At 47.1% G+C, this 142,961-nt stretch overlaps 2 protein-coding genes and 2 long non-coding RNA genes across 12 annotated transcripts; 2 read left to right on the forward strand and 2 right to left on the reverse strand.

Annotated features, from left to right (window-relative positions):
* Positions 1-6,356: 6,356 nt before the first annotated feature.
* SAP30L (SAP30 like) lies at positions 6,357-20,041 on the forward strand. Of its 7 annotated transcripts, XM_086412581.1 has the most exons (6): positions 6,489-7,133; positions 10,951-11,073; positions 12,275-12,314; positions 13,242-13,340; positions 14,862-16,005; positions 17,371-20,041. In XM_086412581.1, the coding sequence occupies exons 2-5, from the start codon at positions 11,033-11,035 to the stop codon at positions 14,988-14,990; spliced, it is 309 nt and encodes a 102-aa protein (XP_086268707.1). In that variant the 5' UTR covers positions 6,489-7,133; positions 10,951-11,032; the 3' UTR covers positions 14,991-16,005; positions 17,371-20,041. The 7 variants fall into 7 exon arrangements, with proteins under 7 accessions (XP_086268706.1, XP_086268701.1, XP_086268702.1 ...); XM_086412580.1 differs by lacking the exon at positions 17,371-20,041 and having other exon boundaries at positions 6,357-7,133; positions 14,862-15,108; XM_086412575.1 differs by lacking the exon at positions 12,275-12,314 and having other exon boundaries at positions 6,399-7,133.
* Positions 20,042-26,958: 6,917 nt separating this feature from the next.
* On the forward strand, positions 26,959-107,561 carry LOC147369732 (uncharacterized). Its single transcript, XR_015167833.1, has 2 exons — positions 26,959-27,046; positions 106,476-107,561. It is a non-coding gene; the product is annotated as an uncharacterized LOC147369732 (long non-coding RNA).
* On the reverse strand, positions 33,095-36,721 carry HAND1 (heart and neural crest derivatives expressed 1). 2 transcript variants are annotated; one of them, XM_086412574.1, is made up of 2 exons: positions 35,642-36,412; positions 33,095-34,090 (listed from the first exon to the last, which is right to left on the reverse strand). In XM_086412574.1, exons 1-2 carry the CDS (start codon positions 36,191-36,193, stop codon positions 33,986-33,988), a joined length of 657 nt encoding a protein of 218 aa, XP_086268700.1. In that variant the 5' UTR covers positions 36,194-36,412; the 3' UTR covers positions 33,095-33,985. The 2 variants fall into 2 exon arrangements, with proteins under 2 accessions (XP_086268700.1, XP_086268699.1); XM_086412573.1 differs by having other exon boundaries at positions 33,838-34,087; positions 35,642-36,721.
* LOC147369734 (uncharacterized) lies at positions 43,027-54,859 on the reverse strand. Of its 2 annotated transcripts, XR_015167832.1 has the most exons (5): positions 54,724-54,839; positions 45,179-45,227; positions 44,176-44,294; positions 43,645-43,704; positions 43,050-43,228 (listed from the first exon to the last, which is right to left on the reverse strand). It is a non-coding gene; the product is annotated as an uncharacterized LOC147369734 (long non-coding RNA). The 2 variants fall into 2 exon arrangements; XR_015167831.1 differs by lacking the exon at positions 44,176-44,294 and having other exon boundaries at positions 43,027-43,228; positions 54,724-54,859.
* Positions 107,562-142,961: the final 35,400 nt, after the last annotated feature.

Consider the following 142,961-nt stretch of genomic DNA (forward strand, 5'->3'; position numbering starts at 1 on the left):
GCACTCAATATGCCAGCATATTTGGAAAACTCAGCAGTGGCCACAAGACTGGAAAAGGTCAGTTTTCATTCCAATCCCAAAGAAAGGCAATGCCAAAGAATAATCAAACTACCGCACAATTGCACTCATCTCACATGCTAATATGGAGAAGGAAATGGCAACCCACTCCAGTGTTCTTGCCTGGAGAATCCCAGGGACGGGGGAGCCTGGTGGGCTGCCATCTATGGGGTCGCACAGAGTCAGACGAGACTGAAGCAACGCAGCAACAGCAGCAGCAGCACATGCTAATAAGGTAATGCTCAAAATTCTCCAAGCCAGGCTTCAGCAATACATGAACCGTGAACTTCCAGGTGTTCAAGCTGGTTTTAGAAAAGGCAGAGGAACCAGAGATCAAATTGCCAACATACGCTGGATCATGGAAAAAGCAAGAGAGTTCCAGAAAAACATCTATTTCTGCTTTATTGACTATGCCAAAGCCTTTGACTGTGTGGATCACAAGAAACTGTGGGAAATTCTGAGGGAGATGAGAATACCAGACCACCTGACCTGCCTCTTGAGAAATTTGTATGCAGGTCAGGAAGCAACAGTTAGAACTGGACATGGAACAACAGGCTGGTTCCAAATAGGAAAAGGAGTTCGTCAAGGCTGTATATTGTCACCCTGCTTATTTAACTTCTATGCAGAATACATCATGAGAAATGCTGGACTGGGAGAAACACAAGCTGGAATCAAGATTGCCGGGAGAAATATCAATAACCTCAGATATGCAAATGACACTACCCTTATGGCAGAAAGTGAAGAGGAACTCAAAAGCCTCTTGATGGAAGTGAAAGTGGAGAGTGAAAAAGTTGGCTTAAAGCTCAACATTCAGAAAATGAAGATCATGGCATCCGGTCCCATCACTTCATGGGAAATAGATGGGGAAACAGTGAAAACAGTGTCAGACTTTATTTTTGGGGGGCTCCAAAATCACTGCAGATGGTGATTGCAGCCATGAAATTAAAAGACGCTTACTCCTTGGAAGGAAAGTTATGACCAACCTAGATAGCATATTCAAAAGCAGAGACGTTGCTTTGTCAACAAAGGTCCCTCTAGTCAAGGCTATGGTTTTTCCTGTGGTCATGTATGGATGTGAGAGTTGGACTGTGAAGAAGGCTGAGCGCTGAAGAATTAATGCTTTTGAACTGTGGTGTTGGAGAAGACTCTTGAGAGTCCCTTGGACTGCAAGGAGATCCAACCAGTCCATTCTAAAGGAGATCAGTCCTGGGTGTTCATTGGAAGTACTGATCATAAGCTGAAACCCCAATACTTTGACCACCTCATGCGAAGAGTTGACTCATTGGAAAAGACTCTGATGCTGGGAGGGATTGAGGGCAGGAGGAGAAGGGGACGACAGAGGATGAGATGGCTGGATGGCATCACTGACTTGATGGACGTGAGTGTGAGTGAACTCCGGGAGTTGGTGATGGACAGGGAGGCCTGGTGTGCTGTGATTCATGGGGTCGCAAAGAGTCGGACACAAATGAGCGACTGAAATGAACTGAACTGAAGGTAGGAAGGAGCTTGGCTTATTTGAGGAGCTTAAAGAAGAATAACAGAACTGAGGAAGGAGAAGCAGGGCAAAGAGATGGCAGCTTCCCAGGATGCACTGGGAAGCTGGTGAGGGGCCTTAAGGAGGGTGTGGCATGGTATAGGTTTGCTCCCTAGAGAATGAGTGATTTAGGTACAGGCCAGTGAAACATTCCAGGCAAAAGATCATGCTGGGCTGGGCTGAGCTGCTGGCTGTAGAAAATGAAGGGGAGAAATTCTGAATATCTATTGGAAATAGAAGAAAATGCCTTGACGATGGGTTGGCTTGAAGTAGAGGGAGAGGGTGGGAGAGTCAAGGATGATGCCGGTTAGAGTTTATGGATTTGGGTGTCAGAAAAAGTTAACTTGAACATTGTGGTCTGCAATGCCTCTAAAGCATTCCAAGCAAAGAGCTGAATGTTGTTATCTGGAGTTCAGAAGAGAGGTCCCAGCTAGAACTATAAAATTGGGGGCTACTGATCTGCTATTTTAAATACCTAGGGGTAGGTTTGGGTATGGAAAAGAATGCTAGTTGCCCATTTAAAAACCTAGCTTTTCTTAAAGACTTTAAGTTCAACTTATGAACCTTACTATTCTATTATAAATCTCGTAAACTTTTTGTATAAAGATAAGAGCAATCACTTTCACTTGTTCTGTGATTACTATTAAGTTTAGTAGATTCAGTCCTCCTTAAACATTGAACAGACTTACAGCCTTAATTAATCAAATTTCCTTAGACATTTCCAACTACCATTACTAATTTAATGTGCCTGATTTTCTCAAACATTTGAAATGGCCAACAGGGTAGACTTACAAATCTAAAAAGTCAGATATTTCTAAGCACTTAAGCAAATGTTGTAAATTAATTACCTAAACTTGTAAGTCAGACTCTCAGGGCCATTTCAAGAATCTTAAATCCTACACAAAGCAGGACAAGATCACAGAATCTTCTCTCCTGTATTCATTCCTGCAGTATCTGACTACTTATTCATATCTCCTTTCCGGAGTTATAGATTTATTCCCCCAGCAAGGAGATTGGAATTTTTTTCAGATCTTACTATTTGTAACTAATCTATATAATAACACAAGGAAAGTTTATGATAAAGGTTTCTTTTGTTGTTGTTTTGTCTCTTTGCGGTGGGCTGGGCTGGGCTGGGGGTGGGGGTGGGGCAGGTGAAGCAGAATGGATAGCTTTATTGCTTTGCCAGGCAAAGGGAAACACACCAGGCTTCTGCCTTGAAAAACTATGTCTCAACCCCAAGGAATTTGATGAGGGTTTTTATACTGCTGCTGCTGCTAAGTCACTTCAGTCATGTCCGACTCTGTGCGACCCCATAGACGGCAGCCCATCAGGATCCCCTCTTCCCTGGGATTCTCCAGGCAAGAACCCTGGAGTGAGTTGCCATTTCTTTCTCCAATGCATGAAAGTGAAAAGTGAAAAGTGAAAGTGAAGTCGCTCAGTCGTGTCTGACTCTTAGCGACCCCATGGACTGCAGCCTACCAGGTTCCTCCATCCATGGGATTTTCCAGGCAAGAGTACTGGAGTGGGGTGCCATTACCTTCTCCAGAGGGTCAAAGGTGGGGTCTGACAAGATTAGGGTGTGAATAGGGTTTGTACTCCTTTAATCTCATCTCACATAGTTGGTCTCCTAATCTTGATGAGCTTCTCTGGTTTCTTTAATCCTGCCTCAGGTGGTTTCTAGGCTGCTCCTCAACCATTCCAGTCCAGTGTTGGGAACTCAGGGAAGGTCAAGGAGGCTGGAGACTTGCGTGGCAAAAGTGCATTGCTTCTCTGTTCTTGGAGCCCTGTAATCCAGGCCACCTAAAACAGCTATTCCTATTTCCAGGCAAGCAGGTGATTCCTTAGCTCATGGTTCCCTTCTTCCATCCTCAAAGACAGCAACGTTGTATCTCTCTGACCCTTCTGTATTAGTCATGTTTCCCCTAAAGAAAGACTACAAAATTGTATGTAAATGCTAGTTAAAAGCATGTGCCCCACCCCCAAAAAATACATAGAGGCTGGAGGTAATTCGGAGAGAAACAGTAATTTCAATGGAGAAAGGTAAAGATCTATTAATTATAACAAGACTGTAGTAAGGAGGCATTCCCCAGTAAGAAGTAAAGAGAACTTTAAAGAATACAGGAGTAGCAGATATAGGAAATCCAAAAAAGGGGACATACGTATATGTAAAGCTGATTCATTTTGCTGTAAAGGAGGAACTAACACAACATTGTAAACCTACTGTATGCCAAAAAAATTAATTTAAAAAAACTATACTTTAACAAAAAAGTTTTTTTAAATAGATGTCCAAATAAATGATGGCCAGTGATACAGTATAAATATTTCACACACAAAAATAATAAGAATAACAGATATAAGGCACAGACAATACTTTCTTCTAGGGCTCAAAGTATTCAAAGACAATACTTTCTTCTAGGGCTTTCTTCTAGTTGCTCAGTCGTGTTCAACTCTTTGTGACCCTTTGGACTGGAGCCCGATAGGCTCCTTTATCCATGGGATTCTCCAGGCAAGAATACTGGAGTAGATTGTCATTCCCTTCTCCAGGGGATCTTCCCAACCCAGAAATCTGACCCGCATCTCCTGTGTTTCCTGCGTTGCAGGAGGATTCTTTACCCATTGAGCCATCTGGGAAGCCCCCAAGAATAAGGACCCAATTCCCCTCCCCACCAGAAGGGTGGTGATAGGAGAAGCTGGTGCAGTAGAAACTCTGTGTACTGCAGCACCCTGGTGCTAGGTGCAAATGCTATTTGGAAAAAATATAGGGAAAAAATATGGAGAATGTAGGAGCTCTTATCCATACCAATCAAGTTTGAAACCAATATCACACACTGCCTTGTACAGATAACCAGCTGTTTTTCTGTGTGTATGTCTGAACTTCCCTGCTAGAGGCTATACTCTTTTAAGCCTTGGATTTTATTTCATCTTCTTCCTGTGGCCAAGCCTGAAATGAGTATATACACTATATGTTCAATAATTTACTTTTGAATTTATGAACTCCAAGGGAAGAATCTTATTAAACTTGCCTTTTTTTCTATTAATTTTTATTCTATTTTTTCCTACTAGAAAGGCAAGAAATGTTTATTGGGGGAAATGCAAACGTAGAATAACAGGAGAAAAATATTAATCCTATTTCCACTCCCCAAAAATAATTACTGTTGATACTCTGGTGTATTTTTTATGTACAAATAGTTGTTTTTCTTTTTTTAAAAACATAGATGTACACACATCATATCCCATTCACAGGGTTAGGTTGTTGATTTAACCATTTCCAGTATGGAACTTTTCTGTTCTTTTCACATTTTCCCATTATAAATAATCCCATAATGAACACTGTTGTGTTTAAAATATTTTCTAGTAGGCCAATTTCCTAAAATGGCTGTCTCACATGAGAAATTACTAGGCTACAGGGTACAAATACGTTGAAGGCCACTGAAGAAAACTGAAGATCACAGGGCATCTGCTTCTAAACACGGAAACTGGTAGTTTCCCGTTTTCAACAAGACACAAACCAGAAGCCTCTTCAATGCTACCTAGTACTACCAAAATAGGTACACGTGCGACTCTAACGCTCCCTGTCCCCTTCACGCCCCTCCCCCGGAGAAAATGCCTCCCAGCCCTAAAAGACTGCGTGACTGCCTGACCCTGGACTAGTCCCTTTGGGCCTTTGGCCCTCATTTGTCCCCAGGCCACCCAGTGGAGAGGTGGCCCGACTAGGCGTGCTGGAGCATTTTTCCCTACGGCCTTGGGGGTGTGCGTGACATTCTGGGCTCCGAACCCCAAGTCCCGGGCTCTGCAGGGCGCGGCCACCTCGCGAGTAAATCTCCGGCTTAAAGCAATAGAAGCCTCAGTTTACAGAGCTCCAGGGAGGGCCCAAAATACGGCAAATCCTTCTCCACGCGGAGATTGGCCCAGCCTTTTTCTGCATCTCCTCGGCAGCCCCTCCTCTTCCCCGCGCGGTTCACTCAGTCCACCCTCCAGACCTAATACCGACTTCCGATTCTTCCCAGCTGAAGGGTCACCCAAGCCCCTCGGGTCCCCGTCCCTCTCCCCTTCTCTTTCCGCACCGACTAAGCCCGTCCTAGTCTCCACAGTGGGGAGTCTCCGCCACCCATAAGCTTCTGACCGCCTTACAAGACCCGCCATCAGACCCCCATCACCTCTTCTCCATGTCTTTCCACGTTATCTGTCCCGACTGTCCCTCTGTCTTTCCCGCCATGACTGTCTTTCTATCCGGTTTCTATCCCGCGGGTCTGCGGGTCCTCTGGCCCTGGTCCTTCCGTTTCACCCAGTCTGAACCTGTCATGACAGTACCTCTCTCTTTAGGTGCCCCCCTCACAAGCCCCACCGCGTAACTGTCCCTCTGCGCCTCCGCCCACGTCTGTACTTCTGTCCCCCGAAGGTGATCCTCTGTCCCCGGAGTCGGGTCCTCCGTCCAGCCGGGACCACGCTAACCATCCCTCCCAGAGCCCGGAAAGTCTGCGGCCCGGTTCGTCTCCCTCACCCGGGGAACTCTTCCCTCTTCCACTTTCTCTACTTTGAACCCATCCCAACAGAGTCCAGGAAGTAGCCAAGCGCCGGGGACTGGCGGCGATGGCGCCCAATGGAACGTGCCAGCGGCGGCGGAGGCCCCGCCCATAGAGGAAAGGCTGCCAATGAGCTCGCGGAGGCGGGACTTCCGCTGTCCCGCGGAGGGCGGGGAGGGGAGCGAACTGTTGTGGTGCGGAGCGTTGGGCGGGCGGCGGCCGGGCGGCCCAGGGGCTGCCTCGGGACTCGGGGCGCAGCCGAGCGGCTGCAGGGGTGGGGCGGGCCGGAGGAGCCGCGGGGCCCGGGCGCCGCGGGTTCGAGGCCGGGCCCCGCGCGGGGAGGCCGCGCCACCCCGGGGGAGCTGCCCGGCGGCGAGTTTGCCCGGCAGCCGAAAGAAGGCGGGAGCCGGCGGGGGCCCTCAGAACCCTCTGGCAACCCGGGCCCGGAGTCCTCGGGGAGCTGCTGCTTCCTGGGACGCCCTCCTGGACGTCCCCGCCGAAGGGTAACGGTTCAGGGCCCCCGGCAGAAGGCGCCTCAGGGTGACTCCCGGCGGGGCCCTGCAAGCCGCGGGAGACGACCCCGGGGCCGCGAGCAGGGAAGAAGGGGCTTGGTGGAGACGCGGGCCGGGAACCGAAGGAGCCGGAGCGCGGCGGAGCGGAGCCGGGCCTCCCGGGCGCGGGGCCGGGCAGCGCGGCTCTGCTGAAGACGGACTCTGGGACCCTCGAGTGCGGGGGCCTCGGCGACCTGCCCCGCGGGGAGCGCGGCTGTGGAGTGGCCTACGGGGGACCTTCCCCCAGAGGGGCCGGCCCGGGGCGAGGAGATGAACGGCTTTAGCACCGAGGAGGACAGCCGCGAAGGGCCCCCCGCCGCCCCCGCCGCCGCCCCGGGCTACGGCCAGAGCTGCTGCCTCATCGAGGACGGCGAGCGCTGCGTCCGGCCCGCGGGCAACGCCTCCTTCAGCAAGAGAGTCCAGAAGAGCATCTCGCAGAAGAAACTCAAGCTGGACATCGACAAGAGCGTGAGTCCGCCCCCGCCCCCGGCTGGGTCCCCGCGCTGGGCGGCTCTCGGGCCGCTGCCCTGGGCTGCGGGCGGGACTCTGGGGCCCTCCCCGCCCTGGGCCTCGCAGCCCTTTATCTGCAAATTGAGGAGTTGGACTCGGGCTTGCAAAGGCCGCTCGGCGTTGACGGGTTCTAACTAGGACTCTGCCCAAATTCGGGAGGTTGGTGGCGGGGCTGCTCCGAGGACCCTTCCTGCCTGGGAAAATCTGACACCAATTTTTAGCGCGTTTTATCGGTGTAGACAGGGGAGCAGGAAGAGGTGGGTTCATTTGGTTGGCCCACGGTGGAGCAGGTGATGAAGGGACCCGGCTCTTATCCAACTTCTCCCTCCTTCTCGGATCCCTGTTATTCCTTCAGAAAAGGAAAGGTGGCAGCTCCTTTCCTGTCTGCGGCGGCCTCAGCTTCTGCACAGGGTCGCCGAGCTCGCTGCTTAGCAGGCAGCTGTGGGGAAATGGGATTTCAAGGATGTGGCAGAAATAAGGCCAGGACCTGGTCTTGGGAGGTGGCTCAGGCAGTCAACGTGACTTGGAAGGAAGAAAATACACTTTTATAGGGTTAATTTCTTTAGAAATGCCCGGGGAGCGGTGGGGGTGGGTAATTTTAAATTTGAATAGAAAACTTTTCCGGTGCGATTTCACCACTGTAGTTAACTATTCTAAAAATTCTGAAGATGTGCCTATTGTCAACCAATTAAGAACTTTTTCGTTTGACATTTGTTGCTGTAAGCCTAAAGTGGCTGCCAGGTGATTAGGAATTGGAAATGAGTTGGGAGGGGTATTATTAAATACCAGGTGGACCAGCTAGATTACGTGGTTAAGACCAAAATTTCTCCACTTTGGAGGGAAATCAGAGATTGCTCATTAAACTGAAAGGACACCCACTTTTTCCACTTCTGATGTTACAAGGGAAACTGAGACCCAGAAATAAGAAGCGAGGGTGCCAAAGTCACACAGCACCTAAGAGGCTGGTTAATTTCTTGAATCTGTTGTCTGATTTACCTCTGGGCCTCATACATAAGCCTTGATTAAGTCTTCAATAAATAAAAAATTAAAAGTATCTTCCCTGTGCTTTCTTCTACACTCTTACTCTCACATCCAGTTGTTGTTTTAAGTTAACAGTTATATTTGCAACTCTTCAATGGAAAGATGCTATTTTTAAGTGGTTAGGGGTGAATTGATGGCTTTCTCACTACAAGTCTCTATCAATGAAAGAAAGGAATTCATCTGAGCGCAAGTAACTGGCTAGCCACTGTGGTGGCCTGAAATGGGACAATATGGAAGTGAAATGCTCAATTCTAGGACAGCAGTGGATTCATCCTCATGGAAGCACTGCCCACCTTCTGTGTAGATTGTTGGGAGTCTTTACTTAATATTTTTTCCAGTCCTTAAGAAACAGAAATTCCCAGTTCTTTTAAACCCACCATCTGAACAGTTGTATTACTGCATCTGGGACTCCATTTTCCCAGTGACCCCTCTGGAAAACCTGTGTAGGGCTAAGTTGACTTTGATACACACTGTCTGGAAGAGAGGTAGCCTGAGCCCGGTACTAGAGTCCCCAAAAGGCAATGCTTTTGAAGGAGTAGGATTTCAAGGCAGACTCACTCACTCACAGTTTGTTTCAAGGTGGTGTTGTAGAGTCATTATTTCTGAAAGGGATTCTATTTCATTCTCACAGGCTTAGGCAGGAATTCAATTCTAAGTAACTGCTGTGTTACAAGAATTTTTAGCTGTTGCTGAAAGTGAAACAGAAAAAAAAACAACAACACTTAGAGCCTTTTCTATCACCCTCCTTCCTCCACCCCCAACTCCCCAAAGGCCACTGGGCTTTGAAATTTCTGAAAACCAATAAGTACTTGAAAATGGTTAAGGAAGAATAATGACTATTTATCTTGTAAAAGGGTCTAGCAGAGAACCTTTTAAAATAATAGCACCTTAAATCCAACTCAGGCAGTTTAACTCCTTCTGTATAGACATTGGCAGTGTTCTGTGATTTATTAAGATATAACATGCTTTCAAACATCCCTCCAATTGACATATATCTGCTTTTTTCTGGAGGAAAGTGGAAGTGGAGAACAGTGTAAGGAAGATGTTGCAGTAGGAAAGGACACGTGCCCAGGGTTAGAAGGTCTGGATGACCTTGGCCAGGTCATTTCCTCACGCAAGGTGGCTTCAGTTTATATCTCTAGAAAATGAGATGGGAGCCAGGGGGTTTGCAGTAGTGAATGCTGAGTTCTTTTCCATCTAGGACTCTATTATTCTAGCATCTTGACCTGAAATCTCCCAGTCACAGCTTTAGGAATCATGCCTTCTGCCTGTTCTTAAGTCTGTCAGTCTGTGAATTTGAAGACCAGCTTAGTCTTACATGTGAAACTAGCTAGCATGAAGGATGTAGGATATGTTGTGAATGTGCTTTCTTCCCTCATGAAAGCATGTCCAGTCCTCTATGCATCAGCTGGATGGGATTCTTTGAGACGGTGACACGTGCTGTGTCTCAAAGTCCTTTGACAGAGTTGAATCTGGCAAAGTCATTCAAATTTATAGCCATACGTAAATGTGGCTTTTACTGGCCTAAGCTGCTTTCAGATGCAAGGGGCTGCCTGTGTTGGTTCAGCAGCATTTATTGGGTGCCTGCTGTCTGCAAGACACTATCACAGTGTAGACGTAAAACTGCTCGTGGCTCACTAATCTAACCACGTGAAAGTGCTGATTCATGTGAATAAGAAACAGTTTCCATTATTTTCTCCATGGAAAGGCCTGAATTATGCTGGTTTCCTATCAGCTTACTTTTATCTTTAAGCAGTTGAGGAATAAACTCATATTCAGAAGTCTCTCAAGAACATTTGTGTAACAGCTGGTTCAGTGTCAACAACCCCAAGTCATTTACACAGGCATTCAGTTTGTTAGGTTCTTGAATGGTTCCTCCATCTCAACCCTGGTACTTATATTCTTAATAAAAACACGTCCTTCACATCTTAGCTGCTGCTTCCACCTTCACTTACTATTATGCCTCCAGCCTACATTAGAAAATCAGTAGTGGTATCCAGCTTCTTTTATGTGGTTTCACCTTGTGAGAATCTCTGCACCTCTTTCTGCTTCTCTTTGTGGATTCTGTGAGTGCTGATGCAAGAATTATAAATTGATACATAGAAATAGTTTTTCAGAGGGTTGTCATGGTACAGTAGTTGCTATTGTCAATGGAAAAATAGGATGGCGGCTATCCTATCATTGCCACAGTGCCCGCTTTCCTGCTCCCAGGGGCAGTGCATTCCAGCCCCATGTAAATTACTCACTCCTACAGGTCTGAAGATGTCACATCGCAGGGGGACTCTGTTTGTCTGAAGGAAAGTCTAAGCTGTTCTCATGTCCCAAACCCCCTCATTTCTCCTGATGCTCCTGCACAGGCAGTCACTTTGACCTAAGTGACACAGTCTCCTCAGGGTCTCCTCACTCGCGCCTTCTGTCAGCCTCCTTTGAAACTTCAGTCTTGGTTGTTCCACCCAGAATGCTTCCTGTCTCCCTGCAGGTCCTCCCTTCTGGTCAGGGACCTCCACTCCAGCGGTATCTGTCACATGTGTTGTGTTTATTCAGGGGGAACTTGATTTATGATGAACTGCTCGGTGTGATATCAGTGTTCTCTTTGAGGAGATGATGGCTTGTGTCTGTTTCTTCCTGTGGTCTTTCCAATGCCTCACAAAGGAGAAAAGGCCCATAATTTGACAGATACCTGTTGCTGTTTCCATGGGATTGGCAACTCTGACTTTAATTTGCTTCCCATCAGGTAAGGCATCTGTATATTTGCGATTTCCACAAAAATTTCATCCAGAGTGTACGAAATAAAAGGAAGAGGAAGACAAGTGACGATGGCGGAGATTCTCCTGAGCATGACACTGACATTCCTGAGGTAAAAGTCCAAAACTTCACCTTGAGAAAGCTGGAGAATGAATTCTGACCTGATCCTTACCTCTGGCCTGGTTTAAGAAGTAACTTTAGTCGCCTTTGTGTTGCTGTGGTGTATCTGAAAAGTGAATCATAGCATCATAGTAATATGGAATCTGAGGGCTGAAAGCTTTGAAATCAACTGGTCTAACTGCCCCACCATTTTACTGACAGGCACAGACACTCAGGGCCACACACTCAGTTTGGGGGCCCCAGTCCAGTGCCCTCTTCAGTATCTGTGCTGCCTTTCTTCAAGAAGCCCCTGAAAAATACTTAAATAGAAGCACAGTGCCGAGTTTTTCAGAACTTTGGTTTTGCCCTTAAAGTTGGAGACTGAGTGTGTATGGATCGGGGAAGTCACTTCCGCTTTGTTTCCTGGTCTGCGAAATGAAGGTGTAAATTGTCCTGTCCCACCAGCTCGGATTTTCTATCACTCTCTGCTTCCTGGTCCAGGCTTATTCCCAGACATCTATTCCAAGGTCAGTTACACTGGCACAGAGTTTCTCAACAGTGGCACTGTTGGCATTTGGAGCCAGATAATTCTTTGTGGTGGCGGCTGTCCTGTGCCTCGTAGGATGTTCAGCAGCATCCCTGGCCTCTGCCCACCAAGTGCCAGGTACGCCACCACTCCCAGTGTTTCCGGACATTGCAGGTGTCCTCTGGGGACAGAATTGTCCTGCTGAGAATTGTCATCACTTCTCAAACCAGAAGGCCACCATCCCTTCAAAGTGCCAGTGTCTATTAAGCAGGGTTACAGGAATGAATATCGAATTTTCTAAATTGTTTTCACTTTAGACTCAGCAAAAGAAGAACCATTTATAATGTACATTGAATATTTGACACATGAATATTTCATAAGGCAACCGCCTGTTAGCACTCAGGGTGAAAATGACTGTGTAGGAATAGAAAGAGTAGGTGGGCCTTTGTCTGCAGATGCGGAAGAAAATCTTTGAAAATATGGCCCTTTCCCCCTGCCCCTCTCTGTGTCCCCTTTTCTATCACTGGTTTACAGTATCTTTCTAATGCTTTTAGCATTATTATTTTTATGAAGGAATGGATGTATTCACTATCAAAATGCTTTTCACAAAAAAAAAAAGATTTGAGGAATGTTTGAAAAGAATGAAGGACTTTGGTCCCTCATATTGATCATTCATTTTGTTTTTAAGTGCTCTCCACCTGCCTGAAGCAAGAACATCTCTTTTAGAGGCAGGTAAAGGCAGCCCAACTTTCCGGGCCTTCACTATTTCATGACTGTGCAGCTTTCCTCTCTTCCTTTATTAGACAAAAATAAAAGGAGAGTCCTTTCCCCTCTGTTACCCAGTCATCTGCAGAGACCCAGACCCTAGCCTGCCAGTTTGTACATCTGCTGCAGTACTTTGAGCTGTCTCTGGGCGGGGGGGCGGTTAAGGACCCTCACACCCGAAGGCTAGGCCTAGGGGAGAACTACCTGAGAACACTAGTGCGTCCCGCTGTCCTTCACGCCCCTGTGTCCACTCTGGGCCGAGCTCCGACCTGTCCTCCAGGATGTCTGTCTGTTTCTCCCTTTTCTCTCCTTGCCTGCTGCCCCCTCCAGCATCAGCACCCCTGCTTTCCCATCTCATTTCTGGATCATCACTGCATCAGCTCCCTCTGTCATCCCCCCACACCCCAGTCAGTCTTCCTACAAACACCACAGATTAATCTTCTGGGGATAGCACCCCCCTCCCCAAACCAGGATCACTACTTCTGCTTGTCAAGACATGCTACCACCCAGTCTCACCCTTTAAACCCACCATAAGTGCCTCTGATCCCCTAGCCCGTGTGTCTCTCCCCTGGCTTTCTGAGCTCATGGCCTTCTCTATAATTCCCTACTGTCTGTTCCCTTGCTCCCTTTTGAAACCCTGCCTGTCCTTAGCATACGCTTCACCACCTCCATCAGCCTTCTAGGACCACCCCTCCCTGGCCAAAATTCTGCTTCCACTGTTGCTTCTGTCCTCCCAACTAGTAATTAGTCCTCAGTGGGCCACTTTTAAGACTTGTCTGTAGTCCTCTCCCTCCCCGCCCCTACCTAGCATAGTGCTAGGCACATTGGGGGCATTTGATGAGTTGTGGCTGGTCAGGTGATGGATAATGTGTTTCTCCTCTTCTCTCTAGGTTGATCTGTTCCAGCTGCAGGTGAACACTCTCCGACGTTATAAACGACACTACAAATTGCAGACCAGACCAGGCTTCAATAAGGCCCAGTTAGCAGAAGTAGGTAGACAGACTTGCCCTCTACAGAGGGAGCACCAGCACCGTGCTGCTGACCGTGACCTTGATTCTCCCTGTGTGTCTATACATAACCCCTCCATACCTCTGGAAGCAACTTCCTCTTCCCTCTTTTGCACAATTTAGAATCCCCCAGCTTTAGACCTAGAAAGGCCTGATTTTCATAAAAGAAACCAGGGCACAGAGAGAAAGAAAAGACTTGCTTAAAATCACATAGCAAGTTGGTAGCTTGGAATCTCACGACTCCTGATTCTAAGTCCTGAGAGTTCTTTTGTTTGCTCGTTTGTTTGAATCTTGTTTTGCAAGATTCTTTCCAGATATGTTCCATTCTGCACATGAGGTGTGTCTGATTAATCATCCCTAAACCTTCACTCATATTCTGTAGGAGCTATTTTTCTTTCTTTGTTTTCTTTCCTTGATTTTTTTCTACTCTGGTATTGGTAATAGAAGTATTTATTATAATGAATGGAGCCCAAGAATGTGTTCTCCTGCCCTGAGTCCTTATCTAGTTCAGGGCATGGGATGGGGGTGGGGGTGTTCCATTGTCCATTATTTTAATATACTGACAGCCTGCCTTGATACTTCTGTCCTATTGGTATGTATATGGGCATCCTCTCATCCTTCTTTTCTAAATGTGTTTTTCTATCTTTTATAGAAAATTTGGAAATGATGAAAAGTACACTCCTACCCCTCAAAGACAGCCACTCTGTAGTTTTCATTCTCTGACTCCCTTTTTATCTATCTGTCCTAGAGCCCTTGGTCCATTCAGAGATTTCCTTATGGGCTCACATCCCTGTTGGTTTTTGATCTTTACTTGAGAGCTTTCTTGCTGATCCATCATTTTTTCTTAAACTTCTCCTTCGCTAGCATCCAGTTAAAACATAGGAGTACATAAGCCTTTCATACTTCAAGACCAGTGCCTACCCCTGGTGGGACGGATGGGATGAGATGGGGCAAGTGGAGACTGCATTCTCAGGACTTGAAATAGATCAAAATATTGGGAATACATATGAATTTTCCTTCAAATCTGATGTCTTTCAAGAGGTAGTTACGTACTATTTAGATGATTTTTTGGGTCAGGGCTTACATCTGTTCAGTTGGCTGTTTATTTGACACAATTTTAAAAAGACACTTTTCGGCCCAGTTCCAGGGCCTAAGAGGTTATGGTAGCAGCTGGTCACCCAGAGCAGTCCCAGTCTCCTCCATGGAGATGACCTTGAGACTATGCTGTGATGGATAGGCTAGCTGCCCCTGAAATAGGACTGCATCTTGGGAGTGCTGTGGGTTAAAACGTTGCTTTTGGAAGCCTGGAAACCAAATCCCCTAAGCCTGGGAAAGAAGGGCATTCACATTCTGCATTGTGGAGCACTGCAGGGAGTTGTGCAGTAATCATAACTCCCTCCCAGCTCTGGAAGCAGCTTGCTGTTTACCTTTTACACAACTGAGAATCCGTGGCCCTGGTTTATTAACATGGTTTAACGGGCTCTGTTTTTCCCTCCCATATAGACTGTCAGCCGACACTTCAGGAACATACCTGTGAATGAAAAGGAGACCCTCGCTTACTTCATCTACATGGTGAAGAGTAACAAGAGTAGACTGGACCAGAAGTCAGAGAGTGGCAAACAGCTTGAGTGATGATGAAGCACACCTTCAAGGAATGAAGTATAATATTAATGCACAGGTGACATCTGCTACATTTAAGCCCATAAAGACTGTTAAATTTTATTGTAAATAAAAAAGTTTGAATAATGAATACTGTAAATCTTTTCGGGCAGGAGGATTATATTCTCATGATTCAGCATGTTTATACACAGACTTTCTTTTAAGGCAACTACCGGACTAAAAAAAAACACAAGATTGGAAAAAGAAGGAAAGGAAAACAGTGCATTGCCGCATTCTGCAGAGCATTAAGTCACTTCTGCTGGACGTGTGGGATGACAGATATTTTGGTATTCACCTTGTAATTCCACGCAACCACTTGTGAGGTATAGCCCCGGACCAACAGCGAGGTACGGCTGGCAGAGAGGTGCATGAGCAGACATCTACCCGGGACGTAGACACCACGCTTTGTCACTTATCAGCAAATCATTTGACCCCGGCCCCTCACCGGCTCTGTGCTGTGCACACAGTAGGCACTCAGGCAGGGTTTACTGGCACATCCAACTGTCACTAGCAGAGCCAGTCTTGGGCTTCCCACCTCTTGGTATCAAGGCCTCTGCTGTTCCTGTTGCTCACCACTTCACTTCTAGAGCGTGAGGAAGTCCTGATGCACCAGCAGGAGGTTTCAGGTCAGACCGGGACTCCAGGGCAGACTCATGTGCCAAGCTGTATTTGTGGAGGTGCCAGAAACCCTGATGCAGAGCTCCTCCTGGGAGCCATGGTCCGTTGTGCACCCCTCCACGCTTCATGCTTCAGGGTCAAGTGATGTATTGGGACTTCATTCTCCTGGGCCAGAAATGCTTTGACACATGGAGACATTTAGTGCTTTGGGGCTCATGTTTTCAGAGATACTAATCCTTAATTCACAACCACAAGGAAGCTTCCAAGGATCGGGTGGTTTCTGCTCCGAAGTCCAGCTCTGGGATAGAAAGTCTGACCAGCTTTGGCCTCTTTGGGGGTCAGCAACAAATCATGGGTTTGAGCAACACAGGTCAGTGCCATCTGATGTTCATTTTTGTGAGCAATTTGCCTCTCTTTTAGGGGGAAAGTTGCTAAAGTGTTTTTTTCTTTTTAAGTATTAATAATTACCTGATTTTTGTTGTTGTTGTTCAAAACCTCAGATTCCTCTATCTAATTATATCAGAGCCAAAGTATCCTTTGAAAACAAAGCTTTATATCCAAAAGTATGCTTTTGCAAAATTTTCTAGTCAGTGTATTGGAGGGCAGAGGATGTGGACAGGGAGTGGGAAGAAAAGAGAAGAAAGGACTTGAATTCTAATTTCTGACCACCTTGACATATTGTGGTCAAAGGTACCGCTTTCTAACTCAGTTTTCATTCTGAGTTCTTCCTTAAGCCTTAAAAAATAGAAGCAGCATTGGACAGCGTAGCCTGGCAGAGTGTTTTAGTGTCTCACAGATGACTTAATCTGAGTATCCACACAGAGAAGTCAGAACCACCCCCAACACATACACACCCAGCAGGGTGGTAGAGTGGCCAAAGGTATCCGTTCCACGGAGCGTGCTTTCTATGGACGGTTAGGGCCACCACTCTCGCTCAGTAGCTCCATGTGTTCAGCTGCAGCCCAGCTTTCACCAGTGTTCACCACGCATGTCTAGCAGGTTGCAGCCTTTTAAGATATGTGTACATGAATGTACCTAGAGCATACTTGAGACTGAGTGGATCTTATCTGCGTACACCTGGCCATGGATGGCACATCAGGGTGTTCTGGGCGTGTTTCCAGTTGTGCAGATTCAATAGGTGTTTAGAGAGTCTCACTACTCACAGCTAAAGGCTCTTGATGTGTGGGCATCAAGAAGGCTCTAAAGTAGATTTTTATTTTCCCCTGAGGAGCTGAGTTAGAACGGCTTTGAAGGCATCAAACACCAAGTCCCCTTTATCCAGGAAAGTGTTTTCTTGTCAGGCTGGAGTTTGGGGGCAGATAGGCTTAAGGCATTGGAAACCTGCTCTCTGGAAATGTCCACAACTCATTGAGAAAAAAAGTGTATTTTTCTGATGTTTGAGCCAGAATTGTGGACGTGTAGGTCATGTCACTGTTTCTTCAACAGCAGATCTGTGTTCCCAGTTAAGAGACAGCAGTGCACTTCTGTACAAGAAGCTGTGGTATTAGGTTCCGTCTGTTCAAGCATGGCTGTGAGAGTGCTTTCGTTCCCATGTGAAGCCTGGGGAAGCTTCCCCCTCAGCCAGATGCTATGCGCCCTCAAGTCCTGTGCCAGCTCTCCTCTAAGGAGAGGGCCTTTGGAGAGTGGAGCTTGTGGGTGTCTTTTCAACCTTTGAAAGCATGTTAGATGAGAAAAAAGACAAAACTCTCTGAGCTTGTATTTTTCTTGTGTGCAGAAATCTATTTCATCAGACCACTAAGCCACTTGCCTTAGCCTCTTCTGCAATTTCCCTCGGTTTGATCTGGAGCAGGAGACATCTACCTGTTAGAGGTGGCTGACCCTCCAAAGCACCCAGGTCTGGCTGTGGGGAGCAGTGGGGCTTGGGGAGCTCAGCGCTCATCGCGGCTGCCTGCGTTTTGCTACCACCTGTCAAGGACTCGTGCTTCTCTCCACCTGTCATGTCGCAGCATTGCCTTCTCTCCTCTTGGTGCTCCTGGGCAAAACTGGAATATGCAATCCAGAACTGGCTTTGTCTTCTTAAAGAGCACGGCTCCTGCCTCAGTTCCAGCCTGCTTGGTTCTTTCCTGTGCCCTGAAGAGTCACATGGAATTGTCAACATCTTGCCATCCATGTTGCTTCCTTTTAAGGTTTTTAGAAAACAAATGGACAAACTTCTTATTTCAGTGAACAAACTCTTAGGTTGGCAACAGCATGTGAAAAAGATCATAGCCAAATCCCTTGAGAGATTGCAACCAAAGGATTCAAGACCAGGGGTGTAAAAGGAAGAGGAATTTCATGTATGTGATGCAGCCGCCAAGTTGTTAGATGTTCCTGTCATAGCTAAATAGTCACAGCTAGTCTTTCAGAGAGCAGATATGAATAACTGCTTGCAGCTGGAATGTTGCATCTAACCTTGGCATTTCAGCTGTTTATTTAGTGGGAACTTTTTGTTAACATCCTGGAGGGCACCTGCATTGTAGGAAGGAGAAAGCCGGAGTGGGAACTTACTCAGGAGCCCAACCACGGATCCCAGAGGTGTTGCTGCACGGAAATCATCTGAGGACTCTGTCATTACAGCGACAAGATCCAAAAGTTGGGAAAGGACCTCTAAGTCATCCAGTCCAGTCTCCCATAGGTGCTGACATTCTGCCTACAACCGTCCCACCAAGGTTGGAGCAGTCTGGGTTTAAACACCTCTGAGGACAGAGAACTCACTACCTCCTGGGGAAGCCTGTCCTATCTTTGTAAACCTCTGGCTTTTCTATGTTCTCTGTAATTTCCATCTTAGTCTCTGCCTAATGGGGGCCAAGTAAGTTAGCCAAGGACTAATCGCTGGCACCATCCCAGGGCATAGTGTTTGTCTTTGGGGAAGGAGCAGCTAGCAAACAAGACACTTTGTTGTCCCAAGTGTTCTCCCCCCTAAGTATTATTAGTCCATTTAGTCCTTACTGAAGATGTTGAGGAAACCCCAGTTATTCTCCCTCAATCTTGCTAAAGCTGATGGAGGAGGTCAGGGGAGAAGAGAGTGCTCTCAGAACTGCTAAAAAAAATACCTTAGGATAGAAAAGGCCTTAGTTTTGTGTTTGCCTCACAAAACTTAGGAAAAGTTTTAGCTGGAAGATTGTAAACTATGATCATGCTCTGCCTGGAGTTGAAAGGTTAAATAGCCCATAAGGGCGTATACCTTAAGATTGCTGCAAGTACTGCACACACTGCTTTTATAGAGAAAGCAAAGCTTAGGAACTTGGGGGAACCACATGTCTCAGTGTCAGAGAGGTGCCATATTTTCCAGCTGGAAACTCCTTAAAGGTTGCCATTGCCCAGTCATTGATTTTTAGAGATGGGGAAACCAAGATTCAAAAAGACTTGCCTGAATGCTTTGGCATCATCTAGACCCACTTAGCGCTGGTTCACTTCACAACTCACAGCATAGCTGGAACCCAGTCTGCAAGGGAGCTGCCCTCAGATCCTTGAGACCTGCCACTAAGCAGAGGTTCCCCAGGCCAGCCTGGCTGTCAGGGACTGTGAACAAACCTGCAGAACTCAAGGCTGTAAGACCTGACTGGGAAGGCCATCAGTTGAGTTTTGTAAAATGAATGGGAGGGGAGATCGGAAGGAGCCTGTAATTTAAGACCAAGATTCCAGAGTCCTGGCGGGAAATGTGGTGTCCTAGAATGTAAGTTCTCACAAAATGCACTTGCCTTTCAGGTGGGTCAATCAGGTGACCCTGACTTGAGCAGACACAGCTCTGTGGCCCTGCCATTCGCAGCCCCCGTCCCTGTTAGCGAGAGAAGCAGTTGAACTGAAGGACAGGTGAGCTGAAGACCACGCCCTGGGAAGCGTGGTGCTCTAGGGGTGCTTTTGTATTCATTTTATTACAGACTGTTTCCAAGTTCATGGTCAGGAAGGGTAAAGTCAATCCCATTTTTTGAGGTGGAATCCAGCCGGAGGCAGGGTGGGACTTTTCTTACAGTAGGAATGTCTACAGTCATTTCATCTGGCTTGCATCTTCAAACAAACTCTTCAGTGGCTTTCATTTAATGAGCACATCTTTGCCAGTGGCAGAGGCTTGTGCAGGATCCCTGTCTCACATGTCTATTATCTGCTCAGCCCATCAGAGTGTTTTAGGGGTGCGGGTTGGTTTGGGTTTTTTTTTTTTCCATTTTGTAACTGCCTTATCGAAAAGCAAGTGCCCTTCCATTTCAGGCCTCCTCATTGTACATGTTTCCTGCCAATTGGGGGGATCATTTGTATTTTAATTTTGTAATCTATGGCTCTGTACTGTTGAAAGGCTCTCAATTCTGTGGGGTCTCCTTAGTATGTATATGACTTTTCATGTTGCAATATCACACAGATGGGATGGCCCGACCTTTGCTCTTAATAAACGATCTAAATGAGAAACAAGAGACACATTCTGTTGTTCCCTTTGAATGCCCACATGGAGCTCAGATCTTTCACTTGTGCGTTCGGCCCCTAGCTGTATAGGACAGTGACTGGTGATAGCCGTCTTCCCTCCATTTGCCCTTCCACCCCGAGTGCACCCTGCACAGGTCACAGAAGTCTGACCCTGCCCTCTTGCTCACTTCTGTGCAAACTGACTGCAGCTGATCGGCCGGAATCGAGCCTAAGTGCTACCCAGCATAGCAGGTACCCTGGCCCCGGAGCTTCACTCTGGTCTTCGGTTATCCATGTATAGTTGTCCACCCATCTATGGGATGGATGGTTGCAAATTGAAATGCCTGCTGGGGGCGCAGAGGGAGTTGCAAACTGGAAAATCCAGGTCCCTTCTAAGGGCGGCCACCACTCTGTGTTATACATTGTGTTGAGTCGTTTAGTCGTGTCCGACTCTCTGCGACCCCGTGGGCCATAGCCCACCAGCTTCCTCTGTCTGTGTGGATTCTCCAGGTAAGAATACTGGAGTGGGTTGCTACGTCCTCCTCCAGGGGATCTTCCCGACCCAGGGATCGAACCCAGGTATCCTGCGTTGCGGGTGGATTCTTTACCATCTGAGCCACCAGGGAAGCCAGCCTGTTTTTGCCACATGGGAGTGCAAACTCTGAAATTTTAAACAGAAATCTTCAAAGTACAGTTAGTTCCCCTCCTCAGCACCCTCACCCTCTCCCATTCCATAGTGTGGAAGTGGATTTCTCAGCATCCTAGGTGGCATGGAGAGTGGGGAGTCTTGTCACCTGGAGCCTTCAGGGTCAGTGACAGGTTGTTGCTGGAGCATGCCATTTTTCAGAGTCATCTTGCTTCAGAAAGCAAAGGAAGGCCCAGTTTTCTGCTGTGCAGCCTCTTGATCTGAGGTATAACAAAAAGTAGTTCCTTCCACTTCTCTGTGCCCTCCCTTTCACATGAAACTGCTGAGGGCTGCCTCTGGCCCCTCACACTGAACCTAGGAGAGGTGCTTTGTTGCCAGGCTTCCCCTGAACTGGCCAACCCCTGCTGAGGTTGACCTCACGTGAGGATCCACAGACATCAGTCATGATGGACAGTCATGTTGGAAGGATGAGCCCACATCTTACTGTACCATTAGGACAGAGGTTCTACCAGGAACCAGACATCCTTTTTTCAAAACAGACCTTTAGAATGTTGAATATCAGATCAGCTGAGGTCCAGCCTTTTGGAAGGGTGGCACTTGCCACCTCCCACCCCCATCAGACTCTTAACAATGCCAATTCCTGGGCCCCACCCCTGGTTCTCAGTATGGAAAGCTCAGGGGCTAAATTCCAGGAATATGAGTTTTTTAATTTCCCCAACTAAGACTCAAGCTTATTAGAGTTGAGAAGTACAAAACTGGTCCAGCGGTTTCTCAATTCAGCAACTTCAAATTCATCAGGAATACTGGTTAGAAATTTCCAGTAAGACCTACTTAATGAAACTCTTTGCCAGGGCAGCCCAGGAAAAATCCCCTGGGGAATTTGTGCATCCAGATGCAGATGGCCCTGAGTCCAACCGCCTAAGGCCCAGGAAGGCAAAGAAGCTACCATCAGCCTCAAGCAGCTCAGAAAGGTCAGAGCTGAGCAAATGCAGTGACGTGCACAGCGAAGACACTTTGAAAATGAATCATTGGAATAGATGCTCTTCCCTCTGGAGAAAAAACGAAAAACAGAATGAAAATAATCCACAGTGCCTGGCATGTAGGAAGACACAAAAAATGTCTGGAATTGAATCTTCCATTTACTTAACAGTTTTTTAGTCTGTAAGTATCTTCTACATCCAGACATAATAATAGCCATTGAGTGCAGTGTGCGGGGCTTCCCAGGTGACTCAGAAGGTAAAGAACCCACCTGCAATGCAGGAGACAGAGGAGATGTGGGTTCAATCCCTGGGTCGGGAATTTCTCCTGGAGAAGGAAATGGCAACCCACTCCAGTGTCTTGCCTGGGAAATCCCATGGACAGGAGCCTGGAGGGCTACAGTCTATAGCTTCACAAAGAGTCAGACACGACTGAAGTGACTGAGCACACACGCAGGCAGTGTACATACCAGACAACCTGATACTAATTTTACATGCATTGGTATATCCAGTCTCACTACAGTCATACCAAGTAGGAACTGTTATTAACTCCAGTTTATACAGAAGGAAACACAGGCTCAGAGAGGTCTAGGAACTGTCCAACTAACAACAAGAGCTGGAGACACTCCTTGGAGTGAGTCCAAGGATTGTCCAGCCGAGGGACACTTGTCAGCTCCACCACCAAAGGGCTCAGGAGCACCACATTATGCAGCTGTGCAGCTGCAACAGTTCGCCTTGTCCTGATCAACTGGACTCACTCCACTTTAATGAGGGATTCCTCGAAGTCACTCAGACTCTAGTTAGGAAATTTAATAGGGTTTAATGGAGGTTAACAAGGCACATCCAACTTTCCAGCCAGGTTTTAACTTACCAGAGCTGAACAGAGATTAACAAGCCCAGGAGGTGTAATGGCACCTGCATGATTTAATGGGGTTAATGAAACTGTCAGAGGTTGGCTGAGAGGGACAGAGCTGGAGCACACCTCTGTTAACGAGTCAATCTGCTGAAGGTCAACAGACATTAAAAAGCAGATGCTGGCCCTGGCTTGCCCTGGGGAACCACAGGGCTAGCAAGGAAAAGAAGACCACAGCCAACGTGCCAACCATGCTCCATCCTGGTTACTGGGATCTGGAATTTTATTTTCTTCTTTGTGCTTTCTTGGTGTTGTCTAAATTATTTAGAATGAGCATGAATCATTTTCACCAAAATTGTAAAATAGCAAAGCAGGTTTTTTTTTTAAGTGCTCTCAAATGCATTTACTCTCCCTTTGTATGGTTTGTTGCTGCTGCTCCTGCTGCTATGTCGCTTCAGTTGTGTCCAACTCTGTGTGACCCCAGAGACGGCAGCCCACCAGGCTCCCCCATCCCTGGGATTCTCAAGGCAAGAACACTGGAGCGGGTTGCCATTTCCTTCTCCAGTGCATGAAAGTGAAAAGTGAAAGAGAAGTCGCTCAGTTGTATCCGACTCTAATGACCCCATGGACTGCGCCTACCAGGCTCCTCCATCCATAGGATTTTCTAGGCAAAAGTACTGGAGTGGGGTGTTTCATCGTCCTAAAACCTGTGGAAAACAGTAAGAGAAATGAAAACAGAAGCAGTAATACATTCTTAAATTAAGCAGCACTTAACTGCTGCAGAGGGTGCCACCTGTTACCTCTGAGGGTCTTTGTCACACGCTACAAAACAGCAGTGTACAGAATGACACTGGTCAGGGGGACAGTGAGTCCTCCTCTGTCTCCCAGATTGCTGCAGTTTCTGGCCTGAGCACTTACTATCTGCCAGGCCCAATATTAAGCTCTTTACGTTCTATTGTTCTATTTGATAGATAAGGAAACAGAAATTTAGAAAGGTGAAACGGTTTGTCCCAGGTCAGCAGAGAGTGGTAGGTGGGGATAAGTCAAACACAGGTCTGTCTGACCCGAGTCCAGTGTGCCTGGCTGCCTGCTAACTGGTTAAGCTAGTATTTTGTGGAAGCATTGTTTAGAACAGTGAAGAACTCTCAAATATGTCAAATAATAGGGGACTGATTTTAACAGTATTACACTTATGTCACCATTGTGAAATATGTAATGACATAGAAGGCTGTTCCTATCAGTTTAGAAATAGCAGATATGTATATCTATGTATGCATATTATATGAATATATATGTGTGGGCGGGTGTGCATATTTATATATCGTATGTATACAGTTGGCCCTCCATATCCACAAGTTCCAAATCGAGGTTACAAAGGGCCAACCGTACCATGCCGTTTCATATAAGGGACCTGAGCATCCATGAATTTTGGTATCTTTGGAGATCTGGAGCCATCTCCCTGTGAATACAGAGAGATTCAGACTGTATACACTGCATGTGTGTGTATGTGTGTATGTATACACACACATTCCTGAATTTGTGACTATGGGCATATCTGTAGGCATATCAAAACATCTACCAACTCCATGTGTAGCCTGCTGTATCTATGATTCAGAGAAAAGGGGAAAGGTCAGGAAGGAAAGGGCTTTCTGAAAATCAAGGGGGCTTCCTGGAAAAAAGGCTCCTCTGTAGGCCCTTGAGGGAAATGGAAGACAGGAGACAGGAGTGAGGGCAAGTCCAGTCCAGTACAGAAACCCTCACACGCTGGACTGAGGAGCTTGTACTCTGGAGTCACCAAACCTGCTTTCATTAAACACGGAAATGTGATCAAGAAGATGCTTGTGTGTCTACCGGGAGCCAGGGGGAATCTGGAAATGGACTCTGCCCTCCAGGAGCTGGGAATTTCAGAGTTCACACCCTGACAGGGGTGGAAAGCAGTCCTTCCACTGCTGATATCCTAGGATCTGTGAGGAAGCCTTGGAGCCTCCCGAGTTCTGATGAAGGAGCCGGGTGTAATGAGCGCTGAGGTCTTGGAGAAGCCAGTGAAACTTACAAAGTGTGATGAGCTTAATTCAGCCAAGGTGGCTAATGAGACTTCCTGAGAGCGCACGGCCACCAGCAAGGCTGGACTCTGCTAAGGGAGCAGAGGCAGCATACCCGTGCCCACCCATACCCCTCTGAGCATCCTCCTCACGAGACACGGGGCGGCAGGAGTCAGAGGGCCCCAAGGAGAGCCAGTGCCGCCGAGGGGCAGGGGTCAGACTCAGGCTATGTCAGCAAGCAACTGCCTGAAATGAAATCATGTGATGAAGCTCAGCACCGCCGGGAAGAATGAGGTCTAAGAGAGCTCAGCTTGCCTGCCAGGGTTTAGCTCAACTAGGTGAAACTGAAACTTGTCTGAGCCCACAGTCCAAGGAGGCCCTGCCATCTCCAATGATAAGGGTATTTTCTTTGTGGTTGCTCATATCATCTTCAAATGCATACTATTCCTGTTTCTATCTAGGAATGTTTCCAAAACTGAACATGAAAAAAGAAAAGTGGTCAGGATGACCTGTAGCAATGGTAGCATTTATTTGTTAAACACCTACTAGGTGCTGGACACAGGGCTAGAACACTTAAGTTCACAGTCATTATCCTCACAGAAACCTGCAGAGAAGCTGTTACCATCCCTAGTTTTCAGATGGTAACTGAGGCTCAAGAGCTGTTAGAAAAACTCAGGATCCCAATAGTCTAGAGTGTTTAAGGGGAAACAGCCCCCTGCATTCTGTTAGCCCAGAGCAATAGTGACAGAAGGATGCTGTTACCAACAGAAGATTATGTTTTGTTCAGTAGCTCCCATCCAAAGAAACAGAAGGAAAAAAAAACATATATATATATATATGGGATGCATCGTACACTCCACATAGTAGGAAAATACAGATCCCTGACCTAAGGTGCCTTTAGAGGATTTGGATTGCAAAACCCTAATGTCCTTTGTTGGATGCTTTCGAATTGTGGTGCTGGAGAAGACTCTTGAGAATCCCTTCGACTGCAAGGAGATCAATCCTGAATATTCACTGGAAGGACTGATGCTGAGGCTGAAGCTCCAGTACTTTGGCCACCTGATGTGAAGAGCTGACTCACTGGAAAATACCCTGATGCTAGGAAAGATTGCATGCAAAAGGAGAAGGAGGCAACAGAGGATAGGATGGCTGGATAGACTCAATGGACATGTGAGTGAAAGTCACTTAGTCGTGTCCGACTCTGCAACCCCATGGACTTATACAGTCCATGGAATTCTCCAGGCCAACATACTGGAATGGGTAGCCTTTCCCTTCTCCAGGAGATCTTCCCAACCCAGGGATTGAATCCAGGTCTCCCACATTGCAGGCGGATTCTTTACCAGCTGAGCCACAAGGAAAGCCCAAGAATACTGGAGTGGGTAGCCTATCCCTTCTCCAGTGGATTTTCCTGACCCAGGAATTGAACTGGGGTCTCCTGCATTGCAGGCGGATTCTTTACCAACTGAGCTATCAGGGAAGCCAATGCACACAAATCTGAGCAAATTCAGGAGATAGTGGAGGACAGAAGAGCCTGGCATGCTGCAGTCCATGGGGTTGCAAAGAGTTGGAAGTGACTGAACAACAATGACAACAACATCCCGCAGGAGTTAACCTCATGCCCAGGACTCCTAACTCTGTGAACTTTCTGGGTCCCCTCTCTTCTCTCCTCAGCTTCCAAAGGAAGTTAGAAAAAGTGTGCCCTGGGACTCTGGGATCACTGTTTGAGAGTGGAAGTGAAGTCACTCCGTCATGTCACACTCTGCGACCCTATGAACTGTAGCCCACCAGCTCCTCTCCATGAGTTTTCCAGGCAAGAATTCTGGAGTGGGTTGCCACTGCTAAGGGGAATTTGACTAATGCTATACACTGAACTTGCCACCAGGTGGCGCCTTCCCCTTAGTCAGTGGCAACCCCAGGCCACTGGGGAAGGCTCAGGGCTATTTTCTGTGCCCTTCATAAGCTGCTGTGTTTGGCAAACGCCTTGATTCATATCAAAGCAAAAATCTGGACAGTCAGAGCAGAAAGGGACTTAGTTCTCTGGTCCTAACCCTTCATTTTACAGATGATACCAAGGTCCAGTGGGAGCAAGGAAGTGCCCAAGTTCACACAGCAGGCTGAACTCTTCACTGCTGGGTGTATTGCTTTTTCCACCATGCTAACTGTTCTCACTCTCCCCTGAACACCTCCCACACGTAACCTGAGACTGCCAGAATCCTACCCTGAGCCAGAGCTGGCTCAGCTTCCCTGCCATTCCCTGCTGTTTCCTCACCAGGCCCTGAAGCCCAATCCCCAGCTGCTACAATAGCAGCAGGAACAATAGCTCAGGTTTATCACTTCCTACTCTGGGCCAGCCTGAGAGCTTCCCATTGGTTATTTAATCATTACTGGATCTTGGCAATGTCGCTGCAAGCTATTCTGCTTTCCTTTTTACAGAAGTCTCAGAGAGGTTAAGAAACCTGTACATTGCCACACAGCTCATCTAACCAGTTCATCTGGCTGTGAGTACAGGCCCTCGGGCCAATCCCAACCTCCCTGTTGATACCTGCCTGGTCTCTCATGCTGTATTCTCTGTTTCAAAACACTATCAAAGACCTTTCCCCCTCCTTTGCCTGACAAGAATTCAGTGGGGTGAGGAAAGGTATTGTTAGCCCATCTTAGAGATTAGAGGACTGGAGCCCTAGCAGATGATTGGTCCGAAGTCACCTGACTCGTGGGAGACTTGGATATGGAACAAGTTTCCACCACCAGCAGGACATTCTAGAAGACTCTCTACATCTCATAGCCCAACCTACACCCCTGCATCTGTCCCTGAAAATCATGGAACTCAGTGGCCAAAACTGCAGGTTTGGGAGACATGGTACTGGGTCTACCTGCCCTGTATAAGTCATGTGACCATAAACTACCCTCTGTTGTTGTTGGGACAAGTAAGTGAGTCCATGTAGGTTGAGCACTGCTGTTGGGTACACAGGAAGTGCTTAGTAAATGGTGGCTACTTATCGATATGATTAACTAAAGCTCTGTATTTAATACTCCTGCTACACGATCTATTAGGTCTGCACTGTCCAAATGGTAGACACTAGCCATGTTTGCTGGCTTTTGAATGCTTAAAACTTTGTCCAAACTGAGATGTGCTTTAACCTGTGTAAAACACACCCCACTTTCAATCAGTCTGGAAAGAATATGTAAAATATCTCAATAATAATTTTATGTTAGCTACATGTTGATATTATATTCTAGGCATATTGAGTTAAATACATATATCAAATTTAATATTAAATATTACATTGGCCAAAAAGTTCTTATGGAAAAACCAGAACAAATTTTTTTGGCCAACCCAATATATTATATATATTTAATATACATATTTTAATTCAATAATAAATTCACCTGTTTCCCTTTATTTTTTAATGTGGCTACTAGAAAAATTGTAATTACATACATGGCTCCCTTTGGTGACTTGCATAAGAGAAATATACTACTATATTCTTACATTAAGAGCACTATGCCACTTAGTGCTGCCTTAGACAGTTTCAGAAACTCAGCTGCCTCAGCCTGCCTGCCCCTTGGTTTGTCTTAATGATGCGGGATATAAGGGCTTTGAACCAGGACTCTATTCACTAGCTATGTGCCTGTGGGCAGGTCGCTGCAATCTCTGTGCCAATCTTTCCAAAACAAGCAAACCAAAATAAATGCTCAATGCCTCACAAGGCTATTGCAAGGATTAAATAAAATAATAAAAATAGCTCTGCCATGGACACAACACTAAGTGCTCTGCACACTTTATCTCATTTGAACCTCACAAGCCCCAGGAAGTTGGGACATTTTGTATATGAGGAAACTGAGGCTCAGAAGTGTTCAGTAACTTGTGCAGAGTCTCATGGGCACTATCGGATTCTATGCCCCGTCCTGGAAAGAGTGGGGTTAAGTAGACAAGGGGGAAAGAAGAGTACAACTCCCCAGGTAATCTTGGGCAAGTCTCTCCTCTCTGCAGGCCTCAGTTTCCCCTTCTATAAAATGACAGAAATGTTTGGATGGTGTATAAAGATCTTTGAGGTCCCAGTGTGATGGGGTGCTTGAACGTTTCAGGAAACATAAGATTTCTGGATGGCTTCGAAAGTCCGATGCCTTCCGTTGTCCATTCTGTGGGGATAAATGTGCATTTCTGTTTGTTTTAATAACATTTGTAGGAGCTTTATATAGTGTCTATGTCTGCTTACATTAGACGCTGTGTATTATAGTTAAGAGTCTTTCACTATTTCCCATATAAACCTTGTTTTTTATGGGTTTGGGAGAGCTCAGCTGTAAAAACTCCCTTGGTTGAAAAAAAAATTTTTTTTTTCAAACAAATTAGGTTTAAATCAGGAGGCTGATTTCAGACACTTTAGAGCCTGTGTATTTTTTCTTAGCAGTCACTTTTCATTTAAAAAATGAGACTGGCTGATTTTTTAGTTTCATTTCTTTTATGAAGATTTAGGACTTCCCTATTGGCTCAAATGGTAAAGCGTCTGCCTACAATGTGAGAGACCAGGGTTCAGTCCCTGGGTCGGGAAGATCTCCTGGAGAAGGAAATGGCAACCCACTCTAGTATTCTTGCCTGGAAGATCCCATAGACGGAGGAGCCTGGTAGACTACAGTCCATGGGGTCACAAAGAGTCGGACACGACTGAGCAATTTCACTTCACTTCACTTAAGCTGGTTGCTCGAAGAGAAAGATCCAGAGCCTTTTCCAGCAGAGACCTGGGCCTGCTGACTGCCAGCTAATGCCAGCTCAGTCTTTGACTGCTATGTGACCCCGAGCTGGCCTTGTCGCTCTCAGAGTCTTCCTTTCTCCTTCCACCCAGGCGAGCATAATTCCTGCCCTTCTCCCTTCTCCCTTCTAGTAAGGACAAAGATGTCCTTACTAGACATTTTTGTCTAGTAGAAATGAAATAGAAATGAAAAATACTGAGGAAAGGTGAATGTACTATACAAACATCAAAGGCTGGAGCAAAGAATAACATGGTGTTTTTCACCAGCAGAATGTAGATTCCTAGAATCAGTGTTACAGTTAGGAAAGAAGCTAGAGGTCAAGGAGCCCACCCCTTCCTCATTTTATAGATGGGATCCATTCTGAGTTGGAACAGAGGAGGAGGATTCCAGGGGAAGACTAGAGTTAGAATCTAGATCCCTTTACAAACCCCCTTCTTTCTTTCTCATTTTGGAGACCAAAGAAGATTAGACCAAGAGAGGCTGTATTTGTTTGTACACACACACACACACACACACACACACACTCCCTGGAGGTGCTCCAGGATGTGGGGGAAACCCAAGTCCCCAGAGGCAGCCAGACCTGCCCTTTGATCCAAGCCCAGCCTGCCTTTTACCATGTGACCTTGAACAAAGTTCTTCACCTCTCTAAGCCTCACCTGCCTGAGTATTAACCTCATACAATCCTCTTAAGGCTTAAATGAAATAATACATGCTAAGGGCTTAAATAATGTCCTTAATAAAATTTGACAACTTTTTTCTTTTTCAATAAAAAAACTACATTTACTGTGTGGAAGGAATAATGAGCCCTTCAAGACAGATATTTACTATTGTATGTTAATTGGTGATGATTATTAGGATTCTCATTTGTTATTTATACCCACAGTGCCAAGCACAAGGTGGATGCTCAATTAATGTACGTTGAATAAACAGTGTACTGAAAGTACACTGGCCACAGGAGAAATCAGAAGGAAATTTCAGCTTTTTATTGCAAAAATAATACTTATTCATTGTATAAAAATACATATATACATATGGCTAAACAGGAGGAAACATCAAAATTATCCTTATTCCTACAATTCAGAGGTAGAGGTATAAATGTTTTGGTGTACAGTTTTCCACATTTTCTCCATGAATGATATTTATGTATTTATTTTTATGTAAAGCAGGTCGCTACTGACAGTCTTCAGTAAACTGAGAAGGTTTTATTTTCCCTCATTTATATCAGGAACAATCTCTGTATCAATTATATTTTTTTCTTAGGGGCTGAGTAGTAACCCACTGATGGATTTATTTAACCAGTTGTGTAATTATAACAACTTTGGAGATCCCTTTAGATCTTTAGAAAATCTTTAGATCCCTACTATAGATTTCATTCTTTAGTAGACTAGTTCTGTGCTTAAAGCTTTATAACATCAGTATTTTCTTACAGCAAACTCCTGGAATTTACTTTGAAGTTAGTGATTATACTCCACTCCCCGTTAAAAAAAAAAAAAAAGTGATGTCCTTAATTCAAATTAATAATGATACCATCTGTCACAGCCAGGTGGAGGTAGGTTTCCCAGAAAAGGCGTTGAACCCTGGGAGAGAATGAGAAAGTAAAAGGCAGGCTCCAAAGCTACTCCATGGAGATGGAGCTAATGACGGAGGAGAGGGTTGAGAGCCCGGTGCAGGAAGAAGGTCTGGACCCCTGGTGAAGAAGGTCTAGAGCCATCGGCGAAAACTGGTTCCTGAAACCCGGAGCAACTCTGCTCTGCCCAGGGACCTCTGCTTTTACAGCTGGGAGTGAAGACTGGAAATGTGGCTCGAGCGTTCTAGCGATGGAGTTAAGTCCTGGGGACATCCCAGTGACTCCCTCAGTGGGCACTGGCTGGCCCCGTGTCTCAGCTCCCGGGTGCCAGATCTGAGATCAGGATCAGACGTGGCTGGGACCGAATGTGAGGTTCCCAGCTGTCTTTTCCAAGAGGGTTTGCGCCCGGCGGGATGGGGTTTTCAGAGCAGGCTGCCGCGGTCGGTACCCCTCGGTACCCCGCTCTCCTTTCACTGGCCGGGGCTTCAAGAAAGCAGGACCGGGTTCGCATTCTTCCCGTGCCTGGGATACTTCATGGTGCTAAAAATAGTCGCGGGCGGGTGCTCTGTGTATAGCGAGCGGATGGTCGGTAAACTCAACTGGAGTTCTGGGTTCAAATCCAGAAAACGTCTCCTTCGTGCCGGGGCACCTCCAGTGGCTTGCTCCCCGAGTCCCAGTTTCCCTGTGCGTGCCTGGATTTCTAAGGCGCTTCACAGCTCTCGGAAAGAAAATGAAAAAAAGAAAGCTCGATTTTTCTTTCCTGCTCCTCCCCGAGGGGCCTTGGGGCCTCAGGCCGGGTACCAGGGCCGCACAGCTCATTACCGCGAGGTGTTGCCCTAGTTAAATCGCCGGCCCGTTTGATCTGGCGGCGGGTGGCGAAAGGGAATAAAGAAAAAAGTAGGGGAGTCAGAGTAAAGAGAAGCTCACACCTCCGCCGCCGTTTCCTCGCGCCCATAAAACACCTTTTATTAACTCCTTCGCGTCCGGAAAGGCCCCCGTGGCCGCTCAGCCCTGCCACGGGTGTTTACAGCTCAAACTAATGGGGCCCCATATTCACCCCGATGCGGGTACGAGGCGCCTGGGACACGCCTGGCCCCGGCGCTGCCTGAGTTTCCTTTCTAGGCCCCAAGCTCCGGCCTCCAGCTCCGGATGTGGAGCGGGAAAGCGCGGAGAGACCCGCGCACGGGCGCCCGTCCTGGCGCCTGGCTCGCAGAGCGCGCCGGAGACCTGCCCTCACTGCAGAGTATGCGTTCCCTCCGGCGATCGTGAGATACAAAAGCGCTTAGTATAGAGCCTCGCATACAGTTGGCACAAACCAAACTGGTTGTCTGTACACTATTATTCAGGGACAGAAACGCCAGCATTTGCCCGCCCCAGTTCATCCCAGCACGCATCCGAGCCTTGACAAGCGCAGCCACTTTTATTTTCACCCTCACACCTAGCCATGGATGCACACGTGGAGGCTCAAAAACCGCTGCTCTCCTCCAAGGACCCGAAGTGTGCGAATTAGCCACCACGCCCCTTACCCCATCCTTTTGCACAAATCCATATACTTGCACAAATACTTGTTGAGTGCGTTGTTGCTCGGGAGAAATGCCTCACTTTGACCATGAGCACTCACAAACTTCCTTCCCTCACGTCTAAGATCATAGCTGCTCCGTCTTGCCGAGTCCTTACAGTGCGCTGGGTCTGTGTTCCACAGCCGTTTGTCGGCCCCACCTCAGCCACGGGGCTCCATGTGAGTTCTTGCACCAAGGCACAAACTATTATTGTAGGTTCATAATTTCACATAAGTGAACATATTCCGGAGGGCATTCCCCTCTTCCGAGCTACCCTGCCCTTGTGTAGCCTTCCGTTTGTGTGACGGGCCCCCTTCCCACTTGCTCCAGACCGCCGATGGCAGACACCGATGTGCAACACCCATCCACAGACAGGCCCACATGCTGGCCCACAGAAATCCTAGCCTGTCATCTCTGGGTCTAATTCATTTCCAGGTTTCCCTTCTTTAGGTTCATTATAGCTATCATGTATCCCCATCATCTTCTAAGGAGAACTTTGCTTTTTATACCAGGAGTAAATTCTTTATCTCCCCCTGCCCTTGATTTAATTTGCAGTTTGGTTCGACATTTATCAAAAAAAAGAAGAAGTAGTAGTAGGAACAGGAGGTTCTCCAACTAGCAGAAACGATGGAGCAGACCGGGGATAGCTGCCAATATATCACACAGGCTTCTGCTGATTTCAAAAAATGTTTTATTAGTCAAGAGCATAGATACTGCTTTGGCAAAAGGAGGGGACGGTGAGTGGTCATATAGATTTGAGGTAGAAAAAGAGTGGGGATGGGGGGAATTAACAAACACCTGAGCAGAGCAGGCATGGTAGGTAGTTTAAATACATAAAAACTTTTCAACATAGGGAAAAGTTTTTATTTACAAAGGAAGGAAGGAAGGAAGGGAAAGGAAGAAAAGACAAGAAAGAATGGAATAAGGAAGGAAAGAGCCGTTTTCCTTGAACTAAGTAGGAAGTGCAGTGACAAAAAATAAAATACAATAAAAACATCACTGTTTGAGGAAAAACAACAAAGGCAGCCCTTTCTTCTTCCTGGTTTGGTTCTCTTTCCCTGGCAGAAAACTATTGATTCCTCTTATTGCATTTTAATTAGGGAGGAGAGAACGCGCGTTCGCGCGGAGGGTTTTGACGCGAAGCCGAGAGGGGCGCGAGAACGAAAGGCAGATAGTGTAATGGGGAAGGCGTTTAGGGGTCCTGATTTCGCCCCAGAAGGGTTGGAAGGTTACGTCTTAGCGTGCTTGGGTCCCGCAGTCCTTCCTTCTCGAATCGTGCAGCCAAGAGCCGCCCTCTCGGTTGCCGTAGGGGTGGGGATGGTTTTATATATATATATATATATTTCTCTTTCTCTTCATGTATTAAAAACAATTTCAAATGACATTGCACGTGCGATTGAAGTGTGTAGTTGCAGCCGGCGACCTGCCAGCACGCAGCGGAGGCTAGGCGGGATGCTCCCATAAGACCCTGGCATCCAGAGCCGGGCACTGGCCTCCGCCTTCTTTCCTCCCGGGGCTCTGCGTCGGGCAGCTGTGGCGGGATCCTCGGCGCAGGCCTCGGCTCACTGGTTTAACTCCAGCGCCCAGACTTGCTGCGGCCAGCCTGTGCGCCCTTTAATCCTCTTCTCGCCTGGGCCCAGGGCAGGAGGAAAGCCTTCGTGCTGCTGCTGCCAGAGGACACACACAAGAAAGGGGGCGAGAGAGACAGGTTTAAATGTTTCTGCTCCGCTCACCCAGGCGTAGAATAAAAGTAGGGGTGGGGTGAAAGGTGTTGGGAGCAGTAACTGGGAGCCTTTAAATAAGTGACGAATTTTTGTTTGCAAAATAGGCAAACAGGCTCATAAATTTGCCTTTATACGCCGAGTTCCCGGGGGACCCGGATAGGCTGGGCAGCTTCTGGGGGGTTGGTATTGAGAATTTGCTGCGGCTGTTGAAACTGTTGCTCGTAGGTTTGGCTTTATGGCGCCGAAGGGGGACTTCAGGGTTTGCAATGGGAGGGGTGAAAATCAACAGTTTCCTCGCTCGCGGACCTGCACCGGCGACACATCCACCGGCTTTTCTCCTTTAGCGCCTGAGCATGGATACCGGGCCGGGTCCCTCCAACAGGCTCTGGGCGCTCAGAAGTCTCCTCGAATGAGGGAGGAAGTCGGTCTGGCCTAGGATCCCCTTTCCCGGCTACTTGAAAAAATCAGCTATATGCCGGGGGTGGGGATACGCCCAATAACTACTTCCAACCAGGCATCCCGATCCCTGGGCCTGCATCTCTTCCAGCCCAAGGCAGTGGTTTAGAGATTCGCTGACCATGGTCTTTCCCAGTCTCCCGAAGTGACTTCCCTAGATTAGCACTGCTCCTGCAGGTCAGAGAAAACCCAGGGGGGCTCTCTAGTCAACTACAACGCGTGGTGGTCCCCAGTGCAACAATCTAGAGAAACTAGTTGGGCTCCCCAGGCTGGGAATCACTGTCTTCAGAGGCCCCAGAGCCCTGGGCCACTGAAACCAACCTCCAGAAATTGTCACTGGAGAGAATCCAGAAAGGCCTAGTAGGGACTGGGATCTCCAAAGCCAAAAAGAAGTCATCAAGGTGACTGAGGAACCAGTTGGGGGGAGTGGGGAGCAGGGAAACGTCCTCTGGACAGAGAATAAACTGACTTTTTCTACCGAAGTAAACAACCCCTTGGGTAGGTGGCCTCCACATCCTGTCCAGCTCTGGGCCTCAGTTTCCCTATGTGCAATGATGAAAATAGACCAGCCTCTCCAGCAAAGATCTTTTGAAAACAACAGCTGAGTCTATATGCATAAATTCACATTCAGGCAAATGTAAGTAACAAACTCCTACAGCATTCTTAACCTGGCTTCCAGGAGAACCCAGGGATGAATCAGGACCCCTCGAAAATGTAAGTGAAATATATGGTGTGTGCATTTTCTCGGGGTCTGAAGCTTCCAACGGATTCTCAAAAGGGACCCTATGATCCTGTCCGAAAAGGATGAGGTTCCGTCTAAATTCAGTCTTACAAACACTATCCGCATTACAAATGAATTCAAACATGAATCTGCCTCCCTCCACGCAAACAATCCCACAGTTCGACCGTCTCAGAACTCCCCACAGCCTCTCAAAATCTCACGCAGGGCAAGGCAGACTCCTTGCACTGCGTATTCGGCCTGCGGGTGCTCACCACGCCCGCGCCCTTGGCTAGAGCACGCAGGTCCCCCGGACTTACCAGCTCTCTTTTTCGCTTGCTCTCGCGGCCGCCATCCGCCTTCTTCAGTTCGGCCTTGAAGGCCTCGGGGTCGCCAGCCTGTGCGTCCTTGGCCAACACGTCCATCAGGTAGGCGATGTAGCTGGTGGCCAGGCGCAGAGTCTTGATCTTGGAGAGCTTGGTGTCCGCCGGCACGTTGGGGATGCACTCGCGCAGCTCAGCGAACGCGCTGTTAATGCTCTCTGTGCGTCTCCGCTCCTTCTTGGGTCCTGAGCCTTTCCGCCGGCCCAGGCGGCCGCCGAGCGCCTCCAGCCGCCCGGGGCTCTGGCCGGGCCTGGCGTCTGGACCATAGGAGGCGGCGGCTGCCGCGGCTGCGGGCGGTGGCCCGCCGGCGGGGAAGTCCGGGGCGGCGTCAGCGGGGCTCAGCAGCCAGCTCTGGAAGTAGGGCCGCTCTTGGTGACAGCGCGAGGCAGGGCCGAAGAGGAAGGGCTCGTGGAGCATGGGGTGCGCGGGGTGCGGATGGTGATGGTGGTGATGGTGGTGATGATGTGCGTAGCTGCCCACGAGGTTCATGTTGGAGCGGCCCCTGGCCTGCGCCGCCAGCCCGATTAGCGCCGCCCCATGCGCCCCAGAGACTGCCGGGGCCACCCGTGGGCTCTGGGGCGGCGCTCTGGTAGGCACCGGCTTTGAGAGATTCTGGGATAAGGTTGAAGATGACACGCACAGCCCGCCGTCTTCTTGCCTGCTTCGGTCGCAGGCGAGGACGAGGATGCAGAGAGACCAGTTTAACCCTTCTGCGGCCTCCCCTTCAGGGTCTGGCTTATATAAGGCCGGGGCTTTGATGTCAACCTCTCCCCGGAGCCAATGGCAGGGGGGCGGGGAGGAGGAAAGGGGGATGGCCGTCCCTGGTTTTAGGCTCTGCCACTCGACTCTAGCCGCGTGAGGGGACGGGGAGGCGCCCCGTCTCCGCCCCTCCCCCTTTCTCCCCCCTTCCCCCGTCCCCAGTTCCTGAGTTGGGGCTTCGTGATTGAGGCACAGGCCTGTCAATGCCCAGGTCGCCGTCTGCCACCCCCTCCCCGTGTGCCCCAGGAAAGGAATCATGGAGCAAAAAGGCCTTTACCTAGATTTTACAGATAGGGAAACTGAGGCGCCGAAAAAAAGAAAGGTTCTCATTTCTAGACCTTCCAGAATCCTAAATAAGAATTCCAGAGGTTCCCAATCCTGAGCTCCATCTGCTCTACTTGGCCTCAGAGCCAGAAAATGGATCGGGATGCTGGAGCAGGATAGGCCCCTAAGGTTCTCCCCTAAGCCGCCCCAGTCCTTAGTCGCCGGCTCATCTGGCCACACTGCAGCAGGCCCTGCAGCTGGCAGAGCATCCGCCAACTTTGGTCAAGTCTTGTATCTACAGCGCAGGCGGCCACCCACCCGAGTAGAGGTCGGGGACAGGAGGTGGAAGGAGATGGGTGGCAAGTAGGAAGAGGAGGGCTCCGAGCCCACAGGCATTTACTAGTTTGTTCCGGGCTCCAGAGCTTGAGATCACTCTTCTGGCCTCGGGGCGCCTGATCTGGTCCAAAGACCGGCCGGCTGACCGAGGGGCAGCCTCCTCTCCGCCGAACTCGAACGGAGGGCCCAGAGCGCAGCTACGTTGGGCCGCTGCATGCAGGCCACCGCAGTTTTGGCGTTCGATTCTCGGCGCCAAAGCTCACACTGCAAGAAATCAGCGTTTGGCGGTGAATGTACACCGAGGAGACCACCACCTCCACACTCTCCGCGGGGCTCACGGCGTGGGAGAAACTTACTACCCACTGGCGTAGAGACACGGTTCTGGCCGCACCTTCGCGATTTTACCTCCTGACTAGGGCTCTTCCGCTCGTCGAATTTTGTCCCCAGGGGCCTTTCTCTGGGCTGCAACTGGGACTTGGGAATTTCAGGGTGACGGCGCTTGCAGCTGAAGTTCTCTGTTTTATCTCCCTGATGGGAAGCTTCCCAGCTGATGTCCTCATACCTGGGCGCCTCCAGCCTCACCAGCCTTTCCCAGCCAAGCCCCTTCCCTAGGTGGGGTAGAGGGAGTGTACCCTTCTCTCAAAAACAACGTGGAGGGGAAGGCGAGAGGAGAAGAGAAATACATGTCTGCTCTTTTTAGACGTCAGATTTACTTCTTCATCCATTTTTTCAACAAGTATTTGCGTGTACAGTAAATATTTGTACTGACCCCTGCTATGTGCATTGCACACTTAGCAACCCAAAGGTAGAGGGAGAAAGGTCAACTAGCTCATTGCACAGATGGGAAAAGTGAGGCCCGGAAATGAACGATTTTCCTTGGGCTCGGGTAGCCAGTGGATACACTGTATTTTTCTTCTGTACAGACGGAATGGGGACAGTGCAGGGGGAAAAGAGGAAAAAGCTTTGTCCAGAGCCGGTTCCACTTGTGGGAGCTCGGCAGGGCTGTGGGCCCTGGAGGTGCATGGGGGAGGGAGGTCCTTGTTTCCTGCCTGAGGCGGCTGGAAACCCGCCGCTCTCCTGGGCGCCTGGCGCCAGCAGCGCTGGGGTTGGGCCGAGCGCGGAGCCGGAGGCTCGCAGGGAGGGAGCACCCCCGCGCCCAGTTGAGCCGCGGCTCTGCGGAGTCCCGCGCCTCCCCGGCCTGAAGGCGCTCGGGAGTGCGGGTGTGAGGGTAGAGACAGTAATGACTCTGTGAAGGAGCTCAGTCGATACACACCCAGCTGTGGTCCTAGTCCAGCACGATCTCTCAGGACCACCGTTACACATGTACATATAGACACACGCAGCCTCACAAAAAATCACCAGCATAGACCAAAGTCTAGGCATTCCTTGCAGACGCCACAAAATATGCATATTATCTCGGTAACCTATTTACACCCATGCGACACACAACAGCATTTCAATTTTCGTGCATTCCTAGGATTTTACATGTTATCTCTTCGTCACCCATGGGGTGTGCATCTAGCTTCGGATGTGTGACAGCTCTGGGCCACTCCCAACCCTCTATGCAGGCACACTTCCAGACACCATTACAGCAGAGACACATAAACTCCACACAAATAGCACAGCTGAAGGGCTTGACATATACTCTTACTGTCACACTTGTGTACAGGCCCAACCAGTTTGTATCCGTTTCTTTCTGTATTTCTTACTGTATACAGTATTTATAACACAAACTTCTGAAAACCCCATCACACATTTCATGCATTCTCAGTTCTCACACACACAGGTACACAGTCACAATTACTACTATATATGCACAAGCACTCAGAAAAAGAAGTTTTCACATGTTCGTCCATTACACACAGGCACACAAATTCCAAACACTGAGATCAGTTGACATCCTTTCTGTCATACCCGCACAGTCACAGTCACAAGCCGTGGAGGTGAAGTTGAACAACAGCATGCACATTATCACAGCCCCCCACCCCCCCGCCCCGTGATAGGTAGGTACACACAGTGACCCACACACTCCCAGCTCCAGCACCCACCCTCATGTGTCCTGAGCATTTTCCAAGGTTACATAGGTCACTCAGGGTGATTTGAATACTCTCCAAATATCCAGCCTGGTTAGTGTGGTAGGGAATGCATTATCAGTACTGAATGATGGCCAGTCTCATGAGATGTCTTGAAGGGTCCCCAGATCTCCTGGCAGTCCCCTCTGGGTTGTTAAAGAGCAGGGTATGTGTAATCACCTGGGCCCTAGAAAGTGCTGCTCTCCGCCTAGAGTCAAGAGGTCCAAGCAGAGTGGCTCCGGATCCAGGACCACAGCCCTTGGGGACCACTGGGGCTCAGACTCTGCAGCACCCAGCGGAATGGGTGTCAGGGAGATGGCCGGTGGCCCCTAGGCTTCAGACCCACCTTCTGGGAGACCCCAATGGGCTTTGAAGGCCAACCTGGCTTAGGTGCGTGTGGATCAACAGTGGGGACGGGGTAAAGGTATTCTGTCTCCCTTTCCCAGGCTCTATGGTTCGCGAGGTCTGGGACCCAGGAGTTTAGCTGACATTTTTCTAAACTGAGAGGCAAGAGATGAGCCTGAGGAACCTTACTGTGTTCCTTTCCTTCTCTGAGCCTGTTTCCTCATTTTCAGAAAAGGGGGATAGGACTGATAGTCTGGAAGAGGGAAATTTCCAGCTCTGGGCTGTTTCCCGGACCCCGGCTCTAATTCCTCTCTGGGGGCTCTCGGACCTAGCTCTTGGCTTTGGGGCTCCGCTAACGAAAGGACTCTATCCCACCCCACCCCCCACAACCACAGACCAAAGGAGCGGGAGTCAGGGACTCAGGGGTGGGGTGGGACGTCTATCCGCCAGTCTCATATTCCCCCCACCTCACCTCCCTTCCGCATCCTGCAGTGCTCGCTCCGATAGCGTCTTCAGGAGGTCTAGCACTTCCAGCATTTTTAAATGCTCGCTTCTTTCTCCAATTATGCTAGTGAGGTCGTGCGAGAATCCTCATTTCTTAAGATCCATACGGGATCTTAAGCACACAGAGGTTAAAAATGTGTATTAAAGGAGCGTTTAAGCGAGTCTTGCTGGAGAATCGTGCCCGCCCACCCGGACTGAAACTCCGCATGGGCATTCATCCCGTCCCGGTGTGAAACTTCGCATCCTCTGTAAACTGGGGTGCGGTTATACCCACCTCAGAGGGCTGGTGTAAGATTAAGCGAAATTATATAGGTGAAGCTCCTAGCACCTGATAGTAAACCTGGATAAATGGCTCTGTTTTTAGGAATACAATATTAATTCCACAGGGAAAGTAAGTTACCGCGTCACTACATAGCCCGGGTGAGGGAGGTCATCCACCATCCCCTCGCAGGGCTCTGTTCTGAGCTGACGGCTCCCTTTTCTGACCGCATCGAGTCCCCGTCTTTCCCCACCGACCCTCCAGAACTCCACTGTCAGGAGGGAGGCTAGAGATGGGGGACACCGAACATCGCCAGGTGGGGGATAATGTTGCCAGAGTCCTGAATTCCAATTCCGGATCTCACCCACCCGCATTTCATTTGCTGAAGTGTTTGGCGGTGTAGTTTCCGCCTCCTCCAGGACTCAGTTCTCTCATCCGTGCAGTGGACCGGCTGTACTCAAGCCTCAGAAGCCTGGGTGTCCTTCTCCGGCCCGCCCTGCTCCTCCCCTCACTCCCACCCCCGGGACTGGCAGGCCTGGAAGAGCCCGCGCGGCGGCGCCTACCGCAAAACCGTCTCCCGCTGCGTTCCGTGACCTTGACGCCACCAGCAATCCCCGCACCGGACCCCTTATCTAAATAGGGCCGTAAATCAAGGACCTGTCAGGGCCCGGGTAATTACAGGAACTCCATAAAAAGGACCCGGCCGGCCGCCTGTTTATATTAGCGCGGTGTAAAATATTCTCGCTGTCTTGGGGAATCGCGTCGCGCAGTAACGCGCCATAAATCAGTCCGCAGGCCATTTACCCCGCAGCTTGAGTGCGCAAATCCCTTAAACATTTCTCCGCCGCATCTAGAAAGTCTAGGACTTTCCACTCTGGCCCAACCTGCTCCCCAGGGCTAACCCTGGGGTGGGTTGGGTGTGGGGGGTTGGGGAACAACCGGGGCAGGGAAGAGACAGAAAGGTGGGTCTATATCCCCGAGATGATCCTGGGGTGAGCTTCTTGCCTTCGCCAGTGTGTAAGCGTAGCAAGACTACTGAGATTTCGCGTTAAAACCTGCTGAGAAACCTGCCAAGAGAAGGGAAGGGTCTTCCCTAAGGAGACACAGCCGATGGGTGGCAGAAACTTGCAGCTGAAGCCTAGACACCTAGGGGAGACCTGGGTTCCACGGCAGCCTCTGTCTCCTCTTATGTCCCCTTTTCCTGGGATGAGGTGTGGACTGGCCAGAGAGGGTCCAAGCCAGCAGCTGACATTCCACTGTCTATCGTTTAGCTTCGAGAACCCCTGAGCTTCCTGCAACTGTGCACAAAATTCTGTGCGAATGCTATTCTGTGGCGGGGTTGGATGACAGCTCTAATTCCTAGTCCTATCCCCCTTGTTTTACAGGTGGCAAAACAGACCTAGAGGACGGGGAGGCACAGCTAGAAATCGGAGACCTTGCTGCTAAAATAACCCCTTCTGGTTTATCTCCCCCACACTCTTTCCTAAAGAAAAACTAAGAGTGTGCGGTGTGTGTGTGCGTGGGGGGTGGGGGAATGAAACTCTGTCCATTCTTAGGTTTGTAACAGCCTCAAAATTACGGAATCTATTTAAGGTAAACCTGATGCTGCCCATTGTCCAATGCCTAACACAAATCAAGCTTATGGAAAAAGAATATTAAAATTTCCACGTTTTCCCTCGGGTCTGGAACCCCAGGATTCAAGGGAGAATTAAACATTTTCCTCTCCCATTCCCTTTCTCTTCCGAAGTCCGTAAATGACAACGTGTTTACACAAGTTTTTATGTCGTCTGAGCTTCGCCCCGGCCCCGCTTCCTCCTCTGTGTATGTTCCGCGCAGAGAGATGTCTGCTTCAGGACGCGTTCAACCTAAACAGAACCCCGTCTGATTGGAAAATGTATTTATTTGAAAAATCGTAACTCACAGCTTTGGTGAAAACGGCCCCCAAATTTATGGGATGGCTTGGGGCGCGGCGGTCGTAAATTAAAAAGCACTGGACAACCCCCTCCCCCAATCCCCGCAGCGGCACCAGTCAGCTTCTCAGGAGCACCCAGAGACTAGCCCCTCCCGGCTCCACCCCGCCGCACTCTTCAGCCTCTGCTCCAATCTCTTGCTGTGGCTAAGTGGCTGTGTTAACAGGCAGGTGGATTTCATTCTGGTTCCTTTCACCCAGTCAAGTTAATTTCAGGGTAGCCTCACTGAGAACGGTTTCAGGTGGTCGGTTAACAGTGAACAGTGTTCTGTTGTGCACCCATCTGTTTTAGGCATCTCGGGTTTTCTCTTTAAGTACACGCTGGTAAATTTCGTGGTGGTGGGCTGCTTGTCCCTAGTCCCCAACCGAGTGATCAGTGGTGTGCCAGGCTGTCTCATGCCAAGAGGTTTATCTCTGGTCAGTGTCATGAAGGTCAGTTTCATCGACCGACTGCTGCTGCCCAGGTCTGGGAAATTTTTTCCTTTCAGTCCAATCTGAATTCCCCTGGAGGATGGAGTCAACACATTCCGCCTAGTTGCGCGATCCTTTAGCCAGCCTGCGCCAGCTGAGGACTAGGATTAGAGGTTGGAACTGCGAGCACGTCCTGGGGAACAGGAGCCGCGGCCGCCAGAGATGGGGAGCCGCGTAGTCCAGGCGGAGCTGGACTAATGGGGCCTTCACTCGCAATCGTCTGCTTCCCCCTGCAAACGCCGGACTGAGCCATATCGCTCCGTCTTTTTTTTTCACTAACGATCAAGCGCCACTTTGGCAGCGTACCCACGGGGAGCAAGGCAAGCTCTCCGCTCCCGGCTTGTCTGTCTAAGCGCTGCTGTCTCGGGCAAACGAGTTTAGCTACTCAAAATTTGTGCCTTTTGCGCTCGTTTCAAAGGAGCGCTCTGGAGCGCAGGAAGAGCCGCAAAGTAGTGCGGGAATCCCAGAATCCGAGGTGGTGCCGTAACTCATCCCTACCGGTTCTGCCGCGGCCACCTGCCTCGCAGCAAGCCAGTCCGCTGGCACTGATGTATACGCAGAAACGTTGGTTGGAAGAAATGCAATACCTTTATTAGGCAGAGAAAGCCCAGCTGGATTAACCTAGTCTGTTTTGGGAGATTAAGAACTGGTGTGAGGTAGCATGGGTCCGAAGTGGTGAGGGGACAGAGGGCTCCTCTTCCACCAGGTTCCCTTAACACGGGGTCTGGGGTGGGAGAAGGGGGACAGCCCTCCTTCCTCAGGCCTGCTTCCTTCCAATCTAAAATGGCCTTGCTCTAACGGGTGTTGGGATCTGCACATTCTCCTCCGCCCCGGACAGCACTAGAGCCAGAGATGGACTTTCAGAGCTGCTTGGAGTACGAGGTATTAATCTTGGAAAAATCTATGCTAAGCCTTTCCGCACTGGGTTGGGAGGAAGAGATCAGCGGCTGGCTACACTTACTGGTGAACATTCCGGGCTCCTCAACTCTTCTTTCTGCCTATAGGCGCTCAGAAACCGAGCCTGTGGGCAATAAACGGTATCATTATTAATCTTATTATTTTAAACCGGGCCAGACTACATCTGTCATCTTTCCCATAATGGTCAATTGTAAACACACTTTACAAGAGAAAAACAAAAAAAGGGATTTAATGCTGACGCTGGGAAAATGCTTAGCACTGGCGTTGCTGGGGAATTGGCAGGCTCTCCAGTCCTTTGGGAGAGAATTTAAGTGCTTAGTAGTTTTTTTTTTCTCTTTCTTTCTTTTTCCATTGAGTTTCTTTTTTTTTTTTTTTTAATTTTTATTCCTTTATTTCTCATGTGTTCCCCATCCTGAACCCTCCTCCCTCCTCCCTCCCCATACCATCCATTGAGTTTCTAAATCTCTCAGGGGTCTTTCTTTGTCTCTAGTTTATAGAGAAAGTCCTTCCTTTAAAAGTCAGGGACGAATCAGTGGGCCTTGCCTTGGAAATCAGGAGAGAGTGGAATAGGAACCTGCAAACTTGGCAGACAGAGTCTTGATCGTTTTCACTGTCACTGTCAATCTTCTTACCAGCCTGGTCCTCAGTTTCAGCCTCTTTCTGCCCTAGTGTTCCCCCTTGCTGCAGCAGAGCCTTGGTGTGGAGCAGGGAGATGAGAGATAAGTGAATGATAGAAAAAAACAAAAATCAGAAAAGAAAGGCAAGAGGTATGTGTGGTGACTGGCGAAAGGGGAGGGATGCTTTGGTTTTATCTCATTATCAAATATCAGAGCAGGTTTCCTTCCAGAAAGTCTGGCTTTGACTGCCTTTTCTTGGTATGAACATCTCTCTCTAGCCACATGGACACTCCTGTCCCCTCACACACACACAACTACTCACCCCCCCACACACATACACACACACACCCACACACACACCCCGCAGGACACAAGATTGCCCTCATCAGCTTACCCAAACCATCCAGAGCATGGAGCAAAGAATAACAAAAAAGTCACAGTGAAACCCAGCTCCCAAACTCAAACCAACTGCTGCCGGATTTTAAACTCATTTTCATCTATGTAAGCAAGCCCCCAACCCTGCCAAAGTCTATTTTTTAAAACAACAACAAAGGTGACAGGAGAAAGAGAGAACAGAGAGGAAAGCCTAGAAACCAGAGCAGAAATTAATTCAATTACCTCTTTTCCCCTGCCATAAATTCCACAGAGGAAATAAAATCTTTCTGTGCATGTGTGCAAAACCCGATCAGTCTATGGAGCTTGCCGAAACCCATTATGTCTTAAACTGGGTATCCTAATTGGATGAATGTGAATGTACCAGGCGACCAGGCATCAACTGAGCCGGGATTTTCCAATGGCATTCTCCACGGAGCCAGAGAGGATAAACATCGGTTGGAACCACAGGCTAATCAGTTTGCCCTCAGAGAAGGGAACCTGGGCGCAGAGGCATCCTAACATTTTGCGTCAGATTGTAATGGAATATTTCTTGTAAACAGCCGAGTGTCTCTCCCAGGCACTCACCTGACATGTTTCTTGTTGTTTAAGTTCAGATCTGACAGATGATGATAACCTGGAAAAGAGAGAGGTTGTAAATGCTGAGGACTGTAAGGCTGGGCAGTGTAAAGGACGCCTGCTCAAGAGCTGGGACAGAGCTGTGATTTGTAGGACCCCCAAAACTTGTCAGGCCGCTGGGGGCAAGCATGTCAGCCGGGGGAGGGGAATAGCGTTGCAGAGGGGAGAAACACACAGACAGGAGAGCTGTGGGCTGCTTCTCCGAGGACACACACCGCTTGTTTTGTGTTCCCTTTTGTGAGATGGAGACTGCCCCCTCCATCGTACCTTCCCCCTGTCGCACTCCCCTCCCTCATAGGCACACTGATTTATAGCACCTGTTAAGAACACATAATGGATGCAATTAGCTGTGGCACTAGAGGAAAAACTTAACAGGAGGAGTTGACTTTATTCCAATAAAAGATAAATGTGTCTGTTTTCATGAACTTAGTTCATTAATTTCAACTTCTGGAGCAGATTTTTTTTTTTAGAAAAATCATTGCTGTTTTCTTCTTGAAACTCATGCGTTCATTCTCGAAGTTTAGTAGGTATCACAGTCTCCTTGTTGAGCAGATTTCTAACGCAGAGAAGAGGAGGAGTGGACATGGGATGGGATCTGCATTTCTAGAAAGTCCTTTAGTTAACTCTGATTCAGGAGCCAGGGATATTTTAGACTTACATCCCTCAGGTAGAGACTCAGGAATAACCTATTTAATGACAACAATTCTTTGTCTTGGAAACTGTGTGACTAGCAAAGTTAATATACACACACAGTTAAATATGACAATGTCTTTGTGGAAAATTTAGAAGATATAGAAAAATATAGGAAGAAAAATCAAAATTTCCTTGATCCTAACAGGTTATTTAAGCTCCCTGGGCTCTAAGCTTTCTCCACAGAATCCTATAGATCCCCAAAGGAGACAGGGTCCTTGTGTTCACCTGTTCTAACCCTTAGCACCCAGCACACACCTGGCAGACAGTAGGACCTCCAAAAATTATTCACCAAAAGAAATAATTGGTTAAACAAAACTGTAGGATTCGATGATCTCTAAAGTTACTTCCAACCCTGACATTCTATTTTTCATTCTCTGCTCTAGGAAAAAAATGTAATTGCATAAACTCAGATATATTTGTCACCGGGACTCTTGACATTTAAACAGGTGTGTGTTTCTTCTCCATGTCTTGTCACTTGATCTGACAGCTTTCTGCTCGCTCTATCTGATGTTAGTTTAGGGTTGTCCTTGCCTCAGGCAGCCCAGCTATCACCGAGGACTGGAACTGAGTGGGGCGGTCCCCACCTTGTACCAACAGAACAGTCGGAGTAGATTTTTGAAGACTCCAGCAAAATGGCACAACCTAAGAAAGAAGATAGTGGGGTGTCTGCTGTTCACAAATGTGAATTTTGGGGACTTACCTGGCAGTCCAAGGTGGCTGAGACTCCATGCCTCCAATGCAGGGGGTATGGGCTCAACCCCTGATTGGAGAACTAAGATCTCGCGTGCAGCACAACGTGGCCAAAAACGAAAACAAATGTGTGATTCTTTCCTGAAACCATGAGGCAGGCCCCTCTCCTTCTGTCACACTGAACTAATGGTAACGGCAATGGCATTAACCTTTTGTTGTATGCCATGCACTCTACACAGACTCTCACTGAATCCTCTGAGCAACACTCTTATCTCCATTTTATAGACGTGGAGTTAATGCCCAAAGGCCGCTCAGATAGGACACTGGAGAAGTAGAATTCAAACCCGGGTCTCCTTGATTCCAAAGTTCTTGCTTTTAACCACTACAATGATGTGTGTGTTAGAGGGTAGGTAAGGGTATGAGTGTAGTTGGGGACTTCCCCGGTGGCTCAGCAGTAAAGAATCTGCTTGCAATGCAGGAGCCACAAGAGATACAGGTTCAATCCCTGAGTCAGGAAGAGGAGGGGATGGCAACCCACTCCAGTATCCTTGCCTGGAGAATCCCCATGGCCAGAGGAGCCTGGCAGGCTACAGTCCATAGGGTGGCAAAGAATTGTACATGACTGAAGCGACTTAGCACACACGCACAAGGGTAGAGTTAAAATGCTAAAAATACTTTTATTTCTCCAACAGTATTTTAAACTTTAAAAAAATTTTATATAATTTTAAAAATTTACTTTCCATTTATAGTTATTACAAAATATTGGCTATATTCTCCATGTGGTACAATCTATCCTTAAGGCCATTGTAAACCCAATAATTTGTACTTCCTACTCCCCCACCCCTCAGACTGCCCATTCCCTCCATAACCACTAGTTTTTTTCTCTATATCTGTGAGTCTGCTTCTTTTTTTTTGTTGTATTCACTACTTTGTTGTATTTTTTAGATTCCACATATAAATTATATCATACAGTATTTATCTTTTTAAAAAATTTATTAATTGGAGGCTAATTACTTTACAATGTTGTGTTGGTTTCTGCCACACAACAACATGAATCAGCCATATGCATACATATGTCTCCTCTCTGTTGAACCTCTCTCATACCCCTACCCCTAGTATCTATCTTTTCTGACTTACTTCACTTAGTATAATGCCCTCCAAGTCCATCCATGGCAAAATGGCAAAAATTCATTCATTTTTATGATTGAATAGATATAACCACATCTTATCTGTTCATCTGGTGGGCACTTAGGTTGCTTCTGTGTCTTGACAATGATATTCAGTGCTGCTGTGAACATTGGGGTGCATGTATCTTTTGAGTTAGTGTTTTTACCCTCAATATACCCAGGAATGGAATTGCTGGGTCATATAGTAGCTCTATTTTTAGTTTTTTGAGAAAGCTCTACCATGTTTTCAACAGTGACGGCACCAATTTATATTCCCACCAACAGTGTACAAGGGTTCCCTTTTCTTCACATCCTCTGCAACATTTGTTATTTGTGTTCTTTTTGATAAGAGGCATTTTGACTGGTGTGAGGTGATATAGCTCATTGTGGCTTGATTTTCACTTTCCTGATTATTAGTGATTTTGAGCATCTTTTCATATGCCTGTTGGTCACCTGCATTTTCTCTTTGGAAAAATGTTCTCCAACAGTATCTTAACAGTAATGTACTCTAATGAAAAAAAAGAATATAACCTGCCACCCAAATAATGCAACTCTGTCACTCTCTCACCCCCAAACACTGCATACTAAGAAACCTTCCTGCTACACAGAGTCCATGTTCATCAGTTTTAATGGTAGCATCAGGTGGGCCACAGGTTGCCTCTAAAGAGATGATTCATCATAATGAGGTTAACACCTGTGAGGAAAGATGTCACATCTGTTCCACTCAGCACTGTATCCCCAGTACTTAGTACAGTACCTACACATAGAATTTACTCAGGAAATATTTGTTGGATGAATGAATGGTAACTTACTTAATACAGACAATTCTGAGGAGATGTCTCTACCTATATGATTACCCAGAAGTTAATCTTACAATACAGCTCCATCACACGGTAGGTGTTTAGGAAGGTGTGGTTGAAGGAACAATCTTATAGGAAGAGAGCTGGCACGTGGAATTACTAAAAGAAAGTCTCACCCAAGTTAGCAAAATGGAACTAAAATAGATTTTCCACCTTAGTTAAGTCCCTTGCTGCCTCCTTCATAAGGAACGCCACGTTTTCTGGTCTCAGCTCTGTGGCCCTCATTATGTGGTCCCAAGCCCTAGGTCGCCCCCAAGGATCACCCAGGCCTGCAGGTCTGAGCGTTTGCACGGTCCTAAGTTGTGTGTCCATCACCAGATCTAGCATTGCACAGAGTCAGACCTCAGCCACGTTCTTCAGAGTGATTTGAGGTTTGCATCCAATCCTGGGTTCCAGAAGTCATACTTTGTACCTACTCCCATTTATACTTTTAGAATGCATTTTTAGGGAAAAGGTGAATATGGTTTAATGGTGAGTAAAAAGGAGAATATAAAATTAAACACACTGGGGGACTTCCCTGGTGTTCCAGGGGTAAGACTCTGCACTTCCACTCCTGGAGGCTCAGGTTCAATCCCTGGTTGGGGAACTGAGATCCCACATGCCACACAGCATGGCCAAAAAATAATAAAATAAATTTAAAGATTAAACATACTAGGATTTTTTTCAAAATAAGAAAGGCTTTATTTTAAAGAAAAAACGAATAGCATGAACTGATATCTAAATGAAAGTAAGTGATTTCACTGGGTTTTATAAAAGAGAAAGATGTACTCAGGTGTCAACTAAATATCAGAACCATAGATTAGGCACATGAAAGAAGACACCCTAAAATTATTATTGTTGGTAGAATCATTGGGAATTATGGATGATATCTTTGCTTTTCCTCAATTTCACAAATGTATTGTTTATTGTATTTTATAATTAAAAAATAATCCATATTCCAAACTAAATATAAGACTTAAAATATAACTCCTATGACAAGAGATAGTCAATAAGAAAAAGTTCCAATTCAACTTTGGCAACAAAAATAATAACAACAATAACATTTACTTGGCATTCATAATGTGGTAGGCAATGAATTAAGTACTTTATATAGGTTATTTCAATTATCTCAAAGTATTTTGTAAAAAAAAGTACAGTTTGTATTCACATTTTGCAGATAAACAAACTGAGGCACAGAGAATTTAAGTAACTTGTCCAAGGTTCTCCAGCTGGTAAGAGTCAGAGTTATGATTTTTTTGAACCTGTCAATTCTCCAAACACATTTATGAAAGGATGGAAAAAAGAGGGAGGGAGAGAGGAAGAAAAGATACTGGGGTGGAAGGAAGAGTTGTCCCTTTGGTAAGAACACTTGGACCAATGAAGTAGATGTCTGAGGTATTTGTTGTCTGAGCATAGGAATCACCTGGGGGGCTAGTCAGAAATGCAAAGTCTCAGCTTTGCCTCAGATCTACTGAATCAGAATCTGCATTTTTAAAAACATTCCAAGAGATTGTTTGGGAATTGTTGGCATTCCAAGTTTGGGAAGCCCAGTAACTGAAGATAGTAAATATAGAATCCATTTGGAAAAAAAATAGAATTCATTTGTGTTTATGTGGACTGATACGACCTTGTCAGAAATGGGGTCAGAGCTGCAGGAATCAGTTTTTTCAAAGTCTGTTTCATGGGTTGGGAAAATGCCTTAATGGATTGCTATCAGAAATTTGAAAGAAAAAAAAAAAAACAGAATAGTAAAAATACCAGGTTGCATCTCATGCAGGAAGGGTAAATGTTATTACATGAAACTTTTATTTCAAGGGTGTGGGTGTGTGTACTGGGTCTTGAGGTATGAGGTCTGTCTTATTCACTCTCTGTCAAGAAAAGTTTTAGCAATTGGTATTCACACCATGGCTGGAGGCAGCCATGAAATTCCAAGCTGCCGTTTAGAGATGTGGTGGGTCTACTTCCTGTTTCTGATAAATATAAGAATTCCGAATGAAAGAGCGAGGTGAATGGGAGGAAGTACGGACGCCTCAGAAATCACCTATCTCCCTGTCCAGATGCAGGAACCCAGGCTTAGAGAGAAGAGAGACCAGCCCACGGTCACACAGTAAAATGGAGACTTTCGGCTTTGGAAAGGGGAGCCTACTGTCAGGCTTCCATTCCTTTTTTGTCCCCAACCATGAAAGACCTGGGAGGCTGGGGGGATCTGGCCAGGAGGCCAAGCAGTCTGGGGGACATGACTGTGGAATGTGTTGGGGAAACAAGACGCCTTCTCTTGCAGGCCCAACAAGCCAACAGGCCTACGTGTGGCCAGAAAGGGCTCTGGTTATCTGCTGTCCGCCTCTGTTTCGTTTGGTCTGTCAAGTCCAGCAGCAAAGTGGCCCAAACGTGTGAGGTTTGATAAAAGTGGGAAGGTAAGAGGAGGGAGGTGGCAGGACGTCAGGGACCAGAGTTTGAGAGACGTTCCAGAACCTCCTCTTCCACATTTCCTCTCAAAAGGCTGGGAAAGTCAGAGGGGCCCCCCCCCAACCCCGCTCTCTCCCACCACAGCCTCCCCTCCCCTGGAGACTGTGGCCAAGACTCCAGACTTCTCATCTCAGGTGGAACAGGATAAACTCTTAAAACTTGAGTGCTGGGTCAGGGGACTTAGACTTTTAGAAAGAAGTCTACCTTCTTTAACTTCCTTTTATTTTTTAATTCAATAAACAATATGGGGCAGGGTGGGGGGGAAGCAATACAGAAAACATAGGAAACAGAGGAAAACACATAATTCTACCACCCCCCAAATTAACTATGTTGCCATAATTTTGTGACTGATTTTCAAAGTGGGCCATAGAACCTGTCCTGTTCACTTTTCTCACTTGGTGATGAGTTGTAAGCATTTTTTTTTTTCTTTTCTTTTCTTTCTTTTGGTCAATGAATATTATTTACATTACTGGATATTTGATATGAAAGAATTATCATTAGCTGTTTATTTTAGATACAACAATAACTTTGTGCCTATTCTTTTTAAAAAAGTCCTTTTAGAGATACATTCTGACATTTTCTGGGCCAAATGTCTGGGGTTCCCTTCAAAATAATACAGGAGGGGTAATTCAGTGGGAGCAGAGTGAAAATAAGGTTGGCCATAAGTTGGAAATCATTGATACTCTGCTGTATACCTTTTAAAATAGAGGGTTTTTGCAGTATTGTTCTGTAACACTGCTGCTGCTGCTGCTGCTGCTGCTACTGCGTCGCTTCAGTCGTGTCCGACTCTGTGCGACCCCATAGACGGCAGCCCACCAGGCTTCCCGTCCCTGGGATTCTCCAGGCAAGAACACTGGAGTGGGGTGCCATTTCCCTCTCCAGTGCATGAAAGTGAAAAGTGAAAGTGAAGTGGCTCAGTTGTCTCCGACTCTTAGCGACCCCATGGACTGCAGCCTACCAGGCTCCTCCGTCCATGGGACTCTCCGGGCAAAAGCACTGGAGTGGGGTGCACTAGTTACACCAATTTTGGTTCTGTAACACTAGTTCACCAATTTTGGTCACAGATTCCTTTGAAAATCTTAAGCAAGCTATGAATCCACTCCCCAGAAATAGCCACATTCCCTTACCACACCCACCATTTTAGGAGCTTCACAGCCCCAGGTTAAGAACTCCTGACACACAGCATGATTTTTTTTTTTAAAGACTTCAGAGTATTCAAGCAGATATATCATAACTTTACTTAACCAGTCCCCCTATTCTTGGGAATTTTCATAGTAATTATAAGTATTATTAATAAAGCATTCTATTACATATGTCTTTGCATACATATTATGACAAATTCCTAAAAGTATCAAAGGATATGCCGGTTTTAAAGGCTTTTCTTACAGCATATCATGTTGGCCCCAGAAATTTTTGTATAGTTAATGTCTGAACGTCAGTTCCCAGCATTGGAGTCCCTCCATCTGGATGTAGCCTGGTTTAGGCAGCCAGCAGCATGTCCTTCGGAGAAGGCAATGGCCCCCCACTCAATTACTCTCGCCTGGAAAATCCCATGGACAGAGGAGCCTGGAAGGTTGCAGTCCATGGGGTCGCTAAGAGTCGGACACAACTGAGTCGGACTTCACTTTCACTTTTCACTTTCATGCACTGGAGAAGGAAATGGCAACCCACTCCAGTGTTCTTGCCTGGAGAATCCCAGGGACAGGGGAGCCTGGTGGGCTGCCGTCTATGGGGTTGCACAGAGTCGGACACGACTGAAGCGACGCAGTAGCAGCAGCAGCAGCAGCATATCCTTGGAAGAATCCGTCCTGCCTTCCTGAGGCTCAGTGTCCTCACCTGCAAACATGAGGAGGTTAAGCCAGCTGACCTCCAGAATCTCCCATTATATTCTGTGATTCTTCCAACCCAGAAAGTCTGGCTAATTCTGCATGGTCCTCCTAATTCTGCATGGCTAATTCTGCAAAGGCCCCGTCATCCGCCTTTGCACGTAGAGAAGATTCCACATGCTTCTAACCCTGCTCCCATATGGTTGATGGGGCCAGCTTGGCAAGTTTCCAGATCAGACTGAGGGTTGGAATCCTGACTCCAACCAAGCGTAACTGTGGGGAAGTGACTTAACCTCTCTGTGCCTCAGCCATTTGTTAGATGCTTGTTTAATATCTGTACCTACCTCACAAGGTCAAGGGAGGATTAATTGAGGTAATACATGTTAAAGTGCTTTGAACAGTGCCCAGAACATAGAACACACTCACCAAGTACTTGCTAGTATTAATATTATTACATCTCTCTCAGCCAGCACTCCCCGCCCCTGCCCAGGACTTTTCTTTGCCTGAAGGGTGATGTACAGATTCCTCAGAGTGGAAGGCAGCCTTCGGCAGCACCTGTCCATACCTGCCCGACAGCCTGCCTCCCCCTTACATCACACACCCTGTGATTACCCCAAATGAAACAAGTCCTACATCCACCCCTTCCCACCCTCATGCCCCGACTTCTCTTTCTTGGTGCCTTGGCCAGAATTTTCCTCTCCACCCCCAGGGTATCTAATCCTGGTGCCTTCCAGAGGATGGTCAGGGATTAGGTCTATTCATATCTGGGCCAGATTGAGCCCTTTACATCCCTCACCATACAGTGGCCTCAATTTTCTACTTTGGACACTCTCCTTACAGATCTGATGGTCTCTAAGGTCCTCCAGTTCTGGACAGGTTACTGGTTCCAGAATGAGACCTGGAAGATCTTTCCCTTGGCTTCTGGCTTCACTTACGCTCACTTAGTGTCCCTCCCTGGAAAGCCCTGTGTGTCACCCCAGCCCAGCTGCTGTAACCCACAGACCTCGCTGACAGCCTATGATGTCAGAGTGGCACCATGGGGGCTGGCCTGTCATGGCCAGAATTTGAGAATCTAGGATCAGGAGCCTACAGAGCCAACAGGCCTCTTCCACTCCAGTCCCCAGACTGGAGTGGGGACTTTGCCTACTAGGATACTTGCTTCTCTCACTGGAGGGGTGTGGCATGTGTCAAAAGGCCATGACCCTTTGGAGATGGCATTCTGCAGATTTAGGGCTGTTCAGCCTAGGTTGGAACCTAAGTCTCACAGCACTGGGTGACCCTGGGCTCAGGTTCATCACACCCCAAAATGACTGGACTTGGTTTTCACAAGAGACTTTCAGACCTGATATTCAAGCCCCAATCTGCCAAGGCCACATATCTGAAATGTTTCCAAGTCCTTTCCTCAAGTAGCCACTACTGGAAATTACAGAACATTTAATATAGGCATTAACATGGAAGGAACTTGAATTTTGCCCCCTCTGTCCCTTTTTGTTTGTTCTGTGGGGCTAGTGATGAGTTTTCTGCTCATATTAGGTCCTAAAAAGTCCTACAACTACTTCCAGTTACTGAATATAGCCTCATTCAGCCCCCGCCCCAAATTGTCACGTCTTCACACTGGACTCATCTCCCTGCAGCCCCTACCGCAGCTAGGGTTTGTCACAAGTCAATAGGAAGCTGCATTTGGGGAGGGAGCATATTTGGTCTCTTCTCTCTTTATCTTCCGCCTCACGCATAACCCCCTCCCCCTCTGCTCAGAACTTGACAAGCTTGATTTCCCTTTCTTCCAGGGTTGGAGCAGGGGCCAGAGGACTTACTTGATGAGTCCTATCGAGGTAGCTGAGTTTGGGCACTGTGGACTGGGCAGGCGTCTACAGCAGACTCCCTCAGGGGCCTCTCCTGTGCGTCTTTTGGAGACTCGCTCTGCCCTCCCCATTTATGAAGCTGCTCACCTGCAGGTCCTTGGCAAGGTGAATGCAACTCCATACCACCTGGCGGCTCTCCCTCATCAGCCCGAGGCATCCCCTGTCCCTCTGCTGGCCCCCTCTCTAGCTGTCCCACATGAGTGCCCCCTCCCCGCAGACAGCAGAGCCTTTGCTCCTATCAATTCTGAGAGTGAGCTACCCGGCTCAGGCTCGGCTCCCGTTTTCCAGGGTCAAAGCAATCGGCCAGCACAAAGGTTGCCCTTTAAATGGGATGGGCAGAGGTCAAGAAGCAGCCTATTGTGTACACTGAGATGTAGGAGATACATTTTGAGCTTGAAGATATGTTACTCACAGTACCACCCCTCCTATTTTGAAATGAAAGAGGAAGTGTCCCCGTTACTCCTTTTTGAAGGGAAGATTTACAGCACACCAACCGCTCTCTTAAAAAATTGCCCCCTTAACCTCAACTACTCTCAGTCCTTTAAAACCCACCCACAGAGGGATTGAGAACAGCCAGTTTTTGTCCCCTCTGTAAATTGTGTACCACAGGCTTGCACCTTGCTCTGGAAGTGCCATCTGTTATATCTCGGCTTCTCAGCTTCCATTTCCATTTTAATATCTCATTACACTCATAATAATCATTGTTTAGTCGCTCAGCCATGTCCAACTCTTTGTGACCCCAAAGACTATAGACCACTAGTCTCTGTCCATGGGATCTCCCAGGCAAGAATACTGGAGTGGGTTGCCATTGCCTTCTTCAGGATATCTTCCAGACCCAGGGATTGAATGGCCACCTTGATTTGATGCTTACTGTACATAGGGCAGGCTCAGGGCTGACCATTTGTAGTGAATTTTTTTCTTTTTCGTTTTTTCAGTTTTCTGTATTCATTTCTCCTTCTTCTGCAACCAGCGTCCTGATTTCTTTTCAGGTCGTTGCCTCTCCCTCATTGTGTGTGGGCTGTTGGGGTATACAGCAGATGTGCATGGTACCCCTTTCCCAGAGTGTTGGATGCTAATAGCTCACAGCTGCCTCCTTGTCGTGAGAGGGGATTGCTCCAGGTAAATTACCTGGAGCTGCTCGTGGTCCATGGCTGATTAATATAGGATAAATGCAGCCTCCTCAGCCTCAAGAGGGAACAAACTCTGAGGTGTAATCCATGCTCCAGCACGGCCCTTGGGATCAGTTGAGACTAGACGTCTCCTGAAACCACATCTTTGACCACCTTCTCCCCCTACCCGCTTCAGCCCTCTCTCAACAAATACACTCCATTGCACAAGAATCCACTTCTCAAGCTCTGCTTCAAGGGAGCCCTGCATAACACAGGTAGGAATGTGACCCAAGGTGGGCCAGTCTCTCAAGACACTGAATAAAGGATGGGAGGGAAAGAGTTAGCACTTTACTGTTGCACCTTGCAACCTGGCTCTCTGACCAGGTTGTCTGTTATTCCTGCTGTTTTGATTTCTGGAGCTCCTCTGGTTCTTCTGAGTATTCTGAGTATTCCACATCCTTCTTTTCCCTTTTACTCACTTTTTAGCCGGACTCCCTTTCTTATGCCCGCCACCAAAGAAGTATACAGATAGGGCACATAAATGAACCATCTCAATCCTCCAATCATCCTAGGCGCATAAGAAGCTGAGGCTCAGAGAGGTATAGTCACCTGCCTTAGGTCGCACAGCTAGTAAATGGTATTACTAGGAGCTCAGATCTAACAGCAAAGCCCTGCTTTTAACCATTCTGATGTGCTATTTCCATGGGGAAGAGCAAGCTGGTGTGAGCCACAGTCCTCCACACCTCCTCTTGGTTAGATTAACATGCAATGAACGAGTCACCATTGATCCTCCAGGTAGTGGGTTGGTGCAGACTATGTACCTGGGTTTGGATCTTAGGTTGGAATTCAAGCTCAGCCTCTTGGTAATGGTGTCAATTGGGTCAGTTACCTAAGCTTTCTGAGTCCCAGTTTCTTCATTTGTTCGATGGTGGCCATAATGTCCAGATAGGATCTTTGGGGGATTAAAGGAGGTCCTAAAAGTGAAGTGGTTAGCCTGGTATGCAGTATGTAGTAGGCACTCAGGAAATGGTAGCTGTTAGTAATTGCTGTTGTGTTGCCACTTACTGTCATACAGAAGTGATTTGGAATGTATTTCAGCCAGTGAAGGGCCAGAGGAGCCCCATGGTGAGGACTTTGTTTTGGGCTCCCGGTGTTCTCTTGGGCCTTCTGTCCTTATCCCAGGTAGACCATGAGGGATCCCCACCCCCCCACCAAGGGCCTGCAGAGTGTTATAGGCCTGAGAGACCAGGCAGGTGGCACAGGTGACTGGATTGGATCTAGTGGGGCTGCGTGGAGTCAGAGGCCGTGTTCCATCTTAAGAAGGTAGCAATGATCAGAATCCGCTGCTTATAGCCATTTGGGAATTTAGGCCCAAAGCAGCCAAATCTTGGGGTTTTCAAGAAAAGCAGAGAGTCTAAGTTATTATGTGAAATTTCCTAGTTTCTAAAGGTTTTAACTTTAGGCGCATTTTTTTAATGCTGATTAGGCCAAACTCAGTCCACCTGTCAGAGAAGGCAATGGCACCCCACTCCAGTACTCTTGCCTGGAAAATCCCATGGATGGAGGAGCCTGGTAGGCTGTAGTCCATGGGGTCGCAAAGAGCCGGACATGACTGAGCGACTTCACTTTCACTTTTCACTTTCACGCATTGGAGAAGGAAATGGCAACCCACTCCAGTGTTCTTGCCTGGAGAATCCCAGGGACAGGGGAGCCTGGTGGGCTTCCGTCAATGGGGTCGCACAGAGTTGGACACGACTGAAGCGACTTAGCAGCAGTAGCAGCAGTCCACCTGTGGCTGAATGTAGCCTTTGTTTGCAACTCTGGGTCGAAGGCTTTGGTCAATGTTTGTGTGAAAGCGAAGGCTGCCTTCTTCCCAAATCAGCAGAATTCATCTCCAGAGTCTGAAGGTGGAACTGGTTCTGGGAACTGCCTCTGCCTTTGGCTGGTTTTCAACACTCCTTTAGAGAGAAGGTCTGACTTCATATTGGGAGTCGAACCCAGGTTGTTAAGACCCACTTTCTGCTCTAGAAGGAGGTAGGGATTCGTGGGGTGAGATTTCATGTTCATCAAAAATGCATGGAGAGGAAAGAAGGCAGGTGGGCATGTGTGTGTGTGTTGAAGGGGAAGAGTATGGAATCGGTCCAGCTCAAAGCTCAAAACTAGAAGTTTCAGAGTAGCTTTTATTTTTGTTTATTTCCGTTTTTAGAGACAAGAAAGTGAAAGTGAAGTCACTCAGTCATGTCCAACTCTTTGCGACCCCTTGGACTGTAGCCTACCAGGCTTCTCCGTCCATGGGATTTTCCAGGCAAGAATACTGGAGTGGGTTGCCATTTCCTTCTCCAGGGATTGAACCTGTGTCTCCCACGTTGTAGGCAGACGCTTTACCATCTGAGCCACCAGGGAAGTTAAGAAAATTAAATACCTATTGAGCAACTCTGAAAATATAAAGCTGTTTCTTTCCTTCTAAGAATGTCCAGGAAATATTGTCAAGAGAAAAAAATAAGTTGTAGGTTACTGTATAAGAGGATTTGATTTCTGTGAAAGCAACAGTAACAATACAAATCCCTGAAAGACCATGTGCCAGGGTGTACATGTCTGTGTGTGAACCAGAGGAACAGTGTGGAGTGATCCCCACTGGCTGTTAGCATTGGTTACCTCAGGGGTAGGGATGGGGAAGGGCTAGATAACAACTTCTCATGTGCCTACACATGTGTGTATGTGTTGCCACGCGCCTAGCTTGCGGGATCTTAGTTCTCCAACCAGGAGCTGAACCTGTGCCACGGCAGTAAAAGAGCCAAGTCCTAACCACTGGGCCACCATGGAACTCCTTCATGTGCATACATTTGTGTTCTGCCGTTTTACTTTTTAGGAAGCCTGCACTGCTGTTGTAATCTGAAAGTCATACGATTAAGAAAAAAAAATTAAATACACTTGCAGGACTGCCTACCAAGACTTACTATAATCCTGTAAAACCATCTCATTTGTACCTATAATTATTATTTTTTTTTACTGAAGTATAGTTGTTTTACAATATTGTATTAGTTTTAACTGTACAGCAAAGCGATTCAGTTATGCACATATATAGTACATATCCATATTCTTTTTTTCCTGATTCTTTTCCATTAGAGGTTTTTACAAGACATTGAATATAGTTCCCTGTGCTATTCAGCAGGTCTTCATTGCTTATCTGTTTTATATAAAGTAGTGTGTGCCTGTTAATCCCATATTCCTAATTTATCCCTCCCCTACTTTCCCTTTGATAACCATAAGCTTGTTTTCAAAGTCTGTTGGTCTGTTTCTATTTTGTAAATAAGTTCATTTGTGTCATTATTTTTATATTACATATATAAGTAATATGTATTTGTCTTTCTCTGAGTTCGTTTAGTATGATATTCTCTAGGTCTACCCATGTTGCTTCAAATGGCATTATTTCATTTTTTTTATAGCTAATATTCCATTATATATATGTACCACCTCTTCTTTATCTATTCCTCTGTTGATGGACATTTAGGTTGCTTCCATGTCTTGCCTACTGTGAATAGTGCTGCAGTGAACCCTGGGATGCATATATCTTTTTGGATTATGGTTTTCTCTGGATATATGCCTAGGATTGGGATTGTGCATGTGTGTGTGCATACATGTTAAGTTGCTTCAGTTGTGTCTGACTCTTTGCAACCCTATGGACTATAGCCCACCAGTCTCCTCTGTCTATGGGATTCTCTAGGCAAGAATACTGAACTGGGCTGCCAGGCAACCTTCCCAATCGAGGGATTGAACCCAAGTCTCCTGTGTCTTCTGCACTGCAGGCAGATTCTTTACTGCTGAGCCACCAGAGAAACTGCTAGATTGTATGGCATTTCTATTTTTAGTTTTGTTTTTTTTTAAAGGACATTCCATACTGTTTTCCATAGTGGCTGCACCAATTTACATTCCTACCAAGAGTGTAGGAGGGTTCCCTTTTCTCTACGCCTTCTCCAGCATTTATTGTTTGTAGACCTTTTTGATTATGGCCATTCTGACCAGTGTGAGGTGATACCTCACTGTAGTTTTGATTTGCATGTCTCTAAAACTCCAGGAGATAGTGAAGGACAGGGAAGCCTGGTGTGCTGCAGTTCATGGGGTCACAAAGAGTCAGACACAGCTTGGCGACTGAATAACAACAGCAATAATTAATGATGTGGAGCATCTTTTCATGGCCTGTTGGTCATCTGTCTGTCTTCTTTGGAGAAATGTCTAGTTAGGTTTAAGTAAGTAAGTAAGCGTAGGTGTTAGTTGCTCAGTCATGTCCGACTCTTTGCAACCCCACGGACTGTAGCCCTCCAGGCTTCTCTGTCCATGGGATTTTCCAGGCCAGAATACTGAATAGGTTGCCATTTCCTTTTCCAGAGGATCTTCCCAACCCAGGGATGGAAGCCAGGTCTCCCACATTGTAGGCAGATTCTTTCCTGTCTAAACCACCAGGGAAGCCCCCTATTTAGGTCTACTGACCACTTTTTGATTGGTTGGTTTTTTATATTTCATTGCATGAATCATTTGTATATTTTGGAAATTGAGTTCTTTTTGGTCACATCATTGCAAATATTTTCTCCCATTCCGTAGGTTGTCTTTTCATTTTGTTTATAGTTTCTTTTGCTATGCAAAACTTGTAAGTTTGATTAGGTCCCATTTATTTATTTTTGCTTTTATTTCTATTGCCTTGGCAGACTAATCTAAAAAACACTGCTATGATTTATGTCAGAGAATGATTTGCCTATATTCTCTTCTAGGATTTTTGTGGCATCATGTCTTATATTTAAGTATTTAAATCATTTCGAGCTTATTTTTGTGTATGATGTGAGGGTGTGTTCCAACTTCATTGATTTGCGTGCAGTTGTCCAACTTTCCCAGCACCACTTGCTGAAGAGACTGTCTTTTCTCCATTGTATAGTCTTGCCTCCTTTGTCAAAGATTAATTGACCATAGGTGTGTGGGTTTATTTCTGTGCTCTGTATTCTTTTTTTTTTTTAATATTTATTTATTTGGCTGAGTCAGGTCTTTGGTAGCATGCGAACTCTTAGTTGCGGCATATGGAATCTAGTTCCCTGACCAGGGATCAAACCCAGGCCCCCTGCATTGGGAACACACAGTCTTATCCACTGGACCACCAGGGAAGTCCCCGTGCTGCCTGTTCTATTCCATTGATCTATATGTCTGTTTTTGTGCCAGTACCACACTGTTTTGATTACTGTCGCTTTGTAGTATTATCTGAAGTCTGGGAGGGTTGTGCCTCCAGCTGTGTTCTTTTCCCTTAGGTTTGCTTTGGCAATTCTGGGTCTTTTGTGGTTTCATATAATTTTAGGATTATTTATTCTAGTTCTGTGAAAAACAAGTAATTTGATAGGGATCACATTAGATAGCATATTCAAAAGCAGAGACATTACTTTGCCAACAAAGGTCTGTCTAGTCAAGGCTATGGTTTTTCCAGTGGTCAAGTATGGATGTGAGAGCTGGACTGTGAAGAAGGCTGAGTGCCGAAGAATTGATGCTTTTGAACTATGGTGTTGGAGAAGACTCTTGAGAGCCCCTTGGACTGCAAGGAGATCCAACCAGTCCATCCTAAAGGAGATCAGTCCTGGGTGTTCATTGGAAGGACTGATCATAAGCTGAAACCCCAATACTTTGGCCACCTCATACGAAGAGTTGACTCATTGGAAAAGACTCTGATGCTGGGAGGGATTGGTGGCAGGGGGAGAAGGGGACGACAGAGGATGAGATGCCTGGATGGCATCACCGACTCGATGGACGTGGGTTTGTGTTAACTCCTGGAGTTGGTGATGGGCAGGGAGGCTGGCGTGCTGCGATTCATGGGGTCACAAAGAGTCGGACACGACTGAGCAACTGAACTGAACTGACATTATATCTGTCTATTATTTTGGGTAGTATGACCATTTTATTTTTTAAATTGTTTTTAGAGAATAGATTTATTTGTTTTAAAAAATCTTGGCCATGCCATGGGGCATGTGGGATCTTAGTTCCCCAAACAAGGATTGAACTCATGTTCCCTACATTGGCAGCACAGAGTCTTAACCGCTGGACCACCAGGGAAGTCCCAGCATGGCCATTAAAAAATATGTATATTTATTTATTTATTTTTGGCTGCACTAGGTCTTCATTATTGCACACAGGTTTTCTCTAGTTGTGGAGAGTGGGGCCTGCTCTCTAGCTGTGGTGTGCAGGCTTCTCACTTCATTGGCTTCTCTTGTTGGGGAGTACGGGCCCTGTGGAGTATGGGCTTCAGTAGTTGCCGCTCATGGGCTCCAGAGCGCAAGCTCAGTAGTTGTGGTACACAGGCTTAGTTGCTCCAGGCATGTGGGATCTTCCCAGACCAGGGATCAAACCAGTATCTCCTGCATTGGCAGGTGGATTCTTAACCACTGGACCATCAGGGGAGCTTTCCAGCATGGCCATTTTAGCAATATTAATTCTCCAAATCTAAGATCCTGGGATATCTTTTCATTTCTTTGAATCATCTTCAATTTCCTTTATCAATGTTTTATAGTTCTCAGAATGTAAGTCTTTGACTTCCTTGGTCCATAATTATTTTTGTCAGTTACACTGCTGTATATGCTCAGTATAGGAAAATCAGCAAGTACTCAAAAGTTAAAAAAAGGAAATAATTGAAATTACTAGAATTCCCATCCATTAACATTCTGTCGTGTATCCTTTTGACTTTTAGCTCATTGAGACAGCTAACCTTTCCTGTGTGCCAGACCCTGTGCTGACATCTGGGAACCACAGTGCTAATTCTTGCCCCACGATGCAGGGCTTCCCAAGTCACACTCGGGACATGGTGTTTCACCGGCTTCATCCCCAGGAGACTCTGGGTCAGTGGAGGGGGACCAGGCCTGGGAATCCAAATTTAGCATGCTCCTGGGAAAATCCTGAGGCAGGTGCTCTTTGGACAATGCTTGGAGTCAGCTAGCTGTGGTCCAGCCTGCTCATTGCTGGTGAGCATGATGGAGGCCCACAGAAAATGTGCTTGCCCAGGGTCACCCAGCCAGGATAGCAGAGCCCAGACTCCCCCATACCCTCCTCCTTGAGAGCTCTCTCTGCTGGGCTCCTGCCACTTTCCTCATGCCGACAGATGTTATTGTTTTCTTATGCCGCCAATTAAACAAAAAATCCTGTCAACAGGCGACAGGCCTAATGCAGGGAGGCATTAACCAGACTTGCAACCCGACCTGGGCCTGCTCCTGTGGGTAAAGCACATTCCCTATGTGGGCCTCCCTTGCTGACTGCCCCCTGACAAAGGGCCCCACTCAGGCACCATCACCCTGCACGTTGGAGCCACTGGATGCCGGTCAGCCTGCCACCACGGTGACCCAGCTGCCACCCAGAGGTCTGCTGAGAGCTCCTTTCCTGGGTGCCAGGAAGCTCTGAGCTGGGGAAACAGTCCCAGAGAATCTGGGCCTGCCTGAGATTATCCATCAGGTAGGAGCAGAATCTCTCACCAGCTTCTTTTCAGTTTTGGTTAAGAAGAGTGAATTAGCAACTCTGGGGGAAGACCCCCTCCAGAACAGGGCCAGCAAGAGTGGGGTGCATTGATAACATCAGGGTGGTCCTTCCTGTATCTCTGCTTCCAGTACCAGGAGCAGAGGCCCTGGGGAGAGGGGCAGCTGTGATCTCCCCAGTGCTTCTGCCCACCTCCCTGAGTCCTGTGTGGGGCCAAGACTCCTGATGGGGAGCCTGAGACTCACATTTCAGGCCAGGGAAACATTTAGAGAACAAGTTCCAGCTCCTTCAGGTTGAGATAGGGAAAATGAGACCCAGGGAGGATGGAGGTACCCATCCAGGGTCACACAGACTCTAACTCTGTCCTCCAAGTCCCTAACAAGCAATCACTGCACAAGAAAACCTGTTACCTCAGCCTATTTTAATTCTGCCTAGAATTATCACTGTCATTTTTACTTTCCATTGTTCTCTAAGTTTCTCATTTTTAGACTGTAAGCTCCATGACAGCGGATGTCTCATGCATCCCTCATCCCCAGTGACAAATGCAGTGGTGTGTAATAAATGTTTATTAATGGAAAGAATAAATGAATGGCCTCATGTCTAGTGAGCTCTCTGACAAGTGGGATGCAAGTGGAGTCTGGATATTCATTTGTGGCCGATGCTGTCTAGGTGGCATATACCTTAGTCATTAAGAGAAATTAAGAATTTCTCCTTTGGTATTTGCTCACTGTGTGACCCAGGGGAGGTTACTATACTTCTCTGAATCTCACTGTCTCCATATGTATAAGGAGGGTGTTAGTAGTACCTGATTCATTGGCAGCTGTGATGATTGTATGAGATGCTGTGATAAAGAATTCAGTGGGGGCCTGGCAGATAGTGAGTGCTCCATGATCATTAGTAAAATCCCTTCACTGGGAGGCCAGGTGTAATGCACAGCTCTGAGATCTGCACTGACTATCAGCCCCTCTGACTGTGAACTCGGGTGGCACACACTCTTGTGCACTATTCTCCTCTCTGTCTCCCAAGCACCGTCTGCACTTAGTGCTTTATCTGTGTCCTTCCTGAGCCCCAAGCCTCTGGGGCTGGGGCTGGCCGCATAGCTGGCAGTGTGAAGGGGTGGACAGAACAGGTGCTCAGGGTGTGCTCCCTCAGTGCCTGGGCAGGCACTGCATTTCTGCAGTGAGAGAGGCAGAGCTGCATTTCTGCTAGTGTCATCAGGGAAGGCTTCCAGAGGAGGTAGGACTCTCACTATACCTGGTCAAATGGGCAGGTTTGGGAAAGAGAGGAAGGAGGAAGGAGGGACTGGAGACAGGAAGAAAGGCACGAAGGAAGGCCTAGACGAAAGGGTGCATGCATTCATTCTTTCATTTGTTGATGGGAATGTTTCATGAGCACCTGCTATACAGCAGGCCTTGGCAGGCCCCTGTGCTGGACAAGACCCCCCTAGTTACAAGGAGTGAGGCAGAAAAATAAGCAGATGACACGGCACAGAAAGTGAAGCAGGGGTGCACAGCACTTCCTGGGGTGTCACTGAGTCTGGAAGATCAAGAAAGGTTTCCTGGAGGAAGCCACATTTAAGTTGAGCCCTGAAGGAAAGTGGGGTGCAGGACCAGTGTTCCAGGCAGAGGGCACAGAGTGTGCACAGACCAGCAGCAAGAGAGAGGGCTTCAAGTTCAAAGACCTAAAAGGCATCCATGAGGCTGGAGTTCAGTAGACAAAAGGGAGCCCTGGTCTACTTTCTGTTCCTATGGATCTGCCTGTTCTGGATATTTCATATAAATGGGATCATATGATACGTGGCCTTTTGTGTCTGGCTTCTTTCCCTTAGCATCATATTTACAAGGTTCACAGTAGGGCAGCTTTGGGACACAGACCTGTAGGATGTGAGCAAGTCACCCATGCAGACGTCGGAAGAGGATACTCAGAGCAGAGCAGACCAGTCAGTGGACCCCAAACTGCCCAGCCATAGACAGTGAACACTTGCTCCTGTCAAGCTGCCCTAGGCGCATGGAAGTTGGTTGGACAGCCTCTGACACCCAAGAGATTTGGAAAGGCTCCCTGGGGCCTCTGTATCCTCATCTACAAATTGGGGCGGGGGCAGGGGGGAGTTGTCATTTGGCTCCTCCAGTCACATGGGGCCGGAATAATGTCCCAATGGACATGTGTCTGTGTGTATCAAAAGCCTAGAACATGTGGAGGGGCTGGTGTTACAGTGATGGTTTGGGCCCCTCAGGGTTTGGGGGGATAGAGGAATAGGGGAGACACAGCTGGGCTTAGGCTTAAGAACCAGCTTTCCCTTTCCATTCCTTTCCTGTGTCCTGAGTCTGCACCAGGCCCTCAGGGATCCAGACAGGCCTTTTCATGGGACTTCTGCTCAGTCAGAGGGTGAAGACTGGAAGTTATCTCCTTGTGCTCATTGGCACTTCTGATTTTTCTGGGTCAAGTCAGAGATGGAACCTGTGAAGGGGAGGAGATGCCCAGAGTCAGGTGTGGCCTCCTGCTCTTAGCAGCATTGTGTTGTTGTTTAGTCAGTAGGTCGTGTCCGACTCTGAGGTGTCAGGAGTCCAGGGTGGGAGTCCCAGCTCACAGGGATCTTTGGCAAGTCCCTTCACTTCCACAGTCTATAGACTCCCTCAATGAGGACACAGACAGATTGATCCACAGTCCCTCCTAACTGTGACCCTCCAGGATTCCAGACCCCTGGAATCACTACGGGAGAGAAGACACACGCCTCAGGGGCACTGAGACTCGAGTAAACTCAAGATGGGGCACATGGCTAAACATATAATATGATGACAGGGTACGGTTTTTCCCTGAAAATGAACTCATTTTTTTAATTTGAAAATATTTTGTAAATCTAAATTGTAGGGTCTTCTGTTAAAGTAAACTACAATACCATTATCACATCTGTATCAGTCAGCTAACACCACAGTAATGCTGAGTAACAAAGCAAACCAAGTTCAGTTGCATAGAAGACAGGCATATGGTTCTCTGCCACGTGGGTGGAGCAGCTGGTCAAAGTAGGACGGGCTTGGCCATAGGCTGTTGTTCTGCTCAGATCTGTTCCGGGCTGTTCTGTGTTTAGTTTTGTATTCTCTTGGGGCCAGTTGGCTACCCTAGGACATATCAGCGTGTTGAGGACAGGAGATAAAGGGCAAGCCCAACCATGTAAGCACATCTCCACTCTGCTAGGTCATATTCACTAGCATCTATTGACTAAAGCAAATCGAATAACCCAACTTCAACTGGCAGAGAGAGGGGTTACACCTCCCAGTGGGAGAAGCTGCAGAATTCCCCATAGGTTCAGGAAAGGATGAGGAACTGGGTCCATTTTTGCCATTAGCCAGACCCAGCATTTCCACAGGAGACCCATGAGGTATTTGTTTGTTGGTTTATGATTCTTAATGAACTCTAAATGTATTACAGTTGTTTATCCTTTTTAATACTTCTTCCACCCCACTCCTGTCTGCATGCAGTGGGAGCCTCTTCAGGTTAGCATGACCCCAGTGGTCTCTGAGAGCTTCCTTGCTCTGTAGTATTATAAGATGTTGCATGATCATCTTGTACATTTCTGCCCCTGGCCTGGAATCAGCCTATTAATTTGTTTTAAAAAGCTGTACAGTTTTAAGGTTTACAAGTCCAGCCATTCTTGAAAGTACAGAGTGTACAGCACACTCCCAAGCCCCCAACCCTGTCTCTAGAGGCAGCCCACGGATTTCAGTGTCCCAAGAATCTTTCTGAAGGTTCTCGCTGCCTAATTTAGTAGAGATGATATCCATCTTAGTTTTTAAACACAAGATTATAAATTCATTGTTTTAATATTACAGTGTGTGATGTTTTCATTTTATAGCACGTAATAATAGTAATGACTAACACTAAGGCAGCATTTACCATGTGCTGGGCAAGCTGAAATGGTAGTCGGCCTAAATCCAAAGGTATTACCCACGCCCAGTACTTCCATCTCCAGGGTACCAGACATACTCACTGTTCAGTGATCACATTTGGCCAGATCAGTGTTTCCCCAAGTATGGAAAACCCGATGACTCTACATCATACAAAGTGAGCATCTGTTGTTTTAATAGTTATGAATGTATTTTCCTACATAAAAGAAGAGATAAAACAAGGGTGACGAGGGAGCCTGCAGTGCCCACGACTGTTTGATGGGACTCACTGCTTCCATTACTGCAGCTGAGTCTGTTTGGCGCCGGGCAGACCCTGGCTGTCTCTGAGCAGCAGGTAACTGGGATCTCTTGTTTCTCATCCCAGCCCCACTGCTACCTTTCCATGTAGTTCTGAGCGAGTCCCTCTATCTCCCTGCATCTCTGCTGCTTTGCCTACTGCAAAGACCCAGCCTCCAGGCGAATTCTGCAACTTTGATTAGAATCAAGACATCCCCGAGTGTCACAGACTCTTAGGCGCCATCGATTCCTTTCCTCATACGGACAGGGACACTGAGGCCCCAAGAGGGAAAGGGCTGGCCTAAGGCCACACGGTGAATCACACAGGCCAGCCATCTTTATCCCACACCTAACTGTGCCGGAGGTGGTTGTGCTCCTGGGGGTAGAGTACTGGGGCAGCAGCCACTGCGCTCTGATTTCGTTTAGATAAAGGGGAGGACACCTTCCTTCTAAACACAATCAGAATGAAGGGATGAGAGCAGCTTCCAGGGGAAAAAATAAATAAAAATACATGTTCAAACAGCACAGAAGAATAAAACATGAAAACTAGGTCTCCAACAGTAAATCTCCTTCTCACCCCTGCCTGCCATTCTCCCTCTCCAGAGATAACCATGGAATTTTCTTCAGTATATTTTCCAAGAGATTCTGTGCACACAGCCATAGAGGGATGCCTGTGACTGCACGCACACACACACGCATGTGTGTGTGTGTGTGTGTACTGAAAAGCTGACATGCTCGGAGTTTCAATTTAGGATGACTAAGTTCTAGAGCAGGTTAGCTGTGATGGTTACACAACAAAGTGGAATGTCTTTCATGCCACTGAATTATACACTTAAATGGTTAAAATTGTAAAATTTATATGTCTTTTACTAGAGTTAAAAAAAAAACGTGTCTGCCATCCATATTTTCCTCTGTGTTTTTCAGTTACCGGTGTGTCTTGTAGATTATTCCACCATCGTCCCATGTGGTGATCTGTTCTCAATCATTTTGGTTAAGCTAGCAACTTTGTTTCCCCAAATGCCCTTCCTTGTAGGTGTCTGGTTAGAGTCGGCCAGAAGTGGGGTTTTTGGAGATCTGGAAGGTGAAGGCCAAGAGGCCATCCCTCTCAAGATTATGGCAATCAAATGCCCCAGTGGTGGCAGCTTCTCCTCACTCCCTTCACAACCAGCTCCTCTTACCAACCAGGACCACCACCAAGATGATGAGGGTGGGCCAGAGAGACACAGCCATCCAGACACATCTTCCTCCAGCTCTCCCAGGGTGGCCCATTTGCTGGTCCCTCAGATCACGGGGCTCCTCTTATCTACTAGCGTCCCTCCTGAATCTCCATGCCCCTCATCATTCCCCCATAACAAAGCCTTATTCCAGAAATCACAGTGGTTTTGTTTCCCTGAGGAAACCATGACTCTTTCACCATGTTCTGCCTCATCCTTTTTATCTTTGAAAGTGAAAATGAAAGTCGCTTTGTTGTGTCCGACTTTCTGACCCCATGGACTATAAAGTCCATGGAATTCTCCAGGCCAGAATACTGGAGTGGGTAGCCTTTCTCTTCTTCAGGGGATCTTCCCAACCCAGGGATCAAACCCAGGTGTCCCGCATTGCAGGCGGATTCTTTACCAGCTGAGCTATCAGGGAAGCCGCTTTTTATCTTTGACTGTGGTAAATACACATATAAAACCTGCTCCCTTAAGCATTCCTGAGTGTACAGTTCAGTTGTGTTAGGTACGGTCATCGTTGTGCAGTCCATCTCCAGCACTCTCTTCATTGTGCAAAACTGAAACTCTGCACCCATTAAAGGACTACCCCCCTTCCCCACCTCCTGGCGACCGCCACTCCCCTTTCTGTCTCTATGAACCTGACTTGTCTAGGTCCCTCCTCCGAGTGGAATCACACAGAATCTGTCATTCTATGACTTTTCACTGAGCATGATGCCCTCCCAGGATACTCATGTTGTGGTATGTATCAGAATTTCCTTCCTAATGAGGCTGAATCCTAGTCCACTCTATGTACGGACCACATTTCCCTCTCCATCCATCCGTGCATGGACACTCGAGGGGCTTGTATCTCTTGGCTGTTGTCACGAGTACTGTTGCCACCTCCTTCTTGATGGCTGTGCTGGAGGAGAGCGGCGAGGATGGGAGCACAGGCTCTGGAGCCAGAGGGACCCAGCTTTAAATCCTGCCTCCCATCCTGGGGACACAGTGGTTATACAGGAAGTGTTTAGTGAACTCTCAGAGCTGGCACCCTTACTGAGGCCATCTCTAGGAGAGGTTCTCCTTTCAAAACTGTAGCCACAGACTTCCCTGGTGGTCTAGTGGTTAAGAATCCACCTGTCAGTGCAGGGGACATGGGTGTGATCCCTGGTCTGGGAAGATTCCACATGCCAAGAGTCAACTAAGCCCGTATACCACAACTACTGAGCCCGCCACCTAGACCCTATGTGCCACAACTACTGAGCCCACATGCCACAACTAGAGGAAGCCTGTGCACACCAATGAAGACCCAGCATGGCCAAAAAACTAATTAATTAAAAAAAAAACTGTAGCCTCAGCTTACCCCTTGGGTCATCCCATTCTCAGCAGCCCAAGGGCCCCCAGCCCCAGTGTTTCCCAGGGCTTCTGGTGACCACAGGCTTTCTCAGTCTCCTGTTCACTCTGTGGTCACCCTGGGCCATGGAACAGACTCCCTCCCATCTTTTGATCCTTGGCACAAGCTGCTGGGTGTGTGCATGTGTCTACCATACACATAAGGGCCCCATGGAGGCCAGGTTACAGGTGGAGGGACCAGGTCACTTGCCTCTGGAATGTCCCAGCCACCACCTGAGAGCTGGTGATGGCATCACCAGCTAGGTGGCAGCTCTGCCCTCAAGTCTCGGGAGCCTCTGGCTGCAAAATCTGGGCAGTTTCTTGGCTTGCCTGTTCTCTCATTTGCTCCTTAACATCCTGTGGTTGAGGGCACTGGACCAGGAGTCAACACTCCATCCTGTGGTTGAGGGCACTGGACCAGGAGTCAACACTCCAGCCTCTGGTCAGCCCCCTGCAGCAGCTCATTCTTAAATTCAGACAAGCCTTATCCCTTGGTGGGCCTCCATTCCTCTCTGTAAAATGCAGGGGTTGACTAGATTCAAAATGCTCCTGAGAACACCCAGGCTCTGATTTTCATCTGGTTCCTTCGAGCAGCATTCATTTATCCTTCTACCCATCCATGCACCCTCCAATGAGTTTTCCTTATTTTTTTCACCTTTACTGTTGTTTCTTCTCATTCCAGTGTGTTTTGCTTGCACATGGCCGCATTTCCAGTGTAGGGCTTAGAAAGTGAGCACCACTCTTAGGTTACATCCTCTAGATCTGTGGTTTCCAGTGGGGTGGGATGAGAGTGTTCCCCAGGGGACACTTAAGAATGTCTGGAGACGTTTCTGGCTGTTGTGTCTTCTAGGGGGTGGGAGGGGAGGCGTTGCCACTGCTGGAATCTAATGAAGAGAGGCCAGGGATGCTGCCTGACACCCTACAGTGCCCAGGACAGCCCTCACAGCAATGAATTACCCAGCCTATAACATCAATAGAACCGAAGTTGAAAGCCCTGTTCTAGAGATGGATGCTATAGATATTTGCAGGTTTATTTTCCCTAAAATGTCTATGAATATACAAATAAAAATGTGTATTTTTTAAACCCAAATGGGCACAAATTGCAACTTACCTTGTTCCTTTAATAAAATTGGCAGTGAATGTTTTAGGCATTTAGAGTCCAAGATTGCCTACCCTGGAATCCTGACCTCACCAGTTACCAACTGCGTGACTGGTGCCCCTGTTTCTTCATCTGTAGAGTGGGGATAATAACAGTACTTGCTTCACAGCATAGGCACAGTGTTAGCTGCTTATTGTTACCGGTGTTTTCCTGTGTTTGTGAGGAAGAGTTAGCAGCATCCTTGTGCCCACTGCCCAGATGAGCAGACTAAGACTTGGAATTGCCCGGCGACTCAATGCAGGCAGGCTGCCCAGGAAGTCAGTGGCAGGGTTAGACTGGAATCCAGGGCTCTCTCTCTAGTTTAAGCCACACTTCTAATAAAAGTATGTTTTGTTGTTGTTGTTTTAAGTTTGCTCTATTCTGTTTTGTCTTGGTGAGCAGTGGGGTCAGGTCCAGAGGAGTGGAGGGCCCTAGCACTGTGCTCCAGGATGGGAGGCAGAGTCTGTCCCAGGCCTTGGACCGGGGTCCAGCCCTCTCGGCCCCAGCCATCAGGGGCTCAGCCTGGCTCTCCTCTAGGCTGCAGCAGGCCCTCCCTTATCTCCAGACACCCGTTATCTGCACACCCATCTGTGGACAAATGGCCAGCCGGCTGGCTCCTGGTCACCCCTGCAGGAGGGGGGCCCTTCTCTCAGGCCTGTGTCTGGCAATTTGGGCTGGAGCCCAAGGTGGGGGGTCTCACAATGGAGGCGGCCCAGCCCAGTCCCACCCCTGGGGCTTTCAACCCCAGAATGAACAGCTGCTCAGACATTCGGCTCACAGACTAGGAATCCAGGCCAGAAAACTCATCCCGTCCCACCACCCCTTCACTGACTTGTTTTATAATATGAGTAAGGGCCAGAATTGCGATTCCCATTGAGCAGATAGGGAAACCGAGGCTCAGAGAGGGCATGTGACTTGGCACAGGGCACACAGCAACGCGGTGGCATTGCTGGGCATAGAACCAGGCCCTCCACTCCCATCTTGGCCTGTGAGAAGGAGGACCCACAGCCCCCAGCTCCCAGCCCCACTGCAGTGGAAGCTGGGTGGCTGGAACAGAGAAACTTCCTCTCTGGGCCTTAGCTTCTTCACTTCTCAAATGGAGACAGAAGTGAGGAGAGGAATGGGCCTGCCCTCAGCTCCCAGAGGCCAGGGGAGTAGTGGGTGCAGTGAATCTTGTGGGTTCTGGACTCACGGTGCCTGGGTTCAAACCTGCCTTCCCCACTGACTCTCAGCATGATTTTGGACCATCAGCCAGCCTCCTTCACTTTGCCTTGGTTTCCTCCGTATGAAAAATGGGAAAGCAAGACCCCTTACCTCATAGAGTTGTCTTGAGGATGATAATCTGATAAAGCACTTGGAGCAGTGCTCGCACATGATTATATATAAGTAAATGTGAGTTGCTGTTACTTTTGGGAGACGGAGTCTTCTTTTTTAAATTGCTATTATTTTCATTACTAGTGTAGCATAGCAGAACACGAGAGAGTGCTGGTAGTAGCAGGGTTGACTGCATGACCTTGGGCCACTGATGTCACATCTCTGAGCCTCTGTTTTCTTACCTGCAGAAGGGGGCAGTGAGGGGCAGTACGTCTCTGTGGCTCTAGAGCAGGGCTTGGCAGAGAGTGTGGCCCCAGCAGGCAGGGCAGGGCAAGGCTCTGCCGCCAGGGACCCGCAGGGAGGGGCGTCTGTGTGTCAGTGTCCGCTGGAGACAGGCTGCGGGCCATTGTTTACAGAGCCCATCTCCCCTCTGATGGATGCAGCCGACAGAAATCTGTTTGCTACTTTCTCCTGGAAACATGAATCAAGGTCTGTTTGGAGAACACGTGGACTCCTCTGTCAAACATTCCACCCATGCTGGGGCCGCAGAGCCCCGGGGAGCCGAGAGCCAAGCATGTCCCAAATCGTCCTCAGGGACAGAGCTGAAGCCCAGAGACCGAGCCTTCCAGCCGGGCCTCAGCAGAACAGCCTGGGCTCGGCGACCTCGGAGACAGACGCCGTCCCTGGCCTCAAGCGGCTCTCTAGAAAGCAAGATAAGACCCGAACTCGACCAGAAAACAGGGAGGGAGAGATAAGAACCCATCTGCTTCCACTCTTGTCCCCTCTGATCTTCCACAGCTGCGCCAGAGTGGTCTTTTAAACACGTAAATCTCCATCCCTCGGTCCCTCACAACCCGCCAGTGGCTTCCTTGACAGTTTGGTAAAAATCAGGTTCCTTAAAAATGGCCTCAGCCCCGTGGGGTTTCACCCCTGCTCTCCGTTCTCCCAGACCTCTCTCTGCTCAGGCACCTCCATCCTCCAGCTACTGCTTTCCAGGCCCTTCCAGCAAGCCGGCCACGTGCCTGACGCAGCACGTCCCCCGCCTCCTTCGTGCCCGTGGTGGTCCCCTCCCCAGAGGTCCCCAGTCACCCTGAGGTCATAGCGCCTCTCTTTCCATGATGGCCTCCATCCATTTGGGATTATATGTGTATTTGATTGTTGATCATTTCAGTCTCCATATCTCTAGGGGAAGAGACAGCATCTACTTTATATATAGCACATCCCCAGCCCTTGGCACAGTGCTTGCTGCATGGAAGACTCTGAACTAATGTTTCTCTAGTGAATGAATAGTTGACTATGAGAAGAATTGATCTCAGAAAAGGACAGGTGTGTAGGTGGGATTGGAGGCTTCCTGGAGAAACGGCACTAAAGCCCAGTCTTGATGAGTAGGACGATTTTGACTGGGGGAGATGACAAAAGGAGAGGGATCCTGCTTGGTGTGGGGCGAGAACTGGGCTGACGGAGCTCCAGTGAGAGCAGCTCAGTGTGGTTCTGTCCCTCAGGGCTGCAAATTCATCCACATGGGCCAGGTCACCTCAACCCTCTGAATCTCATTTTCTCTTCCTAGAAAAGGAGGTGATGATACCTACCTCACAGAGCAATGAGAAGTAAACAGGGTGCTGTATGGAAAGCCCTTAATCAGAGCTCAATAAATGATATCACAATTACAGATTTTCATTTTACCACCATTCCAACCTGAAGAAGGTATTACTGTCTGCATTTTTTCTGTGTTACATTAATTTGATTTACTTATAATGCTATATATATTTAAAATTGAAAAAATTTCAATGTATAGAAAAGTTGGGAGTAAAGTACATAGATGTTTTTACCCCTGAACCACTTGAGAATAAGTTGCTAATATGATGCCCCACCTCCCCTGAACACTTTTATGTTTATTATTTCCAACAAATATAGACCATCTCCTGCCAACCATAATACAGCATCACTGCTGGGCGAGTACCACTGACACTCTGACCATAGACTCCTGAGATCCCATCTGAGATTGTGTCCCAAGCTAGAATGCCATGTGGCAACCGTTGTTGTGTCTCCTAGGTCTCCTTCAGCCTGGAACAAACCCTCAGCCTTTCTCTGACTGTCACGACCTTGCCACTTTCATAGATTACAGGCCAACTGTTTTGTAGAACATCCCTTAATTGGGTTTCATCTCATGATTAGATTCAGGTTATACAGAAGGAACACCACAGATGTGATGCTGTTTCTTCTGTCTGCATTTTTTTTAAGTATCTTTCTTTTTGGCTGTGCTGGGTCTTCATTGCTGTGTGTGGGCTTTCTCTAGTTTCAGCAGGCGGGGGCTGCTTTTTAGTTGTAGTGCATCCGTGCACGGGCTTCTCATTATACTGCCTTCTCTTGTTGTGGAGCACGGGCTCTAGGCACATGTGCTGCATAGCTGTGGCACAAGGGCTCAGTTACCCTGGGGCATGTGGGATCTTCCTGGCCCAGGGATCAAACCTGTGCCCCCTGCATTCTCAGGCAGATTCTTAACTACTGGATCACCAGGGAAGTCCTGCATATTTTTTTAAGGTAAGGAAACCAAGGAGATGAGAAAGAGAGACAAGAAAGTTGTTAACAGTGGCCTCTGAGTAGGAAACACAGAGCTGGGAATGTGTGTGGCTTAGTCTACTGTAAGTCCTTTCTGCTGCAAGAATGCCCTCATTTACTAGAGGGTTATTGAAGCTGAGACAGACCAGAATGATGCCTCCTGGCATCAGGTACGAGACTGGAAGCTGATAGGGACCACTTTTGGAGAAGGCAATGGCACCCCACTCCAGTACTCTTGCCTGGAAAATCCCATGGACAGAGAAGCCTGGTAGGCTGCAGTCCATGGGGTTGCTAAGAGTCAGGCATGACTGAGCGACTTCACTTTCACTTTTCACTTTCCTGCATTGGAGAAAGAAATGGCAACCCACTCCAGTATTCTTGCCTGGAGACTCCCAGGGACAGAGGAGCCTAGCGGGCTGCCATCTATGGGGTCGCACAGAGTCGGACATGACTGAAGCAACTTAGCTGCAGCAGTAGCGGCAGCAGGGACCACTTTAAAAGTGCTTGTCAGTCTCCCCATGGGATGAGGTTGCTGGGCTCCCGGCTTCCTCTAGGTGGCGCACAACTCTCTGGGGAAAGGAAGGAACCCTGGTGAAAATCCAAAGGGAGAGATGATTTTACAGAGGTTCAGTTCAGTTCAATTCAGTCGCTCAGTCGTGTCCGACTCTTTGCGACCCCATGAATCGCAGCACGCCAGGGCTCCCTGTCCATCACCAACTCCCGGAGTTCACTCAGACTCATGTCCGTCGAGTCGGTGATGCCATCCAGCCATCTCATCCTCTGTCGTCCCCTTTTCCTCCTGCCCCCAATCCCTCCCTGCATCAGAGTCTTTTCCAATGAGTCAACTCTTCGCATGAGGTGGCCAAAGTACTGGAGTTTCAGCTTTAGCATCATTCCTTCCAAAGAAATCCCAGGGCTGATCTCCTTCAGAATGGACTGGTTGGATCTCCTTGCAGTCCAAAGGACTCTCAAGAGTTTTCTCCAACACCACAGTTCAAAAGCATCAATTCTTCGGTACTCAGCTTTCTTCACAGTCCAACTCTCACATCCATACATGACCACAGGAAAAACCATAGCCTTGACTAGATGGAACTTTGTTGCCAAAGTAATGTCTCTGCTTTTCAATATGCTATCTAGGTTGGTCATAACTACAGAGGTTAAGCCCTGCCTATCCAAGCAGAGTCCCACAGAGGAGTCAACATTGCACCCCCATACTCTCCCTTGAGGTGGGACCAGTATTCATTCATTCATGTACAACAAGCATTTTTCAGTGCCTCTTTCCTCCGTCTGAAGGTCACAGCCCATAGCAAGGGAGGGCAGGATTGTTGAACTTGGAGCTTAGGATAGTAGGCTCAGGCCCCGACTTACTGTGAGACTTTGAGCCCGTTTCTGAGTTTCAGGAGTTTGTTGTTGTTTTTTTTTACGAGGATATCCTCTTGGCTAGATTGGGGTCCTCTTTCATCACTCCCCATGCCCAGCCATGTCCATCTTGCACCCATCCCTAAATCTGTCTGTCCCTCTACTCCACACTCCTCCTCTCTCCCATAGGAAAGGAACCAAGATGTGGGGTTCAAGTGTTCACAGTCAGATGAGAAGGAAGCTTGAAACCGGAGGTAGTTACGTATTTACGTGGTGGGGGAGGGGCTGGGCTGGCCAAGAAATCTCCAGCCCCACGGAGGGGGTGGTGGAAGGAAGGAAGGAGCTGGAAGGCTTATTGAAGCTTATTTTCCCCGCCACCCCCCACCCCAGGGCAGAACAGTACCTTGGCTCCCTGTCCAAGTGCTGCCCTCCAGCTTGCTCACTTGGAAACCACACCAAAGGGTATCTAGGGACTGGCTTGTGCTCCCAGGATCCTCTTGGGCCATAAACTGTGTCCCCTGGGGAAATGAGGCAACCTCTCTGTGCCTCATCTGTTAAATGGGAGCCAACAACACTTTTCCCGCAGGGAGGTGGTAATCACACTGCTGATTAAAATGTTCCCACATGTTTTTGTTCCTAAGAGCAGGGCAGGTGTAAGGGAGGGCACCCTGACTCACAGAAAGACCATGTAGAAAGGAAGAAAGGGGGCCCCAGGCTGTCCATCACAGATAAGGGGGCCTTTTGCTGCTTGCCACGTCACCTACACTAATTATTCTCAGTCACAGAGAGCAGCTTGCAGTGTCCAAAGCACTTCCATGTCAGTGGCCTCTTGTGAGCCTCACCAGGGGACAGGGCTGAGTCTTGGGAAGAGAGGTGTAACTTGCCTGAGATCGTACATCCAGCTAGCAGCAGAGCCAAGCTGTAGAGGAGTCAGGAAGGCCTGAGTTTGACTCCCAAACTGTGACCTGAGGCAAATCAGTTTACCTCTCTGAGCCGCAGTTTGTTTATTCATCCAGTGGCTGCTGCTGCTGCTGCTAAGTTGCTTCAGTCATGTTCGACTCTGTGCTACCCCATAGATGGCAGCCCACCAGGCTCCCCCGTCCCTGGGATTCTCCAGGCAAGAACACTGGAGTGGGGTGCCATTTCCTTCTTCAATGCAGGAAAGTGAAAAGTGAAAGTGAAGTCGCTCAGTTGTGTCCGACTCTTAGCGACCCCATGGACTGCAGCCTACCAGGCTCCTCTGTCCCTGGGATTTTCCAGGCAAGAGTACTGGAGTGGGGTGCCATTGCCTTCCCCGACATCCACTGGGGATAGTTCAAATTGTTTTGAGTGTTAAATAGGACAAGTCGAGTGAGATGTAGGGTGCCATCCTAGTTTTGGTCATGTTCAGAGTGAGAAAACACTTTTTGTGGTTCTGAACCATCTTTGGGATAGGGAGTGTTTCTTTTTCTGATCCCACTTCTCATCTCACTGACATGTTTCCCCTGGCTCCCGCCTCCCCCCTCATCATCTCTCATCACAGTCTAGCCCTGATGTCTTCCTGGCTGCACTGTAAGCAGCATGAGGTCAAGGACTTGGTGTGCTTCTCTCTTAGTCTGTTCAGGCTGCTAAAACCAAGTACCAAAGTACTTATAAGCAACAGAAATTTATCTCTCACAGTTCTGGAGGCCAAAAGTCCAAGATCAGGGTGCCAGCAGGGTCAGGTTCTGGTGAGAAATTTTCTTCTGGCTGCAGGTTGCAGACTCCTGACTTCTCACTACAGCCTCACACAATGCAGCTCCCTGGGGTCTCTCTATAAGGGCACTTATCCCATTCATGAGGGCACCACCCTTATGACCTCATCACCTCCGAAAGGCCCTGCCTTCTAGTACCATCATTTCAGTATATGAATTTGGGGTAAGGAGACACAAACAGTCCATCACAGCCTTGTTCACTGTTGAGCACACAGCATGGCCCCTTACCCTGGGTAAAAACTGTACATGGCTGGCATTCAACACGTTGCTGCAGCAGTTCATGCTAAGCACTGTCTCTGCCTCTTTTCACTGCTCACAGCCCTCCGAGGCAGGAGCTGTTACTCTCATCCTCATCCTGAGGACAGAACTGGAGTTCAGACAGGGAAAGAGAGTCACCAACAGGGCCAGCTCTAGGGTGAGGCAAGAGGAGCACCCAAGGTGCAAAAATGTTGCCATTTATAAAGCCCACCGTGCCAGGAACATTGGCCACGTTAAATCCATGCTGGCTGTTACATGAGCGTCATCATCGCCTTCTGATTCGCAGTCCCTCTTTAACATCCAGGGTTATGTTACCCCAACCCATGACCCACCAACACCAGCCCCTAAGGGCTTTTCCCAGCTCCATGGGGAACATTTTTCAAGCTCTCTTGCTCAACTCTTATCAGTGACCAACTCCTGTGCGTCAGAGAGAAATGACACCACCTGCATGTATTGCAGCCCTGTTTTGTCTGTTTATAGGAAACATGATCTTAGTGCTGTTTCTGTTACAATGGCCCGCATCTCAACCACCTGTGCACAGAAGCGGCAAAACCCAGTCCTGCCTGAGAGAAAGCTCAAGAAATGTCTTCCTCCAGGAAGGAGGAATGTCTTTCCTTCCTTGAGGAAGCAAACTGCTTCAAGGGGAATTTTGAGGGTCAGCTTGTCTCCTTCCCTCCCCCCACCCCCACCCCCCATCTATACAACAACAGCTCCTGTTACTGCATCTTCGAGATCATTCCAGCAGGTTTCAGCCAAGGGGCAGGATTTGACTTCAGGGCAGCATTTAGCCTGATGAGGCTATAACCTCATCATTCTGCCTCTGGCCAAAGTAAAGAGACCAGCTAGCTAGAGCCTGCCTGACCCCTTCCTTGGGTCCTCCCTCGCTGGACTGAGAGTCAAGGACTCTAGTTCAAGGTCTTGGGCAAGGCTCTCTCCCTCTTGGGCCTCTAATTGCCCACCTGTGAAATGGAGCATACTCTGGACTTCATGGACTTGGGGGCTAATACGTGAGAAGTCACTGTGGAAAGCGTGGCGTGCACTACTGACCACAGACATACGTAGAGCTGGGGCCTTTTCTGGAGTGTTCCTAAAGGATCAAAGGAAAGGGCCCTGGCCAGGGAGTCGGTGGACCTGGAGTTCTGAGTCCCAGTCCCATGCTCACTGGCTGTACGCTGGCAGGCCGGTTGCCTGTTGCCTCCTCTGTAAGATGGGGCACTGTCTTTGCCTGGCCCTCCTTGCACAGGCATGGAGGTTATGAGATACAGGGACACGTAAGACAGGAGCCCCTGGTGGTTAAGGTCACAGGCTTCAGATCAGAAGGGCCTGGACTCAAGTGCTGCCCCAACCACTTGCTAGCTGTGTGACTTTGGGCAAGTAACTTAACCACTGTGAGCCTCTACTTTCCCATTCATAAAATGGGGAGAACAGTAGTTCATATGTACAGAGTTGTTGTGAGGATTAAATTAAATGAAGCAGGGAAAGTGTTCAGCACAATGATGGCAAGTGGGGAGGGGACCCAGGACGGCTGCGTGGTTTTGAGCGCATATGCAACTCTGCCTCCTTGAATTTGGTCTCCTCACCTAAGTGATGCCAGGCAGGAAGGAAAGGGTTTAGGGCTCCAGTGATTCTCAGGGCTGTGTTGATGAAGAAAGATGTCTTTCTATCCATAAGCCTCTACCCCTTCTCTGCCTACTGTAGAAACAAAGGATGTTTGCCATGAAGCCAACTCATCAGTGTGCAACCCTGGTGAAGTTAATGAACCTCTCTCTGCCTTGCTTCCTCATCTGGAAAGTGGGATAGCAATGTCTGTCATATCCACCTCTTACAGTTGTTTGAAGACTAAATGCATTAATGTATTTAAAGTGCTTATAGCAGTGCCTGCCATCAAGTGAATAGAGTGGTAAATAAAGACGAGCTTTCCTTTGAATTATTTTGAAATATTAATACTTGTTTTCTTGAAGATGACTTGTTTTCAAGTCATCTTTGCAGTGGACAGGGCCGGGCTGACTCCTTGGGAGTGTGTGGAGAAGCCACAGAGGGTCAGAGAGATCCCAGAGGCCTGGCCCTACCACTTGCATGCTCAGTGTCTCGGGCAAGTCTTCTCCCCAGTCAGGACCTATTTCCCCATTGGTAGGATGAGGGGGTGAGACCAGGAGTTTTCCAGAATCCTAGGTCTCAGAGTGGCTTGGTCCCCATCGAGAACTCCTGAGGGGCCCACTTTGCTCTAAGATCTCTTGGAGCAAAGCCTGCCTTGGTGGCCCCCCTTGTCTCACTTACTCCACAGCTCTGGCCCTGAGAGAAAGCAGACCCTGCCCGGGGCGGTCACGTGGGCTGACCCCAGCTGGGCCTGGACAGAAGGCTGTGGTGGGAGACCGGGGAAGAGGGCGTGGGGGCCGGCATGTGCACAGAAACACGTGAGTGCTCACATGGACAGACACGGCAGGCGCGCATGTTCCGACATGGGCGGCAGCCACACAGCACGCAGCTGGGCCCCCGCCGCCTCCCTGAGAGCGCCCCAGGCCAGGCCCCTCACCCTACTTTAGTGGCAGGACCCACCCCAGTGCTCTGCACGTCGTGGCCCTAAGCAGACATTCGTTGCTTGACTGAACACAGGAAAGCCTCATGTTCGGGGTGGGGGTGCCACCCCCACCAGCCCTTGACCATAGCTTCCCACGGCACAGACCCTCCCCTGCCACAGAAACGAGAGGACTGTTGATAGCTCCCAGATGAGCCAGGCTGACTGGGGTCCGTACACATTTATCTAAGGTGCACAAAATGTGTCTCAGATAAAATGTGACCAGTGGTTACAATGGAATAACAGACATAATAAAAAAATTTTTCCTTATATTTACAAGTTTCTTTTCCAAAAACTAAATTTAAAAACAAAGGTAATTAAGTCTTTTTTTTTTTTTTAAAGCTCCTTAAATAAAAAATTTAAGTTAATAATAATATGGGTGAAACTCAGGTATGACAACACCTTGGTTGCTTGCTGTTGGTGACACTCTTGACACCATTCAGTCCCAACCCCTTGTCACCATCTTACAATTAGGGAAACTGAGGCCCAGCTCAGGAAAGGGAAGGGTCTTTCCTGAGGTAAACACTTGCTTGGGGACCCAGAGAGCAGAGCTCTTGGCTTTGCCTCTGATTGTGTGATCTTGGGCTAGTCTTCTCATCCCCAACTTCACATTTCTCCACTGTAAAATCAAGGATGGGAATTAGTTAAGACTCTGTGCTTTCACTACTGAGGGCCCTAGTATGATCCCTAGTCAGGGAACTAAGATCCCATAAGCTATATGGCATGCCCCCCCCAATTTTTTTAATTAAATAAAATCAGGGAGAAATTTATCCCCATATTGCTTGCCTCCCAAGGTGGCTGTGAGGATTGCAAGACAGAGGCAGGAAGGGGAGAGCACCTTGCAAACAGATTTAGAGCATTGCTTTCTTGGTGGCTCATCTGCCTGCAATGCAGGAGACGTGAGTCTGATTCCTGGGTTGGAAATATCCCCTGGAGAAGGTCATGGCTACCCATTCCAGCATTCTTGCCTGGAGAATCCCATGGACAGAGGAGCTTGGTGGGCTATAGTCCATGGGGTCACAAAGAGTCAGACATAACTGAGTGACTAACACTTTCACTTTTCACTCCAGCAGAGGCAGAGCTGAGTCCAGAGCCCAGGGCTCCTGTCCTCCCACCTGAGCTTGCTTCAGGGCAGAGCACAGCATGAGGAAGGGGAAAGGGTGGGCTTCAGAGAAGGTGGGAGGTTGTCTACCTGTTTATTCTCAAAATTCCACCCCCACTCCACCCCTCCAGGTCATCACTTCAACACTGTTTTTTTCTTTTAGTACTATGTGTGGGATATAGTATAAAATGTTGAGAAGGTAAAGGGGAGCTGGAAGAGGCAGAAATTAGTCTAAAATACATATATTGATTAAAAAAAATGTGATATTACAAGTGCAGCATGGCATAGGTTCATGATGTGGAGAGGGAGATTTGTTCCAGTCAGGGAGGTCAGCACAGGTTGACCAGGAGTGATGATCAAACTGAGGTTAAGGAAGAGGAAGAGTTAACTTTACAGAGGGAATGGAAAAGTATTCCAGGCAGAGGAAACAGCCAGTGCAAAGGCCCTGGAGTAGGAGTGAGCAGGCACCCTTGGTAACTCTAGTGTGGTTGAGGTATAGAGTCCCAAGTGAAGTGTCCTTAGCCAAGTGAAGCTGCAGAGCTAGGCAGTGCCAAGTGTGCAGCACTCAAGACATAGTTAGGATTTGGGCTATAATCGTAAGAGCAGTGGAAATCCATTAAAGGCTTTTAAGCAGGGGCGTGATATCCATTTTGATAAGCTCACTGGCTACAAGTCAAGTGTTAAAGAAAAGAACATGAGGGGGGACTTCCTTTACAGAAACCAGAACATGCAATAAAGTCACTAAAATCAGATCAGTCTGATATCAGGAAAGGCATAGACAGATAGATCCATGGGACATGGTAAATAATCCAGATTTAGACTCCAGGATACAGGTGTCAATACTGGACAAAAGAGGTATCTCGTTTCACTGGAAAAAGGGATGGCTTATTTCACAAATTATGTAGCCCACTGAGATAAATAAAAACAACCGCCCATCTTACACCACCTGCATTTCAAGTGTGTCAAAAAATTTAACGTAAGAATGAAAATAATACAAAATATTGTAAGAGATTCCAGGAGACTGCATGTGCAAAGTAGAGCAGGGGTCAGCTAACTGCTGCCCATGGATCGAATCCATGCTGCCTTTCCCTTTTGTTTTAATAACAGGTTTATTGAAATGTAATTCACATACCATAGAATTCACTTATTTTGGAAAAAATAGCTAACTAGTTATTTTTCCCCCAGAGGGGAACGTTATGTTCCGCAAATAGTGTGAGTTTTATTTTACTGTTGAAAAGCACTTGCTATTTATTTTTTATTTCCTAGAAATTAAACATATTGTATAGGAACCCCATAGCATCATGGATTAAATTTTGAATTTTGCATGTTACACTCAAACATCAGTACACTCATCATTTCATTTAATGTGACAGTTTTTTAGTATGGTATGTGTTAATTTCTACCTTTTTAATATTTAAAATTGCTTTTAAATAAACATATTCTCAGTTGATTCCCCCCAAAAATGAAGTGTACAATTGAATGGTTTTTAGTATTTTTTTAGATATGAACAACCGTTGCCAAAGACAATTTAAGAAAATTTTCATAACCTAAAAAAGAAACTCTATAACCATTAGTTATCAACCTCCTATCACCTATCCTCTCCCAGCCCTTAGCAACCACCAGTTTACTTTCTGTTGATAGATTAGCCTATTCTGGATATTTCATAGAAATGGAATTATACAGTATGTGGCCTTTGGTGTCTAACTGATTTCACTTAGCGCACTGCTCCCAAGGTTCACTCATGTTGCAGCACGGATCAGGACTTTTATAGCAGAATACTATTCCATGGCGTGACTATTTATCCATTTATCAGCTGATAGACAATTGAGTTATTTCTACATGCTGGCTATTATGATTAATGCTGCTATAAAATTCAGGTACATATTTTTGGTGGGACCTATGCTTTTGTTTCTCTTGGGCAGATACCTAGGAGCAGAATTACCACTGCTTGTTTTTGTAAATAATATTTCATTGGAACACGTTTGTTGCTATATTGTCTATGGTTGCATTCTTGCTACAATGGCAGTGTTGAGTAGTTGCAACCGAGTAATTGCAACAGAATCGGACAAAATCTGAAACATATACATACTACTTGGCCTTTTAGAGGAAAAATGGGAAGACCTCTCCTTTTAAGGCTGAAAATGAAGAAGTTATAAAAGAAAAGAGGTATTATTTAAAAATTAAATTTGACTATATATATGATCACATATGTCATATATATTTGATATGTGAGAGATATGTATATAAGACATATATGATTATGTAGTACATATAAAATCTATACAACCCAAATGTTCCTCGATGATAAATGGATAAATAAAATGTGATATACCATAGGATATTTTTATATATAATGTAACATTATAAATAATATATATTAAATTATATATATATGTGTAATCTTTAGTATGGCAAAGATACTAAAAATAAAGTCATTGGGCAAAAAAATAGACCTTGAAGAAACAACTGTAACACTGATAACAGAGAAAGGATTCCTATCTTGTATCAGTCAGAGTCCAGTAGGAGTAGTTGTGTCAGTAGGAGGTGGGAAGCACACCCAAACTGAGTAGTATAAGGAGAGGTCTTCAAGGGACAGTATGGAGAGACTGTTTTCAAAGGTGTGAGCAGGGTTGAGGAAGCATACCCAGGGAGGTGCATGAGAGCTGGTATCAGAAAGGAATCATCTCTACCTAGGACCTGCGCCTAGTGGGAGGGGTAGGGAAAGCTTGGGAATAAATACTCCAGTCTCTCTTTCCTCCTGCCCAGTGACCTCCAGCTGTGCCTCCATTTGGCCAAACCCAACCAGAAGCTGAGGACTGCAAGCTCTTTAGAATCCCTATGGTGTGAGAGCCACAGAGCAGATGGAGAAAGGCAGACAGCATGGATCTGGAGGGGCAGATGGAAGATAGCCACCATGCAGATTGAAAGGAGAGAACATCCCAATAGAAAATTGGGTAAAGGGGATGATGAGGTAGCTAATGACTGAACAAATTAGGTGCCCCCCACCCCCAAAAAAAAGATTATGACGCTAGTAGTCAGGAAAACCTAAAGTCTATCTAGTAATACAATGTTTTTGTGTCTATCAGAGCTGTAATACCTACTGCTGATGGGAAAGTAGGGAAAGTCGTACTCACCTAGTGCTGGTAAAAACAGGAAGCGTGACTGCTGTTTGGAAAGCAGCAATTAAACTCTTGGGAATCTCTACCCCATAGAAATACAGACCTTCATAAGGAAAGACTTATGTGCCAAGAGTGTTATATAGGAAGTGCGCTCGGCGGCCCCGCGGATCTGTCTCTTGCTTCAACAGTGCTTGGATGCAACAGACCCAGGGACGCCCCTTGCTCCAGCCTCCGACCACCCTCCAACCTTTTTTCCAGTCGCAACCTCCGGAGTCAGCTACTCAGCTGTCCGCGATCCCCGGGACCAGCCACCATTTTTTAACTCCTTATTATTACCAACCAATCATGAGCTCCCAGATTCGTCAGAATTATTCTACCGAGGTGGAACCCCCCGTAAACCGCCTGGTTTACATGCAACTGCGGGCCTCCTACACCTACCTCTCTATAGGCTTCTATTTCGACCGCGACGATGTGGCCCTGGAGGGTGTGGGTCAGTTTTTTCGCAAATTGGCCAAGGAGAAGCGCGAGGGCGCGGGGCGTCTCTTGAAACTGCAAAACCAGCGTGGCGGCCGCGCCCTCTTCCTGGACGTGCAGAAGCCATCTCAAGATGAGTAGGGTAAAACCCAGGACACTATGGAAGCCGCCCTTCTTGTAGAGAAGAACCTGAATCAAGCCCTGTTGGATCTGCTTGGCCTGGCTTCTGCCCGCAGAGACCCCCACATCTGTGACTTCCTGGAGAACCACTTCCTAGATGAGGAAATGAAACTCATCAAGAAGATGGGTGACCACCTGACCAACCTCCGCAGGCTGGCTGGTCCCCAGGCTGGGTTGGGCGAGTATCTCCTCGAAAGGCTCACCCTCAAGCATGACTAGGAGCTTCTGGAGACCAGTGGCCATTGAAGAACCCACCTAACATCAGGGCTGCCTGAAGGCCCTCTCTGCAGCCACTAGGCAGCTTTTTAACACCCTGGAGCCCTCTCTCAAGCCTTGGATCAAATGGAAACAATAAAGCTTTTTGAAGCATAAAAAAAAAAAAAGAGTGTTATATAAATGCTGTCATACTTGCAATTGCTCAGCGTCTTTTTTTTAAGTTATCTTTTGACTGTGCTGGGTCTTAGTTGTGGTGTGCAGGGGCTTCTCTTTAGTGCACGGCTTCTCTTGTTGAAGTTTGGGGGTTCTCTTGTTGTGGAGCATGAGATCTAGAGTGCACAGGCCCAGGAGTTGTGCTTAGTGAGCTTAGTTGCCCTGCGGCATGTGGGATCTTATGCAACCAGGGATCGGAACCCACATCCCGTGCACTGGAAAGCGGATTCCTAACCACTGGACCACCAGGGAAGTCCCCATTATCTTTCGAACAGCCTTTCTCTGACGTTTGGGGAAATGCCCGTGTTGGAGCTCCACCTTCTCAATTTAGGAATCTCAAAGTTGCTGCTGGAATGTGGCCATCCCAGCAGGCTCCACCAATCAGATACTCCTAGTGAGATTTGTCTTATTCTGTGCAAGTGCAGGAGGCAAAAAGGGAGCCCAGCTCTGGTGGCCACAGCACCAGGGGCTGTCTCTGAGGGGCTGAAAAGTGGAACTCTAGGTGAAGACTGACATAGGGTGGTGTGAGGGGAAGGCTTGGTGAGACCACAGCTGGTGAATTCATCAGACTATTCTGTGGTATAGTTTAGGGCTTCAATCCTAGAAACTGAGCCTCCAGGACAAATAAGATGAGCTGCCATCACATCTTAGAACAGTACCTAACATTTTCTGCAACATTGCTCCCAGTGGTGAGAAACTGGAAGTGAGAAATGAACATCAGCAAGGCAACAACCAGATAAACTCATCCATCCACATAACAGAATATTAGACAGCCGTTAAAAAGAATGAATTAGGGCTACACTAGCTGACTTGGAAAGATATCTATGAATAATGTTGGGTGAAGAAGGCAAGGAGCAAAAAACTATAATATGATCCCATTTTTTAAAAAAGAAACAGTGACAAATAAACTCTGTATATGTAAATGTGCATACAGGTACATGCTTAGAATTGAATGAGTCTGTTTAGGATTGAATGGGTGAACAAAAACACAAGACACATACTAGGTTGTTGGCATGGAGTGTGGGGTGCTATGGTGAGGGGAGGAGATGGAAAAAGAGGAGTGAAATGAAAAAGGAAAGAAAGAAAACTGTATTGACTAAATGAAGTGTATTTCTGATCATTTTAAGGTATTCACATAAAATTATACATGTGTATATTTGTATGTTAAAGAAGGAAATGGCAACCCACTGCAATATTCTTGCCTGGGAAATCCCATGGACAGAGGAGCCTGAGGGGCTACAGTCCATGGTGTTGCATGAATCAGACACAACTTAGCGACTAAACCACCACCACCACCACCACATTTGTATGTATGTGTGTATGTATTGTGGGCATGTGCAAAACGAAATCAAATTTAAAAGATTTTTAAAGCAAAAAGTCACTGGTTATACAATTGGGACAGCCTGGTGACAGGGTGACCAGTTAGGAGGCTAGGCCTTTTTTTTTTTTTTTTCCTTGGCCACACCGCACAGCAGGTAGGATTTTAGTTTCCTGACCAAGGACCAAAGCCACATCCCTTGCATTAGAAGTGTGGAGTGTTAACCACTGGACCACCAGACGCTGTGCTTTTTGATAAGCAAAGGGAGAGGATGGCTTGGACCAGAACCTGACAGTAAGCATAGAGACAAAAGGATGGACTTTGAAACACACCCAGCAGATAAATGGCCTAGACAGGGAATGGGTTGGTTTGTGATTTGGCAATAGAAAGAAAATCTTGGGCTTCCCTAGTGGCTCAGTGGTGTAGAATCCGCCTGCCAATGCAGGAAACATGGGTTCGATGCTTGATCTGGGAAACTCCCACATGCCACGGAGCAACTAAGCCCATGCGTCACAATTATTGAGCCTGTGAGCCTGGGAACCAGAAGTACTGAGACAGCTCACCCTAGAGCCTATGTTCCACTGCAAGAGAAGCCACCACAGTGGAAAGCCTGTGTACCATAACTAAAGAGTAGCCACCCCAACTGGAGAAAACCTGTGCTCAGCAAGACCTACCACCACCAATAAATTAAGAAAAAATAAATTATATATAAAGAAGATCCTCAGGTTGCTACTAACTGGGTGATCTTGAATTCCTCCATTCCCCAATCTGGACACTAGGTGATGATACCACCTGTTTCACAGAACTGTGGGGATGAAATGAAAGACCATATAAAATGCACATCACCCTCTTTCATTCCCAAGTAACTCAGCTAGGAAGCAGCCATCTAAAGACCAGAGCCTGTTTGGAAGGGTCTCATTGTCATCTTGAAGACCATATGCTCTAGGAGTTCACCCTGGGGAGGCCGAGGGCCTGGGATGCTCTGATCATCGAGGCAAGGAGGGGTTTGGAGAAGGCCCAGAGCATGATTGGAGATAGGGTCCCACTTTTTCTTTGTTACTACAGAGCCCAGATCACTCTGGGAGGAGCCTGGGCCAAGTGAGCTGGGCAGATAATGGAATTTCAAAAGAGGAGGGAGGGGACATTTCCATTAAAGAGTGCTCCTGGAAGGCTTTTGGGAGGAGGTGACTTGAAGGATGAGTGGAATTCAGACATGTAGCCATGGGCAAATTCTTTTTTTTTTTTAACTTTTCTTTCTTTCTTTTTTTTTTTTTTCAAAAAGGACATTCTTCCCATTCTTAGAGGATCAACTCAAAGACTGCTTCCTGCTTACTAGATCCTGCTGCCTGGAATTATTCATGTTTTCCCAGCACCCTCATTGACAGAAGGTTATTAACAGTGCCCAATGTCTTCCTGTCTAGCTGAGAGGGTTGAACAGCTTGGGGACAAGGGTGGCATCTTCAGGGCTCTTACCCTAGTGCCAGGCAGCTTGCACCTCCACTTAGTATTCAAAGAGCTATGTGTTGAATGAAAGGAAGTGTAACCAATCATGTTTCGGGTAAAATCCACGTTTTTATTTTCCTCTGTTCAAGAACCCAGCAAACATTTCCCAGTTATTTTATTTCCCAAATCAGGCTATGAAAATGTGTTTCTCAGAAGCAAGAAACAGTAGTAGCCTGTGTATTAAGCCTTTACTGTATGTCAGGCACTTTACAAAGTGCTCCATAATCTTCATCCATGTAACCATCAAAACAGTTTAAGAAGAGGCTTTTTTTTTTTTTTAATTTGTGCCCATTTCATACCTGGGGAAACTCCAAGATTTAGCAAGGCCAGCAATTTCTACAATACAGCACAGGAAAGGTCAGAACCCCAAACCCTCGAGTGCCATCCCTCACATACACATGGCACTCTGTATGTATGCTCACACATGAAGAGTTCTCAAATTTGTAAAATCAAAAAAAAAAAAAAATTTGTAAAATCAGCATTTGGTCCTGATGGTCTTAGTCGCTAAGTAGTGTCCAACTCTTTTGTGACCCCATGGACTGTAGCCCACCAAGCTCCTCTGTCCATCAGATTTCCCAGGCTAGAATACCAAAGTGGGTTGCCATTTCCTTTTCCAGGGGATCTTCATGACCTAGGGTTTCAACTCATGTCTCCTGCATTGGCAGGTGGATTCTTTGCCACTGAGCCACCAGGGAAGCCCCTGGTCCTGATGGCCTTAGACAGCACCTTGGGCCCTGACAAGCCATGGACTCAATCAATTCCATAAACATAAAGATGGTCATTTAAACTTGAGACCCAGGGAGTTTCCTGGTGTTCCAGAGGTTAAGACTCCATGTTTCTAGTACAGGGGGCATGAATTCAATCCCTGGTCAGGGAACTAAGATTCCACATGCTAAGCGGCAAAAAAAAAATTTAATTCAAAATGGAAAAAAAAAAAAAGAAAAAACCTTGAAACCCGGATGATGCTCACCTGGCACTTGAGAAAACAGGCTTGGCAAGAATCTGTGACTGGTGCAAAACAGGGGCTCCTTGGTGGTGGAGCTGGGTGCCTGGCCCATCTTCTCTACTCACCAGTCTGTGCTCTTGTTCTCCATGCCTCAGCATCTTCTGGTCCAGCGCCCTGATTGTGGTCCACATGATGGCAACAGCTTCATGGCCTGCTGTACATCGCCTTTCAGGTCCCAGAGGAGATGGAGGTCATTCTTCATTGTTTTCCCCATTTGATCCCTTTTTTCTTTTTAAAGACTATTAAGTGCCATGTCTCAGGCTTCCCAGATGGCTTTGTGGGTAAAGAATCTGCCTGCAATGCAGGAGACAAGGGTTCAATCCCTGAGTGGGTATGATCCCTTGGAGGAGGACATGGTAACCCACTCCAGTTTTCTTGCCTGGAGAATCCCATGGACAGAGCCTGGAAGGCTACAGTCTATAGGATCACAAAGAGTCAGACACAACTGAAGCGACTGAGCAAGCAAGCGCCATGACTCAGACACTGCGCTAAGCAGTTTACACCCAACAGTGCTTTCACTTTCAGTAAAATCCCGTGAGGTAGGTGTTAACATTCTCATTGAATGTATGAGGCACTGAGGCCCGATTTCCTTAACTAGGGAGCAGAGGTGCTAGGATTTGATCTCAGGTCTGCTGCTGCTACTGCTGCTAGGTCGCTTCAGTCGTGTCCGACTCTGTGCGACCCCACAGATGGCAGCCCACCAGTTTTCCCCACCCCTGGGATTCTCCAGACAAGAACACTGGAGTGGGATACCATTTCCTTCTCCAATGCATGCAAGTGAAAAGTGAAAGTGAAGTCGCTCAGTCGTGTCCGACTCTTAGCGACCCCATGGACTGCAGCCTACCAGGCTTCTCCATCCATGGGATTTTCCAGGCAAGAGTACTGGAGTAGGTTGCCATTATCTGCCTGACCCAAAGCCCAACTTCTCCAAGCATGCACACAGCACCCAAGGCCACAGCTCTGCAGGGGGCTATGGAGGGGATGAGAATTGAAGGCCATCCACCAATGGGGCCTTGGAATTTAAACATCTGTTCCTTTGCCCAAAGGCTTTGGGGGCAAGACACTCTTCTTTGTGGCAACTCTAGGCTGTGGTGATGATTTTATGGGACAAGGACACTTTGAATGGGTGAGCAGAGAAGGACACAGCAATAGATGTAAAGGTTGCTAGCACTTAATAAATACACTGTTCCCTCTTTTCTCTCTCTTTTCCCTCTTTCCCTTTGATGATTAAGAGCCAGACTTTGAAGTCAGGCAGACCTAACTTAAAATGCTGGTTGAGCAACTGACTAGCTGTGTGGCCTCGGACAAGCCATTTAACCTCTCTGGGCTTCAGCTCCCTCATCTGCAAAATTGGGGACCCTTTTCTATGGGCCTCAGCTTCCCAGTTTGTACAGTGAGCATGTTTGACTAGGTCAGTGTTTCCCCAACCGTGGTACACCGGTAGTAAGCTGGACAATTTACATGGTATAAAGTGAACATGCATCATTTTAGGTTATGAGTAAATTTTAATGTATAAGAGGAAAAAATAAAACTCAGATACCAGACGCATGACTTCATGGATGTTGTTTGGAACGTAGCTAAGTGAAAAGGTAATGATTTAAAGTAAATGCCATTAAATAAATAATAAATGGTGCTAGGAAGTGGCAGAAATTGAGAAGGTGGTCCTTGAATAGCCGGCCGTAGGGGAAACTGGGCCAGATGATCTGGCTCTGATTACATGGCTGCCCAGAGAAACGGTGGCTGTTGAGTGACTTGCCAGAGGGATCCCTTGTTCCCCATTATATTTCTAAGCGGCCAGGTTCCTGTAAAGCCCCACTGCCAGGAGTTTGGGGTAATGCCCTTTCAGTACACATTGCAAAAATGATATAAATAACTCATCCTGGGACTTCAAACACGCCACCTCAGATGTATGGTGGGAGATTACAGGTTCCTAAGATGCAGCCCCTCCATCATCCCCATGGCTTAGAGGCTTGCTGGAGAGTGGAGATCAATGCTTTGATTTTATGAGCAGCTGGGCCACGTGACCAGGCCCCAAATCCTTTGCTTTATGGGTTGTTTACACATTCCTGGTGAGAAACGGTTTACATTCTGGGCCCCAAGCACACTCCTAAATCAGCTGCCGGGTTCTTGCAGTTGGAGGTGAGAGAGATCTGTGTGTCGGTGGGCACCAGGAGGCAAAGGGGAAGACAAAGGCGGGCTAGAGGAGGGGCACCCCTCGGGGCCCCTGGGTTTCCTGCCAGTGGCACCTGGATCCCATTTCTGGATCAGTGGAGGGCGCTGTGCAGGGCCTGACATGGGGAGGATCCTGAGGGTTGCAGGCGCACCGTGGCTCCAGGTTCATCAGGCTCCACTCTACATGGGCACACATTAATTCATGGGGCTCCCGCAGCAGCCCCGGGAGGTTGGAATTACTCTTATTTCCAGATAAGGAACCCGAGGCTCAGAGAACTGAAGCAGCTTGTTCCCTCTCACATGGCTGGCAAGTATCATGGAGGGATGCAATCCACTTTGACAGAGGCAAAGGCTGATGTCTCACCACTACTCCTTCTTGTCACTGGGGCTCCCTAGAAGTCACTTGGGCTGGAATTTAGGCAGTGGCTTGGAAGCGGAGGATTAGGTGATGACTCTTTCTGTCTGGGTTTTGCCCCTGACTTAGCTCAGTCATGGTCTGAGAATCCCACGTCACAGCGTTGACTATAAGGATCCAGTGCACAAGATGCCTGGAATGAAGTGGTGAAGCTCAGGGTACCCAATGGACCCTTGTTTGCTCCTTTTATCCCCATCCCTCCCTTCCCTGTCCTCATTCCCTGCTTTCTCTTCCTCATCCTGGCCCCCTTTCCCTTCTATCCCCTCACTCTAAGAGGGTCCTCCCTATGCCTTGGTTCTTCTTGTATCTCTCTCCTTGTGGTTTGCATCCCTTGGTCCCAGCTCTGCCCTTTGTAGCTGCCTGGGCTTCTCCTAGGATGGTGCTGTGATGTTGGGGATGGTCCTCAGTCACATCTTCTCCAAGCCACTCAACGCCTTCAGCAATTCTCCAACCCACATGGGCTGTAGCTCCCTCCTCAACCTGACTGCTGCTTTCTGAGGTCAGGGCAGAGAGATGACCCAAAGTTGGAGAGTGGACCTAGCAGCAGCCAGGTTAAGGAATCTTCTCCCTCTAGACTGAAAGGCATCTGGGTCTTGGGGAAAGCATACAGGCTCTGGGGTACATGGATTACAGCCCTGTTCTGACATTGGGTCATCTGCTTCAAGGCACTTAACCTCCGGAGCCTCCCTGTTCTCCTCTGTAAAGCAGAAGGAGTGAAGACAATGCACAGCAGGGCTTTCTGCTGTCCAGCAGCCTTCCACCTGGTGCCTCAGTTTCCTATAGGGCACCATTTCTCTTCCACCCTCAGCCCATATGGTTTAGAAGCAACTGCACTCTCTGCTCAGGGACTCAGCTACCCACACTTCCCCTCACCCTTCTCTTTAGTGATTGGTTCAGGGGTGTGCACGTGACCCAGTTCCAGCCAGTGAGAGTCAGCTTTGAGGGACAGCTGCTGTCTCTTTTTGGTAGGTGTAAAGCTGTGAGAATGTGGGCTACCAAATCACTTTTGTTGTTACACTATCATGAAGGAAAAGCTTATCTAAAAGTAGAGCAAACCCAGAGCAGAGCCAAGCCAGGAAATGGAGATATTGAGTGCCTACATTAAGCTGCGCCTGAAGCCAACCTCTTTTGACTTTTCAGATACACAAGCCAATACATACTTTGTAGATTATTTACAAAAATGGCCACGTTTCCTAACCCGTCTCTTATCCATGTTCTTGTAACATGGCTTTGTGACAATTCCCTTCAAGAGGTAGAATCTTTCTCCCCATTCTTTGGATCTAGGTTAGTCTGGTGATTTGTGTTGGCCAACAGAGCATGGCAGAAGTGACAGTGGGTCAGTTCCAAGCCCAAGCCTAAGGGGTCTTACGCGTTTATACTCACTGTCTTGGATCTATAAATCCCCTTGGGCTAGCCTGCAGAAGGAAAAGAAACAAGTGGAGAAGAGCCCACTGTCCCAGCCAAGAGCATCCTGGACCAGCCTACGTCCTGCTGGCTGGAAATGCATGAGAAAGTCCAGCCAAGATCAGCAGAGCTGACCACCAAAGTTGAGCCTGGAGGGACCAGAAGACCCGCTCAGTTAACTTATGAGCTGCTGCTGCTGGGGCTAAGTCGCGTCAGTCGTGTCCAACTCTGTGCAACCCCATAGATGGCAGCCCAACAGGCTCCCCTGTCCCTGGGATTCTCCAGGCAAGAATACTGGAGTGGGTTGCCATTTCCTTCTCCAATAACTTATGAGTAGTTAGTAATTATTTTAAGCATTGCATTTGGAGGCATTTTATTATGGAGCAATAGCTAAATAGGTTTATTTTATTTGCTTAAATTAATCCCAGTTGGTTTTTCTGTCATTTTTAACCAGAGAATTCCAAATGATACAACTATAATACCTATCTCACAGCACGGCTGCGAAGATTAGAAATGATATTGGCAGAGTATGAGTTCGGGCTCTATCTCCTGGCACTTGTCAAAGTGATTCATCTCACTGGCAGCAAGCACGGAACTCAGCCCTCAGAACTAGTGCTGTTGCCTACAAAGAGAAACCATTACCCACCATGCCTGCCATTGTGGGTGCATCTTTGAGATACGTGGGTGTTCTGTTTCTTCTGTATATACTTAGTAAGTACATGCTTAATACTTAAAAGTATACTATATATTTAATAAGTATTTAGGGAGTCCCCTGTTATCTGAATATTCATTATCCAGGATCCCTAGAATTACAAGTTTGCAGAAGGAAACAACAGTGCTTTGAAACATGAAACAATTCACTAATGGAGCTGATACTTTAAAAAATTAGGCACCTTTCTCCATATGCCTCTTTAATACAGATTTCTATCTCCACCCATTACATCAACTCTTTCTCCCTGGTCTTTACAAAGACACAAAATAATAGTACAATTTGGTCATTGAGTGAAATTGTAAATATTGTAAAAAAATATATATAGATTTTACAAAATCTGTGAAAATGATGGTGTTGAACTACCCAAACCCTTGCAGTGCTGTGGACAATGTGGGACACATCAGAGTTAGGTCAGTTAACACTGTAAAAGAGGAAATGACATTGGGGTTTCATAAGAGAACAGGCTGACTGCTAGAGGATTACTGGAAACCCTTTGGGAGATTGATAAACCCTTGAATATCTTTGCAATAATTATTTTCTTCAAAAATCATGCTGAGACTAAAGTAAAGTGAAAGACATTGTCATAAGACTTGATTAGGAAAAAACTGTGCCACCAGAGCTAAAACAAGCAGCACATGATTTCTTTGTTCATGCTAAGAATTAGCACATAGTCATAATTAATAAAAGTTCAATTAGGGACTTCCCTGGTGATCCAGTAGCTAAGATTTTGCCTTCAAATGCAGGGACTGAGGGTTCGATCCATGGTTCAGGAACTAAAATCGCACATGCCTTGTGGCCAAAATACCAAAACATTTCAAAATATCAATCAAACATATTTATGCAATGTTTTCTTTCATTTTCCAAGGTAAAGTCCCAGTCCCAGTCTCTCCCCCACAGACATACACACTTTGGTGTGAAATTTTGGCCCCCATATTCAGAAGATTCACTAAGGGACTCTTTCCTGTGTCACTTATTCTACACCCTTCTGTCTCTGAGAGGATGAAGAGGCCAAATCCTTGCCCGGCAAATGGAGCTGTGGGAGAGGCGAGCAGGGCACATGCAAGTGGTAGAGAAGGTTTCTCCCCGGCAGGTAGCCTCAGGAGGAGACCAAGGGACCCAGCTTTGTCTCCCTGTCTCTTGGAGGTGATCCCCTACATGCCTCTGAAGATGCAAATGACATGCTGCCTCACAGTCGAGCTGAATGGCTGTTTAAAAGTCTTCAGTAGGGATTTCCCTGGTAGTCCAGTGGTTAAGACTCCATGCTCTGCGTGCCAAGGGCCCAGGTTCAACCCCTGGTCAGTAACTAAGATCCTGCAAACCATGCGGTGTGGTCAGGGACATGGGGAGTCTGGGGGAGTCTTAACAAGACTTCTCTATTTACATGATATTGTAAATCAATTATACTTCAGTCAACTATACCTATGATTCAGCAACTCCACTTCCTACCTGTATATGCCTGAGCAAAATACTTTGCTTCCCTAAACTTCAGTTTCCTTGTTTACAAAATGGGGATGAAAAATAATAATCACCTCTGAGAGTAGGATGAAGATTAAATGGGAGAGCAGGTGAAGAGGGGGTACCTGGGACCTGGCACAGAGTGAAACCACAGAAAAGGTCAGCCATGGCTGGTAGCACGTTTTTCACTGTAGCTTGTTTTTTGTTTAGCAACAAATTTTTGGTGATCACAAAAAATGTGTTTACTATTCAACAAATCTTTTTTACAAAACCCAAAATGCAAAAAAAAAAAAGAAAAATTCCTATAATATGTTGGCCTTCTTTCTACATACATATACAGATGTATTAAAAAAAATTATGTCCATACCATGCATACCATGCCGACTTCCTTCCTTTCTCCAGTAGTGGATCGCACAGAGTTCCCAAAGGATTGTTTCTTAAATGCCCATTACAGTCCTGCTTTGCTGGAAAGGGGGAAAGGAAAACTGAACTGCATTGCAAAAACAGCGGCCCCTGTGGTGCCCTTTGGGGTAGTTGTCGGCCTCCCTCATTACAGGGCACGCAGCCCCTCCCAAGCCCTTCTTGGAGATATTGGTCACCCCACTCCGGTGAGAAGAGTCACCCCCACTCCAGTGCCCAGTCTCTTCTCACCCCTTCCCGCCTTACCTCCCAGCCACCCAACCCACTGCTCCTCCGCTCTGCCCCTTCCAGGTGTCAAATGGGGGAAATTTCAGTCTGGAGTGAATGTTTACAGCTTACTTGAAACCCTTAAAAATAAAAATTCATCATAAACTGACAGATCCTTAAATTTAACTGCACCAACAGTGCCACTCTCATATTTAAAGCTCCGCTTGAATGGGTGTTCTATCAAAACCACATGGGCTCCCACCTGGCTCTCTCCCTGCAACAACAACCAAATCCGAGGAAATGCTGGTGGGATGTTTATTTGGGCTGAAGGCACAGATCCTGCTGGCTCTGGGTTAACCTTTTTTCCAGGGACTTTCATGTTACTTGGTGGACAGCCCTGGGCCTTTGGTCTGAAGTTCTGAGTGTCATTGTCTGCATTCACACAAAGGAAACACGTAGAGGCGGAGTGAGCACTTGGCAATGTGGGCTTCAGCTTTGTTGGTTGGAATCTTGGTTCTATGAGTAACAAGCTGTGTGACCTTCAGAACCTTACCTAACCTCTCTGTGCCTTGGTTTCTCTATCTGTCAGATGGGAAGTGGTGACAATGAAAGTGAAAGTGAAGTTGCTCAGTCGTGTCTGATTCTGATTCTTTGCGACCCCATAGACTGTAGCCTACCAGGCTCCTCCGTCCATGGGATTTTCCAGGCAAGAATACTGGAGTGGGTTGCCATTTCCTTCTCCAGGGGATCTTCCCAACCCAGGGATCGAACCTGGGTCTCTTGCATTGCAGACAGATGCTTTACCGTCTGAGCCACCAGAGAAGCCTGACTTCCTTAATACAAACTCTAAGTGAGTTAGTTTCTGTAATGCGCAACAATATCTGGAATATAGTATGTCCTGAATAAATGTATGCGTGTGTGCTTATGTGTGTTACTTTAGGTACAGAGGATAGAGTTAATATAATTCCTCACCATCGAATTGGACTCCAGATTGCCTTTGCCCCAAAAAAAATACCACCCCAACATAGTAGAACATGTCCTTTATGGACCTGTGTGAAAATTTCACTAGACTCTACAGCTAGGAATGAAATGATCAGATAATATGAATGCATTCCTGATTTGATGGGCTTCCCTGTTGACTCAGACGGTAAAAAACCCGCCTATAATACAGGAGACCCAAGTTTGATCCCTGGGCTGGAAAGATGCCCTGGAGAAGGGAATGGCTACCCACTCCAGAATTCTTGCCTGGAGAATTCCATGGACAGAGGAGCCTGGCAGGCTACAGTCCATGTGGTCACAAAGAATTGGACACGACTAAGCACTTGATTTGACTAAGAACCATAAACTGCCAACTCATACCTTTGGCCAATTTTCTATTAAGGGTTGTTTTTCTTGTCAATTATCAAGAACTCCTTTTATTCTTGCTAGATTTTGACCATGCGATTTATCTTCCTTCATTCTGTCATCTCTTTACATGAGATGTAAATCTCTCTTTACAATCTCTTTACATCTATATTGTTCTCCATTTTAAAATTCTTTATTTTTATATATTTATATTCTTTTTCCATATGTTGCGTACTTTTTAGCTTTATATGACTTTTACTGAGTTATATACACAAAAAATGTGCAGACTTTAAATGTATAGTTGGGTGAGTTTGGACAAGTGTGTACACACATGTAAGACTACCGCATTAAAGATATAAAACATTTCCATCACCCCAGGAAGTTCCTTCTGGCCACTCAACCCCCACAAAGGCAAATACCATTCTCATGTTCATCACTGTAGCTTAGCTTCTTCCATTTCAGAACTTCATATAAATGGAATCACACATTTCATGGCTGGCTGCTTTCACTCAGTGTGTTTTTCAGATTTATTTATGTCATTGCATGTACCAGTAATGTGTGCTTTTTTATTACTGAATCATACAACATTATAAGAAATTGTTTGTCCACCAAATTACAGATGTCAGAACTGTTTCTAGCTTTTGGCTCTTATGTATAAAGCCACTATTAGCATTTGCATTCAAGCCTTTTGTATGTGTGTGTGTATGTTTATCTTTATATAAATATAAAATCTTTGTTATATAAAATACAATATTCTAACATATATATTCATTTCATTCTTAGAAATTATATTGCTGGCTCAAAGGGTAGGTGTATTTTACCTTCAAAAGAAACTGCAAAAGGGTTTCCTAAAGTGGTTTTACCATTTTACACTCCAGCCAGAAATGTAAGAGAGTTCCAGTTGTTCTATGTCTTCATCAATACTTAATATTGTCCGTGTTTTTAATTTTAACCATTCTGGTATATAGTATCTCATGTTGGCTTTAGTCTGCTTTTCCGTTGTGTCTAATAATTTTGAATGCCTTTTCATGTGCTTCTTGGCCATTTCTATATCTCTTTGTTCATAAAAAAGAACAAATTACTGATGCAATTTGTTTTGCAATGTCATTGCAATTAACATGCAATGACATAAATAAATCTGAAAAACACATTAAGTGAAAGAGGCCAGCCATAAAATGTGTGATTCCATCTGTATGAAGTTCTGTAATATGAGAAGTTATGATGAACATGAGAACATGACACTTTGTAGTGTCTACTCAAGTCTTTTGTCCTTTTCGTTTTAAATTAGATTGATTATCTTTTCATTGTTGAGTTACAAGAGTTCTTTATATACTTTGGGTGCAAGTCTTTTGTCAGATGTATACATATTGAAAATATTTTTTCCCACCTGTGGCTAATCTCTTCATTTACTAATGATATCTTTTGATGAACAAAAGTTTACATTTTTGATGAAGTCTAATTTATCAGTTTTTAATAGACAATTTTTTAAGAGCCATTTTAGGCTCACAGCAAAGCTGAGCTGAAAGTATGAGTGGAAAGTACAGACAGTACTGCCCCACCCAGGCATTGTCTTCTACCATGAACATCTCCTACCAGAATGGTGCATTTGTTACAATCTACGTATTAATGATTATCACCTGATAGTTTACATTAGGGTTTACTCTGAATATTGTACATTCTGTTGATTTAGACAAATGTATAATGACATATAATGGTTTCTCAGAATAGTTTCATGGCCCTAAAAAATCTTCTGTGCTGTGTCTATTCATCCGTCCTTCCCTCAAGTCCTGACAACCACTGATCTGTAATTTTACTATTTCCATAGTTTTGTGCTTTCCACAATGTCATGTAGTTGGAATCATGTGGTATGTAGCCTTTTCAGATTTGCTTCTTTCACTTAGTAATATGTATTTGTGTTTGTTCCATGTCTTTTTATGGCTTGATAGCTCATATCCTTTTCAGTGCTAATTGCATTGTCTGGATGTACCACAGTTTGTTTATCCATTATCTACTGAAGGACATCTTAGTTGATCCCAAGTTTTGACAATTATGGATGAAGTTGCTATAAACATCTGTGTGCATGTTTTTTGTGACGACATAGCTTTTTAATTCATTTGAGTAAATACCTGTGAGCACAATTATTGGATCATGGCTCAGATGGTAAAGAATCTGCCTGCAATGTGGGAGACCCAGGTTCGATCCCTGGGTTAGGAAGATCCCCTGGAGAAGGGAATAGCAACCCACTCTAGTATTCTTTCCTGAAAAATTCCATGGACAGAAGCTACGATCCCTGGGAATGCAAAGAGTCAGGCATGATGAGCGACTAACATACACACATGGTAAGAGCCTGTTTAGTTTTATAGGAAAAAGCCAAAGTGGTTGTAGCATTTTGCTTTCCCACCAACAGTGAATCCTTGCTGGCATTTGGTGGTGTTACTGTTTTGGATTTTGACCACTCAAATAGATGTGTTGGTATCTCATTATTGCTTTAGTTTCCAATCCCCTACTGACATATGATGGTGAGCATTTTTTCATATGCTTATCTGTATATCTTTTTTTGTGAAGTATATTTTCAGGTCTTTGGCTCATCTTTTTAAAATCATGTTATTCATTTTCTCATTGTTGAGTTTCAAATGTTCTTTGTACATTTTGGATAATAGTTCTTTTTTTATTCAAAAATTCAGAATGATTTATTTTTAAGCATTATATTAATATGTATACTTATAAATGCACATATGACATATTTTATGTATGCGGATTAGATAGCTCTTTGAAAACATGTTATATACCTCCTGGAAAATTACTTTCTACAAAAATACAGTGTGAAAATTAACAGATCAATTTATGAGACTAAAGTTTTACATGGATACACAAAATTAGTATAGGTTTTCATAATCAGGAAGAGTATCCTTACTCTTTCCTAACTCTGACCTCCATCCTAGGGGATTATTGTGGGACAGAAGACTGTTGATTAATCAAGGACAGTGCTTTAAGATACTGGTTCCCAGGTGGCTCAGATGGTAAAGAAACCACCTGCAACACAGGGGACCAGGGTTCAATGCCTGGATAGGGAAGATCCCCTGGAGAAGGGAATGGCTACCCACTTCAGTATTCTTGCCTGGAGAATACCATGGACAGAGGAGCCCGGCGGGCTACAGTCCACTGGGTTGCAAAGAGTTAGACACAACTGAGCGACTAGTATTTTCACTTTCACTTTCATAGCCATTAACAGTGTTGTGATAGTTTCAGGTGGACAGCAAAGGGACTCAGCCATACATGTACATGGATCCATTCTCCCCCAAACTCCCCTCCCATCCAGGCTGCCATATAGCACTGAGCAGAGTTCTCTGTGCTATACAGTAGGTCCTTGTTTGTTATCCATTTTAAATACAGCAGTGTGTACATGTCTATCCCAAACACCCTAACTATCCCTTCCCCCATTCTTCCCCCTGGCAGCCATAAGTGTGTTCTCTAAGCCTGTTTTATAAATAAGTTCATTAGTATCATTTATTTTTAGATTACACATATAAGGGATATCATACAATATTTCTCTTTCTCTGTCTAACTTACTTCACTCAGGATGAAAATCTCTAGGTCTACCCATGTTGCTGCAAATTCTTGTTGATGACTGAGTAATATTCCATTGTGTGTATATGTGTGTGTGTGTATACTGCATCTTCTTTATCCATTCCTCTGGGACAGAGGATTTTGAAATATTCCATGCCCAGGAAAATCAGCTAGTTGGTTTGTTTTTGGCAACTACTGGATGCTGTGAAAGTGCTGCCCTCAACATGCCAACAAATTTGGAAAACTCAGCAGTCACCACAGGACTGGAAAAGGTCAGTTTTCATTCCAATCCCAAAGAAAGGCAATGCCAAAGAATGCTCAAACTACTGCACAATTGCACTCATCTCACACGCTGGTAAAGTAATGCTCAAAATTCTCCAAGCCAGACTTCAGCAATATGTGAACTGTGAACTTCCTGATGTTCAAGCTGGTTTTAGAAAAGGCAGAGGAACCAGAGATCAAATTGCCAACATCTGCTGGATCATGGAAAAAGCAAGAGAGTTCCAGAAAAACATCTATTTCTGCTTTATTGACTATGCCAAAGCCTTTGACTGTGTGGATCACAAGAAACTGTGGAAAATTCTGAAAGAGATGGGACCAGACCACCTGACCTGCCTCTTGAGAAATCTGTATGCAGGTCAGGAAGCAACAGTTAGAACTGGACATGGAACAACAGACTGGTTCCAAATAGGAAAAGGAGTACATCAAGGCTGTATACTGTCACCCTGCTTATTTAACTTATATGCAGAGTACATCATGAGAAACGCTTGACTGGAAGAAACACAAGCTAGAATCGAGATTGCCAGGAGAAATATCAATAACCTGAGATATGCAGATGACACCACCCTTATGGCAGAAAGTGAAGAGGAACTAAAAAGCCTCTTGATGAAAGTGAAAGTGGAGAGTGAAAAAGTTGACTTAAAGCTCAATATTCAGAAAACGAAGATCATGGCATCTGGTCCCATCACTTCATGGGAAATATATGGGGAAACAGTGGAAACAGTGTCAGACTTTATTTTTGTGGGCTCCCAGATCACTGCAGATGGTGACTGCAGCCATGAAATTAAAAGATGCTTAGTCCTTGGAAGGAAAGTTATGACCAACCTAGATGGCATATTCAAAAGCAGAGACATTACTTTGCCAACAAAGGTTCGTCTAGTCAAGGCTATGGTTTTTCCTGTGGTCATGTATGGATGTGAGAGTTGGACTGTGAAGAAGGCTGAGCACCGAAGAATTGATGCTTTTGAACTGTGGTGTTGGAGAAGACTCTTGAGTGTCCCTTAGACTGCAAGGAGATCCAACCAGTCCATTCTGAAGGAGATCAGCCCTGGGTGTTCTTTGGAAGGAGTGATGCTAAAGCTGAAACTCCAGTACTTTGGCCACCTCATTCGAAGAGTTGACTCCTTGGAAAAGACTCTGATGCTGGGAGGGATTGGGGGCAGGAGGAGAAAGGGACGCCAGAGGATGAGATGGCTGGATGGCATCACTGACTCGATGGACGTTGAGTCTGGGTGAACTCCAGGAGTTGGTGATGAACAGGGAGGCCTGGCATGCTGCGATTCATGGGGTTGCAAAGAGTAGAACACGACTGAGCTACTGAACTGAACTGAACTGGCCTCTATGATAGGTCAGCAGAACTTAAAACTGTCCTTTCTTGTCTCTAGGGAAGAGGTCTGTGTCCTGGGTACCCTTTCCAGTCCTAGAAGGAGTAGATTGTCTGCTTCAGATAAGGCCAGCTGGAGAAAACTATCTCTGTATTATTTTCTCTGAAGTATAAAGCAAAGTTGGGCAAAAGTAGAGTAGTAATTTAAAAACCACCTCCAGCATGGTCTGATGGACTGATCACTAGGTTATCAGCTCTGAGGTCTCACACAGGATTCAAAATTTGGCTCCAATATACATTGGCTGTGTGATCTTTACATTCTCAATTTCTTTGTGATTTTGTTTCCACATCAATCATTGAGAGATTATGCTCTGAGCCACAGAAAACCTTTTGTTAGATCCTAGCCATCTTCTTCGGGCTGGAGAAATGAGTGGATAATAGTTCTTTATCAGATATCTCTCTTGCAATTATTTTCTTCTAGTCCATGGCTTGTCTTCTCATTCTCTTTGTAAATCCTAGGTAGTGAGATCTCTCCAAGAGATATTTGTCTACCCCAAGGTTGAAAATATTCTCCTGTCTGTTCCTAGAGGCTTTATAATTTTAGCTTCTACAAGTAGCTCTTTGATTCATCTGGAATTGATTTGGGGTATAATATGAGGTAGGGATTGAGATTCATTTTTTCCCTCCCAGATGTCTCATTGTTCCAGCACAATATGTTGAAAAGTCTTTTCTTTCCCCATTGAATTACCTTGGAACTTTTGTTGAAAATCAGTTGGCCCTATATAGGTGTAGATGTTTCTGTAGACTGTTCTGTTTCATTCATCTGTATATCTATTCTTTTTTTTTTTTTTCTATTCTTGATTATTGTGGTTTTACTGTAAGTCTTGAAATCAAGTAGGATAAGTCCTTCAACCTTGTTCAAAATTGATTTGAGTATTTGAGGTTTACATTTCCATATAAAATTTAGACTTAGTTTGTACTTTAGAGAAACCCTCCTGTAACTTTGAGATTGTGTTGGATCTATACATACATTTGGAAATAATTAATATCTCAACAATATTGAGCTCTGCAATTTATAAACATGGTATAACTCTCCCTTTGTTCAGGTTTTTTTTATTTCTTTTTTGTAGCTTTTAGTATGGCGGTATTCCACATCTTTTGATACATTTATTCCTAAAAATTTATATGTTTTAGAACTATTATAAATATTATTTTTTACTTAAAAATTTTAAACTATTTGTATTTATGGCTGCACTGGGTCTTGACTGCAGCACACGGGCTCTTCCTTCTCCTCATATAGGCCCTGTTAACCTTCTCAGTGGCTCTACCCGTCCTCCACCCTTTTCTAACTGGACAGTTCCAAGCTTCCCTCACTCCCATGTCAGTCATTCCACAACATTCAACAAATATGTGTTGAACACATACTAAACTCCAAGTTCTGGAGACACACTGATGAACAAAACAGAGCTTTGTGCTTGCAGAGCTTGTATTCTAGTGGAGAGATACAGATAATAAATGTAACAAGTAAATTATACAGCATGTTAAAAGATGACAAGTATAAAACTAGAATGGTGTTTTTCTTTCTGGCTTACTTCACTCTGTATAATGAATCACCAGTCCAGGTTCGATGCAGGATACAGGATTCTTGGGGCTGGTGCACTGGGGTGACCCAGAGGGATGGTACGGGGAGGGAGGTGGGAGGGGGATCAGGATCAGGAACACGTGTACACCCGTGGCGGATTCATGTTGATGTATGGCAAAACCAATACAATATTGTAAAGTAATTAGCCTCCAATTAAAATAAATAAATTTAAATTAAAAAGAAAAACTAGAATGGGTTGATGGGGATTAGGAGTAGGGAGTGAAAGATGGGGGAGACAGTTGGCAGTTTAGGTCAAAATAGGTCTTACTGAGCACACTTGAGTAGACTTGATGGAAGTGAAGGATGGAGGGGGAAAAGCATTCCAGGCAGGGGGACCAGCAAAGGCCCTAAAGCAGGAATTATCTTGGTGTATTATAGCAACCCATTCCAGTATTCTTGCCTGGAAAATCCGATGGACGGAGGAACCTGGTAGGCTACAGTCCATGGGGTCGCAAAGAGCAGGACCCGACTGAGTGACTTCACTTTCACTTTCTATCAAAGAAGGGAAAGGTCGGTGTGGCTGGAGCAGAGTGAGTACTGGAGAAAAATGAGATGAGGTCAAGGGGCGGATGAAAGATTGTGCAGGAACTGGTGAGGTTTTGTAAGGAATTTGGCTTTTATTCTTCTTTGGAAGATTTTGAGCAAAGGAGTATCAGGGTTTGAGGTGTAATTTATAAGAGTCGCTGACTGTGATCACAGACTCTAGAAGATAGGAGATCACCCAGAAGTCTATAGTAGAAATACAGAAGAGTGACAGTGGTTCACAGCAGGGGCTAGCCATGGAGGTGGCACTAAACAGTCAGAGACTATCTGAAGGGCAGTCAATGCTTTCATGGGAGTGGGGAGAGTATCTTCTTCCAGGCCTTTAGATTCAGTTTCTGACTCTCCCCAACTGCTCTATGCCCTGGGAGGCTGAGATCTATGAACTCCATCAAGAGTTTTCTTTGCTCTGCTTTCCACTGGGTTTGGCCAGAGGAGTTTCCCATTAAGTTTAGCCAAAAACAGTACTGGCAAGGGATCTGAGGGAAGGAGGAGAGTGAGGTTGGGGTACATTTCCTCGACTTCCTCCTTTCAGGCTTGGCTGAGCCCTCTACCAAGGGCACAGCTCTAATCAGGCAGCGCACTCAGAAAAGCTACTCCTTAGGGGTGGATAATGGCTCCTCCCCTTGCCCATCAGACCTGAGTGGTGACCACCCCCTGCTCTTGCCAGCCCCAGGGTACTATGCTATAACTGGTAGCATTTTTCTTAACTCTGCCTATAAATCTGTGGATAGTTCCTTTATTAAATTCCCCTCAAAACAACCACTCTGTGTGTGCCCCCTGTTTCCTTCAGGTACCTGATTGACAGATTGGATGCCAGTCATGAATGAAAAGAATGGTTCCTTTGGCTGCAAGACCCAAGGTTAATCAGGACCTCTTCTGAACAACTCTGTGCCTCAAACCTGATTCCCCTTGGAAGTACCTGAACTGTGCAGAACTTCTAAACAGTGGAAGGTAAGAGTAAACACAGCCATTTTCTCCCACCCTCAGGCCTTCCAGATGAAACCTGGTACAGAAAAAAAACACTGGAGTGGACATTAGGAAGCTCCCTGGTCTGGTCTCTTCAGAATAACTACCTGAACAACCATTAGCAAATCCCTTGAGTGAGCCAATCCTCAGTTTCCTCATCTGAAAAACCGGTAACAATGAAACCTAACTCAGAGACTTGTGGGGGAAGATCAGATAACAGTGCTGGACTCAACACCCTGTGATCTGCTGTGTGGGCTTGGGAGCTAGAGGCCGTGACTTGTGTTACAGCCTTGTGGTTATTAAGCCGCACGACATTGAGGAAGTTGCTGAGCCTCAGTTGCTTCATCTGTAAAATGAAAATGTTAATAGCACATCCTCCTGTGCAGGGGTATAGAACTTACATGAAATGAGAGCGTGCTTAGCAAGTGAGTATTCAGTGTTAAGTAGTCAACAAATATTAGATTGTTTCCTTCTCCCCTTCTGGAAATGAGAGAATTGAACTCAACATAAAACACATACAATAACTTTCTTTGCTGATGCTAAATCTAGGGGTAGGAGTTAAAAATTTTATTATGCAGCTTTTCAAAATTATACAAAAATGTGTACATGCTAGAACAAACATCCATCTCCCCACTACCAGGTTGAAAAATCAGCTTTACCAAGGTAGTTTGTATATTTCATATAATGATTTTCAGTGTTTTAACATTTTGAATAATTGGTGTCATATTATGAATTCACCTGTAACTTGGTTTTTTGTTTCCCCCCAACAATGTCTCTGAGGTTGTCCATTTCACTACTGTGTGATGTCACATTGTATGAATTTGCCACAGTTTATTCATCCATTCTCCCATGGATGGACATATACATTGTTTCCAACTTTGGAGATTACAAACAATGCTGCTCTGAACATCAAGATAACTGGTCCTGTGTTCACATACACCTTTCCAAGTCTGAGTTTGTGACTCAGATGCTGGTATGAGTTCCATTTCAGATGGGGGAAGTAAAGGGAAACTGTACTACAGTTGGGAGTGGGAGGAGTCAGGGAGCTGAATCTTATTTAACAGGTTCTGAGGCTTTGTAAGGCTGATGCTGAGGCTGAAACTCCAATACTTTGGCCACCTCATGCGAAGAGTTTACTCATTGGAAAAGACCCTGATGCTGGGAGGGATTAGGGGCAGGAGGAGAAGGGGACGACAGAGGATGAGATGGCTGGATAGCATCACCGACTCAATGCACACAAGTTTGGGTGAACTCTGGGAGCTGGTGATGTACAGGGAGGCCTGGCGTGATGCAATTCATGGGGTCTCAAAGAGTTGGACATGACTGAGCGACTGAACTGAACTGAACTGAGGCTTTGTAAGTAACAGCTCTTAGATTTTGAAGATTTAAGTGTAAATGAATCAGAGCCATATGGATTACATTTGCCCTGAAGGGCACAGGATTTAGAGGGTGAAAGCAGTGCTTCAGGGCGAAGGTGCAGGCAGTCTGTGGGTTGTCTCCTTTGCTCGCCAAAGACCTATACTTCCCTATCTCCCAGTTGTGTGCAGAGAAGAGCAAACGCTAGCTGCCCAGGTGCCCTTTCCACAGCCCCAAGAATCAAGTAGCCAGTGCAGCCCCAGGCTACCCGAAGGGGGCACTGTAGAGCCTCAAAGCCTCAAGATGTTTAGTCCTGGTTCCTCCTTTGACGCTGCTTTGCTGTGTAGCTTTGGGCCAGATGTTCTGCTTCTCTGGGCCTTAGATTCTTTCTTTGCCAGTGAAAGGACTGGAGGTGGGATAGCATAGTAATTAAGAGCCTGGGTTTGAAACTATCTTCTAATCTCTTTTTGGCTGTGAAACCTTGGACAAATTGCTACTCAGCCTCTCTGTGACCTAGTTTCCTTGTCTGTAAAATGAAAATATTAACAGTATCTGCTTCATAGGTAGGTGTGAAGAATAAATGAGCTAGTAGTACACCTAGCAGGTGCCTGGCTCTTAGAAAGCACTCAACTGGTACCATTTTTGCCTTTTCATTATGGTCCTTATCAAAGATCCATCCAAGTCTGATTTCCCCTGGCACTCTCAGGCAGATATGATGGAGGAGAGCCTGAGAAATGAGAAAGGGTTACCTGGGGGCCGGATATTTTCTGTTCTTGTAGCAACCACATCTCTATTTCATGTTTATCAATTCCATACCAGGTTAAATATGAATATATACACATACGCTTTGGCTCCCAGGTGGCTAAGTGATAAAGAATCTGCCTGGCAAGCAAGAAGTGTGGGTTCGACCCATGCGTCGGGAAGATCCCCTGAGAAGAAAATGGCAACCCACTCCAGTATCCTTGCTGGGAAATCTCACCTACAGAGGAGCCTGGGGGGGCTACAGTCCATGGGGTCACAAAAAGAGTCAGACATGAATCAGCTACTAAACAACAACAACAAAAAAAACACGTGCTTATAAAATGGACCATGCTGAGTTATAATCTGCTTTTTTTCCCACCTCCACTGTCCCATATATGTATTTCCTTGTCATTAATATTCATCTCCAACATTTGTCTATATCTGAACCAGCACACAGCAAACCACCGTTTACCAGTGGTAAATGGAGCGCTTACTGTACTCCAGGCAGCGTGTTAAATGTTTTCTATGTGTGTCCTCATTTAATCCTCAAAATAAGAGAACAAATCTGGTTTATTATCACCCCCATTTTACAGCTGAGGAAAATGAGGCTTAAAGAGACTGCATAACCTTCTTAAAATATCCCTCAAGTCCAGACCTGCTGACTCCTGCCCATTACTGCTCATCCACTCGCAGGCACAGCCTGCAGGATTGAAATATATCACGATGTGACCCCTGGCCCCTATTCTTAGACACTTGGGTTGGGTTTTTTTTTTTTGGCTTCTTACTCTTATCAACAGCACGTGATGAGCATTCTTGTAGCAAGATCTTTGCCCACATCGAGATTCCTTCTTTGGGATAGATCTCCAAAGTGGATGGGATGGGGTTTGGGCTTTTGTTTTGGAGATGAGGAGAAACAGAGGCACCCAGCTGGACAGGAGGGTGAGGCGGGAAGCCCTCTAGGAGGTGGGCCCAACTGGAAAGCCAGGATGCCTGACTAATCCACAGTGCACGCTGCTTCGATTTATCTGAGGGACGGTTGCCCAAGCTCCCCAGGCTTACCCTGAAGCCCTTAGGAATCTAGTTTTTTTCCATCCTGGTTTTGCTGACTTGGCCGAAGTCCCTGCTCAGTGGATCAGCTACAAGACACAGTCACGTCACACACACACACACACACACACACACACGTGCACACGCGCACCCACTATCTCTCTCTCAAACATTCCTCCAGGAATTGGGCGTGAGGAAGACACTTTGCAGGGAAGAGGCCAATCTCTGGGAAGAAGGGGATCGTACCTTACTCAGAAGCAAAATTTTCTGGGAAAAACTGTTCACCGTATTTGCATAAATCCAAACTGGCCTGATTTCATTTAACATTTTCATAACAGCTTTGAAAGCTGGGGGTAATTTTTTGTGGGGGGGAGGAGAAGTTGACATATTCATTGTTTTTTAAAATCCCTGAGAAATCTATTTGAAGATGTAAAAATATTTAAAACTCTCATCTCAGGCTGGGTGATGTAAGTCAGTGCTTTTCCAGCACTGGGCATCTTCTTAGAATGCAGATACTGATTCAGGAGGTCTGAATGAGGCCTGAGAGTCTGCATTTCCAACCTGCTCCCAGGTGAGGCCAATGTCACTGATCCATGGCCAAGTCTGCAAGCAGGGAGGAACACAAGATATATTCGTTAAAACAGAGATTCTTCTGTTGTGGACTTGTAACTCCAAAATATTCCCATGTCAGAGCAAGGGATCCTAAAATCATTTGGTCAGAGCCTCTGTTGATGGGGGGAAACTGTGGCCCAGTACGGGGATGGGCCAAGCCCAGGGCCAGGGAGCTCAGCCAGAGCATGATTAGGGGCTCCAGGTTTCTACTCAACCAAGTCAGTTTTGGCTGTAGGACCAGCAAAGGCTCTGAAACTGGCTTTGTGTAAGGAACAAGGCCACCAGGCAGACTGCATGCCAAGCACCATCTGATGCTTTACATGCATACAATCTCAGAAAATCCTCACTATGGCCCCACAGCAGTATATCATCAACTCCATTTTACCCTGAGAAACCGGGGTTCAGAGGGCCAAGTCACCTGCCTGAAGTCACAGCAAATGAGTGTGGAGCTAGCATGGGTGCCATGTGTGAGATCCCCCAGCACTGTCTCCCAAAGTCCTTTAGCACCCACTTTCAGGATCTTCACCTTATTGTGTCTGAACAATGGCTCACTTTCTGTCAAGGGAAAACCAGTATTGCTTAAAAGAGACTGTGAAGTGAAGGCTCCTCTGTCCATGGGATTCTCCAGGCAAGAATACTGGAGTGGGGTGCTATTCCCTTCTCTGGGGATCTTCCTGACCCAGGGATCCAACCCAGGTCTCCTGCATTGTAGACAGATTCTTTACTGTCTGAAAGCCACCAGGGAAAGAGACTATAGGAAATAAAACTGAAACAAAACAGTGTTATTGAAATCTAGCCAGATCTTAGCACACCTACAGAACCCAAGGCCTGCTCTCCTTGTGAAAAGGGGAAATCATTAGAGACACATTAGAGACAGACTAGATCACACTGAGGGCTTCCCTGGTGGCTCAGATGGTAAAGAATCCACCTGCAATGCAGGAAACCTGGGTTCAATCCCTGGGTTGGGAAGATCCCCTGGGGAAGGGATTGGCTACCCACTCCAGTGTTCTTTCCTGGAGAATCCCAAGGACAGAAGTGCCTGGTGGGCTGCAGTCCACGGATTCACAAAGAGTTGGACACCACTGAGCAATTAACATTAACACTAGACCACACTGAGACTTTCCTCTTGATGAAATCCAAAGGATTGAAAGAAAGTAGAAGAGAGAATAATTTGGCAGGACATGATTCCACCTCTAGCAGTGCCCTGTATGAATTCCATTTTCTTCCATCTTCACCCAACCATCTCACACCTCACTACACTACCTTTCCACCCTGAGCCGGGTGGTATCAGTCAGGACTGGCTTCCTGGAAGAGGCACTGGACCAGGTTTCACATCTTGGGAGGCCTAAGCCTGTGGCATCTCTACTTCAAGCTCCTTTTGTTTAGGGGGTGCCGTCCTCTCTCCTCCCAGGGTGGGCCTAGGAATCAGTCAGCAGGCCGCCTGGAGCCTGGGCATGCTCCCTCCCAAAGAGATGACCCACCAACCCATTTGCCTAATGGGACCACGTTGGAAAAATTGTTTGTTCTTATCCTGCTAAAAACAGCTTCAAAGTGACTCCCGTCTAGACTGTGCCAGGATCGATTATCAGATCCCTGACCTGATCGAAACCACAGGGTGACATAGTCATTTGCTTTAATGCAATTAAGGCAAAATATAATAATGTATCCAGGCCGGGGACAAGACCAAGGCTCCCTGGAAGGTGGGAGGAGAAACCAGCTCTGGATAATTTCTTCTCGGCTCCAAAGAAGTGAGTTTAGACTTTTCCTGTCTCTGTCTCCAGAGCAACCTTGGGCTCCCTTGCTCTGATGAGGGTCACAAGTGAAGGTGTCCTAGAAGATGGGGAATCAGGAGGAAGCAGACTTGCAGTGGGATGTGGGTGGGAGTGAAGTGAGCACCGTCCAGGAGGAGGGGAGCCAAAGAAGGAAGGTGGGAAGAGGGCAAAGATGACAGAGAGGGGAGGAAATGGATGCGCCTGGCTCGGTAATTCCCAGGATACCTGACTAATCCCCAGTCCCAAGGAAACCAGAGAAAGCCTGATGGGTCTTCACAGAGGACAGCAGTGGGAGAAATTAATCCAGCAAGGCACCAGAAAAATGGGTTTTCACTTCTCAGGGAGCCACAAGAGGAAGGGAGATCAATGCAAAAACCTTGGCCTGGTGATCAGGTAGCACCAAGCCTGCCTTGTAGCTTCTGACCAACACCCCAGGATTCTGGAGAGATGCTGCCCCCCCCCCCCAGGACAGGTAGGGAAGCCCTCAGTGCATTCCGGGGGGCATGCCACATGCCTCCATGGGCTTCTGTAACAAGGTGCCACAGACTGAGGGCCTTAAACAGCAGAAATGTGTCCTCCCAGCCCTGGAGGCTGGGAAGTCCAAACCTGAGGTGTCGGCAGGGCTGGTTCCTTCTATGGGCTGTGGGGGAATGTGTCCCAGACCTCTCTCCCATGTCATGGATGGCAGTCTTCTCCCTATCTTCTGTCTCTGCACCACTCTGTGTCCAAACGTCCCCTCCTCATACGGGTGCCAGTTGTATTGGATAAGGACCCACCCTAATGACCTCATTTTAACTCTACTACCTCTGTAGAGACCTTGTGTCCCACTAAAGTCATATTCTGAGGTGCTGGGAGTTAGGATTTCAGCATATGAATTTTAGGGAGCAGATACAGTTCACCCCACAGCACTGTCCATGGGACCTTCCTCTGCAGCTGCCTTGCAGGAAGTGAGGGAAGAGACGGGGCTCTGGGAATGCTCAGGGCGCCCTGCCCCCTGGCCTTGGGAAACCAAGTCCCCTCCAGAGGCCTCACTTGCTCTTCTGCGAGTTGAAGTGGAAACACTGCCCCCGCTGGGTGGAGAAGGACACTGACTCCAAGTGCTTTCTTTTCTGTGTTCACCAGACTTTCTGAGCTGGGAAACATCTTTGGAGATCGCATGTGCTCTCCTTTGCCAAACTCAAGTTTTCTGAGAAGCAAGAGCCACTATCTACCCCAGAAAGTACAACTCTGGTGCCCTTTCTTCTCCTTCTTCCTCCTCTTCCCCCACCCCCTCCTTTTGTTGATTCTCAGAAGCTACTGTTATTTTATTGATTGTTGATGTTTGTTATTTTATTGATTGTTGACAAGGGGAAGCCTTGTCACAGAGTTCATTGTGCAGACATTGTGCCAAGTGCTTTACCATCTTCATTTCATTTTATAACCCCCCATTAATCCTATAGAATAGGGATAATTGGTAGTCCCATTTTATAGATGAATAAACTGAAGCTCAAAGACTTGGCATAGGCCCCAGAGGACAGAGCTGGGACACTAATGGGGAAATCTCCAGAGGGCAGATCTCAGCTCCGCAGAAGGAAGGTCTTCCTCGTGGGCTGCCTGGAGGGTGGGGAGGTCCCATCCATGACCCTGCCAGGAGGGAAGATCATGGGCCCTTAGAGTCTGGGAGTGAAAGCAATTTGAGGGGTCCAAATGCCTCTTCAGGGCCCTGTGCAGAAGCTCTTCTTTAACATTTCAAAGGCTCAGCCAAGGAGAGTCCTGAGGAGGGAAGTAGGGACTCCGGCAAACCCTCCCAAACCCACATGCCAGTTGCCCAACTAGCAACTGCTAAGCACGCACAACAGGCACTCAACACACACATGATAAACAAATGAGGGGCCTGTCACGTGCAGTAGTCACAAAAATAGCCACCTTTGCTGCAAGACGATCATCTACCAGGCTTGGGTGAAGATTTTGACCCACAGGTTTTTTTTGTTTGTTTCAGTTCCTCCTTTCCCAAACCCTACAGGATCAGTGCAGTTATTATCCCAGTTTTACAGCTAAGAAAATTCAGACCCAGGAGGGTTTAGTAACCTGCCCATCTGCCTGACTCTGAAGCTCTGGACCACTGAATTAGTGGATCTCAGACTCTGGCGACAGTAGGAGTATATTCATTTAACATTTCCATCAAGCCCCCAGCACACAGTGGGTGCTTAATAAATACTTAATGAATGAACTAACAAATCCATTCATCAGACTTAGTCCACTGAGGTAGACATGTTAACAAACAGCAAAATCTCTTTGGGCCCATAAGATTCCCCCAGCCCAGTGCCTGGCACACAGTAGGTGCTCAATAAATATTTGTGGGATGAATGGCCGTCTGGCCCCTAATGTGAACAGCTCTGCCCATAAATTTCAGCTGTGGGCACTTTGAAGTTCCCCCAGGGAACAGCTGCTTTTCTTGTTATCAAGGCCCTCCCTGCCCCCATCCTACCCCCTCGCCCCCCTGGCCCCCTGGGCCCATCCAGGCCAGGGACCTGGGGCCGCCAGAGCTGGGAGATAAGGATGATGGATGGCCAGTCGCCTGGCTCCACTGAAGCCTGGGGTTTCCTGGGAGCGGGAGACAGTCTAGTGATTCCAAAGCCCCTCGGAATTCGAGTGGAGAGAGCTCAAGGAGGGGGCAGGGGCAGCGTCCCAAGTGTCCCTATCTCCTCAGAGATGCTGGACCCGACAGGAGGTTTCATCACCCCCCGGCCACCTTGATCTCTTTCCATGTTGACAAGGCTTCCTTTCAGCATATGCTGGACACTAGAACTCATCATTGGAGCTTCCAGTAGGAGTCCAGAGGATGGCGTCCCCCTCCATCCCACCCTCTCCCTCCCCCTAAGTTGGGCCTATGATCTGGAGGCAGGGCAGGCCAGCTTCCTGCTTTGTGATCTGGGCTTTACCATTAATGGAGTCTTTGGCAAAAAAAAGAAATCATTTAACATGTACACCTTAAACTCACATAATGTAATAGGTCAAAGGTATTCAACACATTTTAAAAAATGTATTTATTTATTTTTGGCTGTCCTGGGTCTTCGCTGCCGCTCGGGCCTCGCTCTAGTTGCAGCCAGTGGGGCTGCTCTCTAGTTGTTCTATGCAGGCTTCTCATCGTGGTGGCTTCTCTTCTTGTGGCGCACAGACTCTAGGGTGCACGGGCTTCAGTAGATGCGGTTTCTGGACTCTAGGGCACAGGCTCAGTAGTTGTGGCACACGAGCTTAGGTGCTCTGTGGCATGTAGGATCTTCCCTGATCAGGGATCAAACCCATGTCTCCTGCATTGGCAGGCAGATTCTTGACCACTGAGCCAACCAGGGAAGTCCTCAATACATTTTTTCTTTTTTTAAAATATTAATTTACCTCAATACATTTTTTAAAAAGGAAAAGAAAAAGAAATGTCTGGCCTCAGTTTCCTCATTTATAAAATAAGTCATGGGGGAGGTGTTCCCATCCAGCAATGCCAAGATGGGATTTTAAATATAATACCTAAGGGGAAATCAGCTGGGGCTGCACACACTGAACACAGTGGGTGCTGCCTCAGTGATGAAGCTGGCTTGGTCTTGGATTCAGGTAATAATAGTCATCGGTTCGTTTAATTCAAAATCTCTGATCCCCAAACCAAGATGCTTCCTGGCTTTGGGTAGATCATAGAGCCTGAACACGTTAGATTGTGAAGGACTCTTTGAGACTGAAACTTGTAAGTTTCTTTTTGTCCTTCCCTTCTCTCTGGACTCAAGTTTATTTTATGAACTTATTTTATAGCCCTCAGTCCTGGACTACTTCCCCTTTCTTTCTGGAAGCAGCACTATCATTTGGAGATTCACCTCCCAAACCTTCCTCAGCACCTTTTCATGTATCTATCCACCTGTAGCCAGATATCCAGATTTATTCTGCAGGAGGTAGGGATTTATATCAAAGGAATCAGCCTACCCAGATTTGAGTACCATTTCTACCATTCAGCCCTGTGGCCAGGGGACCCATCTATGCTGGGACATAAAGACTCATCTCATTACACCTAACTGGGGTTCAGCTCACGGCTGGGTGGTCCAGTCTTTCAGATAAGCTCTAAGAGGGCAGAGACTTGGTCTATCCTTTTCTCTGGTGATTCCCAGTGTCTACAACAGGGCCTGGCAGGTATTACTCAATAGCTATGAATGAAAGAAGAGATGAATGCAAGCCTGATCTCACGCATGTAGCCCATCCTCTGCTGGCAATTGCTTCCAACTTCTCACCAACACAAGTGGTGTGTGATGAGCATCCCTGAACATGTCCTCCCACCCCTGTGTTCACTTTTGAGAAACAGTAAATTGTGGGGGGCTCTCCCTGTGCCCCAAAGAGCACAGTTTGAAATCCTTTGATTGGGCCAAAGCTTTCATTCTGAGCATAGGGAGCCCAGAGAGGACTGACCACCGGCCCCAAGGTCACCTAGTACTTTAAGAATTGAGTAGAGTCTCGAGGGTAATTTGAACTTCTCTGCCATCTTGGACTCTCTTAGTATCTACACTGTCTCTCACCCCCCAACTCCAGCCTATCTCCCTCAGGAGGGTGACTTTAGGGACAGAAGTTCTGATTCACTGAAGACACAGAGAAGGCATCTGCCTCCAGAATCAGGGGATTTCATCCTGGGGTTCTCAGTCCCAATATTGACTTGTTGAAGGATCTGCATAAGTTATACTTCCTCCCTGGGTCTCAGTTTCTCTAATCTGTAACGCTGGCTAACAATTCTTGCCTAACTCTTGAAGTGGGGATAACAAAAGAGTTTATGAAATAAAGAAGAGACATAGGAATCTAAGAGAGGGCTAGTTTAGTTTTACAATATAGAATTTTTAAAAACAATTTTCAGATTAAAGGATGTAACAGGTTTCCACTTTTATAAAAAGAAATTATAGATATACATATATATATATTTGAATAAATTTGTTTAAATCCAGAAAACTAACAGCAGTTACCCAGAAAATGTTATTTATCAGTGGCTTCCTCTGGAGTTCATAATTACAGAGGAAGTAAAATGGCTATTAACATTGTCTTGCTACACTGAGTTTTGTTTGATTCTGTAAAAGCTTGACAAAACAAAAGATATATTTACACATTAAGGGCATGTATTCATGCATTCTCAGTCATGTCTGACCCTTTGCAACCCTGTGGACTGTAGCCCACTAGGCTCCTCTGTCTGTGGAATTTTCCAGGCAAGAACACTAGAGTGGGTTGGCATTCCCTTCTGCAGGGGATCTTCCTGACTCAGGGGTCGAACCTTTGTATCCTGCATTGGCAGGCAGACTCTTTACCACTGAGCCATCTGGGAAGCCCATATATTAAGCGGTGGTGGTTTAGTCGCTAAGTTGTGTCCAACGCTTGCAACCCCACGGACTGTAGCCCACTAGATTCCTCTGTCCATGGGATTTTCCAGGGAAGAACACTGGAGTAGGTTGCCATTTCCTTCTCCAGGGGATCTTTCTGACCAAGGGATTGAACCTGGGTCTCCTGTACTGCAGGCAGATTCTTTACTGACTGAGTAACCAGGGAAGCCCACATATTAAGTATGTAACCTCAGAAAATCAAAAGAGAAAAGATAAATATTCCTAATAGGAAAAAAAAGTAAAGCAAAAGCTGCAAATAATCCATTTACAAAAGTAAAACTACAAGTAGTTAAATAAGAAAAAGCCCAGATCTTTTTCTTGATCAAATAGATACAAATTAAAGTAACAGTGAAATGTCTTTTTTTTTTTGTCTATCAAATTGTGAAGAGTGATGTGACAGAAACAACCGACAAGGTTTTATTCCTGTCTAGGGAGAGGATAATCATAAAGGGGATTAGCAGGAAGGTGGGGACACCCACACCCCTCACAGCGATGACATGTCCGTCCTGTCCTGCTCCCCAGTGTTCTGATAGAGCCATCCCGAGGACAGAGGGAGATGACAGGACAGAGTCACCACTTCCTTCAGCTTCCCCCTCCTCCAGCTGTTGGCGTCTTCTGACTCACTGCCCCTAGCCAGGGACACTCCTCCCGCATCAGATCTAAATCCCCTTTCTCCTGATGAAAGAGTTCTGGATCCTGTGACAAAACCAGAAACGACGGGGAAGGTGCCTCGGATGAGGAGACTGCCCCCTACCCCCAAACGAATTGTTAGGTTCAGGACAGAGAGTACCCATCGAGGGATCCATGGTCATCTGTGTGAAGCCTCTGAGTTTAGGCAGAACTGCCCTCAAAGACTTTATTTTGATGCGTTTTTAAACTGGGGACACACTGCCATACTAGGGAGAGCCATTAGCAGTCATCTGGTCCAATAGCCCCATTTTATAAAGGGAAACTGAGGCTTAGGAGGGCTCATGAGAAACCCAAATCACCGAATTGATTGGATGGAGCTATGTCTAGAACCACGGAGAAGGAAATGGCAGCCCACTCCAGTGTTCTTGGCTGGAGAATCCCATGGACAGAGGAGCGTGGTGGGCTACCGTCCAGGACACAACTAAGTGACTAACACACATGTCTAGAACCTAGGTCTCTTGACTCCTGGTTCCGTACGCTTTCTGCTTAGATTCGTTATCTTTTATTCATGGATTGAATCTGTTCTTTCATTCCAGTGTATCAAAATCTATTATCTCCCCAGCTATGGCTAAAAATCCCACTTGTTTGCTTGGGGAAGGAAGTTGTTCTGAAATATTTTACGTTCACAGCGGAGATCATGTATTTAAAAGGAGAAAAGATACAGCTCTGACAGTTATAATAAATAGCATTAGTAATAAACCGTGAGGACTTTCCTGGTAGTCCTCTTGTGAGTAGGACTCTGTGCTCCAATACAGGGGACCCAAATTCGGTCCCTAGGGAACCAGATCCCACATGCCATAGCTAAGAGTTCAAATGCTACATCTAAAGATCCCGCGTGCCTCAAGAAGAATGAAGATCCCACAGGATGCTACGAAGACCTGGTGCGGTCAAATGAATAACTACTTGAAATATAATAATAAACTGTAAACACTCATCAAGGAGTAATACAATTAAGTCATTTTAAATAATAAAAAATGTTAAATAAAACAATTAAAACCCCTGATTATATTGCATTATACAGATGCAAACACAGGACATTTTTTTAAAACATTTTAATTTTTTATTTTTGGCTATGCCTCCAAGCACAGTGAAACAGCAGAGTCCTAATCACCAAACCGCCAGGAAATTCCCTATAGGGCATTGTTAATGTGCTTGACACAAGCCTTTGTCTTTGTTTTACTCAGCCCACCCATTTGACCAAGATCTGCCTAGGGAGAGATGAAGGAAAGGTAGAAGGAACACAAGGTAGTAATTCAGTCTCTATTTATCACAGAATTCATGTCAAGTAGTTACCGACCTGCCTAAAAGTGTGCCTTGGTGTTAAGCAGATTCTCCTTTTAAATTCTTAAGAAGAGACTATGAAATGGTGGTGAAAAGTAGAGCTAGGCAAATTTTTTTGGCTATATGTGTTTTTAGATAGTTAATGCTTTTAGACCTTGCGAGTCGATGATTCCCCTACTGCTATACCATGAAAGCAGTCACAGACAACCTGTAAATGAATGAATATTACCATGTTCTAATAAAACTTTATTTATAAAAAACAGGAAGTGAGGAGGATTAGGCCTGTGGACTGTCGTTTGCCAACTCTTGAACAAGAGTTTGGCTTGAGAGTCAGGCTTAAATTGGAATCTCAATTTTGCTGCTTCTTCATTGAGACCTTGAGCAATTGAAATATAAGTATTTGAGCTTCATGTGTAGAATGAGGAAAATTGTACCTGGTCACTCAGTGGAACACCATTCGGCTCAGGCATTTGTCGGTGCTCAGTATGTGAAACTTAAACAGGCAGGACACAGCCCGCTGTGCTGGAAGAACCCTGGTTCCCATTCTAAATAAACCGCCCCATCAGCCATTTAACCTTGGCCAGCTATGACCCTTAACAGCTCCAGACTCCGTTCCCTCCTTCTGTAACGTGGGAAGAGAAACATATTTATTACCAGGACTTTTAGATATGTTCTCACTTAACCCTCACAACAGCACTTGTGTTTGTTACTGTCTCCATTTTACAGAGAGGAAACTGAGTCACAGAGAGGTGAGGGGTCTCTTAGTGGTAGAAACTAGATATTTAAACAGGGACTGTCTGATTTCAAAGGTTGAGGCATTTCTTTCCATTCAACTGTGTTGCCTCACTAGAAAATGGGAGGAGAAGAGGCATGGGCTTCATAAAGCTCTCAATCTGGACAGCCATGGACTCCTGCATCAACAATCTGGTACCTAAAGCTCCTCCCAACATCCTTGTCTGGCCTCTGCTTCCACAGTACCAGCACATGGGGGCTCAGTACTGCCCTAGACAACCCTTTTACTCCCTAGTCAGCACTGCCTGTGATAAGACCTTGAACTGAATGGACCCCTATCCCGTCAGTTCCGCTAAGAGTCTAAGTTCTCTCTGAGAACCCCCGACTTTGTCACCCTTCTACAGGATGCTTTCCCATGACTCAATGACAGTTTTGCACCTCCTGACTCCAGAGACCAGTTCCTACAATTTCGCCTCCTCCCAGGGGAGGTGGCAAGGAGGCCCCTGGTCTTCCTGCCGCCCCAGCCTAGGGTAGCTCCAGTGAGTCTCTACGCCTGGAAGACTGTGGCACCCAGAACTGCTTTTCTGCCCATCGGGCTGAGCTGTCACGAAGGTGAGTCAGCACGTGCCCATGATAACATCTACTCAGCCAGCCTGGGAGGCAGGTGCTTCTCCCGCCAAAGGGATGGGTTTGGGACACAGAGGAGCCTGTTCTGTCCAGGGGTGAGGAGTGGAGGAACATGAAGGAAAAAAGGCTCCCCTTTCTGAGAACAAACTTTTGAGAAAGGAGGATCTTGGTCTGACTCTTACAGAAACGGGGTCTTTAGGAAAGGGCGTCTTTAGGAAACGGCATAGACAGGTCAGGTAGGAAGGACTTGCCAGGGAGGGGCAAGGCTGTTGTAGAAACCAGGGTGTGCTTTCTGAAGCTGAGAGGATGAAGAAGGCTGATAATGCTAATGTTACCATCCAGAAGGTGTTAACTTGTTACTGTCTCCCTTTTACAGAGAGGAACCTGAGTCACAGGGAGGTGAAGGGTCTCTTAGTGATGGAAACCAGGTATTTAAACAGGGACTGTCTGACTTCAGAGGTTGAGGTATTTCTTTCCACTCAACTATGTTGATCTTCCTGATCACTGGGGAGGGCCCCCTGGGCTAGAGCCAGGCTCTCTGGGTTTTATGCCCAATTCTGCTGAAAAACTCTTGTGACGGTGGGCTGATCTGATCTCCTCTCTGGACCCCAGCTGACTCATCTGTGGGATGGCCAGATTGGGCTCCCTCAGCCTCTCCGAGAGACAGTACGATGTAGGGGTGGGGAGCTCAGAGCTCTGGGCTCCTGAGTCAATCTGGCTCTGCCTCATCCTGGCTGTTTGACTGCAAGCAAGTTACTTAACCCCTAGAGCCTTGGTTTTTTCATCTATAAAATGAGATAATGATGAAGCGCTCCATGTGCCTGGTCCCACTCAGCAAACAGGGGTTGTGGTGGGGGTTATCTGAGGGCTCATCCTCCTCAGCGTTCTGAGATTCCACAAGTGGGAGTGGGAGACATGGGTGCACGTCGGGGCGAGGCTGTTGACAAGATGCTGAGTGACCCCCAGGCCCAGCTTTGAGGGGCTCTGGAACTCTGGCCACCTCTGCTGCCTGCACGTGTCTTGCTCGACCCTCCCACCAGGCCTTTGCCCTCTCAGGGGTCTCACCCCTATCAGCCCAGAGGCGTCTTCAGTTCAGTCATGCTCACTCTCCAGGGCTCTGCTTAGGAGCCATCTCCCTCCCTCCGGAAGACTTCCCAGACCTCCTTCTCCTCCTCTGGTACCTTACAGATTCTCTTTTTTGATTTTGTTGTTGTTGTTGTTTAATGTTTATGTATTTGGCTGTGCTGGGTCTTAGCTGCGGCATACAGGATCTTCAGTCTTCATTGACATGCGGGATCTTTAGTTGCAGCGTGTGGGATCTATTTCCTCAACCAGGGATCAAACTCAGGCCCCCTCATTGGGAGCACGAAGCCTTAGCCACTGGACCACCGGGGAAGTCCCTGGATTCTCTTGTTGAAACCCACACTTGGCAGTCTTAGATTTTGCATTGTCTGGTGGCTAAGGCTGAGCTGCGGAAAGAGCCAGCTAATCCACTAGACATGGTACTGAAAGCCCACAATATGTTTCAAGGTTCATAGAAATGTTTTAATATCTTTTTAAATAAGGAAAACATGAAAATAATAAGAATGAATATATAACAATGAATTTAGTCTGGATTATATTCATCTTTATACCAACACAGTGGTACTTAAATTTTTTTGATGGAGGCAGGGGCACATTGAAGGCAGAAGTGCCCAAGGCCCGTGAAAGTCCTAATGTGGCCCCAACTGCAGGGCTGTGTCTGGGTCTCACTGTGCTTCTGGGTCAGGCACAGATCTCTGCCCAGAAAGGCGAGACTCCGTGAGGGCAGGAATGGGGTTGTCCTGCTCATCATCACCATATCCCCAGTGCCCAGCACATAGTAGCAGCATAAAGTATGTGGGGGAAAGGGGTGGCAATGGGAGGGTGTGTGTGTGTGTGTGTGTGTGTATGTGTGTGTGTGCATGCCTCCAACAGTCAGACAAGAGTCTTCCCTGCATACCTTTGTTTCTATCTGCAGGCTATGACTAAGCAAAGTCAAGGCCAGGCACTTAGAATCATAGATTCTTAAGTGAGAGTTGAAGGGATCATTTATTCATCCCACAGACATTTCCAAAGCATTGATCATGTGCAGTTGGTGTTCGAGACCCTGGAGACCACCACCAGGGGCTCTCATGGCCAGTCTTCAGAGGGACTTCAGGGCCCTAAGAATCCCTGAACGTGTACATAAAACTTGGAATCTGCATCTGTAAAATGTCCTTCCTAGAGAGACACTCTGACAGCAGACTGCCAAAAGGCCAGTGTCTCCAAAATGCTAAGAACCTGTAGTTCAAATCATCCCCCAACGGGCTTTTTTCAAAGTTGGGGAAATTGAGGCCTAGGACAAGAAAATGACTTGTTCAAAGTCACACAGCTAGTCAAGGGCAGAGTTGACCTCTTCATGAGAAGACCCCTTCATTCGTTGGTAGAGGTAGATGGAGAAGGGCCAGCAGTCGAGCTGATTCTGTGGGTCTCTGGATTCCAAGGAGCAGCCCCTGCTAACCCCCCACCCATACCCCACACACACTCCTCACCCCCAGCATCCTCCAGGTCCACCCATCGGAGGCCTGGTTTGGAGCCTCAAGTCAAAAGCAGATAACCTCTCCCAGGGATGTATAAACATCTAGTGGCGTCCAGGGCGGAAGAATGTGGAAATGGATTCTTTTCCCTCGGAGTAGCGGACATCTCTGCCAAGACGGCCTCAAAGATTCTGTGACGTCTCAGATCTGCGCCTGAGGCTCTTTGAGTCTCCATGTGTGTCCCCGAGATGCTTTCTCACTGATGGTGACTTCCGCAAGCTCAACAAAGCTGGCTTCTCAAAGCGGCCAGGCTCCCGCATGCCCTCTGCACGTGCCTTTGTCCCAGCCCCATGCCTTCCGTGGCTTGCAGCCCGCAAGCCAGGGGCTGCCAGCTGTGGGCTGGCCCGTCCTTCAGAAGGGCATTAATGGAGGAACCTATGGGAGGTTTTATGTGGAGACAAGTGGTTTGAGTTTGAGGGGAGGGCACAGGGGAGCTAATTAGACAGCCTGCTGCTGCTGCTGCTGCTGCTGCTGCTAAGTCACTTCAGTTGTGTTCGACTCTGTGTGACCCCATAGATGGCAGCCCACCAGGCTCCCCCATCCCTGGGATTCTCCAGGCAAGAACACTGGAGTGGGATACCATTTCCTTCTCCAATGCATGAAAGTGAAAAGTGAAAGTGAAGTCGCTCAGTCGTGTCCGACCTTCAGCGACCCCATGGACTGCAGCTTTCCAGGCTCCTCCATCCATGGGATTTTCCAGGCAGGAGTACTGGAATGGGGTGCCATTGCCTTCTCCGAATTAGAGAGCCTAGTTGTGCTAAATAGATATTTGTTTTATCCTTTTTAGAGAACTAAATCTTAGAAAAACAGAAAAAAGTAAAAGTGTTACTCGGTCGTCTCAGACTCTTTGTGACCCCAGGGACTGTAGCCTACCAGGCTCCTCTGTCCATGGGGATTTTCCAGGCAAGAATACTGGAGTGGGTTGCCATGCCCTCTCCAAGGAATCTTCCGGACTCAGGGACTGAACCGGGTCTTCTGCCTTGCAGGCAGATTCTTTCCCACCTGTGCCACCAGGGAGACAGAGCTTGAATTTAAGCAGCACCTTTTCTCCCCTTCAGCTACAATTTGTTTCCAGATTAAAAAAAAAAAAAACTCTCCACAAATTTGATCAAAAAAGTCAAGGAGAAATGCACTGAAGCTCTGTCCAAATCTGGGGACCAGAAAATACGGCAGACGAGCACTATGTGACTCTGGGGACTGTGGGTTTGGTCTCAATGCTGAGCAGATGGAAGGGAAGCAAGCACAGGGATGCATGGAGAATGGGATGCTGCCATCCATTCGCAGTGTTACCAGTTGTTGCCAGAGTTTGGAAAGATAAAAACATGATTCCCACCCCCATCTTTATCCAACCTCCTTGTTGCTATTTGCCAGCTTAGCTTCATCTGGGAGAAGCCCAGGGATGGTTTCTAAATGTGTTTGGAGTGGCCTGGAGTTCATTTTCAGAAATGGAGCCTGTGTCGTTGAATTTCATGGTGCATCGAGCATGGCCAGCTGCCTGTGCACCTGCCTACACACACATGCAGACACATACACACACATGGACACCCTCCTTACCCAACCTCCTACCCAGGCTCCCCAGATGGGCCTTCAGTTTCCTCAGAGCTTGCAGAGAACTTGGCAAGCTCTTCTCTTCCAGAACTTCTAAGCTCAGCTCCACATCAGAATTACTCATGCAAATAAAAATCTCCTCGGGTCTTTAAGAGAAAATTCACAGGCCCCCTTACACTGACCGCAGAGAATGACAGAACTAAGTGGATTAGAGCCAGAGACACTACAGAACCTCTCACAGGCCGTGGTGAGAATTCGGGGCCTGTTGCTTAACCCAGAACATAGTGAGCGCTCAGGAAATTTTTTTTGAAACCCATGATGGAAGGAAAAGAAATGCCTGAGGCTGTTACTTCCAGCCAACGCATCTTCCCCAAAACAAATCTGAGACTTGAAGGTATTTGAAGCTGTTATGACATACCTTTTGTGGGTCAAACAAGCAACTCAGAACCGTAGGAATGGGTTGAAGGGATCATTTATTCAGTGACTAATTCAACTCCTATTCAGTGGTTATGTTACTAATTTTATGTTGTTTAGTCTCTAAGTTGTGTCCAACTCTTTGTGACCCCATTAACTGCAACGTGCGAGGCTTCCCTGTCTTCAGTATCTCCTGGAGTTTGCTCAGACTCATGTGATGCTATCTAACCATCTCATCCTCTGCTGCCCTCTTATCTTCTTGCCCTCAATCTTTCTAAACCTGTATAGTCCTAGACTCCAGGTTAGAAAATATCTGAGAAATCCACTTTCCCTAGTCATCCTAATGGACGGTGAGTTGGCATCTTGAATACTCTAGCAATGGGCCTCCACCACTGATGCAGCGAGGAGTCAGAAAGCACAGTCTGGTACTGGGCTGAAATCTGCCTTCCTGAAGTGTCCACCCACCACTGACCCACTTCTGTCCTTCAGTGCTTCTCAGTTCTGCTGCTCCCCTTCCCCAGGGGGCCTCTAAGTTCTGTGAAAACAGCTCTGCTGGCTGTCCCCATCCCCCTCCCAAACCCCAGGTCTTTTCTGGAAAAGAAAAGAAAATCCTCCCATGTAGTTGTCGTTCAGATTAACTCCCAGGATGTCTGTGCTTCTGGTGTTTCTATCTCGCAGAAGCAGCCGAGTTGTCCCCAAATCCTGAGTCCATGGGCTCCAGGGTCACACCTCCCACAGCACATGGGAAGCCAGGTCACCAGGTTTGTGCCATCTCCCTCTTGTCCAGGCCTCTCAAGGCCATGTCCAGATGAGAATATTTTCCATTTCATAAAAGGAGAAGGAAAGAATCTAAATGGCTTCCGGACAACCAGATTCCCCCACGGGCAAGCTGTAAACTTAGGGAAGCCCCTCTCTGGGGTTGTTTCCCCATTTGTGTAATGGATCGAGAGATCCTGCAGGGGAACTTTCTGGAAGTAAAGTTAAGACAAAAGGGATGTGCTATCTGAGCAGAGGCACCTGATGCTGCCAGGCCCAAAGTCACCATGGCAACCAGTGTCTCCATCTCTGAAGTTCTCCTTCACCAGAAGGGACTTGCAGCTGTGCCTTCTGCCTAGAGGGTTTGTTCCCTGCTTTTCACAAGGCTGGTCCCTCATAACCTTCAGGCCTCGTCTTAAACATCATCTTTTGAAGGCCTATCCTGGCCACCCCCAAACAAACGGGTCCTCTACACGCTGTTTCTTTCCTTCAGCATTGAGGTTTTAGTCACCATCAGAGGTTATTTTATTTCATGGTTATTTGTTTGTAACATCTGTCTCCTAGTAAATGTCAGCCCTTCGAGGGCAGGAACCCTGGCTTGTTTACTGCTGTATCCCTATTCCCTAGCAGAGTATCTGGTACATACATGGGCTCAATACACGTTGAATGAATGAACAAGTGAATGAATCAACAAATAAGTGCCTGGGCCTGGTTGGCAGTGCCCTATGGACCAGGCCCCTCCTGTGAGCCACTCCCTTTTGTTCCCTCTTCCTCTGCCTCCTTTCTCCCCTTCCCTCCTTCCTCCCAGTCCAGGCTTTTCTTTGCCCTCATCTGTCACTTTAATTCCAGCTGCCAAGTGTTTTGGTCCTATCCTTCCTTCTCCTCTCCACCTGTCCACTTCACATGTATCCTCAAGACCAGGGCATGCACTGCCACCACCACCTCCATGAAGCCCACTAGGATACATGCAGGGCCCTCTTTCAAACATCTAAACGTTGTATGGACCTGGTGCCCTGCCATTCACCATGGACTTCCCTGAATGGCTCCTGGCCACAGCCCCTGGGGGAAGCAGAGTAGCCACGCATAAAAACAAATCACAAAACACCCTCCACCTAGCATAAAGTGTTGCTGCTGCTGCTGCTAAGTCACTTCAGTCGTGTCTGACTCTGTGAGACCCCATAGACAGCAGCCCACGAGGCCCCTCGTTCCTGGGATTCTCCAGGCAAGAACACTGGAGTGGGTTGCCATTTCCCTCTCCAATGCATGAAAGTGAAAAGTGAAAGTGAAGTCGCTGAGTCTTGTCTGACTCTTACCGACCCCATGGACTGCGGCCCACCAGGCTCCTCCCTCCATGGGATTTTCCAGACATAAAGTGTTACTATACCCATTTTCCTGACAAGGTAACTCTTCATCAAATCTCTGTTACTCTGTCCAAATACTAATACACAAGTGAGAAAGTGAGTGGGTGTGGGTCAGTCTCTGAGTTTAAATCCCCTGGCTTCCCTGTGCTCTATGAATTCCAGCCCTGAAGGTTCACTATTTTGACTTTTTTTATGAAAATTTCAAACATAAACCAAGAAGAATAATACAATGGATATCTATATGCCCACCCTATGGCCCGGTATTTTGGGCCTTATTATCCATTGTTCTGTCTCTAGGGTGAATTTGCATGCTTATTTCTTAGACCTCAAATTCAAAGCACCAAGTTAATACCCTTCTTTCCATTGATCCCAGCTCCCTGGATTTTACATATTTACTTTCTCTATTCCTTTTCATCCTCTTTGCCCATTCCTGTCCCCCACCCACTGACCCACCCACACAAACATACACAGCACATACAGAGGAAGCATCCCATTGGTTTAATGTACCCATTTTTTAAAAATTAAATATGCCTGGTTGTTTTGGGCATGTTTATTGTAATAAGTAGATAATATAAAGTTTACTGTTTTAACCATTTTTAAATGTACAGTTTAAAAATGTACATTAAATACAATTGAAATATACAATTTTTTAAGCACAATTAAAAATGTACATTAAGTGCATTCATGATGTTGTGTAACCATCCCTACTATCAGTCTCTAAAACTTTTCCATCACCCTAAGGAAACTCTGTCCTCATGAGCAAAACCCCCATTCTCCCCTCCCCCCACTCCTGGTAACCACTAACCTACCCTCTGTCCCTATGAATTTGCCTATTCTAGATAGCTCACGCGAGTGGAATCATACAATATTTGCCCTTCTGCATCCGGTTTACTTCCTTTAGTGTAGCGCTTTCAAGTTTCACCTGTATTATAGCATGTATCATTCCTTTTTTATGACTGAATAATATTCCATTGTATGTATAAATCATCTTTTGTTTATCCATTTATTTGACAGATACTTGCCTTTTTTCCACCTTTTGGCTGTTGTAAATATTGCTGCTATGAACATTGGTGTACAAGTATCTCTTGCAGTTTCTGTTTTCAATTGTTTTGGGTATGTATCTAGGAGTTGAATTGCTGTTCATGTTGGAATTCAATGTTTAAGATTTTAGGAACTGCCAACAGTTTTCCACAGTAGCTGGGCCATTTTACATTCCCACCAGCAATGCAGAAGGGTTCAGATTTCTCCACGTCTTTGTCAACACTTGTTATTTTCCTGGTTTGGTTTGGTTTTGGTTTTTAAAAAGTAGCCATCCTAGTGAGTGTGAAGTGGTACCTCACTGTGGTTTCAATTTACATTTATCTGATGACTAATGATGCTGAGTATGCTTTCAAGTGCTTATCAGCCATTTGTATATCATCTCGGAGAAATGTCTGTTTGGGCCGTTTGCCGGGTTTTCAGTTTGGTTATGTTTTTACTGATGAGTTTTAGGAGTTCTTCATGTATTCTGAATATTAATCCCTTATCAGATACATGATTTGCAAATATTCTCTCCACTCTGTGGGCTTCCTTTTCACTCTCTTGATGGTGTATTTTGATATACAAAAGTTTTTAATGAAGTCCAATTTATCTTCTTTCATATGTGCAAAGCCTATGCTTTTGATGTTACATTAAAAAATTAATTGCCATGAAGATTTTCCCTCAGCATATTCTTCTAAGAGTTTCATAGTTTTAGCTCCTAAATTTAGGTTTTGATCCATTTTGAGTTAATTTTTGTACACAGTATGAGGTATGGGGCCAACTTCATTCTGTTGCATGTGGCTATCCAGTTTTTCCAGTACCATTTGTAGAGAAGACTGTCCTTTTCCTACTGATTGGTCTTGGCACCTTGGAAAATCAGTTAACCATAGGTACAAGGGTTTATTTCTGGGATCTCTTTTCTGTTCCTTTGGCTTCTATCTTTTATGCCAGTCTCACAACTGTTTTTGATTATCATGGCTTTGTAGTATGTTCTGAAATCAAGAAGTGTGAGACTTCCAGCTTTGTTCTTCTTTTTTATGATTGTTTTTGGCTATTTGGGATCCTTTGAAGTTCCATATGAATTTGAGGATGGGCTTTTCTATTTCTGTATCAAAAAATACTGCTGAGATTTTTATAGGAATTGCATCGAATCTGTACGGGTGCTGTGTCACGGCTGTATCTTTTTTCCACTCTACTTTTAAGATCCATCCATGTTGCTATGTGAACACTGGGTCTGCCTCTGTCATATCTTAACTTCTGCTGCTCACTCATGGTTACCCATCCTCTGCCTTGAGGGACCTATGGTTCCTCCTGGTTTCCCAGGAGCACAACAAAGCTAATTCATAAGAATCTCCATGATATCTCCATGAGATATAGTTGTGCACTTATCCGTGTGATATAATCGTGATTTGCTAACAGTTATAGACCCTTTCCTAAAGGCCAGGTGCTGTGTGAGCGCTTTGTAGGATTCCCTCATTCTATTAGTATAGTAACAACTCTATGGAAAATGTATCAGTATTATTGCCATTTTACGAATGCGGGAATGAAGGCTCAGAGAAGGCTTATTTAGGAAACATCAGGGCCAGAATCTGAACACACGCCAATCTGGCTCTGGCACCTGTGAGCTGCATCCCTGTGCTCCAAAGCTGGGCCCCTTGGGGGACAGTCCCTCCAGCTCCCTTCCATGCTGACTGCGTGCCAACTGCCCAGTGAACACCTGGCCCTCAGGGACCTGGGACCCAGAGAGGGGAAGGCACCAGCCCAAGCTCACCAACAGCAGCTGAAGGAGCAGAGTGAGGCCCGGAACGCAGGCAGTGTGAGCCCTGCTCATCGGGGTGCTGTAGGCCAGCGGTCGGGAGAGGGGTCACAGTGCACACATCTCCTTCAGTGAAAGGCCCTTCTGGCAGCCCATAAATCCAGCTGGACCCTGCTTATCCTGTTTACTGGATTAGCGGACTGGGCGTCTCCCTATAAATCATCCAGGGTGATTTACGGGGAGGCCCTGGAAGGTCTGAAGGCCCGGCTGACGCGGGTCCCTGGGGAGGGGCAGATAAGTGCCGCCTGCCTGCTCAGCCCGACCCCCCCCCCAACCTTCCCAGAGAGGGCTGGTAACGGGGGCCTCTTGCTCTACCACCCCCACCCAGTGAGTCACTCCACGTTCCTCTTCAAATCTGCTCCTCTTCTTGCAGGCTTCTGGCCCAGTTTAGAAGTTCCAGAGACAAAGCTTCAGATGCTTTTAGGGCCCATCTCCATCATATAGTGCAAAGTAAGGATGATGAAATATGATAGGCAAGCTGCGAAACAACAAAGAAGCCAAACTGTGAGAAAACTGAGATTGCAAGCTATATTAGATAAAATGCAGTGCTAATTTAGACCGTGTGCCAGGCACCTCTACACCTTCATTCAACATGAATCATCATGCTGCATCACAATAGACCTGTAAGATAGGTACTGTGATTATCCCCCTATCCCCACAGACAAAACCAATGAAACACAGAGAGGTGAATTGACTTAACCAGGGACAAGGTCACAAAACATAAAGGTGTGATTCAAACCAGCAGTCTGACCCTGGGGCTGGGTGTTTAGTTCTTCCTTCTGCTCACTCAGTGCACAGGATGTGTGTTGAGGGGTGGGGGCGTTGACTAAGGCAGTAAGCGGTGCAGAATTTAAGAGACGGACTTAGCAGTTGGAAAGGCCCGGTTTAGGTTCCAGCTCTGCCACTTACTAGCTTGTGACATGGATGAGTCATTTTAATTCTCTTTGCCTCAGTTTTCCCTCAACTGTAAATGGGCTGATAATAGCAAGTCCCTCCTGGGAGAGCAGACCCCCTTCTGTGTGTTTTGAGTAATGAATATATTAAAAATATGCTTTGCACAATGCCAAACATGTAGTTAAGCATTCAGTAAGTGTTAGCCTATGGATGAATCAATTTTTACCCTGAACCAATGGTAGAGACTTGGATTTATACAAGGAACTCCAAAGAGGATGGAGCATTAGAGTGCAGAATAAAGATCCAAACTAGAAAGGGTGGTAAATTCTAATAGGAAGGACCAGAAACTTCATAGAGAAGGAGGTTGAGACTTGAGCTGTGAAACTAACCAAGATTTCCTAAAACTATGAGAATGAGAAATCACTGAGAGAGCTTCCTTAGCAAAAGTGTGTGGTGAGTGACAGAGGACACACTCTCAACTACCATCCCATACACGAATGGTTTGCACTTGTCTCTCCATATCAGTAGAGATAGCCTCTAATTCTTCATGAAGTCTCCCCCATGCCTCTCCATGGCTGACTTGGTATATAGATAACAGATCCCCAGTACATACTGTATTGACGGATGGGTGGATAGATGATGGATACATTGATGGATGAATGGGAGAGGTGAATGGATGGATAGATAGATAGGTGGATGGAAGCAGAGATAAACAGAATGACTAGACAGGTGAATAGGTGGGTGAGTGGATGGATGGATGGATGAGAGTATGGTTGAAGGTCGGGGACATGAATGATGTCTGCCTAGTAAGTTCCCACCTCTGGGCCTTTCCTTTGGTGTTCTCTCTGCCTGGATTATTCTCCATGACATTCTCTTGGTTTAGCCCTCTCAATTCATTTAAGGATCTGGCAAATGTCACTTCCTCAGGGAAGCCTTCCCTGACTACCCAATCTAAAATAGAACCTTCTCTGACTACATGCCCTCCTATATTTTTTAACAGTATTTATCACTCCCTAGCTTAGTAGATATTTACTTGCTTGTTTGTTCTCTCCCATCAAATGTAAGTTTAGTGGGAGCAGCTGCTTTCTCTGTTTTACTCACTTCTCTATTGTCAGCACCTAGTACAAGGCCTGGCACACAGTAGGCCCTCTGTATACATTGTTGAATGAGTTGACAAGTGTAATAAGCAGCTAGGAGCAAGTGTGGGGTTCAATCCTGGAAATTTCTGAAACCTCTTTGCATCGTTGAAAAAGTCCTCCACCAATGATAATGCTGCTATTTTCTCTCATTTGTTTTCTCACAATTTACATGTCAGAAAGGACTTTCTCACACATACCTCATTTGCCCGCCTTTGAAGTAAGCAGAAAATACAGATTGGTGGGTTTTGTTTTTTTTTTTCACAACGGAAAGATCTTTGCAGATCACAAAGTGGTGTCAGTTTTCCAATCAAAGGGTAGGAAAAATAAAGTGAAACTCTTCCCATGAGCCTCTCATTCTCCTCCCTGCTCTGAGACATTCACTGCTGAGAGTTTGGGGCAGTAAGAGTGGTGACTTGAAGGACTTCCCTGGTGGTCCAGTGGCTAAGACTGTTCCCCGTGCAGGGGGCACGAGTTTGATTGCTGGTCAGGGAACTAAGAACAACATGCCACATGGTGCAGCGAAAAAAAAAGAGCCAAGACTTGAACTCTGAGGCTGCATCCCTCTGACTCTGGAGCCCGTGCTCCCACCCTGTACTTCTCACATCCCTTCGCTAGGTCCCTTCTCGTCAGGCCCAGCCCTGGCTTGCCCCCAGCGTTTCTACCTGACTGAGGGGAAGGCTTGGCCCCAAAGGGCTGCCGCTGCCCTGCACCTCTCTTCAAGATTTCCCTGCTTCTTCATGTGCTGCTTTTCAACCATGACTCCCTCAGCCACCCACACTGCCCTTTCTCCCTCCCTCTCTGCAAACTCTGAGGTCCACAAACATTCTCCAGTTTTCCTCATTCTCTGAAGAAAACCCTCCCCAGTTCTTTTTCTCCATCAAGCTACCACTTCCTCTTTCTCCTTTGTTTCACCATCAGGTTTCTTGGGGCAAAAGGATTCTATGTGTCCTTTCTAGCCAGTGCCCCCACGAATGACCTGGTCATTGGACGGACCTGGATTTCAGCCCCTACTCTGCCATTGGGTTATGGTGTGACCTTGAGCAAATCACATAACTTCTCTTCGTAGTCATTGACTGCTGTCTCCCCAACCCTAGGACAATGCTGGCACCTGTGGGCTTCACATAAACCGTCTGGTGGGTGAGCAATTAAGGAATCCACTTCATTCACAAGGAGCCTTGCCTCCACATTACCCTTTGCCGCTCAGGTCCTTACTTCCTGTGATGGTTGTGCTGTACGGTGCTTAGTCTCTCAGTCGTGTCCGACTCTTTTCGACCCCATGGACTGTAGCCTGCCAGGTTCCTCTGTCCATGGGGATTCTCCAGGCAAGAATACTGGAGTGGGTTGCCATGCCCTCCTCCAGGGGATCTTCCCAACCCAGGGATCGAACCTAGGTCTCCTGCATTGCAGGCGGATTCTTTACCATCTAAGATATCAGGGAAGCCCAAGAATACTGGAGTGGGTAGCCTATCCCTTCTCCAGGGGATCTTCCCAACCCAGGGATCAAACTGGGGTCTTCTGCATTGCAGGCAGATTCTTTACCACTGAGCTACCAGGGAAGCCCACCTGTGATGGTTAATTTTTTTTTAATTGGGGAAAAATATACATAACATAAAATTTTACCATAAAAAAAATTTACCATTTTAACCATACCGTACCACTAAGTACTTTCACATTTTTGTGCAGCTATCACCACCATCCATCTCCAGGACTTTTTCACTAACCCAAACTGAAACTGTACACCTAATAAATAAGAACTCCCCATTTCTCCCTCTCCTCAGCCCCTGGTAACCACACATTCAGCCTTCTGTCTCTGTGAATTTGACTACTCCGGGTACCTCATAGAAGGGGAATCATATAATTTTTGTTAATATAGTCATCCTTTCTGATGGTTAATTTTATATGTCAACATGGCTAGTCTATGGTGCCCAGTTGTTTGGTGAAACACCAGCCTAGATGTTATGAATGATATTTAAATCAGAGACTTTGAGTAAAGCAGATTACTCTCCATAATGTAGGTGGGTCTCATCTAAGGAGATATATATATATATATATATATATATTGGCCTTATCCCCATCTCCTTTCAGCCCAGACATCACCTCCTCCAGGAAGCCGTTTGGAGCATTGTCCTATGGGATGCTTGCCACATATAGCCTCATAGAGGGAGCTTAATCCTTGTGAGCAGGGACCCTTTCTGCACCTTGATTCAAACACTCATTCAATTCTGCCCTCTCTCAGCGGCACTGGGATGGCTGGGTTTTGTGAGTGTAACATAGCGTTTGTGAAATTCGGTCAATTTGTTCAATGGCCCCAGGAAGCCTTGTAATGAAACTCACCCCCATCTTAGGCAGAACTCTCTCTGAACACTAGAATTTGACTTGAGGCAGAACTCCAGCTAGGGAGTGAAGCCCCACACCATTCTCCCCACACCTGCTGGGACTACCCTGCTCTCAGGCAAGCGCCAGAAAAAGCCTTGGGGAGCCCCTGCATGCAAGAAGCCCTTGCCATCCCAGACGTGGGCCAACAGCTAGATGGAGGCACAGCACCTGCCCTTCCATTTCTCCACCTTGCCCCCAGAGAACCTTGAGTTCTCCAGGTGGAAGGTGCCAGGATACCCCAAGGATCCCCAACAGGCCTGGGATCTGACAGCAGGGCTCCCCTCCTGCTTTTTGAGGCCTGACAGAGGCCTTGACAAGGAGGAGGAAGGGCTGCCGCTGGGGACACAGCCCCCTGGCCCCCGGAGACTGGACCGAGCCTTGACTGGGAGCCGGGTTTGGAGCAGAAGGTCTGCTCTTGAATCCCAGCTCCGCCACTTACCAGCTGTGTCACCTGGAGAAAGCCACCTCACATCTCAGACTGTTTTCCCACCTCTGAAACGAGAAAATAATGCTTATCTCAGAAAGTACTCCCAGGACCAGATGAGGTAACACACAGAGAACCTGGCACCTAGTAATCACTCCATAAATGACAGACACTATTGTTGATGCTTTTTTTTTCACTATCTGTGTGACTTTAGGCAAGTGGCTTAGCCTCTCTGTGCCCCATTTCCTGACCTCTAAAAACCAGGATTAAAATAACAATAAATGCTCTACAAGGTGGCCATGGAGGTAATAATTCCTTAATACAAAACAGCTACTTTAGTCATTGATATTTATTGGTTTTTAAAAATATTATTAAAAAAATATATATATATTATTATTATTATTTGGGCTGACCAACCAGGGTAGCTCCTTGGTCCCTCCAGCACTGAGGAATCTGAGGCTCTGGGTGGAAGAAAAGCCTCGCTTGAAGCCCCCTCCCCACCCCCACCCTCAGGCCCCTTTGAAGTCCCCAGGGGCCCTGGGGCCGTGATAAATGTCCCAGCCCTATAGGTTATGACTTGCTGCCAGATTTGACATTAACCATCATGCCCTGGCTGGGTGTTTGAAGAAAGTGGCTAAATGCTGCTGGGGCTGATGTGGGAGATAGCAGCCGAGGCTGGTCTTTGAAAGCCCCCTGGCCGCCCTGGCGAGAGGGAGCGAGGAGGCCGGCTCCGCTCCAGCTGTTTAGTCTACCAATCACGGTGGTGACATGGAGTCTGTGCTGGCGTGGGGAGGGCTGCTGCATGCACTGGGCGGGGAGGGGCCGCCTGCGGCCACTGAGGCTTTCTTTGACTGGCTTTCTTTTGGTGCGGGTGGATGCGTGTGCCCTTTTCACACCTCTCCAGTAAGAGCGGAGACGTTGGAGAGGAGAAAGAGTGCTGGACGAGAAGCCCAGGGCTGGGCTCGGCCGCTGTCTTGCTTCCTCTTTTTTCCCTAAGGAAGGGAAGCACGTGTAGTGAGAGGTTCACATCCCAGGCTTTAGAATCAGCCAGTACCCTGGCTCTGCCTCTTCTTACAGTGAGCTTTGACTTCCTTGGGCCTGGGCCTCAGTTTCCTCATCTGTAAAATGGGGGTGAATAACAGCAGCTCTCTCGAGGGGTCCAGCATGGATTAAATAAGCCAATGTGTGTAATGCATCTTGCACAGAACCGAGCACCCAGTAGAGTCTCAGCAGACAGAAGCTGACCACCAATGTTGGTTGGGGACACCAAAATAAAGAGACAAGTTTCCTTTTCAGCCCCTACTGTGTCCCCAGAAACTTTGTCCCAGTTACCAGTTCAAACCACCCTTCACCACTGGCTCGTTCCTTCAGATGACTTTCATCTGAGGTAGAGAAGCATCCTAATTAGAAATAATAGCTACCAGAGCACTTGCTACATGCCAGGCACTGTGTAGAGCACTTTGCATGCCGCAGCTGGCCTAGGAGAAAAGCATTCAATGAGATAACGAAGAACACTGCCTGGCACTTAGAAAGTTCTTAATAAACGGTAGCTGCTGTGAGTTTTGAGCACCTACTCTGCGCCAGCCCGTGCCAGGAACAGGAGACCCGAAACTTGGCGGAGAGGGGCTCTGCCTTTAAAGTGCCACTGGGACAAGCCAGGTTAGGTTAGGCAGCAATAATCAACGTCCCTGTACTTAGGGCAATAAAGATTTAGTTCGCACTCACGCTGCATGTCCAGTGCGGGTGGGCAGGAGTTTCTGTTCACCCAGTCAGCCAGGGACAGCAACTGGCGGGCCCTCCACCTCGACGTGCATTTGCAGGGTCAGCAGCAAAGCAGACACTCACTTGGAAAGTTTGTGTCGCCAGCATTTTTTTTAATTAATATTTATTTATTTATGTACTTTGGGCTGCACTGAATCTTCATTGCTGCCCTCAGACTTTCTCTAGTTGTGGTGAGCGGATGCTGCTTTCTAGTTGCGATGCGCAGGCTTCTCATTGTGGCGGCTTCTCTTTTACAGAGCACAGGCTGTAGCGTGTGTGGGCTTCAGTAGCTGTGGTGCACAGACTTCGTTGCTCCAGGGAATGTGGAATCTGCCCAGAACAGGGATCGAATCATGTCCCCTTCATTGGCATGCAGATTCTTAACCACTGGACCACCAGGGAAGTCCCACCAGCATTTCTGGCTACAGTAAATCACATGGTTCTGCCCAAACTCAGAAGTGCCCGGAGGGAGAAGAAAAGTGACTGCCCACAAGCGCACAGCCCAGGAGCAGAGACAGATACGTGAACAGCTCTCCTGCTGGAGTTATGTTCTCACCAAGTGTTGTGGGAGCACAGTGCAGGGGAGAAGCGACTTTGCCGAGAGGTCTGTGGAGGCTGCACAGCAGAGGTGACCTGAGAGCCTAGGCCAGGCGTTTAGAGCAGTGGATGGTTCTTACTGATGCGCTGGGGGCTAGGACCCATGGCTGACTTTCAAGGATCCAGGAGCCCCTGAAACTACCAAATCTTGGCTGTAGGTGGGTTTGTCCATTTTTCTGAGAAGAAAGTCTTAATTTGCATCATCTGAGACTTAGCTCACCAGATTCTATGCCCTTCTCCTGACATTAGTCTTTGTCAGTGTGTGAGTCTTAAAGTGTGACCTTCAAACCACCTGCCACAGAGAACCTGAGTGGTTGTCAAAAATGCACCCTGCCTTGACCAACTGAATCAGAAGCCCTGGGGGTGAGGCCTGGCAATCTGCATTTTAACAAGTTCTTCAGGTTACCCTGAGGCCCCCTGCCAGAGACAGCTCTCCCCAGCCCAGTCAGGCTGTGAATGAGGCATGATGAGAGCTGCATGGTTAACAAGATCTCTCTGTAGTAGAGGGGCTTCTCCAGTAACTCAGCGGTAAAGAATCTGCCTGCAATGCAGAAGACGCCGGAGACAAGGGTTCAATCCCTGGATCAGAAAGATCCCCTGGAGGAGGAAATGGCAACCCACCCCAGTACTCTTGCTGGAGAATCCCATGGACAGAGGAGCCTGGTTGGCTACAGTCCATGGAGTCGCAAAGAGTGGGACATGACTGAGCCACTGAACACACACACAAACTCTGTGGTGGAGGGCGCTTTACAGTTTCCAGAGTCACTTACCCAACATGATTCAGTCCTCACAGAGACAGGGTGGAGTGGAAGGGGCCAGGTTCCCCTTCCCCTGGCACATAGGAGTTGTTCAGTGCGTGTCACTGGGAAAAGGACAGAATGGCCTAAATACACACACTCTGGAATCAGATGGCCTTAGATTCACATCCTAGTCTTGATGGTTACTAGCTGGGTGATCTCGAATGCTCTCAGGACCCCAGCCTCCTCATGTGTCCTTGGGAACGACAGTCTCCCTCACCTGGCCCACAGGACCGTGTTGGCACCCAGCACACATTTTCTAAAGGGTGGCCAGAGGATAATGACTATTTTAATACTTGTGTTGGGTCTCCTGAACCTTCCAGAGGTAAGCAGAGGGAAAACCAGACAGGGTTCCACTCTGAGTGCTAGAGGCAGGATGCAAGCCCAGGCAAAGTAGCTCTGGGAAGAACCTGACAAGTATGTTCAATACACAGAGTCCCTGGCCTCTTCCAGTGGTTCTGACGCTGCAGGTCTGAATGGCCAGGAACTGCATTTTAAACTGTTCCTGGAGATTTCAGTCCTCAGTGAGGTCCTTGGACCCCTGAACCCAGGTGGTTGGATGTGCAGGTTTGAAATGTCTGATAGGCGATGGGGGTCCTGGCCACACAGGACCTGTCCCCAACAGTGACACTGCCCCAAGATGAGCCCTTTCCTGCCCAGCCGTCTCCACCACGTCCTGGGCTACCTCCCCACTTTGTGGCCTGAGGAAAGGAGAAAGGGCAGCCGGATTTTGGGTGGGTGATAGGGGGAGGCGCTGGAGAGAGAACTGACTAGGAGTCAGAAAACCTACCACAGAGACGCTTCTGTTCCCTCTGACTTTCAGGCTCTCAGTTTCCCATCTGTATGTGAGGCTCCTCCCCTGATGCAAGATCAGTGGGGCACTCACCATGCGGCTAATAGGACTTACCCAGGACACCCCCACCACCACCCAGGACCCCTTCTGAAGCCACGCACCTAATTTTGCCTTCTCTTCTCTTAGTAGGACCCCATGAAATCCACAAGGGGCCCTAACCCAGACAGGGCTGTGAAAGTGCCCACTGCATGCATGGGCTTCCACCCAGGAAACGCTTCCTGAGATAGGGGCAAGGCGAGGCCTCCTAAGGTGCTCCAGGAGCGCCCCTCCTCTACTTGCTTGGGTTTCTCCACTGTGCTCCCAGCCAGAGGCCAGCCTGGGGGTTTATCAGCCAGGAGTGGCAGAGCCTACTAATCAGAGGCTGCTCCGGGCCCAGAGGATTAACTCTGCAGACCCCAGGCTGGCCGGGTCAGACGCCCTGGCTACCAGCTCTGCCCCAGGGTTCTCAGCTTCAGATTGCTTGTAGCGAGAGGGCGGGGTCGGGGGTTGCTATTGATTTCAATGGAACCAGCAGCAGCCAGAGAGAGTACCGCTAAATAGAGCACCTCACTTCCCTGCTGGAGACCCTCCGGGGGCATCCTCAACTGTAGAATAAACCCCAAACTGCACCCCGTCCATATGGCCCTGCCCACCTCTCTGAACTCAGCTGCTGGGCCATGCCTGCCTTATTTTCCTACCAGACGGCATCCATCCCCATCCTTACCCCCACCCCCAGGCTCTCACCTTGGGACTGAGGCACTGGCTCTTGCTGTGCCTGGAACCCCCTTCCAAGATCTTCAAAAGACACTTCTTCCAGGTTTCTTCTCCAAAGTCATGCCCTACTGTCACCCAGCTCATCTCTGTTTTATTTTTAATCAGAGGTGGAAATCCACATCATATGCTTAATTATCTGCTGCCTCTGCCGTGAGAAAGGGAGCCGAGTGTCAGTCTGCAGTGCCTAGGACAGTGCCTGGCAGTTGGAGGGGCTCAGGAGCAATTTGCAGGCTGAAGGGTTGAGGCTAGGAACCTGTAGACCACAGTCCTGGACTCTGGTCAGGAGATGGCCAGGGAGATGGAGGGCAACTAAGCCAGGGGTCCCTGCTCTAAGGAGCCCATGAGGCAGAGCAGACTGGGTGGGTGTATTTGGAAAGGCAAGCAACAGCTATTGGTTTCACTGCAAACTCTAGGGACCAGCAAGGGGGCAGAGGCGCCACACTGGCCGTGTGTTAGGATGTGGCAGGGGGCTGAGGGGTTGGGTGCTTGTTACCAGATGGCACCTGGACCGCCTTTCCATGGGCAGGTAGGAGCGGAGGCACTCTTGGGCCTCAGTGGTCAGGAAAGCCTTCCCAGGGGAGCTGAGTTGTGAAAGGGTACACAGGTACACCTGGACAGGCAGGTGAGGCAGGGGTGGGAATCCCAGGGAAGGCTGAGCACTGCCCCTTGCCCTCAAATCCAAGACCCCAAGGTGGGATGTGCTAAGACCCAGGGAGGCCCTGGACAGAGGAGGGTGGGCCTGCTTCAGACCCCCTGGTACTTCCTCCAGCCACCTGCTTAATTGCAGGGAGAAAGCCAGTTCTGACTGCATGTTGGAAACTGTCTCTTTGACTTGCTTTTTGTTGCTTTTATTATTATAATCATACTCAATGGCTTGCCAGGAGGACTCTGACTGTAAACTAAAGTGCCTTTCTTCAGCTCAGGGAAAGAAAGTTTGTCCCTGCCCACCTGTGAATAGAAGATTAACACACCCCTGCCAAAGGTTGGCCATTCCCTTGGAGATGTTTTGCAAGACTGAAGACCCTTTCACTTTGCTTACCCACTGCATCTCCCTCTCTATTCTGCCTTTTGACTTTAGTTCCTTATTGCTTCCTTCTCTCTGATCTATAAAAGAACCTGGCATCTAGACCTCAATAAGATGGTTATTTTGAAGGTGCTGGCCTGCCATCTTCTTGGTCTGCCAGCTCCCTAATTAAAGTCTCTCCCTTATCTCAATACCTCATCTCTTGGATTCATTGGCCTGTGGTGCGGTGAGCAGAACAAGCTTGGACTTGGTAACACCTCCTCCAGGGATCCCATCCTCTCCTCACAGGCAGTTCTGTGCCTCAGCTCATCCACTGGCATCAGAAACCAGCTCATAGCTTGCCTCCAGCCCACCCCCAGCAAGACCTGGGGCAACTCTCAGTCCCTGCGTCCCCTACTTGTACTTGACCCTCTGAACTGGGCTTGGGCTATGGATCCGCCACTACAAAACTGAGCGACCAGAGGAAAGTTAATTCAAAAGTGAATCTCTGAGTCTCAGTTTTCTCAGCTGTAAAGAGATGGAAAACAAGATAACAGGAGGGTTAAACAGCTAATGCGGGGAAGGGCCCCAGCACAGTGTCTGGCACACAGTAAGCGCCCCGTGACTGTCCCCGAATGTTTTGTCTGCTCTTTCCCCCCACCCAGCGCCCCCGCGCCCAAAGCCCCCACGCCTGCGGGCCACCTGCCTAGCCCTGGCCTCTAGCACCACCTACTGGCCACAAAGCAGAATGCCGCACACTGCAGCCCCGGAGCGGAGTGCAAGTCCCAGAAGCCAGACTCCCCAGGCGTCGCAGACAGGCCCTGACCCTTTGTGAGCCTCAACGTCCTCATCAGTTAAATGGGGACGGTAGCGTCCCTTGGCCCCCACATCAGCTTTGTTTGGGCCTTAGAGAGTCTTTAGGGGCGGGTGGAAATGCTTTCCTTGGGGAACTGGCTCAGCCTGAGTTCAGAAGGCAGGTCTTCAGAGCGGACGTGGGGGGCGGCGGGGTCCTGCGTAGAGACGGTCACACCCCCATCCCCTCCAGAGGAAGACTTGCAGGGCAAGTGGCTGTTGGACGTAGGACCGAGTCCTCTGGGGTTGAAGACGGGTTGAAGGCTTGATCTCTCTCCTCTCCAAGGCAAAATCCACAACTGCTTGTCCTGACTCCGTGGCACCGACAGAATCTAGGACAATGGATGCTCCAGAACCACCGTTTCACCTATCACGCGCTCGCTCTCTCTCTCCCCCAGACTCAGATACCCGCGCCCTGGAAATTAATATCCTTTCCTGCCTTGATTTGTTTTCTTTTTCTCCGCTCAACACTCCTCCCCACAGGGTCAGCTCCTGCAGGGAGCACAAGGTAACTGTTTCATCACCTTGTATGTCGGGCACCCCACAAGGTACAAGCACACAGCAAGCTCTTCACGACCACTTGTAGAGTTAGTAAACAGAACTACACTCACGACACACAGGCACGCCGGACCCCAATCACACTCCACTCACACACACACCCCTCCCAACTCCTGCTCAAACCAAACCTGTGATCACAAAAGTAGGCGAACCCTCGAACTGTTTGGTGTACACACACACCCACTCCAGCGCATGAAATGTGCACACCCCTTGCACGCGGTGAGTGCATCTGGTTCCCATCCCAGTCTCCTCGCTTCCCTCCACCTCCAATACTGAGAGCTCACCCCCCTCTTCTAAGGCGTGTACGGAAGGAGTGGGGAGCGGCCCCAGTGTCTGACCCACCAGTGTCAGGATTTTACCTACAGGTAGGTGGTAAGTTTCCCCGAAGAATCCCAGTTCCTCACACCAGCGCCTCCTTCCTTCTCACTGGAGGCTTCCCCACCCTCTGCTCTCCCCTGTTCCTTAGTTTGTTGCTGGCATTCAGTTACTAAGTCGTGTGCGACTCTTTTGCAACTGTAGCCTGCCAGGCTCCTCTGTCTGAGATTTCCCAGGCAAGAATAT

This window comes from Bos grunniens, chromosome 7 (genome assembly GCF_055505025.1).
Source record: "Bos grunniens cultivar Pamir isolate PY7600 chromosome 7, Bosgru_T2T1.0, whole genome shotgun sequence".
Classification (NCBI taxonomy): domain Eukaryota; kingdom Metazoa; phylum Chordata; class Mammalia; order Artiodactyla; family Bovidae; genus Bos; species Bos grunniens.

What these genes read in the sequence shown, in the direction of transcription:
- SAP30L (XM_086412575.1), top strand. Translation starts at nt 6,936, where the DNA reads ATGAACGGCTTTAGCACCGAGGAGGACAGCCGCGAAGGGCCCCCCGCC. An exon ending in AGCTGGACATCGACAAGAGC is followed by an intron (nt 7,134 to 10,950) that starts GTGAGTCCGCCC and finishes GCTTCCCATCAG; the next exon opens with GTAAGGCATCTGTATATTTG. An exon ending in ATAAGGCCCAGTTAGCAGAA is followed by an intron (nt 13,341 to 14,861) that starts GTAGGTAGACAG and finishes CCTCCCATATAG; the next exon opens with ACTGTCAGCCGACACTTCAG.
- HAND1 (XM_086412573.1), bottom strand. Translation starts at nt 36,721, where the DNA reads ATGATTCCTTTCCTGGGGCACACGGGGAGGGGGTGGCAGACGGCGACC. An exon ending in GCAAGCGAAAAAGAGAGCTG is followed by an intron (nt 34,088 to 35,641) that starts GTAAGTCCGGGG and finishes CTCTGGCAGCAG; the next exon opens with CAGCACGAAGGCTTTCCTCC.